This window comes from Schistocerca americana, chromosome 2, assembly GCF_021461395.2.
Source record: "Schistocerca americana isolate TAMUIC-IGC-003095 chromosome 2, iqSchAmer2.1, whole genome shotgun sequence".
NCBI classification, from domain to species: Eukaryota; Metazoa; Arthropoda; class Insecta; order Orthoptera; family Acrididae; genus Schistocerca; species Schistocerca americana.
In genome coordinates this window covers 178,386,919-178,531,097 of record NC_060120.1, presented here as the reverse complement: position 1 = coordinate 178,531,097, position 144,179 = coordinate 178,386,919, and the positions used below count along the sequence as shown (strand labels likewise).

At 46.7% G+C, this 144,179-nt stretch overlaps 1 protein-coding gene across 1 annotated transcript; it reads left to right on the top strand.

Moving 5' to 3' along the window:
• The first annotated feature begins 42,854 nt into the window (after positions 1–42,854).
• LOC124593855 (pollen-specific leucine-rich repeat extensin-like protein 1) lies at positions 42,855–112,431 on the top strand. Its single transcript, XM_047132203.1, has 6 exons — positions 42,855–43,041; positions 52,682–52,845; positions 71,060–71,126; positions 73,539–73,848; positions 87,108–87,554; positions 112,371–112,431. Exons 1-6 carry the CDS (start codon positions 42,855–42,857, stop codon positions 112,429–112,431), a joined length of 1,236 nt encoding a protein of 411 aa, XP_046988159.1.
• The last annotated feature ends 31,748 nt before the right edge of the window (positions 112,432–144,179 follow it).

The following is a 144,179-nucleotide window of genomic DNA, read 5'->3' as shown; positions in this document are numbered from 1 at the left end:
TCAGCGAAAGAATGGAGGGACTGCTGTATCCGTTGAATCAAGGGATGGACTGGATAGGGAGCTCCAAGGCTCTGAAGAGCGCTGAGTCAGAGCGGAGTACATATGATGAATGGCGGTGGCGGCGGGCATACTGAACGGCCTGATGGAGAGCAAAAAGCTCAGCCGTAAAGCTCTAACATTGGTCGAGGAGCCGGTATTTAAAGGTGGCGGCCCCGACGACAAAGGCACAGCCGACACCATCGTCAGTTTAGGAGCCATCGGTGTAAATAAAGGTGTGACTGGCAAGTCGTGCACGAAGTTCGACAAACCGTGAGCAATACACTGCAGCCGGAGTACCCTCCTTCGGGAGCGAGCCGAGGTCGAGATAAATATGAACCGGAGCCTGGAGCCAAGGTGGTGTCGGGCTCTCACCCTCTCTGAAGGTGGTAGGGAGGGCAAAATCCAATTGTCGAAGCAGGCGACGGAAGCGGACTCCAGGGGGCAGCAGGGCAGACACATACAACCCGTACTGACTGTCGAGAGAATCGGCGAAGAAGGACTTGTAAGAGGGGTGGTCGGGCATAGACAACAGCCGGCAGGCATACCGACACAGCAGTACGTCGCGCCGGTAGGTCAATGGTAATTCGGCAGCTTCAGCATAAAGACTCGACAGGACTAGTGTAGAAGGGGGACCATGCAAAGGCCCTCTGGGAGGGCAAGGCCTGGGAGAATAGACTACCGATGGCAACCTAGGATAAAGCAAAATGTAGCCCATACCTGTGACATATCGACTGTAGAGCTGAAGGAAGAAACGAAGTGTTCCTGACACCTGGATTTCAACTCCGGAAGGGGATTGTAATATCCATTACAATTCCATTGGATAAACACACAACAATGACTCAAAAGGGGGGCTGAACAGGCTAGAGCCAGTCATGCTGCTGGGTCACCATCTGTTGCTGACAAGGAGAGCGCGACAACCACGAACAGCAGGTCAGTCAGGTTGAGAAGGTGCAGATGGTACCTCTGGTGACACCAGAACCTCTTTGTCCCTTGACTAATGTTTTTTTTCTTTTCTGTTTGAGATCGAGGAGGGCTGTGCTGCAAAAAGGAGCCAGCTGCAGCACAATCTGGAACAGAAAGAGTGGCCGACCTGGGGGCCCACAGACCATGGTTCTCACGGTTGACAGGTGGCAGCAGACCTTTGGCACGGAAGGTGCCAGGAAGGGGGTCCTGAGATGGACGCCCTTGACCGGCAGGCGCTGAAGAAGTGGGAAAAATCTCTAGCTGGAGATGGGGTGCGGCGCCCAGACTGGAAGCTAGGGGAACTGCAGGGGAGGGGGGGGGGGAGGAGATGGGTTCGGGACTGGGGTAAGGAAGGGGGAGGAAGGGATAAAGATGTAACAAGCATGGCTGGACGTCAATGAGACAGGATGAAGACAGGCTACTACTTACAAGTCTGAGTGTAGGTTAGATGATCAAGGGACTTACTATTGTATCTTTTCCTTCTTATAAACCAGGCAATCCATTGAATGTGGAGAATGATTACCACGACAAATTCACACAGGAGGGGGAATGCAGCAACTGCCCTCATGGAATGAATGTCCCCAGTCACCACAGTGAAGGGTCTGCGAACCATGGGAAGACCTGTGACCAAAATGCAAGCATTAAAACATCTCATAGGTGGCAGGATGTACAGCTTCACATCACATCGACAAACCATGATCTTGACCTCAGGGATGGTATCTCCTTCAAAGGCAAGGATAAAGGCACCAGTATCAATGCGATTGTCCTTGGGGCCCTTCTCAACATGCTGAACAAAGTTAAAACCCCACCCTCCTTGATTGTGAGGTCCCTGTGCAGAATTACACCTTGAACCACATTCGGAGACTGTGGGGGGGGGGGGGGAGGAAATGGACACAGGAATTGTGCCAAGGTGGTCACAGGCACAAAGGGCCAGAGACTGGGCAGCTGAGGCAGTTTTTATCAAACATGAACCCGACCACATCTTGCTCAGAGACCACTTTGCCCAACTTTTCTGGTGCAAAGCACATATTGGGGGAAACGTTTCGCCCCTAGCCAACGATGGTTGGTTGGTTGTTTGAGGTTTAAGGGACCAAACAGCAAGGTCATCAGTCCCATGTTTCAAATATGGTCCATTCCGCTAATGGGACATCTCAGGAAAGTCAGGACAATAAAAGGGAAAAACGTAAAATGGCAGTCGTTGTCAATGGTAAAAAACAAAATGAGGGAAGTCAGCAAGAGAACGAACCCAACGCTGTGCTGAAGCAGCATAGGCAGGACCACCTGTGACTTAAAAGGTGCAACCGCTAGAACGTAGAAATACGTATGGGAAAAGGAGACTAACCAATCTTTAAAAAAAGGTAAAAACAGAGTAAAAGGGGAAGAAAAGAGGATCTCGGTCAGGGAGGTGAATCGGGAATCTCCCAACACTGCTTACAGTGGGACACACCCAAACACTCACCGCCCTGCCCCAACACCAGAGAGATTAAAAACCTTAAAACTAAGAATAAAAACCACTTTCCCAGAGGAAATAGAGAACCAGAGAGACCATGCGGGAATCGTCAGCCAACATCAAAGGTGAAGTGTGGGGGAGCCTGTACTTAACACGCAGAGCCAAAAGAAGGGGGCATTCAAACAAAATTTGGGCTACTGACTGGAAGGCTCCACAACCACAAGATGGGGGTGGCTCATCACGCAAAAGGAAACCATGGGTCAGCCTGGTATGGCCAAGGCGGAGACGACACAGTGTGGTCGAGTCCTTGCGGGAGAGGCTAAAGGAAGAACGCCATGGGCCTGTATTCACCTTAATGGCACGAAGTTTATTAGACAGTGGAGTAGCCTCCCAAGAATTGGCCCATGACTGTGCAAAGTGGGATTTGATGTGAAGCCGTAAATCCGCTGCAGGAGGGGTTACGGAAAACGGGGGGGTAAGTAACTGCTCCCCCAGCCAAACGATCAGCGAGCTCATTACCCGGGATACCCACATGGCCCGGGACCCATAGGAAGTCAACGGAACAAGCAGCACGGTGAAGATCAGCGAGATGGTCATGGATGGCAGAGACCAAGGGATGGCGCGAAAAACACCGGTCAATAGCAAGAAGGCCACTCATCGAGTCCGTACATAACAAAACGCGGTTGTGTTGGGATTGTTTAATAAAGGTAAGGGCCCGGGAAATTGCCATCAATTCCGCAGTAAACACCCCACATGAGGGTGGCAGTAGATGATTTTCCGTTCCAACAAAGGACGTGAAGGCATACCCAACATGATCAGCAGATTTAGAGCCATCAGTGTAAAAAACAACAGCATCCCGAAACTCCCATAAAATTTGGCGGAAAAAGGAACGGAACACCACCGGGGGGATGGAATCTTTCGGACCGCGGCGGAGATCCATCCGAATTCGAGGCCGAGGAACTAACCAAGGAGGGGTGGAGGGGAGGGAGCGAGGAAGACAGGACAAAGAAGGAAGCCGAAAATCACGGTTAAGAGACGCAAGGCGCAGCCCAACCGGTAAACCCGCCCGAGGGCGGGAGTCAGGCGGGCGACGTCCATGGTCTGGGAATAGGATAGAATAGGAAGGATGAGCGGGAGAAGAACGGATAGTAAGGGCATAAGACACCAGAAGCTGGGACCGCCGAACAGAAAGGGGGGGGATCTCAGCTTCAACCAGGAGACTATCAACAGGGCTAGTAGGGAAGGCACCGGTGGCCAAACGGATACCACGATGGTGGACTGGATCCAGCACGTGCAGCGTGGAAGGAGCAGCTGAACCATGAACTTGACAACCATAGTCCAAACGTGACAGAACTAGAGCACGATAAAGACGGAGGAGGAGGGAGCGGTCCGCACCCCATGAGGAGTGGGCAAGGAAGCGAAGGACATTGAGTTTACAGAAACATCCTACCTTCAGGAGTCTGATATGGGGTAGCCAAGTGAGCTTGTTGTCGAAAAGAAGACCTAGGAAACGAAACTGTGGAACCACAGGCAATCTTTGTGCAGCGAGATAGAGCTGTGGATCAGGGTGGACCGTAGTACGGCGACAGAAGTGGACCACCCGCGATTTTAAAGGAGAGAATTGAAACCCGTGGGAGAGGGTCCATGCAGAGGCACGCCGTACAGCCACCTGGAGCTCCGTTCTGCAGATGGCATCGAGGAGGAACTAACCCAAATGCAGAAATCATCCACATACAGGGCAGGGGCGACCAAGGGACCGACAGAGGCCACTAGTCCATCGATAGCAATGAGGAAAAGGACACTCAAGACAGAACCCTGTGGGATGCCCGTCTCCTGGGTCCGTGGAGAACTAAAAGCAGTACCAACTCGAACTCTGAATGACTGATGGATCAGGAACTGGCGGATAAAAATCGGGAGTGGGCCCCGAAGACCCCACTGATGAAGGGTTAGTAAGATGGGATGGCGCCAGGCCGTGTCATAGGCCTTGCGAAGGTCAAAAAACACTGCAACAAAATGGCGGCGCTGGGAAAAAGCCTGCCGAACTGCGGATTCCAAGCGAAGCAAATGATCGATTGGAGATCGTCCCTCTCGAAAGCCACACTGGTAAAGGGACAATAGATCCCGAGATTCGAGGACCCAAGTGAGCCGACGGGCCACCAGCCGTTCAAGTAACTTACAACCAACATTGGTCAAACTAGTTGGCTGATAGCTGTCAACAGATAGGGGATTCTTACCAGGCTTAAGGACAGGAACCACAATGCTATCCCTCCACTGAGAAGGGAAGTCACCCTGGAGCCAGATACGGTTAAACACCCGAAGAAGATGGTGCCATTGTGGAGCACTGAGATGTTGAAGCAGCTGGTTATGAATGGAATCTGGGCCAGGTTGGTTGGTTGGTTGGTTGTTTGAGGTTAAAGGGACCAAACAGCAAGGTCATCAGTCCCTTGTTTCAAATAGACTCCATTCTGCTAACGGGACATCTCAGTATAGTCAGAAAAATAAAACGGATAAAGGGGAAACGTAAAAGGGCAGTCACGTTGTCATTAGTAAAAACAAATGATGGAAGTTGGCAAGAGAACGAACCCAACACTATGCTGAAACAGCATAGGCAAGACCACCTGTGACTTAAAAGGTACAACTGCTATAATGCAGAAAGTACGTATGGGAACAGAAAAACTAACCAAGCCTTAAAAAGAAGGGGTGAAAACAGAGTAAAAGGGAAAGAAAAGAGGATTCCGGTCAGGGAGGTGAATCGGGAATCTCTGAACACTGCCTACAGTGGGAGACACCCAAACACTCACCGCCCTGCCCCAACACCAGAGGGAGATTAAAAACTTTAAAACTGAGAATAAAAACCACTCTCCCGGAGGAAACCTAGAACCAGAGAGACCATCCGGGAATCGTCAGCCAACATCAAAGGTAAAGTGTGGGGGAGTCTGTACTTAGCACGCAGAGCCAAAAGAAGGGGGCATTCAACCAAAATGTGGGCCACTGACTGGAAGGCTCCACAACCACATAGCGGGGGTGGCTCATCACGCAAAAGGAAACCATGGGTCAGCCTGGTATGGCCAATGCGGAGACGACACAGTGTGGTCGAGTCCTTGCGGGAGAGGCTAAAGGAAGAACGCCATGGGCCTGTATTCACCTTAATGGCACGAAGTTTATTAGACAGTGGAGTAGCCTCCCAAGAATTGGCCCATGACTGTGCAAAGTGGGATTTGATGTGAAGCCGTAAATCCGCTGCAGGAGGGGTTACAGAAAACGGGGGGTAAGTAACTGCTCCCCCAGCCAAACGATCAGCGAGCTCATTACCCGGGATACCCACATGGCCCGGGACCCATAGGAAGTCAATGGAACAAGCAGCACGGTGAAGATCAGCGAGATGGTCATGGATGGCAGAGACCAAGGGATGGCGCGAAAAACACCGGTCAATAGCAAGAAGGCCACTCATCGAGTCCGTACATAACAAAACGCGGTTGTGTTGGGATTGTTTAATAAAGGTAAGGGCCCGGGAAATTGCCATCAATTCCGCAGTAAACACCCCACATGAGGGTGGCAGTAGATGATTTTCCGTTCCAACAAAGGACGTGAAGGCATACCCAACATGATCAGCAGATTTAGAACCATCAGTGTAAAAAACAACAGCATCCCGAAACTCCCATAAAATTTGGCGGAAAAAGGAACGGAACACCACCGGGGGGATGGAATCTTTCGGACCGCGGCGGAGATCCATCCGAATTCGAGGCCGAGGAACTAACCAAGGAGGGGTGGAGGGGAGGGAGCGAGGAAGACAGGACAAAGAAGGAAGCCGAAAATCACGGGTAAGAGACGCAAGGCGCAGCCCAACCGGTAAACCCGCCCGAGGGCGGGAGTCAGGCGGGCGACGCCCATGGTCTGGGAATAGGATAGAATAGGAAGGATGAGCGGGAGAAGAACGGATAGTAAGGGCATAAGACACCAGAAGCTGGGACCGCCGAACAGAAAGGGGGGGGATCCCAGCTTCAACCAGGAGACTATCAACAGGGCTAGTAGGGAAGGCACCGGTGGCCAAACGGATACCACGATGGTGGACTGGATCCAGCACGTGCAGCGTGGAAGGAGCAGCTGAACCATAAACTTGACAACCATAGTCCAAACGTGACAGAACTAGAGCACGATAAAGACTGAGGAGGAGGGAACGGTCCGCACCCCAGGAGGAGTGGGCAAGGAAGCGAAGGACATTGAGTTTACGGAAACATCCTACCTTCAGGAGTCTGATATGGGGCATCCAAGTGAGCTTGTTGTCGAAAAGAAGACCTAGGAAACGAAACTGTGGAACCACAGGCAATCTTTGTGCAGCGAGATAGAGCTCTGGATCAGGGTGGACCGTAGTACGGCGACAGAAGTGGACCACCCGCGATTTTAAAGGAGAGAATTGAAACCCGTGGGAGAGGGTCCATGCAGAGGCACGCCGTATAGCCACCTGGAGCTGCCGTTCTGCAGATGGCATCGAGGAGGAACTAACCCAAATGCAGAAATCATCCACATACAGGGCAGGGGCGACCAAGGGACCGACAGAGGCCACAAGTCCATCGATAGCAATGAGGAAAAGAAGGACACTCAAGACAGAACCCTGTGGGATGCCCGTCTCCTGGGTCCGTGGAGAACTGAAAGCAGTACCAACTCGAACTCTGAATGACCGATGGATCAGGAACTGGCGGATAAAAATCGGGAGTGGGCCCCGAAGACCCCACTGATGAAGGGTTAGTAAGATGTGATGGCGCCAGGCCGTGTCATAGGCCTTGCGAAGGTCAAAAAACACTGCAACCAAACGGCGGCGCTGGGAAAAAGCCTGCCGAACTGCGGATTCCAAGCGAAGCAAATGATCGATTGGAGATCGTCCCTCTCGAAAGCCACACTGGTAAGGGGACAATAGATCCCGAGATTCGAGGACCCAAGTGAGCCGACGGGCTACCAGCCGTTCAAGTAACTTACAACCAACATTGGTCAAACTAATTGGCCGATAGCTGTCAACAGATAGGGGGTTCTGACCAGGCTTAAGGACAGGAACCACAATGCTATCCCTCCACTGAGAAGGGAAGTCACCCTGGAGCCAGATACGGTTAAACACCCGAAGAAGATGGTGCCGTTGTGGAGCACTGAGATGTTGAAGCAGCTGGTTATGAATGGAATCTGGGCCAGGAGCCGTATCATGAGAAGCAGATAGAGCAGAAAGAAATTCCCATTCAGTGAAAGGTTCGTTGTAAGATTCTGACTCACAAGTGGTGAAACATAAGGTGACAGCTTCAGCCTGCTGTTTTTGATGAAGGAAAGCAGCTGGATAGGAGGCCGACGCTGATGCCACTGCAAAATGGGTCGCAAGATGTTCTGCGAGAACTAATGGGTCCGTACAAATGCCATCTGGGAGGTGAAGGCCTGGGAGGGTGGACTGCCGATGGCAACCTTGGAGAGAGCGAAGTGTAGCCCATACCCGTGACAGAGGGACAGTGGAACCAAGGGAAGAAACGAATCGTTCCCAACATATCCGCTTGCTCTGTTTGATTAAATAACGGGCTTTAGCGCGAAGGCGCTTAAAGGTAGAAAGGCTGGCTACAGATGGGTGCCTCTTAAAGTGTTGCAAAGCTCGACGGCGATCACGGATGGCAATGGCAATGGCCGTACTCCACCACGGGACTTGCCGACGACGAAATTGTCCAGATGAGCGCGGGACAGCAAGGTTAGCAGCGCGAACAATCGCGTCAGACACGTCACGTAGGACGTCATCAATACAACCCGACAAAGAGGGAGAAAACTCGACCTGTGCAGTATATAGAGGCCAATCGGCGCGGTGGAAGGACCAACGAGGTAACCTCTCCATCGGGGAGCGGGAAGGGAGCGTGATAATCAACGGGAAATGGTCACTATCACAAAGGTCGTCGTGTGGCGACCAGTGTAATGAAGGGAGGAGAGAGGGAGAAGAAAGAGAAAGATCAATGGCAGAAAAGGTACCATGACCAGCACTGAAATGAGTAGGGGAGCCATCATTAAGAAGGCACAGGTCGTGGTCTGCAATAAATTGGTCGATAAGAAGACCTCGTCTAGATGGAAAGGCACTGCCCCACAAAGGATGATGAGCATTAAAATCCCCAAGGAGGAGGAAGGGAGGAGGAAGTTGCTGAAGAAGGGTGGTTAAGGCAGCAGGTGTAAGAGTCCTGTCAGGAGGGAGATAAAGATTGCATACTGTGACTGCAGAGTCTAAGTGGACCCTAACAGCAACTGCTTCCAATGTAGTTTGGAGAGGAATCCACGTGCTAGCAATGTCTGTACGGACCAACGTACAAACGCCACCAGAAGCCCGCAAGGGTCCGACCCGATTTCGACAGAAAACACGGAACCCACGGAGGGTCGGTGAGTGAGCATCAGTAAAATGAGATTCCTGGAGAACCACACAAGCTGCTGAGTAGGTCGAAAGAAGGGATTTCAATTCCGGAAGGTGACGATAGTAGCCATTACAATTCCATTGGAGAACCACAGAACGATGGTTTAAATGAGGGCTGAACACGCTAAATCCAGTCATACCGCCGGGTCCCCACCCGTCACCGACAAGGAGGGGGCGACATCCATAAACGACAGGTCAGAATCCGGTTGTGAAGCCGGGGAAGGGACCTCCGGTGACACCAGAGGCTCTTTGTCCCGGGACTTATGTTTCTTCTTCTTTTCAGGCTGAGATCGAGGAGGGCTGTGTGGCATAATGGAGCCAGCTGCAGCAAGATCAGGAACAGAAAGAGACCGGGCGACCTGGGGGCCGATAGACCGCGGCTCTCGCGGTCGCCGCGCTGCAGCAGACCTTTGACCTGGAAGGTGCCGGGAAGGGGCATCCCGGGAGAGGCGCCCTTGACCGGCAGACGCCGAAGGAGTGGGACACTTCTCCGGCTGGGGAGGGGGAGCGGCGCCCAGAGAAGGTGTGGGAGCCGCAGGGGAGGGGGGAAGGAGAGGGGTCCGGGACGGGGGTAAGGAAGGGGGAGGAAGGGATGAAGATGTAACCAAGGCGTAACTAGATGTCATGGACACAGGGTGCAATCGTGCGTATTTCTTACGGGCCTCTGTGTAGCTTAAACGATCAAGAGACTTATACTCCTGTATCTTTTTTTCTTTCTTATAGACTGGGCAATCTGCTGAACGTGGAGAATGACTACCATGACAATTTACACATACAGGAGGGGGAACACAGGGACTCCCCTCATGGAGTGGACGTCCACAGTCACCACAGAGAGGGTCCTGGGTACAGCGAGAAGACATGTGGCCAAAACGCAACCACTTAAAACACTGCATAGGAGGTGGGATGTACGGCTTCACATCACAGCGATAGACCATAATCTTAACTTTCTCAGGAAGGGTATCCCCTTCAAAGGCCAGGATAAAGGCACCAGTATCAATACGATTATCTTTAGGACCCTTCTGAACACGCCGAACAAAGTGAACACCCCGCCGTCCGAGATTGTCCCGAAGTTCCTCATCAGTTTGAAGGATGAGGTCTCTGTGAAAAATCACACCTTGTACCATATTTAGAGACTGGTGAGGGGTAATGGACACGGGAATTGTGCCAAGATGGGTACAGGCACGAAGGGCCGCAGATTGGGCAGCCGAAACAGTTTTTATCAGTAATGAACCCGACCGCATCTTGCTCAGGGAGTCCACTTCGCCGAACTTGTCTTCAATGTGTTCCACAAAGAATAAAGGTTTGACACTGGTGAAAGTATCTCCATCAGTCCTGGTGCAAACTAGATAACGGGGGAAAGGTTTTGCCCCTAGACGACGGGCCTGACCCTCCTCCCAGGGGGTAGCCACGGAAGGGAAGGCCGAAGGGGCAAGAGAAGCAGCACTTGAGGAATCAGTACCACGCAGAGAGACGGCCGCAGAAGAGCGGCCAGAGGTTTGGACCCTTATGCGTTTCATCTGCATAGCGTCCGCCCTGATACCACCCACTCCGATCAGGGGCTCTCCTCACGGGCGCCACCCAGCCACAGCAAGGGCCGTCTGGCACGGCGGCCATTGCCGGGAGTTCCGATGCTCCAGGATGACGAGCAACCACTCCAAGGCATGCATGAGGAGGTCACAGCTCAGGTATCAGAAGTGTGATCCCTGTGTGTTCAGGGGGCTCAAACAAAAGGGTACATAGTGACCCCACCACATGGGCTGGCTACCATGCTGGCTATGCACCCTAGCATCAGACAACGTGAAAGAAAAGGTGGAATGTACTAGGAGGGCACACGTTGGAGACTCTAGGTAAGGTGCTCTTCCCCAAATGGCTCACACTACGGAGGAAAAATTTTGTAATGGAGGTCAAACCCCAGAGGGGGACAAAGGAATGCCGAAAGGAGGAGATTATTATGCAACGAAGCCAGATTGTAAAACCAACAGAACCAGGAGGATAGTGGGGGCCAACATAAGCAAGGACACCAAGAGAGGGAGAGGAGAGGGCGACGGGAAAGAAGCAAGGAGGGGAAGGGGAAGGAAATGCAGCCCTGGAGAGAAAGAAGGCTGCAATAGCTCGGGGCCTTGTCCTCGTCACATGTACTCACTAAAGGACCATGAGCCCCTTGGGGGGACAGATGGGAGGTGGGGCACATGGAGCATTGGGATGTAATGGGTGTCTGCAATCTCTACACGACGCTGGAAGTACAGCATGAAGACATATGGCCAAAGTTCGAGCACTTAAAGCAACGTTTTCAGTAAAGGATATAGGGCCTTATGTCACAGCAGTGGACCATCAGTTTGACCTTCTCAGGCAATATATCACCCTCAAAAGCCAAGATGAAGGCACCAGTGGCAACCTGATTATCCCTCAGACCACATGTGCACCTCGCCACTAAATTGACACAGCTTATGGTCAGACTGCAAAAGGAAGTGCCCATGAAATATGATAACCTGAATCATATTTAAGCTCTTATGGGGCGTGATGGTTACAGAATCCTCCCCAGCTTGTCGCAAGAGATTAACACTCATGACTGGGCAGAGGATGCTGTTATGAGCAAGACTGACCCAGATCTCGTTTTGGACAAACACTCAACCTCCCCAAACTTGTCCTCTAAATGCTCAACAAAAAACTGATGCTTCATTGTCGTTAAATTCCCTATCAGCTCTCTAACATACAAGGTACCAGAGCGAATAAGATCCTCTGCCATCCTCAGCCTGACGTCCCTCCCATGGTGTTGCCAGGGAGGGGAACGATTTGGGGTCATACTTCTGTGCACTGGATTGAGCTCGTGAACGCTTAGAGACTGCTGGTGTTTCACCACCAGCAAGAGATGGACTACACTTAACGTGTCATCCACCCTGATGCCACACACCAACCGTTGGCCCTCCCCACAGGCACCACCCAGCTGTATCAAAGGCCACCTGGCAGGATGGCCATTGCCTCTAGTCCCAATGCCCCAGGGGGTGGACATCTACCCTTTGGCATACGGCGCAGGCATCAGAGCGATCCCTATGTGGTCAGGGGGCTACAACGAACAGTGTACATGGCGGCCCCACCACAATGGACTGGCTACCGTGCTGGGTATCAGGTGCAAAAAAGTCCATGGTTATCGTCGACGCAGAAAGCGACACTGTATAGTGCTTGGTGGAAAAGGCACGGAGGAAGGTGTCCTCACCCAAAAGATGGAGAATGGGCGGGACTGCAATGGGACGACGAGCAAGTGGGCTTAATATCTGAATACACGATGGACAAAATGCACCATGTAAGGAGCCCTTACCCAATTGGCTCGCTCTTCGGGAAAATTGTGAGGAATGGAGGTCAGACCCTACAGGGGACCATGACGTAAGGCCTAAACGTGGGATACTCCTTTTAGCAGCCTCTTACGACAGGCAGGAATACCTCAGGCCTATTTTAATCCCCAGACCTACAGGGGGTAACTTCGCCACGAAACGATCCTCAGCAGGATCAGCTTTCATGATTGAAACCATGAAACTTGACACTGTTTCGCATGATGCTTTGCGAGATTTATTCTCTATCAAGTACTAATATTTACATAGGTATTATACATGAAGTTTCGGAACTCCGACAAAAATCTGATTGCAGTGAACCATGAAACTGCAGAGCAAGAGGCTGAACAGACTTACAAAAACCACAAAATACCTATGTGACTATTTCCTTTTTGTAATGAGAAGTATTTTTTCATGCTTAATATCATGGTTTTAAACTACTGCAGTGTCATCAAATCTATGACAATCGCTGGTTTTCGAAAGACCTCGATTATGATTAAAGAAATTAAGAAATGGCATTTCGTAAGTAAGTTGTGTTTGTGAATATGGGGGGGGAGGGGCGGGCACTTTCATAAGGGTAAACTGAAAGGTTTGATTGCCTATTCTCTATGTCCTCGCACTACAGCTCACGGTGCTGATTCTGGCGAACATTTCAACCACTCTCGTTCCCATTTCTTTTTCTTTGAGTACTGCACTCGCCACCAGTATACGCTGTTAACTGTTTGGCATCCACTGCCAAACAATCTTAAAATTTAATTATCGTATAATAGATCCAGTGAAATAGGTTGATCGAAGGAGCTTTAATTTGACAAAGCACGAGTTTGTGCCGGCGTAAAGTTAACACAATGCTGACTTCTCACTGACGTGGGCTTTGGCCTGCATGTATCGTTGGCCACGCCAGAGGTAATCGCAGGAATGCGTTCGCAGACCTGAGCTCCACGCAGGAGCAGCGAAGACTACACGGCAGCACACGCAGCTGTCGAATGGGAAGGCGATGAGCGGCCTCTTCATAGACTAGAGATCCACCTGCGGGCGTACCCTGGACCAACACCGACTCAAAGGAAGGCCTCGGCGCTTGTTGGTGACGTCACGTCAGCTAGGCACGGCGAACGCCAGGTCTGTTGCAGGCATACTCATAACGGTGGTGTCTCCCTCTCTGACACAGGAAAATGTGAAACTATTGGCGGTAGGTGACCAACACACATTGTTCCGAGAGATTTCTGCACTCAATTGTGCAGTTCATTACCCGTGATGACTGGGTGTTTTGTGATGTCCTTAGGTTAGTTAGGTTTAAGTAGTTCTAAGTTCTAAGGGACTGATGACCATAGGTAAGTCCCATAGTGCTCAGAGCCATTTTTTAGTTCATTACACTTAACAAATAGTGTACTCCTGATCTTAAATTTCCACCTGTTTTAAGGATCGACATACAAAAACAATTTCATGGTCCAGCAGCAACAGAATTCGTACTTCTTTACCTTATTTGTAAATCTTAGGAAGTTACGTTTGTACTGGGTTGCTTTTACAGGGGACTGAACATATTGGTGCTCTTTAGGTATCTTGGTTGACTATGGGGTGGGAGCACTGAATGTTAATGAAATATGTTGCGATTGTACACGTTGGGGAGAGGGTGCGGGGACAGAAGAAGAGGCAAAAGAGATACTTGTTTTATCAAATAAAATTTTCTTATCTTATGAAGTTTCTTCTTTCAGTTGCAACAGGGGAATATTTATCTTTTCTAATGTGCATGTTTAAAAAAGTTTAAGCTCAGCAGTATTTTCGATGTATGAAGCTATTTTGTTTCCTGTTTAGAATTCCTTTAGTTGAAAACGACTAATCTAATGACTGACAACAGTTGGACATTTACACATGTAAATTAGTTCACATTTCCAGTGACGATGTCAAACGAAAGTAAATAAAAGAAACGAGTTCATTGTAAGGGGGTTGGGGTAAGTTTCGGTAGCAAAATGGATCAAGTAAATACAGTTACTTGAATGTAAAATTTCCGAAGCTTGCAATGGGGCAAAGCATCTCATATTGATCTACGTTTCAACAGGATTCAGTAATACAGAACTATGATCATTTGCAGCTATACGATAGTAAGAAAATATTTCATGTGAATGAAACTGCTGAATCCAAAACAATACCGAACATTTTGTCCAAAAATAAGAGATTTATAGTGATAAGCACGCCCAGGCGTTTATGCCTGCAGCAGACCTGGCGTTCGCCGTGCCTAGCTGACGTGACGTCACCAACAAGCGCCGAGGCCTTCCTTTGAGTCGGTGTTGTCTGGACACGCTGGCATATTTCAGCAGCCCGTCACCGTACAACCGGCAGTCAATGGGCAGAGCGGCACAGTACAACGAACTGATTTTAGCCGACGCACAACCTCCGTAACACTGCAGCCTCCACCTCCGGCAGTTCGCGGTCGGTGCAAGACGACTTCCTCCTGCGACGCCAACATTGACGCCATGCCGCCGCTTTTGCTGGCAGCCGCACGTATTTCTTACTTCGCCGGTTCGCTGCGCCCTCCCCTCCAACTATACGTACGTTTAATCACAAAGTTGTTCCGTCACAGCCTTACATCATTCTCAATGTAGTGCAGCCAGTGGACAACAGTCTGCACTGGTATGGATGCCAGTGAACCAGGCTTGTTACCTGTACCTGTTATTCGACCCGTCCACTGAGCAAGCTAGGAACGAAAGCGACGAGGTATTTGGTAACAATTATAGTTAACGCGGAAGAAATTACATAGCACGCAATTCTGTTTGACAGACTTTGAAGATCAGTTGAACCCAGTGGACAGCGTCTTCAGAAGTACATTAGTATCGGCAAAAACCAAGGGGCAATGAAATTTTGTGTGGTAAAAATCAGGTGAAAAATTTGAATACCACATAACGTTTATCACTATTTGGTAGCAAAGTAGTTTACAATGGTTTAAGAAGGGAAGGATCTAAACTGGAATAACAAGAAAACAATTTCTTAAATTTGTTAAGATCGAATATGAATTCGTAGAAGTCTTTTGAAAGAGTTGATCAGAGGCCGATCGGAGTCAAACCTCAACGGTAAGTAGTAGAAATAATACCGGACAATAACGTTTCTAATGTGTCATTAAGGGGCTCCGGAACGCCCTATACTTGCAATGTTAAAATAACGCTTATAAATTACATCTTTCCTCACAAAGTATTTGAGGTAGGAAGTTGAACATTTTACATATTATTTATTGGAATATGGGCTACAACTTAACACAGGGATTTTACAAAATTTTAGTTCAGTTATTAAAGATGATTTTTTTCAATTGTAATGAAAATTCACAACATTTTTTGCGATTTTTTATTTATATATTCAAAAATACAGTTTTTTTGGAAAAAGGCTGTGTTAAATTATGCAGAAGGTACTGTGTAAAATTTACTGAAAGTTTGAAACATATGTTTGGAAGATCCTTAGAAAACATGTAATTAGTATGAGAAAATAAAAGTTTTGGGAATCGAGCGACAAAGATTCGCTTAACTTTTTAGTGCATTCCAGGTCCATAGGATAGATTATCTTCATCCCCTGCAAACTCCTCCAACTTCCTCTTGTTCCTCCTCCTGTTTACTCTTGATTCTATTTCTAGACTCTTTACAGACCTGTCTGCAGCCCGAAGGCGTTCCTTGTCTAAAGCAAGCATCGCTCGTTGTGTTCGTAGATTTTGCTACCATTTTCTTCAGTTGCAGTTACTGCAACACTGTTACAAAAGGTGGTCATGTATGAACACTTATCACATTTCAGTTGTATTTCACTAGCAAGTCCTACGTGCTTTATTATGGAGAGTTCCAGACCAACTTCACTACAATGAATACATCTTACACAGTTTGAAAAAATTCTTTGAGAACCGACATATCAAATATTTCATTCACATCCGACTCGCCCATAAAACATTCATAGTCTTCACTCATTGAACCAAGCTTCTTCTGTGAAGTATTTTCTTTCCCACTTTGACTGCTATGGGCAGGTGTACTTGAGAGGTTAGGTTCACTCACTTGGTTATCGTCTTTATTGTTTACAGTAATAACATACCTTTGGCTTTCCAACATTTCTCCTTTTCTTAAAAGCCTTCAGAGGATTTCTAATAACTTTACTTTTACTGATTATTATACTTCAAGAAAACAGAGACTCAAGAAACAGAATTAATTACGAATATTTTCGAGATAACGACAGAGTAAATAAACATGAAACAATCGACAATCACACCAGCGATGTATATTGAAACATCACAGGTTAGCCACAACACATACTTTCTCACATCACTAAAAAGTACCTGATGAACACGGACGTTAATAATAACACCATTTGACAGCAGTTTAACAGCGCCACAATGGGTCACGCCCATGTAGAACACATTTCAAAAAAATTTAAAAATAGTTGTCTTCAGAATTGAATAAACTATATATCTATTAAAAGGTAATAGTCTGCAGATTCAGAAAACGCAAAAAAGTAAAAATTGAACTTTTCATGATTTTGAGCCTTTCCGGAGCCCCTTAAAGAATAATGAAACAGATAGGAAGCTGAATGAAGTCACAACGAAATTAGATTGTTTCAACCTTTTACTCAACTTGTCCGATAGTTTTTTCTCTGTGGTTGCTGAGGCAATAGCTATGGCACAGGGAATAAGTTGATATCCCGCATATGGAAGACTCCAACTGTCAGTTTCGTAATGGGGGTAGTAAGAGAAGGGAGGCAGTAAAAAGTTTTGCGAGGCCAACGCTTCATTATAATAGGCAGCTTCGAATGGATGTAGATTGCAGTAGATACACAGACCAGGATGCTTGCACTGTGTAGGGAAGCATGGATAACTGAAGACCATAACAAAGATTCGGAAAATTTAAGCAGCACTCTCCATGCCCATTCACGTCTGTCAGTCTTTACACTAGAGGAATTTGATGACTCATTTACATGGAGCCCTAAATTCATCCAAGTGATAACTGTGCGCTCTATTGCAACTTTGCCCACGTCGCACTGGAAGAAAACCTAACATACTGCCGTAAGACATTGTTAGGACTCAAACGTACGTCAGCTCAACGCTGTCCTCGTCTACGAAGTCAGTTTTCGGTACACTGTCATAGCATGATAATGTGTTCAGTAACGACTGGAGACAGTTACTAATGAAGGTGAGGGAGCTGGACGAGGTTGCAGCTTAAGTCAATATATCTTACTCGTGAAGTGGAACATCTGATTAGTCAGTGAGTATGCTAGCAACGTAAAAAAAAAAACAGTTTTTGCTCGTCTGGTTGTCAGTGTGCCGCCTCCATAGTAACTGAATACCAGCGGCGTTACAACCTACAGCTTCTCCATTATGCGTTTTCCCTCAACGATTCTTTGTTAGTAATGCATTGTAAGAAAGAAATTAAATAGGGTCTGCTTGGCTGGTTCATATCAAACCGTGGGGCTGCCTTGTGTGTCTAAAGCGTTGCACCAACGTAGTTAAGGACGTGCTGGGTGAGATGGTTGCCATTTCATCACAGAACTGCAGTCGGAGCGTTTAAACATGAAGAGACTGATGACACCTAAAAGAGGAAACAAATTTGGAAACTAGAAAATGTAAGCGAAGTCTACGAGATAACTTTCGTAGACGTTTGCAACCGCTTAGCAATTCAATTTTAGAGGAGTGCAAATTTCACTACAACTTGCGGAATACACAGTTTGCATCAATATTTGATGCTTAAGGCGGAGTAATCCGACCTAAAAATTAAATTCTGTTAGACGCAAAAGAGCTACGTTTGCCCATCGTGTTTGTGGCGTCCTCTGGACCTGCGACAGTGCTTTTAGTGTCATCAATGGAAGGACCGCAACTCCTGTTACTGGTAACCATTGGCTCTACCATCAAGAAAGACAGTTACTTTTAATCTATTTCTGTGTCCTAGGTAACAGCAAATCGTATCTTGGAAATATAGAGGCTAAAAACAAATATGACGTTTTAAGAATCTGCAAAAGTTACGTGTTTCGGAAAGCGTGGTCTGTGCAGGAATACGAGGAGCGTCACTGTGAGTACCTCAGCATTTGGTGGCCTTCTGAGCTAAATTCAGCAAACTGTTCGTGTGACATGTCCGGTCCACGAAGTAATTTATTCGTTGCACTGCATATACAAGTAACAAAATCGTCCACTAAGTGGAAAACGTTAGGGAAAAATGGAGGAAAGTACATCAAGAGAGCCCAACAGTAATTTTATGGAGGTTCTGAAGGCCAATGAAGCTGATTAAGAACTGAAACATCCGCACCTTCTGATACTACTGAGGTTACTTAAGATTTTGTTCCCTATATGGAGCTGGAGCTAGCTATGTAACAGTGATACGCTACCTGGTCCCCAGCAGCTGGGTCTCTGCCTTCACGGGACGGCCCTGGCAGATCTCTGGCCTCTTGAGACTGCTGCGGCCGTTGTGCCTCCTCAACAGCCGGTGCTGCCTCCTTCCTCACACGGCCCGCTTGTTTTTCCATAGCTGGTGGCTTCACACCGTTGTCTGCTGCAAAACAGTAAGCAGGCAGGTCAGCTTGTGGGGTCGTATTATGTTATACTAATTTGGTACACAAGTCTCGAGGTGAGAGATGGCGGAAAAGGAGATGGATTGGGAGAGGGGAAGAAGGAAAGGGAGATGGGCAGGGTACAGGAGGTGAAAGAGCGAAGAGCAGATAACGTATTTTAAGTGCTATATGTATTTAACAATTCTGAAACTTTGCTGGGTTCGCTAGCCAATACACAAGACAAAAACAATACTGGAAATACAGCTGTGATATGTTTCGTTACATTAAAGGAACAGTGTGTAAAGCACACTACCAACCCCACTCCTTGTAACTTACTTCCTCAACTTTACGTCTATTTTCAACATCGCATCGAGATGGTACTACAGAATTGCACGACTTTCACAAATTTAAACAGCTCTTGTTACATTTCACCGTAATTTAATGTAGTATAGGTGATCGCGTGTATCTGCTACAGCAGACAAGTTGACAAGGCACACTGGGCCCAGTTTGATTCCACATTTGATGAGCTGAAGAGCAGTGCTGAGCAGAGGGCACTTCCCGCTGCACCAGTTACTGTAGCTCCTGCCTTTCCCCATCACGCATTGGGCGCGGTAAGAATGTTTAAACGCCTGTCTGCACTGAAATTAGTCCAACCTTGTCCTCGTGGCCTCTACTGGAGTCTTAAGAGCGCGGTGCTATATTCGTAGTGTCATTACTAAAATGGTTCCTGAAGTTTGAAAGTAGGTTTCCTCAGGATAGTCTATCTACAAGCGTTTGCCAGACCAGTTCCTTCAGAATCTGACATTCCGGCTGGAGAAAAACCTATGACCATTCGTGGACTGTGTGTGTTCTGTGGCCCCTGTTAGTCTTGTCTCATATGGGTCCCACACACTAGCAGTTTTCAACAGTGAGTTGTCGCCTATTGTAGTGTTCAACCAGAAAACAGAAGTCTGCCACCTGCTTTATCTACAAGCGAGCCTATGTGATCGTCCCATTTTGTATCTGCACAAATGGTTACTGCTATGTGTTTGCACGAGTCAGACAATTCCAGTTATCCGACGTAACCATATGATACTTTTAATGTGGTGAAGCGAAAAGGCTTACATTTCTGAATATTAAAAGGAAGTTGCCAAACTGTACATTTTGGTATTTCCACATGCGCTTTTTTTCAGACAATATTTCACCGTAGACCACCACCCCAGCTGCTAGAAGTCTGCGAGGCCTACGAGCACTTGTTCAGTGCAAGCTGTTTCGCACTAGCTAAGATGCTCGTAGCTCTTCATGCACGCATTTTACAAGCCGTATTTACCGAATTGTTTCCTTATGATCGTTCCAACCACATCCCTGAACACCGACGATGCTTCCAGGGACACACTGTACGAGGTGTGGCTAGAAAAAACCGGACTAGTACTGGTGAAAAACGAATGCAATAAGGCTGAAAGTCGCGTGGCCTGTCACGTGACTCTCGCTCCGCCTACTGCTCGAGTTTCATCTGCCTCCTGCACTCAGTCTGCCCGTGGCGTCTGTTTTAAGTAGTTGACGTTTTGTCTGTGCGTCGGAAAATGTTTAGTGTACAGAAAGAACAGCGTGTTAACATCAAATTTTGTTTCAAACTAGGAAAATCTGCAAGTGAAACGTTTGTAATGTTACAAAAAGTGTACGGCGATGATTGTTTATCGCGAACACAAGTGTTTGAGTGATTTAAACGATTTAAAGATGACCGCGAAGACACCAGTAATGACACTCGCACTGGCAGACCATTGTCAGCAAAAACTGATGCAAACATTGAAAAAATCGGTAAACTTGTTCCTTGTCAACTCCTGTTAACTCAGACACTGCTCTGATTGTTAAACGGCGGTCTTGTCGAACAAGTTTACCGATTTTTTCAATGTTTGCATCAGTTTTTGCTGACAATGGTCTGCCAGTGCGAGTGTCATCACTGGTGTCTTCGCTGCCATCTTTAAATCGTTTAAATCACTCACACACTTGTGTTCGCGACAAACAATCATCGCTGTACACTTGTTGTAACATTACAAACGTTTCACTTGCCGATTTTCCTAGTTTGAAACAAAATTTGATGTTAACACGCTGTTCTTTCTGTACACTCGACATTTTCCGACGCACAGACAAAACGTCAACTACTTAAAACAGACGCCATGGGCAGACTGAGTGCAGGAGGCAGATGAAACTCGAGCAGTAGGCGGAGCGAGAGTCACGTGACAGGCCACGCGACTTTCAGCCTTATTGCATTCGTTTTATTGTTTCACCAGTACTAGTCCGGTTTTTTTCTAGCCACACCTCGTATGCATGGACAATGCAAATACTCCATGTATTGCCTGGTTGGAAAGTTCTCTTCCGTTCTCAAAGCTGCTGTTCGTTCTGAGTAACCCAGTATTGTTCATTTAGTATAGAATACTATGTGCAGCTAGAAATCCTGAATGCTCCAATATGAGACTACACGAACTATTCGAACTTACTCCAGTATCTACGGCTCTTCATTTTGTGCGTGATGACAGGAATTAAGCAAGCCGAGGAGGGATTATGGTCAAGGTTTAACGTATTATCAAAAAACCTGTGTATGTCTGTGGTGGTGGTGGGGGGGGGGGGGGGGGGAGCCGGAGGCGGTTCGACAGTCTACTCCAGCACTCCATTTAATTTAGTAAGACCAATCTGGATCGCTGGAAATACGAGAAGCGTAATTACTGCGAATGCGAACGCCGAATCTCAGCTAGCGAGCTCTTAGTTACGGGCGTTTCTGGCCCCTTCTCTTCCTAAAACTAAAGTACTACTAGTTAATTAAAATATCGAGCTACCTCCCAGCGGTAACAGAAGACACTGTCACTCGCAATGATATATTTCGTCTCAGTGGCCTTTCGTTATCTCGCTGCTCCAAGCAGAGACTTTGCTGGCCGGTCGCTTTCACCTAATACTGTCTTTCTACAAAGACTTTCGAATTTTTTTGTTAACGGTCAAGGCGGAAGCGAACCACCATTATGCGCAATTTGGCACTGGGTGGTATAATGAGACTTTCTGAAGAACGCTCACATGTCTACAGTGGTTAATATCCTGAATAGTCTATGCTCTTTACTCGTTTACGGAAGCCTATCTTAAATACTCTATAAATCAATGGACGTGTTCCTGCAAACTTCTAACATTTATGTACTTACAATGACTTCGTAACATCAGACAAATGCAAGCATGGAGCAAGACGTACAGGAATAAATTTTGAACTATGGATCAACTGCACTTTTGAAAGTGCGTGATAAATGGAGTAAGCCCTAAAGATAAACATGAATTGCAATGTCAAGGGATGGCACAGGAGTTTCGTCTGCTGAAACTGTACCACGCATTAAGATAAGTGAAAGTCAATAGACTTCAGATTTTAAGCACAAACCAAGAACGCTATTAAAGTTTAGAGAATCGGCATTTTAACCTGACTGCAGAACGATCCTACCGCCACCAGTGCACATTTCGCTTAAACACCAAGATAAATTACGGCTCATACGGAGTCATAGGTAGTTTTCCCTCGCTCTGTTTGCGACTGGAACAGGAAGGGAAATGGCTAGTAACGGTACAACGTACCGTCCGCCACGCTCCGTTTGGTGTCTTATAGGGTATGTAGGTAGATGGTTGGTTGGTTGATTGATTTGGAGGAAGGGTGTCTAAGTGTGCTGTTAACGGGCCGTCAGATTAGGAGGGAAGGGGAAGGAAGTCGGCCGTGCCTCTTCAAAGGAACCATCCCGACATTTGCCTGAAGCTATTGAAGGTTTTTTTTTGGGGGGGGGGGGGAGGCTTTAGGGCGCAAAACATCCAAGGTCATATGCGATCAAGCGACTGAGGGAAATAACGGAAAACGTAAATCAGGATGGACGGTTGCGGGTTCGAACCGTCGCCCTCCCGAATACGAGTCCAGTGTGCTAGCCACTGCGCCACTTCCCTCGGTAGATTTAGTGAAATCTGTGCACCTGAGGGAGAAATGAAAGATACGACGGCACAAGCTGACTAGCGGCGGCTATGAAGTTCAAGGAAATCAGCGTGCAGATACCAATCATCTGCCTTAACTTTATGCAGTCTCAAGTCCTAATCGCAGAATTTTGTCATCGTTATTAACGCCGCTAGGAAATTCAAAACTGGGAACAATAGCGTGTGCTTCCCCGACGCAGCAAATGAAAATATAGGAATACTTAGTGTGGTTCACAGTATACACACGCATTCTAATGAAACGCCGACCCTGTCAGAAGCTGATCACTAGAGCGCTGGCAATTTGCGCAACTGAAACGTTTCTAGTCCAGACCGAAATACCTTATTTCTCTCCCTCTGCCATAAATTTCGTATGAACAGTTGGCACGCAGTTTGTAATCGTGACAAGCAATTTAAGCACGTGGCAATCTTAACACTGTATTATACGTACAGGGCCCTATTTTGCCTTTAATTCCAACTTTATACGAAGCATGGGACTATGTCACCCCACAATTCAGTCTGAACTGGATAACGTTCGTGTGGATCTACACCGCATTGCTTGACCTATCTAGTTCCTTTCAATCGTGTACATAAAGTTAGGTACTACAGAACTGCTAACTTCTATTTTCGGGATGTTTATATGAAATTTAGTCTCTGCACAGGTAAAGATTCAATGGGTCTGGTAAATACGAGATTAGTTGCAGGTTTGCCGTAATTTACCATCGTCCTAAATTTATGCGTTTTAACGTGATGTTCTTTTAACTTCATATGGTTCGTTATTTACTAGAGAAGCAAGGAGTTTGATTAGACGCAAAAAGGAGCCAGGATCCAGAGCAGTTTTACCACATCTGCTTGCATATCACAATTTCAGAACACGCGTGAAACGTGTTGATCCGTTTTGCAGCTCGTGGCCACATATCAATGGGCGTACGCTACATACAGCAGTGACAGTCTTACACAGACGGGGCCTCAATCTTTGACCACTTTAGTATTCCAAAAAATTACCTGCTCGATCTGCAGTAAATTGGAGAACAAATTTTGAATCTCATGAGAAGTTTCTCCGCAAAAGAGGGTGCAGACGCTGTTTTGTGTGGGTTTCACTATAACCTGTGCGTCTGCCCCTAAGCATAGGTTGGATGGTTTACGTGGATGGAAAGAATGTACTAGAAACTCGCCAAGGCAAAGAAGTGCGTTGAACGAAACCTTGGATTTATGAAATATGTGGCGGCCTTATAGTATCTTGCAGCGGAAGTGAAGAGTATGGTAGAAGCCATCAGCTTTGACCAGTGATTCAACAAGGTTACTGGTTGACTGCCATCCCGGGATCTGAACCCAGAAGGAGTATTTTTCGGGGGATGGTTCAAGCTATTAATGCATATAAACTAACTCCAAAATTGAAAATATCAGTAGGGTAATGGGGTTTTCAACGGGGACGTAGTCATGCGTTCTACAGTGTATTGAAGAGACCTCTAACTTTCAACCAAGTCAATTTTAAATTTCTAGGCTTGGGGGTACGCGTTGAACTGTTACGCCAACTGTCTGAAACTAGAGGCTGCGACGTCACTTTGGGATATCAGCTGTCACAAACTTCACGTCCTCGGGGCAAAGTTTGTCAGACTTACTACATTAAGTAATATTCATCCTGAAACTGAAGTAATTTTCAATGAGACCCACTGCGTGCGCTGACGAAAATAACGCTGGTTATTGATAATGACTCACTGGGAATGTATTACAAGTGAAAGCACGACCACGCACCACATCGCGAGACGGCAACAAACGGATTTAAACATTCGCTGCGCTCCTCTGTCAACTAGGGCTTGTATGAAGGTCCCTCCATACACACGCGACTTAATCGGCCGACTGACCAATTTCGAAGCAGCCTACACGCGTTCCGACCGATCGCGCTCCGCGACTGCAGCACCGCTCTCTTGCTACGATTTGTTTATTCTTTGTGCGTTGTGTTTACGTTCCAGAGGCCCTTTGCTTTTAAACAAAAACCTGAGGTTTGCCTTGGCCATTTTAGAGGTAACAAGGCCAAAAGCAAAAAGCCTAGAGAAAGACATGGGCAAAAAAGTGGTCAGCGCAAGGAAAGGAGTCCATCCACGTTCTATTACTTTAGGAGCTGGAAGACGATTTACGTTAATTATCCAAGATAGAAAGAACCATCCATATCGGAGCCGCTGAAAAACTATCTTTAACGAGAAAGCCTCTTAGCTGCATTACGGTTCCCAGCCACTGGCACAAGTGAAGGACTCGTAACTCAATGCTGTTTACACAAAAGTGTGTAAAATGACTTGACAACTGCAACGTTATTGATAGTTGCCTGAGGAAGGAAAAAAACGGTGAAGGAGAATAAATGAAATATTCATGTATACTATGTACATAGCATAAAGGATTGCCTGTAAGTTTAAGAGCCTCATTTCAAATAAATACTACCAGTTGTGGTGCACGTCACCTAGTGACATACGTAAGAAATTAAAAATTTAGGAACTGTTAGGTCTAAAAATCTCATTTTGCTATTCATAAAATAAGGCTTTGATATAAGCTGGACTCTAGCAGTTACAACAATGAATATTTTATTAACTAGAATCAGTTGACCGTATTTCCGTCTTTGGGATTTACTTCCGATACTTATCGGGAGTTTAATATTAGATCTGACCTGTCTTACAGATTCTAGTTTGCATTTCAGGTAAGTACCGGCACAAAAACCTAACAACTGAACTACAGAAGGTAGATGGATTGTTCATAAAGTATCTTTTACTCTATGCACCGAATAAACCATTATGGAGTCTTTTAAAAATGAAATACGTGCTTACTTTCTTGCGTCTATCTATAAATGTCGCACAAACATCTCCAATCTTTTAATTTTAGGAACTCTGTCGAAGTTTAAAACCCTCTCACCCTGTTATGTTTCTTAGAACAGTAATCACGCGCCGAATGATGAAAGAACTTTGTCGGACGGTTGGCACACAGTTTGCAGTCTGTCGTGCCACAGAGTTTGTGAGAAGTGGGTGTGGGGGTGCAAGGACTGTTGTCACGTCGTCCGTCCCGCCCGACATCCCAACAAGGGAAGTCGGTCGGTCGGTCGTTCAACAGGCCTACACGTCAAATTTGTCGGTCGGTGCGCGTGTCAAACATTTCCGTTAGGCTCTCCTCCCTTCTTCCTCCCACCCACCATATCGATGTCTGATTTATTGGTCAGCGTCGCATTGCTTTTAATCCATGGGAAAGTAGATGAACTCAGTTCTGAGGTACCATTAAATCAGTCCATTAGGTATCTGAGGTAACACTGCTGAGAAATGTCGCGATATGAATTTTGTACAATAATGGATGGGCCTAAAATACTTTTATGTTGGAAAAAACTAAAAATAACTGGCACTATGCTTTTGACGCGAAAAAACCCGTTTTTGAAGTCATTAATACTGCTTGGAAATCGTTGGTAATTACAGAAGAACCCTTTCACTTGTTTTGGTTACTTTCATTATTTACGATTACATAAAATACCCCCAAATGAACGTGTTGTCGGAGGGTTAGCAGGAGGAAGGGTGGGGGGGTGGCTGCAAGACGCTCTCGCTTCTTTCGCAGAACGGACCAACCACGGACTGGCTGGACAGTACCACCTGGCTGACAGTTCGAGGCTTACTTGGCCCCAACACCAAATGGACGGGCAAGACATATTAAACCTAAGCGTGAAGAACCTAGTAATTCATGACGCAGGTTATCAACCGGCAAATAAAAGTTGAAGTCTTGTAAAAAAAGAAAATAAAAAAAGGAGCACACAGATTCTAAGAACCAGGACCTATTTGTCGATATCAAGGAACAGACATTCAGATTCGTGGTTTGAAACGGATAAACAGGTTTTCAGGACCTCCCTTAGCGACTCGCTATTACCGTTTCAGTCAAAGTTTAGTAGACGTTTTCGTAGTTTATGTAAGATACTGTACACGCACCAAATCAGACTTCATTAGCTAATGAAAATTGCCTGAATTCACATGCAGCTTTACATTTTATAACGAGAACTGCGTTTATGGCACAACGCTTTCTGAATTCACCTGCAGTTTGTTTTCATACTTAAGTGCGCTGGGTATTGCACAAAGCTAGACGTTCAGGCAACGGTCAGTCTGTTGCTACGTTTTTTATTTCGTTGTGGCCACGGCTGGCTTCAACTCTCAATCAAATTATCACCTCTAACCCACACTATAACTAGCTACACTACAGATTGCGTTCCGTCAAAGTCCACGCAATATGAATGATATGACATTTATTCGTAATGACGGAGGAGCTTAACCTCACGTAACCCAAAATGTTTTGGAGTGGTGTTACGAGTTCGGGAAGCGTAGATCATATCCAACCAAGCGAGATTCTCGGCAGTGGAGACTCCCAAACGATTCACAATATTTTTCCGAGCTCTTGCATAGTTCCCGCAAGTATACGAGAAGGCGCAGCAAAGTGACGGCAGCAGTGTGCCGCCATGCCCACGTACTCACCGTCACGTGGAGGCTCGAAGTCTGCGACTCAGGGAACACCTACGGCTCTGGACACTGGGGCAGGACTAGAACGCCACACAGCCAGAGGACCTCGATGCGCCGGTGGCCGGCCATAGAGGTCTACAGCCCTCTACCGTGTAATCGTGAATCGCTGGTCACGAGTCACATTTAGTTCTGTAACTTACAAAACAACAGATAAAACGAATATTTATTTAGATGGATAATCGCAAGAAACATTATTTCTTCTAAACAGTTATGAACATAGTTTAACAAGTTATCTCATGGAGAGTCATAGCAACGAGTTAAAATTTTTGAAAAAAAAACTTATTTTTTCCATGACGTGACTGATGTATTTAAACCAAATGGGTACAAATCAGTTTAAATGAAATTTCTATCGATTTTCGTTAGGGAGTTAGAAATGTTCAAAATTTCAGGGGTGAATTGGAAATGCTGTACGTGGAGATGGGCGCTCTGATCGTGGAATGTTCATTTAAGTGAGGTGTTCTAACGAATACCCATTTCTCACAATGCACAACTCAATGCGCCTTGTGAACGACCATACAACATGTAAAGTCGCTAATGCCAGAGAGCGACAAGATTCCTCGACGTGCTGTTCGAAGCCATGTTCAGTTAGGTTGTAGAATGTGTCCCTACTGTGTTGTACGTTTATTTATTTATTCGTCCACAGACCATTTAGTACAAGACTATCAGACAAGTCAGATATTTACAGAAGTAGTTTATACATATATGAAACGTTAAATGCCTTTGAGAACTACGGGACTTAACATCTATGGTCATCAGTCCCCTAGAACTTAGAACTACTTAAACCTAACTAACCTAACGACATTACACAACACCCAGTCATCACGAGGCAGGGAAAATCCCTGACCCCGCCGGGAATCGAACCCGGGCGTGGGAAGCGAGAACGCTACCGCACGACCACGAGCTGCGGACTGAAACGTTAAAGAAGTAGGATAGATTTAGGCAAGGATTGGGCAGGAAGTCGGCTATGGCCTAATCCAAGAAGCCATCCCGACATTCACGTTAGAAACTTGAGGAAACCATGGAAAACCCAAGTCAGGATAGTCCTACAGGGAATAAACAGCGGACCTCCTGCATACGAGTCCAATGTATTAAGACTGGAATAGCCACCTCACTCGGTACGTGATTGGGAGGGAAATCACAAATACATAGTCTACAAAAAGTCCAACATGCACAAGAAGTAAATCAACTAACAAGAAATTTTGGAAATAGTAACACTACTGAAAAAGTGTAACACGAGAAAGCATTACACAACATTGCTGAAAAGAACGGCATGTACAATAATTAAATTAATTATGTAGAAAAACATGAAACTTTGACATAAAAGACACCTGACAAAGATAAAAACACACCAACACATTACACAGCACTGTGAAACGTATAACGCACGGAGACGCGAAAATCTACCAACAATACATCGATCAAATTTGGCTGGCTCCAGATTCCTTCTCAGAGAAGGTGGGGCACACTGCATCTGAAACAGAGGAAACAGAAAACCAGTAGCATAGACGGTACATCAGTTAATGGAATCAAAAGCACTCAACAGTGAATGAATGCCTATTAATCCTGAAGACTAACATATCATTTTACACTTTAGAAACACTTATCATCAATAAATGATTTTAACTCCGCTTAATACCCATTTCCTCTTACAACCTCTTCGTGTGGTGTTTCAGAGCTTCATAAAGAACGTCCCACATGTCTGGGTGGGGTTGTACTAGCTTTTTCTGTATGTAGGGACCCACAGTAGCGAGTATTATAGCTATCGTCTCGGGCCACACATGGTCAAATACCTGTTGTCATAGGTAGTAAAAGTAGGTATTTTTAAGGATAAATCCAGACAACAGGTTCCCATGCCTAAAGTGTGTCTCCAGCACTTTAAAAAATACTGAAACAATCACTCACAAGACAGATTTTAACACCTCAAATATCACATATACCAGATGTCACAAAGAAAAACAAACATTTGGAAACAGTATCATGGGGCATTTCACAGACTTCACAATCCTCTATCCAAACATGCAATCAAAAAAATATAAGATATGACTATTAGAAGTTGAGCTAAAATCTTTGAACTGCACAGAAGATTGTATTACTGAGCATTGGTGTAGAGACACAGAAATCCAACATATAGTATTATCATTGTATGAAAGGGCAAACTCTTACTGCAGAACTACTTCAAGGGGTGGAGGATCATGCAGATATATCAGGAAAGGAACACAGTTCAAATCAAGACATGACCTCGATACAGTAAGTGAAGACAAACACTTTGAAATATCGGCTATTGAATTAACAGGGCTTGATATCACCAAGAAATTAGTCATTTTGTATGTGTATAGATCTCCTAGTGGTAGTGTGGACACTTTTTTCAATAAGTTAACAGAAGTTCTAGATAACGTCTCAAGTACAAAGGTCAACATCATTCTGTGTGAGGACATTAACATCAACACTAATATCATAAATGAATCAAGCAGCAGCTTCATAAACATCCTTCAGAGTTTTTGCATGCCCTTATTGGTCAATAGAGCAACAAGGGTTACTACAACGACTTCATCAGTAATAGACCATGTGGTCACAAATATGGACAGGGAAAAATGTGATGTAGCTGTAAAAGATCTTGGATTATCAGACCATCTCTGTCAGATAAGAACAGTAAAATCAGGTATCGAATCAACCCCTGAACTACAAGCCTACAAACGGCATCTGTCAAAAATCAAAATAAAACATTTTTCAAAAGAACTAGAAAAACAAAGCTGGGATGAAGTGTATAAGGAAACCAATGTGAATATGAAATTCTCTAAATTCTCAACATTGCTTAACTCGAACTTTGAAAGGGCATTTCCAAAGGTATGCAAGTCTGTATCAACGTCTCAGAAAAACCGATGGATAACAGCAGGTATTAAGAAGTCCACCCAAACACTTAAACATCTCAGTTCCACGAAAAAGATTCGCAAAGATCCAGAATTCTTACATTCCTATCATAGATACAAAATAATATATATTCGCAAAGATCCAGAATTCTTATTTTCTAACATAGATACAAAATAATATATAATGCAGAGAATAAAAGCAAAACAGTCTGCGATGTTATAAAAAAGAAAACAGGGAGAGGCAAACAAATGCAGAATAACATACTGCTAAGTGAGGGGAGATAAGGTAATAAATGATCCACAACACTTAGCAAACTATGTAAATGAGCATTTTTAAATACACCAAAAATTCTCTCACACAAATATAACACCCGTAGATACTGTTGCACTAAATACAATGACGTTACTTCCAACCACAGAGACTGAAGTCAATAAAACTGTTCTAAAACTAAAAAATAAGTCAGTAGGCTTAGATGAAGTACCAATGTGTGTACTGAAACAATGCATAGGGATTATACAAGGACCCTTAACAAACATAATAAATGAATCCTTCAAATCAGGGACATTTCCAGAGCTGCTAAAACAGGCAACAGTTCTACCTTTGCTTAAGAAAGATAATACTGAAGACATAGAAAATTACCAGCCCATTTCCCTGCTGTCGCCATTCTCAAAAATAATAGAAGCAATTATGAAAGACAGATTAATGAATTACCTGAAAAAATACAATGTTTTAAGCGAATCACAGTTTGGTTTCCAAAGTGGCAAAAATACAGAGTCAGCCATAGCAGAATTCACAAAAGTAGTACTTGATGCTCTTGATAAAGATGAGTGTGTCACAGGCATATTTTTGGATCTTTCTAAGGCGTTGACACTGTCGACCACAAGATTCTATTAAATAATTTAGAAGCATTAGGAATAACAGGGGTAGCTAATGACCTGTTTCGATCGTACCTAACAGATAGGGTACAAAGAGTAGAGATAACACATACTTCAAATAGATCGAAACATTTAGTAAAACACTTATCAGAACCAAAATATATTAATATAAGGGTTCCCCAAAGTAGCATATTAGGACCAATACTGTTCCTGATATGCATCAATGACTTTCCCAGTAGTGTTACTCATGGTGAAAAAATTCTCTTCGCTGATGACAGCAATATTATAGTCACTGAGAAAACAAGCGAACTCCTTGCCGAGATAGCAAATGAAACTCTCAAGGAAGTTTGGGATTGGTCAATAAGCAATAAAGAGACATTGAACATAAAGAAAACTAATGCCATGAATTTCAGTTTGAAGAGGAAAAATGACAATGTTAAATTAAATGTAGATGGCACCACTATAGACTGTGTAATAAATACAAAATTTCTGGGAATGAATATTGATTCTCAGTTGAAGGGTGTGAACACACAAAGAGACTTGCAAAGAGAATGTCATCAACATGTTATGCCCTTAGAAACCTATCATCACTGTGTAACACGCGGTGTCCTTTACTTACATGTTATTCATATGAACACTCAGTTCTTAGCTATGACATCCTTTTTTGGGAAACAAATGTCCAAAATATGAACACAATTTTCAAACTCCAGAAAAGAGCCATAAGAATAATAACCAAAAATACTAGTAGAGCTCATTGTAGAGACCTCTTCATAACACTGGGGATTTTAACTGCTCCAGTGAATACATTTACCACTCAGTTGTACACATCAAAAATAACATTGTAATTAGAGCACAAACAGCTCTGCCCATGACCATGCAACAAGAGATAGACTCAACTTACATTTACCAAGAAAAAATAAATATAAAACTCGAAACAGCATTTTCTACCAAGGAATAAAACGGTACAATAAATTACCAAAAGAGGTTTAAAAAATTGCAAAATACACTTATTTAAAAAGGCAGCTAAAAACTTCCTGTCACGCAATACATTTTATACATTGAAGGATTACGCAGCTAAAACAGAGTAGGGGTTTGATAAAAATATTATGCAAATAGATAATAATAATAATAATGATTACAAAATATCCAACATTCCACATAACACCTTCGCTTTATGTTTTTTTCTTCTTTCTTCCTTTCTAGAAATACTTACCCCCAAGCTATGCACAGCATAATACTACCACCACTTCCTCTTCCAGAACTCAACATCTCACTCATTATGGAGGGATGCTGACTCAGTTTTTCAGGTTAGAAAATTGGAAGGTGCGGTAAAGAAAATGGCCCAGAGATCACCAGTTTGTGTATGTGTGTGTGTGTGTGTGTGTGTGTGTGTGTGTGTGTGTGTGTGTTTGTAGCGAGTGAAGTGTTGTGAAACAATGTGTGTATAGTGTGTGCATCACTGATAGCGAGATATGAGTGAACAGTATGGGATTACATTATTTAATAAGTTATTTGTAAAAAAGTATTTTATACCAGGAGTAAATTAACAATTGTTTCTAACTAGACATCTGTAAATATATGTGTATACGAATTAGCTTATTTTAAATTGATCTAAATTTGTAAATACTTTTATGTGTCCTATATCCTTGTAAAAAGAGATCTATGGATGAATAAAGTTACTACTGCTACTACTACTACTACTACTAAGTCTAGTTCCTGTTATCAACACTTACCTGTATATGTACAAACACAGTACAGAAAGCAAACACATATTTTTAATGGTAGCTTGCTGTGAGCTCTAACAGAGCTGTGTGACAAAGTTCGAATGGCCCTTTCCTGTAACATAAAAATTTGATTTCATCGACTGTCAAATTTGTCGATAAAACTACCCCATAAGCTACAAGATACTGGAAGTAACCAAAATAAGCCATTCTAGCATCAAGTTTCTAACTCATTTCCGCCCAGTACCAGACAGAGATCTTGATTTTAAATCAACTTTCCAAATTGTATGCAGTTTCCAAAATGAGATTTTCACTCTGCAGCGGAGTTTGTGCTGATTTGTATATAGTTTTTTTCACATTAAGGATAGGCCTATTGGAACAGAACCATGAATGCAAGGACTCCAGGGCTTGATCAGTTGAAGGCTCAGGGGGAAAGAAACCAGCGCTAATGAAATACAGAGTGTTCTCAGGAAGAAGGAAGTTCCCAAAATACAGCGAATCGTCACTTTGTTAGGGGAAACAAACAGGTGAGGCAAGTGAAACAGACGCAGTAATTCCACAATAATCACGGATGTCTGGTTGTGATAACACAGTAATAGTACTCACATCACATACATATTCTGAAATTAAACAAACCGCTATAAGCAGGTGGGCAGTTCATATAGCCCATTCATTGGTTAGTGTTGTGACTGCAGGTTGCACTCCGCCGTGATAAGTCATTTGATGTAGCTGTATTCAGATGATATTATCTTAATAGGCTTAGTTTTGAAAGAGCATTTTAGCAGGGTACTTTGAATCCAACAGTCTTCTCCATTTCTTGATTAACACTGATCACGGTCTAAGGAGATGGCTTACCTCTGTATGCTTTGACTGCTTCCCCAGGGATATGACAGCAATGCTCATTTGAAACAAAAAGTCTAATATACATGAGCTCTAAAATTACCTTAACAGATATGAGCTCTTCTTCATCTTTGATACTGCTGCTGCGATACAAATCTTTTCTACTGCAAACTCTTTGCCTTACACATTTTTGGGGAAATATGGTATGGATCAAAAGGTAAACACGTGCTCTAAAAATGCATAACCTATGAGCTACGGGAACATTATCACCTTCGCTATGTGAAACTGATTTCGTCTACTGAATAAATGTCCCTAGCTCTTCAGGTATGCATTTTCTCTTGTTTTAGTGCACACCGTTTCTTCCCAAAATACTGAAAGCAAAGCCCTTGCAATGAAAAACATTTGTTTCACAGTATCCGAGATGAAGTGCTCATAGCGTTTTAGATATGCATTTTAGACTCCATGTTTACTAGACTTTTTTCTTCGAATGATCATTCCTGTCATATCCCTGAATATTGACCGTTCCTTCTGGGAAACACCGTACAGAGATCTTCCATGTCTCATGCAAGGCATAAGTGGTTAAGTAGAAAAGAAATAACGTCATTCCATTTGCGCCCCTTTTCGCAATGTATTCGGGATAAACGTAAAGGAAGGATTCGCCTGTTGCAAGAAGCCAAATATTGAACGAATACATCCAAACTTGGCCCTTAAATTAACTACCATTGGTTGCTATGTATGACATTGGTAAATTGAAAACGATTGTAGTTCCATTTCTGTGCTCGTACTTCGTAAGTGCAAATGTTTTGTAGAAGACCGAGTGCAATCGCTGTATGACGGTGAAGACGCCACATACCGTACCACGCATACCACCTTTAGCAAATAAGAACAAATAATCCGCGACCGAGAATCGAAACCGCCTCCTCCTGCACCACTCACACAATACGCTATTCGCTTCACCAACTACACAGCACTATTGATATCTAGTGACAGCGGTAGTTACCTCACCTGAGATTTCAACGTTGCCAGATTTGCAACGTTTAATGTCCATTTATTACAGGAAATATGCGCCGGACGAAATTTTGTGACAGACACTTTTGTTTTGCCAATACATGAGGAATCGCACCACGAAGTCCGAGTACACGAATGATTCTTCACCTTGTATACCAAGCTCGTGATTCGAACCAGGTTCTCCCACGTACTAGGCAGATAGGTAGAAGTGCTGTTCACCACGCCACCCTTTGCTCAACTGCAGGAACTACTCTAGTCTCTGGAGTCGTGCAAATCCACTGTGCCAGGGTGGCGTAGTGGCCAGCACTTCTACATATCTGCCTAGTAAGCGGGAGACCCGGGTTCGAATCCTAGCCATAGTGCAAACTTTCATTCGTCGCTTCAGTCTGTATATATACGAATCAGTACCAGTTTCACTCGTGTCAAAGAACTGAATAAGTATACAATTAGTTACTCTATCCTACACTTGAAGCCGGCCGAGGTGGCCGATCGGTTCTAGGCGCTACAGTCTGGAACCGCGAGACCGCTATGGTCTCAGGTTCGAATCCTGCCTCGGGCATGGATGTGTGTGATGACCTTAGGTTAGTTAGGTTTAAGTAGTTCTAAGTTCTAGGGGACTGATGACCTCAGCAATTAAGTCCCATAGTGCTCAGAGCCATTTGAACCTACACTTGAAATAAAAGCTCTGTAAAGGGTCGTATTTTGTTAGAAGGTTGATTGATCTATAACCACTTATTCTTCAGAACAGTAATATTCCCTCACCTATAAAACGAGTGCCCTTAAAATAAGTTGGATGCATTTTGTTTGAAATTTTGTGACTTTTAGGATACAACTACTGTTTGCTCGTACGATAAAAGTTGTCTTAACATTAAAGTCATTTTTTACATCAGAGAAACTTTGTGGTCAGGAGGAGAGGTTAGTTGCAACTGAGGGCGTTTTTGCGTATCATACAATTCAGCACAATCATAGTTTCAGATCTATGGACTGTACACCGAAGCTTCTTCAAGCGATATTAGAGCCTAAGATTTGCTTGTGCACGTACAAAAACAGAGGCAATAATTGTGAATGTTTTAGCTCCTCATGCATTAGATATGTTGCGACGTGATTTAGAAAAAGTTACATTTATTTCACTTCTAACTGATGCATCTAACCACAAAGAGATTAAGGTCTTTCCTATCCTCGTCAGATATTTTGATTAGAAAACTGGTGTAAAAGTAAGATTATTACAATTAAAATCGTTGCCTGGGGAAATATCTACTATTGTGAGTGGCTATTTAACAGACTGCCTCAGAAAAAACAGCCTAGAAGAAAAAGTTGTTGGACTGTGTGCTGATAACACTAATTGCAATTTTGGAGGTGCTGAAAGAAAAGGTCAGAATAATGTGTTTGCTAAACTACAAGTGGAACTCGGTCATAGAGTGATAGGGGTTGGTTATGCTGCTCATATACTGCATAATACTGTTCGAACAGCTACTGATATTTTGCCTATAGATATAGAAATGGTAGTTTCCAAAATATTTCTGTATTTCAAATCATACACTGTGAGAGTTGAAACTCTGAAGGACATTTGCAGCTTTGTTGAAACAGATTTTGCAATGATTTTGGGCTATGCTCAAACAAGATGGTTAACACTGTTGCCTGTTGTTGGGCGAGTTATCAAACTGTTTAAACTACTAGAATCATTCTTCCGATCTGAAAAAAAGTGTCAATTGTTACTTCAAAACTTCTTTCAAAACCCTTTGTCTGAAGTATGGCGATACTTTGTTCACAGTCAGGCTTCATCATTTCATGAAGCAGTTAAAAAAGTTGAAGGACAGACAGTCACTGTATTTGAAGTGGCTGATCGTATTAGTAAGTTGAAAACACATTGCAGTCCAAAATTGAAGACCACTTCCTTCCCTCAAGATTTAAAACAATTCTTGAAACTCTTCAAACACAGGTAGATCTGCTTCCAGCAGAGGTAAAGAGTTTTCATGGTGCTGTATTATTTTTCTATGAAACTGCTCTATCCTACTTAAAGAAACTGGACTGAATAAAGTTTCCAGAACTTGGACTGCTACAATTGGGTTACCTTGAATCAAATACCTGTATGGGATGACATTGAAAGAACTTCTTCTCTAGTTAGCGAAACTGTGCCTTATGTTCAGTTGGCAGAAAATGTAATGTCTGATGAGTATGTCAGTGTCAAACAGTTTGTAACTACAGAGAAAATCATTGAATGGACTGCTAACAACACTGATCCAGGTCGAAGATGGATTGAGATGATTTCTCATTTCAGCCAGAACCATGTGCCATTCTTAAATGTACTCGAGCTAGTGGAGTTTCTTTTCTGCCTTCCTGCCACTAATGCTGCTACTGAAAGGGTATTTTCCCACATGAACAATATATAGACAAGTGACTAAACACAGTTGACTGTAGAAACCATGAAAGCAATCTTAGTAAGTAGAATAAATTATGATGAAACTTGTGTTGAGTTTTTTCATATGTTGTTGTAAAATACAGACTTGATACAGAAAATTCACAGCACTGATAAATACAGTTGCCCTGATCACACTCATTCATCTTAGAAGGGCTCAAATGAAATGACGTTGTTTATTTTTTACTTAACCACTCATGCCTTGCATGATACATTGAAGAGCTCTTTACAAGGTTTCCCGGGAGGAACGGTCAATATTCAGGGATATGACAGGACTGATCATTCGAAGAAAAAAGTCTAGTGAACATGGAATCTAAAATGCATATCTTAAAGACTATAAACACTTCATCTCTGGTACTGCGAAACAAATTTTTTTCATTGCAAGCGCTTTGCTCTCAGTATTTTGGGAAGAAACGGTGTGCACCAAAACGAGAAAAAATGCATACCTGAAGAGCTATGGACATTTATTCAGTAGAAGAGATGTGTTTCACACAGCGAAGGTGATAAAGTTCCCGTAACTCATGGGTTATGCATTTTTAGAGTACGTATTTACCAGACAATTTGTTCTTCTTTTCATCCATACCATCTTTCCCCAAAATTTGTAAGGCAAAGAGTTTGCAGTAGAAAAGATTTGTTAAGCAGCAGCAGTATCAAAAATGAAGAAGTGCTCATAGCTCTTAAGGTAATTTTAGAGCTCATGTTTATTAGACTTTTTGTTTCGAATGAGCATTGCTGTCATATCCCTGGGGAAGCAGTCAAAGCATCCAGAGGTAAGCCATCTCCTTAGACCGTGATCAGTGTTAATCAAGAAATGGAAAAGACTGTTGGATTCAAAGTATCCTGCAAGTTGCTCTTTCAGAACTAAGCCTATTAAGATAATATCATCTGAATAAAGCCACATCAAATGACTTATCACGGAAGAATGCAACCTGCAATCACAACATTAACCAATGAATGGTCTATATGAACTGCCCACCTGATTATAGCGGTTTGTTTAATTTCAGAATATGTATGTGATGTGAGTACTATTACTGTATTATCACAACCAGACATACGTGATTATTGTGGAATTACTGCGTCTGTTTCACTTGCCTCACCTGTTTGTTTCCCCTATCAAAGTGACGATTCGCTGTATTTTGGGAACTTCCTTCTTCCTGAGAACACTCTGTATTTCATTAGCGCTGGTTTCCCCCCCCCCCCCCCCCCCCCTGAGCCTTCAACTGATCGAGCACTGGAGTCCTCGCATTCATGGTTCTGTTCCAATAGGCCTATCCTTAATGTGAAAAAAACTATATACAAATCAGCACAAACTCCGCTGCAGAGTGAAAATCTCATTTTGGAAACTGTATACAATTTGGAAAGTTGATTTAAAATCAAGATCTCTGTCTGGTACTGGGCGGAAATGAGTTAGAAAGGGTGCGATTGACAAAACTTGGTGCTAGAATGGCTTATTTTAGTTACTTCCAGTATCTTGTAGCTGATGGGATGGTTTTATCGGCAAATTTGACAGTCGATGAAATTAAATTTTTGTGTTACAGGAAAGGGCCCCGCGAATCTTGTCACACAACTCTGTCAGAGCTCACAGCAAGCTCCCATTAAAAAAATATGTGTTTGCTTTCTGTACCGAGTTTGTACATATAAAGGTAAGTGTTGATAACAGGAACTAGACTTAGTAGTAGCAGTAGTAGTAGCTTTATTCATCCGTAGATCTCTTTTTACAAGAATATAGGACATATCAAAGTATTTTCAAATTTAGATCAATTTAAAATAAACTAATTCGTATGCACATTTATTTACAGACTTATACATAGAAACAATCATTAGATTTACTCCTGGTATAAAAAACTTTTTTACAAATAACTTATTAAATAATGTAATCCCATACTGTTCACTCATATCTCGCTATCAGTGATGCACACAATATACACACATTGTTTCACAACACTTCACTAGCTACAAACACACACACACACACACACACACACACACACACACACACACACACAGACACACACAAACTGGTGATCTCTGGGCCATTTTCTTTACCGCACCTTCCAATTGTCTAACCTGAAAAATTGAGTCAGCATCCCTCCATAATGAGTGAGATGTTGAGTTCTGAAAGAGGAAGTGGTGTTAGTAATGTGCTATGCATAGCTTGGGGGTAAGTATTTCTAGAAAAGAAAAAAAAGAAAGAAAACATAAAGCGAAGGTGTTATGTGGAATGTTGGATTTTTTTATAATCATTATTATTATTATTATTTGTTTGTATAACATTTTTATCAAACCTCTACTCTGTTTTAGCTACGTAATCCTTCAATGTATAAAATGTATTGCATAACAGGTACTTTTTTGCTGCCTTTTTAAATAAGTGTATTTACAATTTTTTAAATCTCTTTTGGTAATTTATTGTGCCGTTTTATTCCTTGGTAGAAAATGCTGTTTCGAGTTTTATATTTATTTTTTCTTGGTAAATGTAAGTTGAGTCTATCTCTTGTTGCATGGTCATGGGCAGAGCTGTTTGTGCTCTAATTACAATGTTATTTTTATGTGTACACCTGAGTGGTAAATGAATACACAGGGAGCAGCAAAAATCCCCAGTGTTTTGAAGAAATGTCAACAATGAGCTCGACTAGTATTTTGTTATTATTCTCATGGCTCTTTTCTGGAGTTTGAAAATTGTGTTCATATTTTTTACATTTGTTTCCCAAAACAGAATGTCATAGCTAAGAACTGAGTGTACATATGAATAACATGTAAATAAAGGACACTGCGTGTTACACATTGATGATAGGTTTCTAAGGGCATAACATGTTGATGACATTCTGTTTGCAAGTCTCTTTGTGTGTTCACACCCTTCAGCTGAGAATCAATATTCATTCCCAGAAATTTTGCATTTATTACACAGTCTATAGAGGTGCCATCTACATTTAATTTAACATTGTCATTTTTCCTCTTCAAACTGAAATTCATGCCATTAGTTTTCTTTATGTTCAATGTCACTTTATTGCTTATTGACCAATCATAAATTTCCTTGAGAGTTTCATTTGCTTTCTCGGCAAGGAGTTCTCTTGTTTTCTCAGTGACTATAATATTGCTGTCACCAGCGAAGAGGATTTTTTCACCATGAGTAACACTACTGGGAAAGTCATTGATGCATATCAGGAACAGTATTGGTCCTAATATGCTACTTTGGGGAACCCTTATATTAATGTATTTTGGTTCTGATAAGTGTTTTACTAAATGTTTCGATCTATTTGAAGTATGTGTTATCTCTAATCTTTGTACCCTATCTTTTAGGTATGATCGAAACAGGTCATTAGCTACCCCTCTTATTCCTAATGCTTCTAAATTATTTAATAGAATCTTGTGGTCGACAGTATCAACGCCTTAGAAAGATCCAAAAAATATGCCTGTGACACACTCATCTTTGTCAAGAGCATCATGTACAACTTTTGTGAATTCTTCTATGGCTGACTCTGTATTTTTGCCACTTTGGAAACCAAACTGTGATTCGCTTAAAGCATTGTATTATTTCAGGTGATTCATTAATCTGTCTTTCATAATTGCTTCTATTATTTTTGAGAATGGCGACAGCAGGGAAATGGGCTGGTAATTTTCTATGTCTTCAGTATTATCTTTCTTAAGCAAAGGTAGAACTGTTGCCTGTTTTAGCAGCTCTGGAAATGTCCCTGATTTGAAGGATTCATTTATTATGTTTGTTAAGGGTCCTTGTATAATCCCTATGCATTGTTTCAGTACACACATTGGTATTTCATCTAAGCCTACTGTCTTCTTATTTTTTAGTTTTTGAACAGTTTTATTGACTTCAGTCTCTGTGGTTGGAAGTAACATCATTGTATTTAGTGCAACAGTATTTACAGGTGCTATATTTGTCTGAGGGAATTTTTGCTGTAACTTCTCTGCAATACTTGAAAAATGCTCATTTACATTGTTTTCTAAGTGTTGTGGATCATTTGTTACCTTATCCCTCTCACTTAGCAGTATGTTATTCTGCATTTGATTGCCTCTCCCTGGTTTTTTTTTGTAACATCCCAGACTTCTTCGCTTTTGTTCTCTGCATTATATATTATTTTGTCATTAAAAGACTTTTTTGCAGCAGTCAGCACCTTCCTATAGATCTTTTTGTATGCATGATAGAAATTTAAGGATTCTGGATCATTTATTTTTTATTGATTGCATGTTTGCATAGAGGATTGTTAAGTCTGTGAAATGCCCCATTTCACTCTTTGCAAAGGTTTGTTTTTCTCTGTATCTTCTGGTATATGTGAAATTTGAAGTGTTAAAATCTGTCTTGTGAATGATTGTTTCAGTATTTTTTAAAGTGCTGGCGACACTCTTTAGACAGGGGAACCTGTTGTCTGGATTTATCCTAAAAAAGACCTGCTTTTCCTACCTATAACAACAGGTATTTGACCATGTGTGGTCCGAGACCATAGCTATAATACTCGCTATTGTGGGTCCCTCCATACAGAAAAAGCTAGAACAACCCCACCCAGACATGTGAGACGTTCTTTATGAAGCTCTGAAACACCACACGAAGAGGTTGTAAGAGGAAATGGCTTTTAGAGCGGAGTTAAAATCATCCTTGATGATAAGTGTTTCTAAAGTGTAAAAATGATATGTCAGTCTTCAGGATTAATATGCATTCATTCACTGTTGAGTGCTTTTGATTCCATTAACTGACGTACCGTCTATGCTACTGGTTTTCTGTTTCCTCTGTTTCAGATGCAGTGTGCCCCACCTTCTCGGAGAAGGAATCTGGAGCCAGCCAAATTTGATCGATGTATTGTTGGTAAATTTTCGCGTGTCCGTGCGTTATACGTTTCACAGTGCTGTGTAATGTGTTGGTGTTTTTTTATCTTTGTCAGGTGTCTTTTATGTCAAAGTTTCATGTTTTTCTACATAATTAATTTAATTATTGTACATGGTGTTCTTTTCAGCAATGTTGTGTAATGCTTTCTAGTGTTACACTTTTTCAGTAGTGTTATTATTTCCAAAATTTCTTGTTCGTTGATTTAGTTCTTGTGCATGTTGGAGTTTTTGTAGACTATGTATTTGTGATTTCCCTCCCAATCACGTACCGAGTGAGGTGGCTATTCCAGTCTTAATACATTGGACTCGTATGCAGGAGGTCCGCGGTTTATTCCCTGTCGGACTATCCTGACTTGGGTTTTCCATGGTTTCCCCAAGTTTCTAACGTGAATGTCGGGATGGCTTCTTTGATTAGGCCATAGCCGAGTTTTTGCCCAATCCTTGCCTAAACCTATCCTACTTCTCTAACGTTTCGTATATGTATAAACTACTTCTGTAAATATCTGACTTGTCTGATAGTCTTGTACTAAATGGTCTGTGGACGAATAAATAAATAAACGTACAACACAGTAGGGACACATTCTACAACCTAACTGAACATAACATCTAACAGCACATCGAGGAAGCTTGTCGCTCTCTGGCATTAGCGACTTTACATGTTGTATGGTCGTTTACAAGGCGCATTGAGTTGTGCATTGTGAGACATGGGTATTCGTTAGAACACCTCACTTAAATGAACATTCCACGATCAGAGCGTCCATCTCCACGTACAGCATTTCCAATTCACCCCTGAAATTTTGAACATTTCTAACTCCCTAACGAAAATTGATAAAAATTTCATTTAAATTGATCTGTACCCATTTGGTTTAAATACATCAGTCACGTCATGCAAAAAATAAGTTTTTTTTTCAAAAATTTGTAACTCGTTGCTATGACTCTCCATGAGATAACTTGTTAAACTATGTTCATAACTGTTTAGAAGGAATAATGTTTCTTACGTTTATCCATCAAAATAAATATTCGTTTTATCTGTTGTTTTGTAAGTTACAGAACTAAATGTGACGCGTGACCAGCGATTCACGATTACACGGTAGAGGGCTGTAGACCTCTATGGCCGGCCACCGGCGCAGCGAAGTCCTGTACCTGTGTCGCGTGCTAGTCCTGCCCCAGTGTCCAGAGCCGCAGGTGTTCTCCGAGTCGCAGACTCCGAGCCTCCACGTGACGGTGAGTACGTGGGCATGGCGGCACACTGCTGCCGTCACTTTGCTGCGCCGTCTCGTGTACTTGAGGGAACCATGTAAGAGCTCGGAAAAACATTGTGAATCGTTTGGGAGTCTCCACTGCCGAGAATCTCGCTTGGTTGGGTATGATCTACGCTTCCCGATCTCATAACACCACTCCAAAACATTTCGGATTACGTGAGGTTAAGCTCCTCCGTCATTACGAATAAATGTCATATCATTCATATTGCGTGGACTTTGACGGGACGCAATCTGTATAGTAGCCAGAGCTATCGTTCGAGTTCGTTGATAATTTGATTGAGAATTGAAGCCAACCGTGACCATAATGAAATAAAAGATGTAGCAACAGACTGACAGTTGCCTGAACGTCTAGCTTTGTGCCATATCCAACGTACTTCGTTATAAAAACTGAAACTGCTGGTGAATTTAGAAGACTTACATTATTTAACGGACAAGTCTGATTTAGTGCATATACCGAAGCGTCCGATCCCTCCCGTCGACTTTGACCCGTGACGTGAGGCCGTTGTGGTGCTTCGTCACTACGGCGCGGAATTTAGTTTGGAAGAGTGGCGTGTTTATAGGTGTTTTGATGCGATCCATGGTGCTGTCTGGTGGATGTTAGGTGATGTTTTGGGTTTAGTTTGCGAGTGTGGCGTCTTGGGTGACAATTTGTAAATTTCTTTTTTTATGTCTTTAGTAGGTATGGATATGACTGACACGATCAAGTTTTCGGTTGTCGGCTATGATTGGGGACAGTACGTTGTGTCTAATAAAATTTCTTCAACTATTCCGATTTTTTGGATGAAGTCTAATATGGCGCATATAAAGTCGTTATGTAAACATTATGAGGACGAAAATACATCGAAAAACACACATACGTTCCACAAAAAGCCTAAAGACACTAAAGGGACAAGCCCGGGAAATATGGGGTTTTTGGGTGGGGACAAGCTAAATCTACACAAATTTAGACACCCATCCCCATACAAAACCACGCAAAACGACGAAAAAACCGACATCACAAAACTCCCCAAATACAACTGAACACAATATCAGGAATCGGACACTACCCTTGACCTTACATAAACTACGAAAAATGTAAGTGGTTGTCCACCAGATAACTTTGACCGAAACGGTAGTCAACTCTCGCTAAGGCAAGTCGTAATAACCTGTTCATCCATGTCAAACCACGAATCTGAATTTCTATTGCCTTTCCTTATTATTGACAAATAGTTCTTGGTTCTTAGAATCTGTAGTCTGTTTTTTACCAGACTTAACATTTTATTCGATGGTTGGCAACCTGCCTCATGATTTACCAACAGGAGATGTCGTTAGGTGTGCTGTGGCGGTTATTAGGTTCTTCCCGCTTTCTGTTTAATACGCTTTGCACGTCCAGTTGGTGTTGGGCCAAGTAAGTCTCGAACTGGCAACCAGTATGTGGTTCGTCCGTTCCGCGAGAGACGTCAGAGCGTCTTGCAGCCACACCACACCAATCCTCCTGCCAACCCTCCGACAAGACGTTATTAGGGGGTATATTACGCAGTCGTAATTAATGAACGTAACCAGCGCACGTGAACAGGTGCTTCTGTAGTTTTCAGTAATGTCCAAGCAGTATCAATGACATCAAACGGTTTTTTTCGCGTCCAAAGGGTGGGGACGATTATTTTGAGTTTTTTCCAACATAAAAGTATTTTAAGCCCATCCATTATCGTATAAAATTCATATCGCGATTTTCGAAAAAGCGGCGACAAAGATAATTTTCTCAGCAGTCTTACCTGACGTATGTAATGGACAAACTGATTTAATAGTACCTCTGCACTAAGTTTATCTACTTTCACATGGATTAGAAGCAATGCGACGTTGCCCAATAAATCAGACATCGATATGGTGGGTGGGAGGAAGAGGAGAGGAGAGCGTAACGGAAATGTTTGACACGCGCACCGACCGACAAATTGGACGTGTAGGCCTGTTGAACGACCGACCGACTTCCCTTGTTGGGATGTCGGGCGGGAGGGACGACGTGACGACCGAGCCCTTGCACCTCCACCACCACTTCTCACAGTGTGGCACGACAAACTGCAAATTGTGTGCCAACCGCCCGACAAAATTCTTTAATCACGCTGCGGGTGACCACTGTTCTAAGAAACATAACAGGGGGCGAGACGATGAAACTTTGACAAAGTTCCTAAAAAATTAAGATAGATGTTTGTGACATATCGATTATAGATGCAAGAAATGAAGCACATATTTCGTTTTTAAGAGACTCCGTAATGGTTTACTTGGAACAAAGAGTAAAAGATATTTTATGAACAATCCGTCGACCTTCTGTAGTTCAGTTTTTAGGTTTTTTGCCGATACTTACCTGAAATAAATACTAGAAACTGAAATAGACAAGTCAGATATCTATTTCCCGATGTGTCGGGAGTAAATCCCGATGACGGGAATACTGTCAACGGATCCTAGTTCATAAAATACTTGCTTCATTGTTATAACTGCTAAAGTCCAGCTTACATTTCTTCTCATACGAAAAGCAAAATGTGGGATTTTTAGTTCTAATACTTCCTAAATATTAAATTTCTTATGTATCTGTTACTAGGTGATGGGCACCACGATAATTTGTAGCATTTATTTGAAATGAGTTTCTTCAATGTACAGGGCATCCTTTATGCTATGTACATAGTTTAAATGAATATCTTTTATTTATTCTGCTTTATCGTTTTTTCCTCAGGCAACTATAAATAACGTTGCAGTTTTCAGGACTCATTTTACATGCCTTTGGGTATACAACATCTTTGAGTTGGCGTCCTTAACTTTTCCAGTGGTTGGAAACCGTAATGCAGCTAAGAACGTTTATCGTTAAGGATAGTTTTTCAGCAGCTCCGATATGGATGGTTCGTTTAATCTTGGGTAATTAACGAAAGTAGACTCCCAGCTCCTAAAGTAATAGATCGTGAATGAACTTCTTTCTTTGCATTGACCACTTCTTTGCCCACGCCTTCCTCTAGATCGTTTTCTTTTGGGCTTGTTACCTCGAAAACGACCAAGGCAATCCCCAGGTTTTTGTTGTGTATAAGCAAAGGGACGGTGCGTAAGTAAAAATTATCAACATACCGTAATAAGCAAAGGGCCTCTGGAACGTAAACACAACGCACAAAGGATAAACAAATAGCAGCAAGAGAGCGGTGCTGTAGTCGCGGAGTGCGATCGGTCGGGTCGCATGTGGGCTGCCTCGTAATTGGTCGGTCGGCCGATAACAACCGCGCGTGTATGGAGGGGCCTTCAGACAAGCCCTAGTTGACAGAGGAGCGCAGCGAATGTTTAAATCCGTTTGTTGCCGTCTCGCGATGTGGTGCGTGGTCGTGTTGTCACGTGTAATACATTACCCGTGAGTCATTATCAATAACCAGCGTTACTTTCATGGCCGCGCACGCAGTGGGTCTCAGTGAAAATTAGATTTCAGAATATTCGTTACTATAAGTAGTCTGACAACCTTTGCCGCGAGAACGTAAAGTTAGTGACACTGCCGACATGCCAAAGTGACGTCGCAGCCTGTAGTTCGACATGGATGTTGGCGTACTGTTCATGGCGTACCCCTCAAGTCTAGAAATTTAAAATTGACTTGGTTGAAAGTTGAAGAGGTCTCTAATACTGTAGAACGCATCACTACGTCCCTGTTGAAAACCCCCCTTTTCCCCACTAATATTTTAAATTTTGGAATTAGTTTATATGCATTAATAGCGTGAACCATCCCATGAAAAAACCTTCTGGGTTCAGATCCCCTGATCGCAGTCCAGTAGTTACCCTGTTGAGTCACTCGTTAAAACTGATGGCTTCTGCCATGCTCTTCACTTTCGCTGCGAGATACTTCAAGGCCGCCACATATTTGAAAACTCAAAGGTTTCGTTCAACGCACTCTTTGCCTTTGCAAGTTTCTAGTACATTCTTTTCATTCGCGTAAACATCCAACCTATGCTTCGGGGGCATATGTACAGGTTATCCTGATACCAACACAAAACAGCGTCTTCATACTCCTTTGCGGAGAAAAGTCTCATAAGTATCAAAATTTGTTATCCAATTTACTGTAGATCGAGCAGATAATTCTTCGGAATACTAAATGTGACCACGAGCTGTAAAACGGATAAACACGTTTCACGCGTGTTAGGAAATTGATACGCAAGCAGATGCAGTAAAACTGATTTGGGTCCTGGCTCCTTTTTGCATCCAATCAAACTCCTTGCGCTTCTAGTAAATAACGAACTATATCAAGTTAACATAACGTAGCGTTAAAACGTATAAATTTTGGACGATGGTAAATTACGGCAAATTAGCAACTAATCTCACATTTACCAGAGCCATTGGATCTTTACCTGCGCAGAGACTAAATTTCATATAAACATCCCGAAAGTAGAAGTTAACAGTTCTGTAGTACCTAACTTTATGTACACAATTGAAAGGAACTAGACAGGTCAAACAATGCGGTGTGGATCTGCACGAACGTCACACAGTTAAGACTGAATTGTGGGGTGACGAAGTCTCGTGCTTCGTATAAAGTTGGAATTACATCCAAAATAAGGCCCTGGCACGATTGCGAGCTGTGTGCGAACTGTTCACCCGAAATCGATAGCAGAGGGAGAGGAATAAGGTTGTATTTCGGTCTGGGCTATAAACGACGGTTCAGTTGGGCGAAATGTCAACGCTCTACTGATTAGCTTCTGACAAGGTCGGCGCCTCATTAGAATGTGTGTATACTATGAACCACACCAAGTGTTCGTATGTTTTCATTTGCTGCGTCGGGGAAACACGTTGTCACCGGTTTCGAATTTCCTAGCGGCGTCAGCAACAATGATAAAATTTTGCATTGGCTTGCGGCTGCAGAAAGTTAAGGCAGATGAATGCTATCTGCACGCTGATTTCCTTAGACTTTCATAGCATGCGCTAGTTGGTTTGCGCCGTCGTATCTTTTATTTCTCCCTCAGGTGCACAGCTTTCAGTACATCTGCCGAGGGAGGTGGCGCAGTGGCTAGCACACTGGACTCGCATTCGATAGGACGACGGTTGAAACACTCAACCGTCGATCCTGATTTAGGTTTCCCGTTATTTCCCTCAATCGCTTGGGCGCTTATGACCTTAGATGTTTTCCTCCCTAAAGCCCCCTCCCCCAAAAAACCCTCACTCGCTTCAGGCAAAAGCCGGGATGGTTCCTTTGAAAGGGCACGGCCGACTTTCTTCCCAATCGTTCCTAATCACACAGTTTGGTCTCCTTGCCCCCAAACAAACCTTCATCTACCTATATACGACACCAAACGGTGCGTGGCGGACGGTACGTTGTACCGCTACTAGTCATTTCCCTACCTGTTCCAGTCGCAAACAGAGCGAGGGAAAACTACCTACATGACTCCGTAAGAGCCGTAATTTATCTTCGTGTTTCTTAAGCGAATTGTACATTGGCGGCAGTAGGAACGTTCTGCAGTCAGGTTATAATGACTATTCTCTAAACTGTAATAGCTTCTAGGTTTGTGCTTTAAATCAGCAGTCAATGGACTATCTCAATTACTTTACTAATCTTAAGGCGTGGTACAGTTTTAGCAGACGAAACTCCTGTGCCATCCCTTTACATTGCAATTCATGTTTATCTTTAGGGCCTACCCCCTTTCTTATCACGCACTTTCAAACGTGCAGTTGATCCATAGTCAAAATTTATTGCTGTACGAGTCTTTCTCCATGCTTGCCTTTGTCAGAAGTTACGAAGTCATTGTAAGTACATAAATGTTGGAAGTTAGCAGGGACACGTCCATTCATTTATAGAGTATATAAAGACTTGGTTTATTGGGAAGTTACCACGACACCCTGAAATTTAAATTCGGAGAAATAGTTACGTTCTCCTTAGACGATAAGTTTCCGTAAACCAGTAAAGAGCAGTTTAACTGGACTATTCAGGATAGCCGGCCGAAGTGGCCATGCGGTTAAAGGCGCTGTAGTCTGGAACCGCAAGACCGCTACGGTCGCAGGTTCGAATCCTGCCTCGGGCATGGATGTTCGTGGTGTCCTTAGGTTAGTTAGGTTTAACTACACTGCTGGCCACCGTAAATGCAACACCAAGAAAGACAAGAGGTAGCACAACAAAATTTATTTCGTAGATAACATGTTGACCAAGTATCAAATGATTACGTTTAGACGTCTGTGACATGGGGTTCCTGCCAGAATCAGTAGCCAGAGTAGCCGCCATTGTTGGAGATCACCGCTGCCACACGTCTCGGCATTGAGTCAGAGACGTTGGATGTGTTCCTGGGGTACAGCAGCCCAAGCAGCTTCCACACGTTGCCAAAGATCTGGTGTGGCAGCTGGGGATGTAATCTGGGTCACTCGTTGAGCAACCATGGACCACATGTTTTCTATCGGCGAAAGATCCGGAGAGCGAGCCGGCCAGGGAAGCAATTCAATCTGGTTATTGACGAAGAACCTTTGGACAATGCGTGCCACGTGTGGTCGCGCATTATCCTGTTGAAATATGGCTGTGGCTGACCCCTGAAGGTAAGGAAGGACAACTGGCTCCAGCACCTCGGATATGTAGCGCCGGCTATTTAAAGTACCGGCAATGCGTACTAGAGGCGTGCGAGAGTAATATCCAATACCGCCCCATACCATAATACACGGTGCAAGACCAGTGTGGCGGTGCATAATGCAGCTGTCCAGCATCCTCTCTCCACGGTGTCTCCACACTCGAATCCGACCATCGTGGTGCTGCAGACAGAAGCGTGCCTCGTCAGTAAAGACAACGTCATTCCATTCTGCCGTCCACATCCGTCTGTCATCACACCATTGGCGACGGAGACGTCTGTGGTTCTGCGTCAATGGTAGACGAAGCAATGGACGTCTTGCGGACGTACCACTCTGCTGTAAACGGCGTCGAATGGTACGCGCACACTGGATGATGCGTTACAGACGCAATGTGCTGTGCTATGGTTCGGGATGTCACTGAGCGATCCGTCACTACCATGCGCACAATTTGCCTATCAGCACGTGCAGTGGTGCACCGAGGTGAATGCGATCGACCACGTCGGTCCGTCGTACCCTCCTGCATCCAACCGTCACATATCCGTATTACAGTTGTTTGGTTTCGTCCAACACGACTAGCGATTTCTTTGTATGATGATCCACAATCTCGGTAAGCCACTATCCTTCCTCTGTCGAACTCGGATACTTGATCAAAAGATGTTCGCTGTTGTCTACGAGACATAACTGATCGTCTTGTGAAACAACCACAAGGTAAACACACATGCCGAACGTACACTCGTCGAAATCGCCAAGCCTTAAATGGCGCTATGAGGTGGCGCCACAGGCGCGCGTGATGTGCGTCTGCGCTGAAATTCTAATCAGTTGCATATCTCATCGCTGCAAACTCATCGTGTAAATTTCACTTGATTGGGATGCTCCCTTCAGGGTGTTGCATTTACGGTGGCCAGCAGTGTAGTTCTAAGTTCTAGGGGACTAATGACCTCAGCAGTTGAGTCCCATAGTGCTCAGCGCCATTTGAACCATTTTTATTCAGGATATTAACCACTGTAGACATGTGAGCGTTGTTCTTCATGAAGTCTCATTATGCCAGGCAGAGTGCCAAATCATGCGTAATGGTGCTTGGTTTCCGCCTTGTGACAGTCAACCAAAAAATTCGAAAAATCTTTGTAGAATGACAGTTACTATTAGGCGAAAGCGACAGTCAAGCAATGTCTCTGCTTGGAGCAGCGAGATAATGAAAGGCCAGTGAGAAGAAATTTATCATAGCGATAGTGTCTTCTGTTTCCGCCGGGAGGTAGCTCGATATTTTAATTTACTAGTAGTTTAGTTTTACGAAGAGAAGGCGCCAGAAACGGCCGCAACAAAGAGCTCGCTTGCTGAGACTCTGCGTTCGCATTCGCGATGGTTGGGCATCTCATATTTCCAGCCATCCAGATTTGTCTTCCTAAATTAAAGGGAGTGCTGGAGTAGACAGTAGAACCGCCTCCCCCCGACACACACAGCTTTTGTTGTCTCTAACGATCTCATGTTGACAATGCGTTAAACCTTGACCATAATCCCTCCTCGGCTTCATTACTTCCTGTCATCAATCACAAAATGAAGACCCGTAAATAATACAGTAAGTTCGAATAGTAAGTGTAATCTCATATTCGAGCGTTCGGGGGTTTTTAACTGCACATAGTGTTCTACACTAAATGAACGATGTTTAATTACTGTGATGGGGTTACTCTGGAGCAGCAGCTTGGAGAAAGGAGAACTTTCCAAACCGGAAATACGTGAAGTATAGTGTTAACCCCGAATCATGGTCGGTCTTCAGGGATGTGATTGGAACGATCATAAGGAAAAAATCTAGTACATACGGCTTGTAAAATGCGTGCATGAAGAGCTATGAGAATCTTCGCTAATGCGAAACAGCTTGCACTGAACAAGTTCTCATAGCTCTTGCGGACTTGTAGCAGCTGGCGTGATAATACAGTGACGTATTGTCTGAAAAAAGCGCACAAATATTCAGTTGGTTGTGGAAATGCCAAAATGGCGTACAGTTTGGCAACTTCTTTTAATATTCAGAAATGTAAACCTTTGCGCTTCACAGCATTAAAAGTATCATGGTTACGACGTCGGATAGCAACGGGAACCGTCTGACTCGTGCAAACACCTAGCTGTAACCATTTGTGCAGATACGAAATGGGACGATCACATACGCTCGCTTGTAGATAAAGCAGGTGGCAGATATGTTTTTTTGGTTGAACACTAGGGAAATGCGATCAGTTTACAAGAGGCTACTCACCGTAGAATATTGCTGAAGTGTGTGGGATGCATGAGACAAGACTAACAGGGGCCACAGAACACACAAGTCCACGAATGGTCGTAGGTTTGTTTCTCCAGCGGGAATGTCAGATGCTGAAAGAATTGGTCTGGCAATCCTGAGGAAAACTACTTCCCAACTTCAGGAAACATTTCAGTAATGACGCTAGCAATATAGCACCACCCTCTTGAGAAGACTCCAGTAGAGGCCACGAGGACAAGGTTAGACTAATTTCAGTGCAGACAGAGGCGTTTAAACATTCTTACCGCGCCCAATGCGTGATGGGGAAAGGCAGGAGCTACAGTAACTGGTGCAGCGGGAAGTGCCCTCTGCTCAGCACTGCTCTTCAGCTCATCAAATGTGGAATCAAACTGGGCCCAGTGTGCCTTGTGTCAAATTGTCTGCTGTAGCAGATACACGCGATCACCTATACTACATTAAATTACGGTGAAATGTAACAAGAGCTGTTTAAATTTGTGAAAGTCGTGCAATTCTGTAGTACCACCTCGATGCGATGTTGAAAGTAGACGTAAAGTTGTGAGAAAGTGAGTTACAATGAATCGTGTTGGTAGTGTGCTTTACACACAGTTCCTTTATTGTAACGGAACATGTCATCACAGCTGTATTTCCAGTATTGTTTTTGTCTTGTGTATTGGCTAGCGAACGCAGCAGTTTCAGAATTGTTAAATACATAAAGCACTTAGAATACGTTATCTGCTCTTCGCTCTTTCACCTCCTATACCCTGCCCATCTCCCTTTCCTTCTTTCCCTCTCACAATCTATTTCCTCTTCCACCATCTCACCTCGAGCCTTGTGTACCAAATTAGTATAACATAATACGACCCCACAAGCTGACCTGCCTGCTTACTGTTTTGCAGCAGACAACGGTGTGAAGCCACCAGCTATGGAAAAACAAGCGGGCCGTGTGAGGAAGGAGGCAGCACCGGCTGTTGAGGAGGCACAACGGCAGCAGCAGTCTCAAGAGGCCAGAGATCTGCCAGGGCCGTCCCGTGAAGGCAGAGACCCAGCAGCTGGGGACCAGGTAGCGTATCACTGTTACATAGCTAGCTCCAGCTCCATATAGGGAAAAAATCTAAAGTAACCTCAGTAGTATCAGAAGGTGCGGATGTTTCAGTTCTTAATCATCTTCATTGGCCTTCAGAACCTCCATAAAATTAATGTTGGGATCTCTTGATGTACTTTCCTCCATTTTTCCCTAAAGTTTTCCACTTAGTTGACGATTTTGTTACTTGTATATGTAGTGCAACGAATAAATCACTTCGTGGACCAGACATGTCACAGAAACAGTTTGCTGGTCAGTAGGCCACCAAGTGCTTGAGGCCCACACAGTGATGTTAGTCTTCCTGCACAGACCACCCTTCCCGAAACACCTAACTTCCGTTTGCAGATTTTTAAAACGTCATATTTTTAGCATCTGTATTTCCAATATACGATTTTGTTACTTATGACTCAGAAATAGGTTAAAAATAACGTTTTTTGGATTGTCGTTCTTGATGGTAGAGCCAATGGTTATAACAGGAGTGGAGATCCTTCCATTGAGGACACTAAAAGCAGTGTCGCAGTTCCAGAGGACGCCACACATGGACAAAGGTAGCTCTTTTGCGTGTGACAGAATCCAATTTTTAGGTCAGATAATCAGTCCTAAGCATCAAATATTGATGCAAACTGTCTTCTGCATGTCGTAGTGTGTGGAATATTACCTGTTGCAAGCCAATTGAAATTTGCACTCATCAAAAACTGAAATGGTTTCACTGAAAACGAAGCAGTTGCAAACACTTGCAAAGGTTACTCCGTCTACTCTGCTGAATTTCCCAGATTCCAAATATGTTCCTTCTTTTAGATGTCATGTCACTTTTCATGTCTAAATGGCATGACTGCAGTAGTGTGATGAAACAGCTACCTTCTCCTCTAGCACGTCCTTAATACGTTTGTGCAACACTTTAGATGTAATAAAGGCAGCCGCCATGGATTGATATGCATCGGCCAACCAGAGCTTATTTAACTCCCCTACTTACAATGTTAGTCAATAGCAACAAAGAATCGTTAAGAGAAAACATTCGTTCACGTAATGTAGAATCTGTAACTTGTTAACACGCTATTTACTCAGATTTACACTAAGGCTGCGGAGGCACAGACTGACAGAACTTGACGAGCAATAGCTGTTAGCTTTCGAAGGTTGCTACCTTGCTTCCTGGCGAGTCCAAATGTTAGACATATGGACTTAAATTGTAACATCATCCAGTTTACTCACCATTAATAACTGTTTCTTGTCCTAAATGAACAATCATCTTGCTATGTGTCCCGAAAACTGACTTCTTGGACGAGTCCTGCGTTGAGCTGAAGCGTGTTCGAGCCTTGTTCATATCTCCCGGCAATCTGTTAGGTATTCTTCCAGTGCGACTTGGGAAAATTTCCAATAGATTGCACGGTTCACTTGGATGTAAATGGCCATCGAATTTCTGTAGCGTGAAGACCGTCGGACGTGAGTGAAAACTTATCGTAGTGAAATTTCCCCAATCTTAGGCATTAAGGTCGTAAGATAACCACGCTTCCCTGCACAGCGCAAGCCTCCTGGTCTCTGTGAACCTACTGCAATCGACATGCATTCGAGGCGGCTTATAATGAAGCCTCGGCCTCCTAAGCTGCCTCCCATCTCACTACCCCCATTACGAAACTGACAGTCCCCGGGTTCTTCCACATGCGGGCTATCAATCTGTTCCCTGTGCCATAGCTATTTCCTCAGCAGCAGCAATGAAACCGTTATTCAACAAGTTGTAAAAGGTTCGAAACGATCGAATTTCGTTCACTTCATTAAGCTTCCTATCTATTTTTCAGTACTCTTAAATGACAACACATTACAAAAGATTATAGTCTCGTATTTCTGTAGTCGTTTGCCTCCGAACGACTCTTTCCGAAGGCTTCTACGAATTTATATTCCATGTTAAGATTTAAGAAATATTCTTGTTATTCCAGTTTATATCCTTCCCTACTTAAAGCACTGTCAACTACATTGCAATCAAATAGTGACATATCGCCTTCATCTGGTATTTTAATTTTTTTCACTTTAATTAGACAATTTCGTTGCCCTTGTTTTGTTGATACTAATGGACTTCTCAAGACGCTTTCGACTGGGTTAAACTGATCGTCTCTCAGAATTGCATGTTATCAGGTAACAATGTTTATTCTCTCCCCCCCCCCCCCCCCCCCCCCCCCCCAGGGGATCCACAACTCTTCTGTGGATACGTGCGTAGCGAGCACGGGGCCCCGAGCTAATGTGGCCTTCCTTCCTTTCTGGGCTGCATACCTTCCCTTTCCGCATCCTTCCCCATCCCCTGTCTTCACCCCCCCCCTCACCTCTTGCTCTTTCCTTCACTTTCTCCCCCTCTGGGAGTATGGTTTGCGCCTACGTCCGGAGACGGACGCTTGTAAATGTACCGCATTCTTCTTCTTCCTTGCTTGTATGTCTTCTTCCTTCCTTTGTCCATCTCCTTTCCTTACCTCTTCTCTTTACCCTTTTCTCCGCTGCGGCGTTTGAGACCCCCTCTTCTTTCCTTTCCCTTTCTCTTTCTTCCTCCCTGTGCGTGTCTGAAGGCCGACCCACGCACTTCCATGCGTAGCCGGTGACGGGGTAACGCGTAATTCCCCGCCCCGGGTAGACAGGTAGGACACGTACGTACCCCCTGGTAAAGGCCAGGCCCAGGGAGGGGTGATTACCCGAGCTGATACCTTCCGAAAGTGCCGATTGGTCCCTCCGTCCGTATGTCGGGAGGTGTGACCTGAGGTGTGAACAATCACCTAAGGCGGGTGTGCCCTCGGTGAGGGCCCCCACAAGGGAGGAGCGCGCCATCGGAGACGCCGGTAATCATGGGGGATTCTTCCGCAATGGTTTCCTCACCTTCCACTATGTCTGCTCACAAACGTAAGTTCACGGAGTCTCAGCCACAGACGGTTCTTCCATCGTTGCCACAGTTCCTTGTTGTTTCTCGGTCTGACGAAGGTCACGACTTTTCCACGGTCAACCCTTTCATTATTCAGAAAGGTGTCGACGCAATTGCGGGTCCTGTAAAGTCTTGTTCCAGATTACGGAATGGTACCCTGTTGTTAGAAACACACAGTGCCCTCCAGGCTCAAAAATTGCTGCGTACTTCTCTGCTCCACACCTTCCCTGTCCGGGTGGAACCGCACCGTACCTTAAATTCCTCGCGTGGAGTCGTTTATACACGCTCCCTCGATGGATTGTCTGACGAAGAAATTCAGCACTACCTGTCTGACCAGGGCGTCACCGCTGTTCATCGGGTTATGAAAAGGGTTGACACGAACATCATTCCAACCCGCACTGTCTTCTTGACTTTTGACAAAGTTCAACTCCCATCAAAAATCAAAGCAGGCTATGAGATAATTTCCGTTCGCCCTTATGTCCCAAACCCTACGCGTTGCTATCGATGTCAGCGGTTTAATCACACCAGCCAGTCCTGTTCCAATCCGGCCAAATGTGTTACGTGTGGCAGGGATGCCCATGAGGGTGCTTGTCCACCTCCATCCCCTCGCTGCATCAACTGTATGGGTGACCACGCTGCTTCCTCTCGAGATTGCCCTGTTTTTAAGGACGAAAAGCTGATCCAGGAAATAAGAGTGAAGGAAAAGGTGTCGACCTTTGCTGCTCGAAAGTTACTCGCCAGTCGACAGCCCACCGTGCCTCAGAAAGGAAAATACAGCGCTGTCCTTGCTTCTTCTCGGCCAACAAAGGAGGCGGCCACGCAGACTTGCGACCTCACATTTAGTACCACGGTCGTCAGATCGGCCAGCGCAAAGATCGCCCGTTCAACCTCACCTCTTTCGCCTGCCCACTCTATGGCTCACCCTTCGTCGGGTTCTGCTAAATCTCGAGCCCAAAAGTCAGACGCCAAGTCTACAAAAAAAGAGCATTCTCGTGAAGAGTTTTTACGTACTGCAACTTCACAACCATCGGTTCCTCCTTCATCTAAACATACCTCCAAGAAGGCTACGAAGAAACACAGTTCCTCTCCTTCTCCGCCAAGGCGTGTCCCATCTACAGCACCACCTGGCGGAAATCGCCCTCGGCCATCTTCTGTGTCGCCGAGGCGCACTGTTGGTGGCCGGTCAACTGGCCGATCGTTGGTGGCAGGAGCTGCTCCTGACCAACCTATGGATCAGGATCTTCTGCCTTCGACTGAATGCCATTCCATGCTGTCGGTCGCAAGCTCTGAGCAGTCGTTGAGTTGACAGCACCCTTGGTGCCGTTCCTCCATTTTCTGTTCACCCTATGTCCATTATCCACTGGAATATCCGCGGCATTCGCGCCAATCGGGAGGAATTGTCGATCCTCTTACGATCCTACTCGCCGGTCATCTTCTGTCTTCAGGAAACAAAGCTGCGTCCCCATGACCGCTTTGTTCTCCCTCATTTTCAGTCCGTCCGATATGACCTCCCCTCAGTTGAAGGCACTCCAGCCCATGGAGGACTCATGATTCTGCTCCATGATACTCTCCATTATCACCCAATCCCCTTAAACACTTCCTTCCAAGCTGTCGCCGTCCGTCTTTCCCTTTCTGGATACACGTTCTCTCTTTGTACGGTATACATTCCATCGTCTACACCAATGGCACGAGCTGATCTCCTTCATCTTCTTGATCAGCTTCCACCCCCCTATTTGCTGGTTGGGGACTTCAATGCCCACCACCCGCTTTGGGGATCTCCACATCCTTGTCCACGTGGCTCACTATTGCTAGACGTCTTCCACCAAGCGGATCTAGTCTGCCTCAACACTGGGGTCCCTACATTTTTGTCTGCCTCCACGGCAAATTTATCCCATTTGGACCTTGCGGTCGGTACTGTTCCGCTAGCTCGGCGCTTCGAATGGTTCGCCCTTGATGATACACACTCGAGTGACCACTTTCCATGTGTTCTTCGACTGCAGCCTCAACTGCCATATATGCGCTCGCGACGCTGGAAGTTTGCCCAAGCCGATTGGACACTTTTTTCGTCTCTAGCGACATTCGATGACCGTCGCTTTCCCAGCGTCGACGATGAGGTCACACATTTTACCGACGTTATTCTCACAGCTGCGGAACGTTCAATACCACGCACCTCCGAATTGCCCTGGCGCCCTCCAGTTCCTTGGTGGAACGAGGCCTGCCGTGACGCAATACGTGAGCGGCGACGTGCTCTTCGCATTTTCCGTCACCATCCAACTTTGGCCAACTGTATCCGATATAAGCAGCTCCGTGCGCGATGCCGTCGCGTCATCCGCGATAGCAAGAAGGCAAGCTGGAAATTCTTTACTAGCTCATTTAACAACTTCACTCCCTCCTCGGAAGTTTGGAGTCGGCTTCGACGGTTCTCAGGCGCGCCTAGTTTCTCCCCGGTCTCTGGGCTCACTGTCGCGCATGATACCTTAGTGGACCCCGTCGCAATTTCTAACTCATTGGGTCAGCACTTTGCTGAGATTTCGTGCTCTTCAAATTACCCGCCAGCGTTTCTCCCGAAGAAACGTGCAGCAGAAGTGCGGCATCTTGCTTTCTCCTCTCAAAATCGCGAAAGCTACAATACTGTTTTCTCCATGCGCGAACTCCAACATGCACTCTCTACTTCTCGCTCCTCCGCCCCAGGACCGGATGGTATCCATGTCCAAATGTTGCTGCATTTATCAACCCATAGCCTGCGTCACCTCCTTCGCCTTTATAATCGAATTTGGACCGACAGTACCTTTCCCAGGCGATGGCGGGAAGCTATTGTCGTTCCCGTTCCGAAACCTGGAAAGGACAAACATCTCCCCTCTAGCTATCGCCCCATTTCTCTCACGAGTAGTGTCTGTAAGGTTTTGGAGCGTATGGTGAATTACCGTTTAGCTTGGTGGCTGGAGTCCCGCAGTCTTCTAACACCAGCCCAATGCGGATTCCGAAAGCATCGTTCTGCTGTTGACGATCTTGTTGCTCTCTACACTTATATCATGAACAATTTTCTCCGGAAGCGCCAAACGGTAGCAATATTTTTTGATCTGGAGAGAGCGTACGATACCTGTTGGAGGACAGGCATCCTCCGCACACTGTTCTCTTGGGGCTTTCGAGGCCGGCTGCCCCTTTTTCTTCGCGAATTTATGGCAGAGCGCACATTTAGGGTGCGGGTGAACACTACTCTCTCCCGTACTTTCTCCCAAGAAAACGGGGTACCCCAGGGCTCCGTGCTGAGTGTTGTACTGTTTGCCATCGCCATTAATCCAATTATGGATTGTCTCCTTCCTGATGTCTCGGGCTCCCTCTTTGTGGACGATTTTGCGATCTACTACAGTTCTCAAAGGACCAGCCTTCTTGAAAGACGTCTTCAAGGATGTCTCGATCGCCTCTACTCGTGGAGCATCGAAACCGGCTTCCGTTTCTCTCCCAGTAAGACCGTTTGTGTTAATTTTTGGCGACGTAAGGAGTTTCTTCCGCCCTCCTTACATCTAGGTCCTGTCAACCTTCCGTTTTCCGACGTCGCTAAATTCTTGGGTCTTATGTTTGACAGAAAACTGTGCTGGTCCTCCCACGTTTCCTATCTTTCGGCTCGCTGTCTGCGTTCCCTTAACACCCTCCGTGTCCTGAATGGTACCTCTTGGGGAGCGGACCGGGTGGTCCTTCTCCGCCTCTATCGCGCCTTAGTGCGCTCGAAATTGGATTATGGAAGCATAGTCTACTCCTCTGCTCGGCCGTCTATTCTTCGGCGTCTCGACTCTATCCACCACCGTGGATTACGTTTAGTGTCTGGAGCTTTTTACACCAGCCCTGTGGAAAGCCTTTATGCTGAGACTGCTGAACCTCCGCTGTCCAATCGGCGGGCAGTCCTTCTGAGTCGTTATGCTAGCCATCTGTCTTCCATGCCTGCTAATCCAGCCCATAACCTTTTTTTCGACGCCTCCTTTGATGTCGGGTATGCAGGCCGCTCCTCCTCCCTACTACCCCCGGGAGTCCGCTTCCGTCAACTGCTCCATTCTCTTTCCTTCCGCTTTCCTAAAACCTTCTTGACAACTTGGGGTACAGCACCGCCTTGGCACCGTCCCCGGATCGACTTGCTCAGAGACCTATGTCAATTTCCCAAAGATGGTACCCCTACACTTGTTTACCGTCGGGCATTTGCTGCTCTATGTGCACAAATGACGGAAGCCACATTTATTTACACCGATGGCTCGAAAACATCGTTAGGTGTAGGGAGTGCCTATATTGTTGGCGACACCCCAAATCACTTTCGGCTTCCCGACCAGTGTTCGGTTTATACTGCAGAGCTTTACGCTGTTCTCCAGGCTGTCCACTACATCCGCCGCCATCAGCGGATACAGTACATAATCTGCTCAGATTCTCTCAGCTCTCTCCTAAGTCTCCAAGCTCTTTACCCTGTGCACCCTCTGGTCCACCGGATTCAGGACTGTCTGCGCTTGCTCCACCTGGGGGGCGTCTCAATGGCGTTCCTCTGGCTCCCGGGACACGCTGGTATCTGTGGAAATGAGGCGGCCGATATAGCGGCCAAGGCTGCAGTCTCTCTTCCTCGGCCAGCTCTTCAGTCTCTTCCGTTTACCGATCTACGGAGCGGTTTATGTCGCCAAGTTACTCATTTATGGCATGCGCATTGGTCAACACTTCCCCACAATAAATTGCGGGAAGTGAAAGCCGTTCCTTGCGCTTGGACCTCTTCCTCCCGAACGCGTCGTCGGGAGGAGGTAATTTTAGCTCGACTCCGGATAGGGCACTGTCTTTTTAGTCATCGACATCTTTTAAGCGGTGATCCTCCCCCACTCTGTCCCCACTGCTCTCAGCTGTGGACGGTCAGACACCTTTTAATTGAATGCCCCTATTTTAATCCGTTACGCTCCCGTCTACAGCTATCGCCTGATCTATCGTCGATTTTAGCAGATGACACGCGCTCAGCTGACCGCGTTCTACAGTTTATTAGTGACAGTGAAATGACGTCAGTCATTTGAAGCTTTTTTTTTGTGGACAACCAACCCCTTTCTATAGTGGACTTTTAAGCATTCCTTCTGCCTTTAGTTTCTCCAATTTTCTGACTATGTTTCCATTGCTGCTGATTTTAAATTTCGTTTTTTTCCTGTTTTCTACGTCACGGGCTGGGCGCTAATGACCATAGAAGTTTTGCGCCCTAAAACCACAAACAAAAAAAAAACAAAAAATGTTTATTCTATATTTTTACTAAGATTGTTTCTGTTCTTTCGGACATGTCCGAAAGAAGATACCATCGGTGACCAAGCGGCTCATTAGAATGAAATTACAATGAAATTTACACCCTTAGCTTCTTACAGGCGTTGACATACGTCAACGGGCAGATGAAAATGTGTGCCCCAACCGCGACTCGAACCTGGGGTCTCCTGCTTACATGGCAGACGCTCTATCCATCTGAACCACCAAGGACATCGGCTAATAGCCGTCTCTCACGTTTCGCCCTTGTCATGATCCCCTGTCGGTTCTACCTCCATTCTTCCAAATTTTCCCAAAGAGCGAGCCAATTGGGGAGGGTGCCTTATATGGTGCATTGTGTCCATCGTGCATTTAGATCTTCAGCCCACTTTCTCGTCACATTGCAGTCCCCACCCATTTTCCACATTTTGGGCGAGGACACCTTCCTGCACGAGTTTTTCACCAAGCGCTATGCAGTGCCACTTTCTGCGTCGACGATGACCATGGACTTCTTTGCACCTGATAACACAGCATGGTAACCAGTCTGTTGTGGTGGGGCTACCATGTACCCTGTTCGTGTAGCCCCTTGACCGCATAGGGATTGCTCTGCTGATGCCTGCGCCGTTAACTCCCCACATATGCCACGGGGTAGATACCCACCCCATGGGGATTGGGACTAGAGGCAATGGCCATCCTGCCAGCTGGCCTTTGCTGCGGCTGGGTGGCGCCTGTGGGGAGGGCCCCTGGTTGGAGTGGGTGGCATAGGTGGATGACATGCAATGAAGTGTAGTCCATTTCTTCCTGGTGGTGAAACACCAGCAGTCTCTAAGCGTACACGAGCTCAGTTCAATGCACAGAAGTATGACCTCACATCGTTCCCTCCCTGGCCACACCATTGGAACTTCAGCCATAAGGAGGAACGGCAGGCTAAGGATGGCAGCAGATCTTATTTGCCCCAGTACCTTCTATGTTAGAGAGCTGATAGGTAATTTAATGACGATGAAGCCTCAGTTTTTTGTTGATTATTTAGAGGGAAAGTTTGGGGAGGAGGAGGACTTGTCCAAAATGGGATCCGGGTCAGTCTTCATCAAAACAGCATCTTCTGCAGTCACGGGCGTTACTTGCTGGACTAGCTAGGGATGTTTCTGTAACCATCACGCCCCGTAAGAGCTTAAATATGATCCAGGGTATTATATTTCACAGGGACCTTCTTTTGCAGTTGGCAGAGCTGCGCACCAGTTTAGAGCGGCAAGGTGTACATTGTCTGGTGTGCGAACTGAGGTCAGAGGAATAATCAGGTTGCCATTGGTGCCTTCATCTTCACTTTTGAGGGTGATACTTTGCCCGAGAAGGTCTGCTGTGATGTAAAGCCCTATATCCCTCCGCTGATGTGGTCCTTAAAGTGCTGGAACTTCAGCCATAAGTCTTCACATTGTACTTCCAGTGTCACGTGTAGAGTTTGTGGACACCCATCACATCCCAATGCACCATTGCCCTGCCTCCCATTTGTGTGCCCCCAGGGGGCTCAGTCCTTCTGTGAGTACATGTGTGATAATGGGGCCCTGAGCTATTGCAGCCTTCCTTCTTTCCCTGGCTGCATTTCCTTTCCCTTCCCCTCCTTTCCTTTCCTGTCCTTGCTTCTTCCCTTCTTCCCCTCTGCCCTGCCCTCACCTCTCCCTGTCTTGGTGCGCTTGTTTGTTGGCCCCACAAGCCTCCTGGTTATGTTGGCCACGTGAATTGGTTTTATTGAGTAATTACCTCATCCTTTTGGCATTCTCTGGTCCCCCTCTGGGGTTTGACCTCCATTACTAAATTTCTATTCTGTAGTGTGAGCCATTTGGGGAAGAGCACCTTACCTAGTATCTCCAGGATGTGCCCTGGTAATTCCATCTTTACCTTCATTGTCTGATGCTAGGGTATATAGCCAGCACAGTAGCCAGCCTGTGTGTTCGGGTTGCTCTGTACCCTTTTGGTTGAGCCCCCTGAAAACACAGTGGTCACACTTCTGATGCCTGAGCTGTGACCTCATGTAAGCCTGGGAGTGGTTGCTTGCCATCCTGGAGCATTGGAACTCCTGGCAATGACTGCTGTGCCAGACAGCCCTTGATGTGGCTGGGTGGCACCCACGGAGAGCCCCTGATTGGAGTGCGTGGTATCAGGGCAGACACAATGCAAATGAAATGCATACAGGTCCAGAACTCGGGCCATTCTCCTACGGCCATATCTTTGAATGGAGATGGTTCTTTTTATGCTGCTTCTGCCCCTTTGGCCTTCTTTTCTTTGGCTACTCCCTGGGAGGAGGGTCAAGCTTGTAAGCTAGGGCTGAAAGCTTTCCCCCGCTATCTGGTTCGCACCAGGACTGATTGGATACTTTCACCAATACCAAACCTTTATTTTTTTGTGGAACACATTGAAGAAAAGTTTGGCGAAGTGGACTCTAAGCAAGATGTGGTCGGGTTTGTTGTTGAGCAAAACTACTTCAGCTGCCCAGTCTGTGGCCCTTTGTGCCTGTGAGCACCTTGGCATAATTCCTGTGTCAATTACCCCCCACCACTCTTTGAATATGGTTCAACGTGTAATTTTTCACAGGGACCTCATTCCTCTGCGAGGAATGAAGGGACAATCTGGGAGGGCGGGGTTTTCACTTTGTTTGTCGTGTTCAGAAGGGCCCGAAGGACAACTGCATTGATACTGGTCACTTTATCCTGGCCTTCGAAGGGGATACTATCCCTGAGGTCAAGATTATGGTGTATCAATGTGACGTGAAGCCATACATCCCACCACCTATGAGATGTTCGACGTGCTTCCCACTTTTCAGACTCATCTGTGGTGACTGCATGTCTGCTCCATGAGGGGAGTTAATGTGCTTCCCCTCCTGTCTGTAATTGTCACTGTGATCATTCTCCATGTCCACAAAGCTGCCCAGTTCATAAGAAGGAAGAGACGTAGGCGTATTGGTCCCTTGATCGTCTAACCTACAATGAGGCTCATAAGTGTGCCTGTCTTCATCCTGTGTCAATGATGTCTAGCTATACTTTAGTTAAATCTTAACCCTCTTCCTCCCCCTTAATTACCCCAGTCCTGAACCCATCTTCTCCATCCCCCTCCCCTGTGGTTCCCACACCCTCCCCTGTCAGCGCTGCTCCCCCTCCCCAGCTGGAGAAGTGTCCCACTTCTTCGGCGTCTGCTGATCAAGGGCACCCCTCCTGGGAACCTGGCACCTTCCAGGCCAATGGTCTGCTGCCACCCAACGACCATGAGAACCACGGTCTGTGGGACCGAGGTTGTCTGATCTTTCTGTTCCAGGTCTTGAAGTGGCTGGCTACTTTTTGCAGCACAGACCTCCTCGATCTCAAACAGAAAAGAAGGAACATCAGTAGAGGGACAAGGGGCCTGTGTTGTCACCAGAGGTCCTGTCCCCCACCTTCGCAACCTGACTCTGACCTGCTGTTCATGGACGTCACCTCCTCCTTGTCGGTGACAGATGGTGACATGGCGGCATGACTAGCTTTAGCCTGTTCATTCCTCCCCCCATTTGCATCATCGTTCTGTGGTTATCCAATGGAATTGTAATGGATATTACAGCAACCTTCTGGAGCTGAAATCCCTTATTTCATTTTACTCTGCAGCTTGTGTGGTTCTACAGGAATCTCATTTTACTGATAACTCTCCGACCCTCTGTTGGTTCCCTACCTTCTGTCGAAATCGGGTCGGCCCTCTATGGGCCTCTGGTGGCGTTTGTATGTTGGTACATACGGACATTACTAGCACGTGGATTACTCTTCAAACGACATTCGAAGTGGTTGCTGTTACGGTCCACCTGGACTCTGGGGTAACAGTCTGCAGTCTTTATCGCCCTCCAGACAGGACTCTTGCACCTGCTGCCTTAACAAACCCTCTTCAGCAACTTCATCCCCTCCATTTTAATACTCACCATCGCCTATGGGGAAGTGTATTTCCCTCTAGTTGGGGTCTTCTCATAGATCAGTCTTTTGTAAACCATGACTTGAGCCTTCTTTGTGGTGGCTCCACGACCCATTTGTCTTGCTCATGGTACCTTTCCTACCATTGATCTTTCGTCTCCCTCCCTTCATTACACTGGTCGCCACACGAAGACTTTTGCGATAATGACCACTTTACGTTGATTCTCTCGCTCCCTTCGTGCTCTCTCTCATCGACAGGTTACCTCGTTGGTCTTTCCAACGTGCTGATTGGCCTCTATATACCGCACAGGCCGTTTCTCCCTCTTTGATGTGTTGTATTGATGTCCTACGTCACATGTATGATGATTGTTCGAGCTGCTAGCGTAACTTGCAAACGTTGTTCGCAAGTTACTTGAACGGATGGTAGCCTGTCGACTCTATTGGGTCCTCGAATCTTGGAATCTGTCTCCTTACCAGCGTGGCTTCCGAGGGGGACAGTCTCCGATCATTTACTTCGCTTGTTATCCGCAGTTCGGCAGGCTTTTTCCCAGTGCCGCCATTTGGCTGCAGTATTTTGTGACCTTTGCAAGGTCTGTGACACAGCTTGATGCAATCATATCTTACACCCCATGAGTGGGGTCTTCGAGGCCCACTCCAAATTTTTTTCCGCCAGTTCCTGTTCCATTAGACGTTCAGGGTTCGGTTTGGTATTGTTTTTATTTCTCCAGGGACCCAGGAGAATGGCATCCCTCAGGTTTCCGTGTTGAGTGTACTTTCCTTCATTGCTATAGATGGACTTGCGGCCTCCGTCGGTCATTTGGCCACACCTGCTCTGTATGTGGACGTTTTCTGCATTTCGATTAGTTCCTCTTCGGTGGCCTCTGCAGAGTGGCAGCTCCAGGGTGCTATTCGGCGTGCCTCTGGATGGACCCTCTCACACAGGTTTCAATTTTCTGCTTTAAAATCGCGAGTGGTAGACTTCTGTCTCTGTACTATGGTCAACCCCGATCTGGAGCTCTACCTCGATGCTCGACAATTACCTGTGGTCCCACGTTTTCTTTCCTGGGTCTTCTTTTCGACAAAAGGCTCACTTTGCTGCCTCATATCACACTCCTGAAAGTTTTACTTTTTGTCCGCCAAAGCAATATGACGAAGGCCATTTAATTTTGGTCCTCCGTTTCCGTGTGGTCTTTTTACCCCTTTTTCTAGGTGACAGTTTTTAGGTGTCTTCTGTTGGTTGGGACTGACGTATAGTCGACTTTCAACGCCTGTATTCGTGTTCTATAGTTTAGACTTGGGCGTGTATGACCCCCAGTTTTTGCGCCCTAAAGCAAAACAAACACTTGGTGGATGGAATTTGCACGGAACTTCCCAAAGTCTGATGAAAAGTATGTTTCGTCGGCAATTTCCTGGAAAGTACTTTAAACGGGCACGAAAAAACATCCATCACGTTGACAGGTTATAGTTTTTTCCAGTCAGGTCAGCAAAAATAAGATGCAGCACCCTAACATAAGGGTGGGCTGTGCGTTAGTAAGACAATGCCTCCAAGTTGAGCTGTGGCTAGCTGGGTGATGACTATGTGTCAGGGTAACCTCATTGTGGTTGTAGCTATTTAAGAATAGATATATCGATCTATACCACTTCAGGTGAATGCTGGTTGGCGGTCAGTGTCTGTGAATCTCGGAATGTACCTTCCTTGGGACCGCTGGGCTTGGGGACGCAGTGCTAGCTGTTCATGTATCACCAAGGCCATGTTGCTCCATCGTGTACTCGTATCAGGCTCTGTCTGGATGGCTAGACGTGTTTCTCCCAGGAGGAACAAAACGTACGAGTGGCGTGTGGTCCGCGACCTAGTCACTGCCCTAAGGAACAGAGGGATAAGAATATCGTGTGTAGGCAGTGCCATCTGCCCCTACACAAAAATGGGCTTTATTACGGTTAAGCTGGACGTTGCCAAGTGAACATCGAACCTGGAAACCCAGAGGGCGCGTGTCTGAAATTATCACCAAAGTAACAGAACACTGAGGAAGCAGGTGCGTGGCTTGAACTGAGCGGAGCCGCTGCTACTACTCGTCTTTTTCTCAGTCGACTACTCTTGCAAAGTGTCCGCTGCATGCCACTAGCGTATTGTTTCTGTCGTCCTGTTAACGCGCCGTCGCCACAATTTCGTTTTTTGGGAATGTCTGCGGCAGAAGATGAATTTATGTGGGAGAGAATCTCACCAAAGTTCTTGGAAAGATTTTACGCTACGTTCACCACATTGTTCAGAATCTAAAGTGCGAATCACTCTTAAAAATATCCAGTACCTGGTGGTAACTGATCATGCGGAAGGCAAAGAACAGCTGGTAAAACGGTAAAAGTGGCTAATTTGAACGGTGACTGCGTAGAAAAGTTGTTGGAGTATTAAATCGTATTTAAAATAGTTTAATTATCAATATCTGTAGGAAATGTTTTCCTTTGCAGATGAACCCCGTAGCTGAACGTGCATTGTGCTTCTGAAGTAGTGAGAGTTTAGTAAAGACCGTCCAGAATCTGCTGTACAAATTGGAAATTTTTCACCTCGGACTTCTCACGCCTCTGAAATGCCCGCTGTAGAACTTTGCAGAGCGTGTGCAGCCTCTCAGACCTGCTGCGCCACCATTCAGCAGAGGGCGGCACTTGTGGAAGAACACCTGGACTAGCGCGACGTACTGACAAGGGAACCTCCGCATCGCACCCCCCTCAGATTTAGTTATAAGTTGGCACAGTGGATAGGCCTTGAAAAACTGAACACAGATCAATCGAGAAAACCGGAAGAAGTTGTGTGGAACAATGAAAAAAATAAGCAAGATATACAAACTGAGTAGTCCATGCGCAAGATAGGCAACATCAAGGATAGTGTGGGCTTAGGAGCGCCGTGGTTAGCGTTAGCAGCTGCCTATCGAGAAGTCCTTGGTTCAAATCTTCCCTCGAGTGAAGTTTCCGTTCTTTATTTTCGCAAAGTTATGATCCGTTCGTTCATTGACGTCTCTGTTCATTGTAATAAGTTTAGTGTCTGTGTTTTGCGACCGCACCGCAAAACCGTGCGATTAGTAGACGAAAGGACGTGCCTCTCCAGTGGGAACCGAAAAAATTTGATCGCAAGGTCATAGGTCAACAGATTCCACAACAGGAAAAAAAGTCTGATATATTCCATACGACACTGGTGACGGCATGTGCGTCACATAACAGGAGTATGTCAACCCACCTAACTTGTACACTAGGCGAATGGAGAAAGAGATACTACCTTGCCCGATTTAGGTTTTCTTCTGGACGTGATAATCACTCACAAAAAAGTGATGAAAACAGAAGTTTGTCACACAAACTGCAACAAATGAATGCAACAGTTTCACAGTCGCACACTTTTCCTTGTGCTTTGTCAAAACAAATGTTTTTAACGTTTTCAAATGTTTCCGCGTGTAGACCGTCAACTCCTGCGTATATCTAAGCAAATCTGAAGATGCACTGGAATTTTGGAGAGCGAAGTTGATTATGTGTGGATGCCTGAACTTTGATAATTGTCTGAAAATAAATTAAAATTTTCATTCGAGGGCAGACTTGAACCCTTCGATCCGCAGTTGCTCACGCTAACCACGGGACCACAGCGCTCCTAAACTCACATTATCCTTGATGTTGCCTATCTTGCGCATGGATTACTGTTTGTATTTTTTGCGTAGTTCCACGCAACTTCTTCCCGTTTTCTCGATTGATCTGTGTTCAGCTTTTTGAGGCCTATCCACTGTGCCAACTTATAACTAAATCTGAGGGGGGTGCGATGGGGAGGGTCCCCTGTGAGATAACGCCTCTGAATGAGGCATCTTCTAGTCGTCAAACGTAGCGAAAGTCTGATCAAACACTTTCTCTATAAAAATGAGCATTTTTTCGAGAAAATACTAATCCTACAAGAAGTAAACGATGCAGTACTGATTAACACACATGTTGGTGAAATGTGCATGACAGTCGCAAAGGACCAGACCGTGAGCTTCTCGCATGCATTCACAAATCCTTGAACGAAAGGAAAACATAGTAATTAGGAAACTTAAAAACAAAAATAATTTATAGATGACGTATTCTTTCCAAAGTGACTATTCCGCCGTTCTTCTTTGATACAGAACATACTGCAGTTCACTCAGCACAAAATGGCTGTCCTATATCCACCAAATTCTTACTTCGGCCGAAGACGAAGGAATTACGTGCATTCTTTTAGCATTGAGCTAATGAAGCAGTCGAACGAGTACGCCTTTTCTATGCTCGGTGGCATGTAACACCAGGCCAGTGAACAGCTCGTGTTCAGCGAGGTTAGTCCACAGTGCTCTGCAGAGGCGATGATATACTCAGATTTTTGGATCACATGCCACATGAGTTTGTAGCGGTGTTGGTGTAACTATTCTTGCTGTTACGAAGCGAGGGGAACGCAACAGCAAGAATTCCTCTACCTGTTTTTGACTAGCAATAACTGGCCTTGTATTTACTTGTCGCACGTTACTAGTTTGGTTGAAAACGACCGTCAACATGTTTAATGAAACGGACGAGGCATCTCCAGTGTTGTCAAAGCGCACAAGGGTAGAGCTGTGAAATAAAATGGATACATGCAAAAGCTGAGCGGTAATTTTAAAGTTATGAACTTCAAACGGTCGTCAGTTCGGAAAGATCAACACTATTTCGAACCAGCGTATGATCAGTGTAAACGTCTTGCATTTGGATGTCAAAAATAGTGTAACGAATTACATTCAACAAACCACAAACCTAGTTCATATTAATGCTTGGAAAGTACAGCAATATACTTCGAAATAAGATATCACTTTTATGCAAAAAGAACTGGTCAGTAAGCAGAAATTTAAATAGAAAAATTATTCCGTTGCTTACACTTCACTTCAACACGTCCTTACATACGGGCACGCATTTATCGTTAACTTGATCCACCAAACCTTTACTACTGTCTCCATAGCGATTTAAAGCAAAGACGGTAAAAGCAGTTTCCAACTATACATCGATGATAAACTTTTATACATACTTGTAACATACCGTTTGATAGAAGCACGACTATCAGTTAATTAATAACTAACTTAAGCTGCACTCTGCAAATTATAACACGAGCTATTGGTAAAATTCTGTAATCCCGAGTTATTTTTATCCGTTTTTTAGATAAGGCACAGTATATGGTGACACCACACTTGCTAGGTGGTAGCCTTTAAATCGGCCCCGGTCCGCTAGTATGTCGCCCCCGCGTGTCGCCACTATCAGTGATTGCAGACAGAGCACCGACACACGGCAGGTCTAGTCTAGACTCCTAGCACTCGCCCCAGTTGTACAGCCGACTTTACTAGCGATGTTCACTGCCTACATACGCTCTCATTTGCACAGACGACAGTTTAGCATAGCTTTCAGCTACGTCATTTGCTACGACCTAGCAAGGCGCCATATTTGTTACTATGTTTTGTGAACAGATAATATTGTGAATCATGTACCGTAAAGAGCGACGTTCATCATTAATGGATTAAAGTTAGGTATCAAACTAATTACGTCCGCTTTCTGAATTCTAATTCCTTGTCATGTTCCAGACCTCACGGCATTAGTCCTTCCCTCCTCAAGCCAGCCCGCGAGAGCTAAAACGCGTGCACTTCGGCCCCCTCCAGTAACACGGTGTTGGCTCTTCTGCCAACACAACACAATATCTTACGAAGCTTTGGTTGTGAGCTCGCAGTTTTTGGTAATAGTTTTCCATGTCTTAGTGTTCTTCAGTTCCTTTTGGATGCGGTCTGTCTTTCTCCACACCCTACTTTGTTTCAGAGGAAACTCTGTTGAATAGTGGATGCTTTTCCCGCCTTGACTACATTGGAGCAGGGGTGTGTCGGCTGTGGGGTAAGACTTCTACTCCCCCTCCCCACCAAATCACATTCAGAGACCTGTCCCCATCTGTTGCTTTACCTATTTTTCTGTTTTTGTTATTGGGAGTCACATCCATTACATTTTAAGGCTTTCAACTTTTGTCTTTAGAGCAAACTAGCACACTTTGCTTTGTTAACTCTTAGCCCTTTTTCCAGCTAGCAGGGCTGGATGTGGGGTCTGGACTAGGCCAGTCCCTTCAACAACTGTTTTTTCTTTGCCCTAGGAAAGCGGCGCGGAGCTGGAGGGGCTGCCTGCTGCAGCTTCTGAGTCTCCAGCGCTGGAGAAGGCTGGTAAGTGTCTGCGTGAAGCTGACCTCACAGTGGTACAGAGTGCAGGCATAAGCTCCTCTTGTACACGATCGACTGTCTCGTCTCACGTGACTGCTCGAGGCAAGTCTTGGGCAGTGCAGCTGGCATTTAGTTCTGCACAGGGACTACATCCACATCCATACTCCGCAAGCGACCTGATGGTGTGTGGCGGAGGGTACCTTGGTCGTTTTAGCGGTGATTCTGCTTTACAGTTGACTGCCAAAATTGGGTGTCACGTGAAAGCTGTCCGCTGTGCAGTATGGAACCTGAAATGCGAAAGTGAGGTTATGGTTCAAATGGCTCTCAGCACTATGGGACTTAACATCTGAAGTCATCAGTCCCCTAGAACTTAGAACTACTTAAACCTAATTAACCTAACATCACACACATCCATGCCCGAGGCAGGCTTCGAACCTGCGACCGTAGCGGTCGCGCGGTTCGACTGAAGCGCCTAGAACCGCTCGGTCACTACGGCCGGCTGAGGTTATGAGGAACAATTTTTTTTAGCAAAGACGAAATATAGTATCTAAACGTAGGTATAAGCAATGTTAATACGCAGTTAATGACAAAACCAAAATCCATAGCGGACGATCTTGTCAAGTGACCTAGTATATTAATTACCGTCCTGAGAAGTGGAAGAAAAGGAAGTCATCGAAACTTACTACACACATTTGACAGAAAAAATATGTACTTGAAAACACATTTCTAGAACGCAGGAAAGTGCCTTTTCGTTTTACTTTTGTATCCTGTTTCTTTGCTTATAGGAGGTGCCAAGTAACCCAGAAGGTAATCATAGTTGTCAAATAATTCTGACTTTTTGCACTGTTGAAATGATTTTTAATATGACATGTTTATCTTTGTGTGTCGTCCTTTATGTAAAATGTAGGCTTTTCCTCAGTAACTATTAAAGAACACCAGTAGAAACAAGTGCCAGGACCTTGTGTAACCTATCAATATCCCGAACAGTAAGAAAACATAACGTATGAAGAAGGTGGGAAAGAACAATCTGTTAGTACGACACGGGTGAACTCGGCCACAACTGGTTCGCCTCAAATGTGAGGAGAGGTTGCCATTTCCGCTTGTTTCAGCGCGAGCGTAATGTGCAACATACCTCGAAATTCAGAACTCCGTACTAGGCACAGTTCAGAGCATAAACTTCATACATATTCTCGTGTAGCGGTTGGTTGATTTACATGCGTGCACGGAAGGCGTATGCACTTTGACTAGGTTATTTCCATGAGAAAGCGGCTCGTGTAAAACGGGGCGCTGATTAGGTTGATTTCTACGGGAGAAGCATTTGAGAACATTCGGACAAATCACTCGCTCCGCGTTCTTGCTTAGACCTAAAAGGGCTTTTTAACCACCGATCGGATGCGAAATTAAAGTGTTTCCCATCAAGCATGAAAGCCTGCTGGGTGCTGGACCTCATTTCCTGGAGCCGCATAGTGTCACGCATCATAACTGTCGGCCTCATACTGCACGTGCAACGAAGGTGAACTGTTGGGTATGACGGCAGCATTTTGGTGCACACAGCGAGCGGCAGATCAGAGTAGGGAATTGGCGGAAATGAGGTGGGTGACTCCTTTGACAAGGGTATTGGAAACCTGAAACAGTGCTACAACAAATACGTACCGGTAACTTAATGCTCCTCAGTTCTTTGCCACCTCATTGAATTCCATTGCTATCAGCAAGCCTCATCATTTTTCTCTTGTCTCAGAGCTTAAATTTCCGCTACAGACTTGTTTGGCTTCCTTTACTGCTTACACAAGACAGTCTGAAGAAGAGGGTATGCTTCAACGATTTCTTACTGCTTCCCCGTTATGTCCTTATATTTATGTAACTAAGGTCTGGTTTCCGTAAAAGTTGTACACAACCTGCCTTTCCCTGTCTTTTACTCCTGCCAATATTAGTATTCAAATAGCGTATTCCAGTGGCGTTGTTGAAAGATTTCTTACGACAAACGTAGATGTCCTCCTTTAACCTATTTCCTAAACAGCTCTAGCCCCTATACTGCCTCATGTGCCCCACTTTTCTCAAGAGCCCAAACCGATATTATCTGAGGTAGATTTTTCTCATTTTGTAAATTCGTCAGTATTTATTTTGCAAGTTTGAGTGTTACCACAACCGATGACCGGGTAGCATTCACACCTTTCAGCACACACCTTCGTTAAACCAGCCTTACCCAGTTCTCTCCTTATGGGAGAGCCACTTCCATTCTCGGCCTTCATTGGGACACTTATTCTTAGGATTTCCAGGGTCTGCTTTTTCGCCTCCTTCGTTTGACGACTTCCGCATTTGCGACTTGACGGATGAAGGGACTGGCGACATTGATATTTAGTCCCTTCCACTCCATACCAGGCAACCAAAATTACTCACCTGGGAACATTGTTCCAGGCACCAGTGGGCTGGAGCGAGGGATCTCGCCGGATTCTTCTCCAGAAGAGCAGGAGGAGCCCCCACGAAAGAAGTCTGCGTCACCGGAGCGCTCCCTGGAGCGGGCAGAGGGCGCGAGCTCCTCCTGCCAGCAGGAGGGGGGCCAACAACCGCTGCCGGATGAACCTTCTCTGGAAGGGCAGGAGCAGCCCCCACGAAAGAAGTCTGCATCGCCAGAGTGCTCCCTGGAGCAAGCAGAGGGCACGAGCACCTCCAGCCAGCAGCAGGAGGGGGAGGGCCAACAAACCCTGCCGGATGGCTCCAAGAAGAGGTAAAAGCAAAGGCAGCGTCTGGGTCTGCGTTCTGTACTCACTGTATGTACGTTGTAGCCGTAGATAGTAAGATCAGGACGCATGTCTAATCAGCCATGCCACACACAGGCTGTACTTCACTATTATTAATTAGTAAACGTTCCTTCAGAATATGGTGTCGTGGAATAGATCTCACTGGGAACGTTACTTCCACATAAGAAACGAACGACGATGGAAAAATTGCTTGTAAAAATAACGGTCATTTGATCAGCATTAGCATCAACCTTGAGGTTTTTGGAGAGCTTTGCAACGTTGGCATTTAAACGGCCAATTCCTCACGCAATGGAAAAGGCACTCCCCCGATACAGTGTTAGGAATGTGTGTACGTGGGTGACTTACCAATCTTCTCAATCCATTCCTTTTTCGAACAGTCCACGGGTATACTGCCGGTTCATTGCGTCCAACGGGCACAATATTTCAGCGGTCGGACATGTCGCCATCGTCAGGTGCGCTGACGAACTGAACTCCCGAGGGCGGGCGGCCGTTGTAAATCCCCTCGCTCCTCCCACCCCCACGGGCCGCTCTCTTCGCCGTCCGCGCCCGCGCGCCGGCGGGCGCGAAGACGTGGGCGTCGGAATCGGCCGCCCGCCTTCGGGAGCTCAGTCTGGGTTTAGAGCGCGACATTTTACACTTGACTAGTTCGTTACTTTGTCATGAACGGTTTTCTGCAGATCATTGTTACAGTGTTTTTCAATCCGGAGAAGGTCTAAGACATCTTAAGGAGAACTAGTATCCTATGTACTCTATACATGTGCGGCTTCCTTGGCTGCCTGCCCTATTAACTTAAGGAAGTTTTAAGACAGTTGTCAAGATGCGTGTGGGTTCTGTCTTGTTGGACATCTTTACCCATTAAAACGGTGTGCCTCAACGTTCAGTCCTGAGCGTCGCCGTCATTGCTATCGCCATTAACCCTATAATGACCTGTCTCCCGCCAGGCATCTCCAGCTCCCTTTTTTGCTAACGATTTTGCAGTCTATTACAGTTCCTTACGTGCCCCCTGCGGGTCCGGGGATTAGAATAGGCCCGCGGTATTCCTGCCTGTCGTAAGAGGCGACTAAAAGGAGTCCATCCCCCTCACGGGGGTAGTTCGCGCCTGCGTCCGGAGACGGACGGTTCCACGACCTATCATCGTGGTCCTTTTGGTTTTTTCACTTCTCGTTTCTTCCTTCCTTTTGTTGGTTCCTTTCTTTGCTCTTCTCCACCTCACTGTCTTCCTTACTCTTTCCCTTGCCTTCTCCTTGCCTTCTCATTGCCTTTTTCTCCTTGCCTTCTCATTGCCTTTTTCTCCTTGCCTTCTCACTGCCTTTTTCTCCTTGCCTTCTCACTGCCTTTTTCTCCTTGCCTTCTCACTGCCTTTTTCTCCTTGCCTTCTCACTGCCTTTTTCTCCTTGCCTTCTCACTGCCTTTTTCTCCTTGCCTTCTCATTGCCTTTTTCTCCTTGCCTTCTCATTGCCTTTTTCTCCTTGCCTTCTCATTGCCTTTTTCTCCTTGCCTTCTCATTGCCTTTTTCTCCTTGCCTTCTCATTGCCTTTTTCTCCTTGCCTTCTCATTGCCTTTTTCTCCTTGCCTTCTCATTGCCTTTTTCTCCTTGCCTTCTCATTGCCTTTTTCTCCTTGCCTTCTCATTGCCTTTTTCTCCTTGCCTTCTCATTGCCTTTTTCTCCTTGCCTTCTCATTGCCTTTTTCTCCTTGCCTTCTCATTGCCTTTTTCTCCTTGCCTTCTCATTGCCTTTTTCTCCTTGCCTTCTCATTGCCTTCTTCTCCTTGCCTTCTCATTGCCTTCTTCTCCTTGCCTTCTCATTGCCTTCTTCTCCTTGCCTTCTCATTGCCTTCTTCTCCTTGCCTTCTCATTGCCTTCTTCTCCTTGCCTTCTCATTGCCTTCTTCTCCTTGCCTTCTCATTGCCTTCTTCTCCTTGCCTTCTCATTGCCTTCTTCTCCTTGCCTTCTCATTACCTTCTTCTCCTTGCCTTCTCATTGCCTTCTTCTCCTTGCCTTCTCATTGCCTTCTTCTCCTTGCCTTCTCATTGCCTTCTTCTCCTTGCCTTCTCATTGCCTTCTTCTCCTTGCCTTCTCATTGCCTTCTTCTCCTTGCCTTCTCATTGCCTTCTTCTCCTTGCCTTCTCATTGCCTTCTTCTCCTTGCCTTCTCATTGCCTTCTTCTCCTTGCCTTCTCATTGCCTTCTTCTCCTTGCCTTCTCATTGCCTTCTTCCCCTTGCCTTCTCTGGTCTCCGCCTCGGCGTTTGAGACAATCTGTCCTTTCTCCCTCTCTCTCTTCTTTTTCCTCTTCTTCCTTCCTCCCTGTGCGTGTCTGAAGGCCGACCCACGCGTTCGCACGCGTAGCCGGTGACGGGGTAACGCGTAAGTCCCCGCCCTGGGTAGACATGTAAGGCACGCGCGTACCCCCTGGTAAAGGCCAGGCCCGGGGAGGGGTGATTGCCTGAGCTGATACCTTCTGACCATGCCGATTGGTCCCTCCGTCTGTTTCTCCGGAGGTGTGACCTGAGGTGTAAACATTCACCTAAGGCGGGAGTGCCCTCTGAGAGGGTCCCCACAAGGAAGGAGCGCGCCATCGGAGACGCTGGCAATCATGGGGGATTCCTCCGCAATGGATTCTACTCCATCGCTTTCGACTTCGACCCAAAAACGGAAACGTGACCAGCCAACAGTGACAAAAGTACTACCGCCTGCCCCACAGTTCCTCGTAGTTTCTCGATCTGAGGACGGAAAGGATTTTTCCTCTGTCAACCCTTTCGTCATTCAGAAGGGCGTAGATGCCATAGCCGGATCTGTCAAATCTTGTACCAGGTTGCGTAACGGTACCTTATTACTAGAAACTGAGAGTGCCTTTCAGGCGCAAAAACTGCTTCGGGCCACACTCTTGTACACGTTCACTGTCCGGGTGGAGGCCCACCGCACTTTGAATTCGTCTCGTGGTGTAGTCTAGAGTAGCTCCCTCGACGGATTGACTGACGAGGAGCTTCAATCTTTCCTCGCTGAGCAGGGTGTGACGGCTGTCCATCGGGTCATGAAAAAGGTCAACAATGACCTTGTACCGACCCGGACACTTTTCTTGACCTTCGATAGTGTTAAGCTGCCATCGCGCATCAAGGCAGGCTACGAGGTTATTTCTGTTCGCCCCTATGTCCCGACACCTACGCGCTGCTATCAGTGTCAGCGTTTCAATCACACTCGACAGTCTTGCTCCAATGCGGCTAAATGTGTCACTTGTGGCAGGGATGCCCATGAGGGTGACTGTCCACCTCCGTCTCCTCGTTGTGTGAACTGTCAGGGTGACCATGCCGCATCCTCCCGCGACTGTCCTGTCTATAAGGAAGAACGCTGTATCCAGGAAATTCGAGTCAAAGAGAAAGTGTCCACCTCGGCTGCTCGCAAGCTATTGGCTAGTAGGAAGCCCACGCTGCTCCCAGCGGGGAAATACAGCACTGTCCTCGCCTCTCCTCGGACTACCCGGGAGGTAGCAACCCAGACATGCGATCTGACCTTCAGCACCACGGTCGTCCGTTCGGCCAGTGCTAAGATCGCGCGGTCGACGTCTCCTCTTCCTCCCGTCACCCCACAGACACCAGCCACTTCCTCAGTTTCTGCTAAGTCGAAGACCCCGAAGTCAGATGCACGGGCCTTCAAGAAGGAACCATCCCGTGCAGACTTCCTCCGTCCCTCGACCTCCCAGCCTTCGACCGGTACTTCCACCAAACGTCCTTCTAAAAAGGCGCATAGGAAGCACAGTTCTCCTTCTCCGCCGCGGCGCCTTTCTTCTCCTGCGCCACCCAGCGGTTGCCGCCCCAGGCCGTCATCCGTTTCGCCTGGCCGCACCGCTGGTAGCCGAACATCTGGCCGTTCACCGGCGGAGGAAGCTCCCCCTCCCGGCCATCCTCCCGAGATGGCCGATGACCCTATAGACCCCATGGACGATGACTGTCCGCCTCCTGATAGCGGCGGCAGTGCTCGCTTGAAGCCAGGCCCTAAGCGGCCTTCGAGGTGACCACTTCTATCATCTTCCTTTTCTTACGATGGCACTTATTAACTGGAATATTCGCAGCATTCGCTCCAACCGAGAGGACTTGAAGTTGCTGCTCCGCTTGCATCGTCCGCTCGTCGTAGCCCTCCAGGAAACGAAGCTACGCCCATGCGATCAAATTGCCTTGGCACACTACACCTCTGTGCGTTTTGACCTACCCCCTGTGGTAGGTATCCCAGCTCATGGAGGGGTTATGTTGCTGGTCCGGGATGATATTTACTACGATCCCATCACGTTGCACACCGGCCTGCAGGCAGTTGCCATCCGCATTACTCTCCCCACTTTTACGTTTTCCTTTTGTACCGTTTACGCTCCATCGTCATCTGCCGTTACCAGGGCAGACATGACGCAACTTATTGCTCAGCTACCTGCACCATTTTTGTTAACTGGAGACTTCAATGCCCACCATCCCCTTTGGGGCTCTCCAGCATCCTGCCCGAGGGGCTCCTTGTTAGCAGACCTTTTCACCCAGCTCAATCTTGCCTGCCTCAATACTGGCGCCCCTACTTTTCTTTCGGACACATCTCACACCTATTCCCATTTAGACCTCTCTATATGTACTCCCCAACTTGCACGCCGGTTTGAGTGGTATGCTCTTGCTGATACATATTCGAGCGACCACTTCCCGTGTGTTATCCATCTCCTGCAACGTACTCCCTCTCCGTGCTCCTCTAGTTGGGCCATCTCCAAGGCAGACTGGGGGCTCTTCTCTTCCAGGGCGACCTTTCAGGATCAAACCTTCACAAGCTGCGATCGTCAGGTCGCACACCTCACGGAAGTCATTCTCGCTGCTGCTGAATATTACATCCCTCACTCTACTTCTTCTCCACGTCGCGTACCGGTCCCCTGGTGGACCGCAGCATGTAGAGACGCTTTACGTGCTCGTCGACGTGCTTTACGCACCTTTAAACGCCACCCTACAGTGGCGAATTGTATTAATTATAAACGATTACGTGCTCAGTGTCGTCGTATTATTAAAGAAAGCAAGAAAGCCAGCTGGGCTGCTTTCACAAGCACCTTCAACAGTTTTACTCCTTCTGTTGTCTGGGGTAGCCTGCGCCGGCTATCTGGCACTAAGGTCCACTCCCCAGTTTCTGGCTTGAATGTCGCGAATGAAGTCCTTGTGGCCCCTGAGGCTGTCTCCAATGCCTTCAGCCGCTTTTTCGCCGAGGTTTCGAGCTCCGCTCATTACCACCCTGCCTTCCTCCCCCGCAAACAGGCAGAGGAGGCTAGGCCACCTGACTTCCGCTCCTCGAATTGTGAAAGTTATAATGCCCCATTCACCATGCGGGAACTCGAAACCGCACTTGGCCAATCACGGTCCTCCGCTCCAGGGCCTGATTCTATTCATATTCAGATGCTGAAGAACCTTTCTCCTGCGGGTAAAGGTTTTCTTCTTCGAACATACAATCGCATCTGGATTGAGGGACATGTTCCCGCATGCTGGCGCGAGTCTATCGTTGTCCCGATTCCTAAGCCGGGGAAGGACAAGCACTTGCCTTCCAGTTATCGACCTATCTCGCTTACCAGCTGTCTGTAAAGTGATGGAGCGAATGGTTAACTCTCGATTGGTTTGGCTGCTCGAGTCCCGACGCCTACTTACCAATGTACAATGTGGATTTCGTAGGCGCCGCTCTGCTGTTGACCATCTGGTTACCTTGTCGACCTTCATTATGAATAACTTCTTGTGGAAGCGCCCGACCGCGGCTGTCTTCTTTGATTTGGAGAAGGCTTATGACACCTGTTGGAGGGCGGGCATTCTCCGCACCATGCATACATGGGGCCTTCGCGGTCGCCTCCCTCTTTTTATTCGTTCCTTTTTACTGGATCGACAGTTTCGGGTACGTGTGGGATCTGTCCTGTCAGACACCTTTCGCCAGGAGAATGGGGTGCCACAGGGCTCAGTTTTGAGCGTCGCTCTCTTCGCCATCGCGATCAATCCAATAATGGATTGCCTCCCAGCTGATATATCAGGCTCCCTTTTCGTGGACGATTTTACCATCTACTGCAGCGCGCAGTGTACACGTGTCCTGGAGCGCTGTCTTCAGCGTTCTCTTGACCGTCTTTACTCCTGGAGTGTCGCCAATGGCTTCCGTTTTTCTGCCGAGAAGACGGTCTGTATTAACTTCTGGCGCTACAAAGAGTTTCTCCCACCGTCCTTACGACTCGGTCCCGTTGCTCTCCCAATCGTGGAGACAATCAAATTTTTAGGCCTTACCTTTGACAGGAAACTTAGCTGGTCTCCACATGTCATATTTGGCCGCCCGTTGTACCCGTTCTTTAAATGTCCTCCGTGTTCTCAGTGGTATGTCATGGGGAGCGGATCGAACCGTCCTACTTCGTCTATATCGGTCGATCGTCCGCTCCAAGCTGGATTATGGGAGCTTCGTATACTCCTCTGCACGGCCATCCATCTTACGCCGCCTCAACTCCATACAACATCGGGGTTTACGACTTGCGATCGGAGCATTTTATACCAGTCCCGTAGAGAGTCTTCATGCTGACGCTGGCGAATTGCCACTCACCTACCGGCGCGATATACTGCTTTGTCGGTATGCCTGTCGGCTACTGTCAATGCCCGACCATCCGTCTTATCGTTCCTTTTTTGACGACTCTCTTGACCTTCAATACGGGTTGTATGTCTCTGCCTTGCTACCCCCTGGAGTTCGCTTTCGTCGCCTCCTTCAACACCTTCATTTTTCACTCCCTGCAACCTTTCGAGTGGGCGAGAGCCGCACGCCACCTTGGCTCCAGGCTCAGGTCCGCGTTCACCTCGACCTCAGCTCGCTCCCAAAAGAGGTCACCCCCGGTTCGGTCTACCACTCCCGTTTTTTGGAACTTCGTTCGAAGTTCATCGACATGACTTTAATTTATACAGATGGCTCTAAGACCAATGACGGGGTCGGGTGTTCCTTTATTGTTGGGGCACAAAGTTTCCAATACCGGCTCCATGGCCATTGTTCGGTCTTCACAGCTGAGCTCTTTGCCCTCTACCAGGCTGTTCTTTACATCTGCCGCCACCGACATTCTGCTTATGTCATCTGCTCAGATTCCCTGAGCGCCATCCAGAGCCTCAGTGATCCGTACCCGGTTCACCCTTTCGTACACCGGATCCAACGCTCTCTTCAGCAGCTGGTGGACGTCGGTACGCCGGTTAGCTTTATGTGGGTTCCTGGCCATGTCTGTATCCCTGGGAACGAAGCTGCAGATGCCGCGGCCAAGGCTGCGGTCCTCCAGCCTCGGACAGCTTCTTGTTGTGTCCGTTCGTCCGATTTTAGCAGGGTCATTAGTCGGCGCGTTGTCGCTGTGGCATGCCGATTGGGCTGCACTTACCGACAACAAGCTTCGGGCCTTAAAACCTCTTCCCGTGGCTTGGACGTCCTCCTCACGCCCTTCTCGGCGGGAGGAGGTCGTTTTAGCAAGGTTACGAATTGGACACTGCCGGTTCAGCCATCGCCATCTGCTGACGGCTGCGCCGGCGCCGTTCTGCCCATGTGGGCACTTGCTGACGGTTAGACACATTTTAATGTCCTGTCCAGATCATAACACACTGCGCCTCGATCTTAACCTGCCTAATACTTTAGATGCCATTTTAGCGGATGACTCACGAGCAGCTGCTCGTGTTCTTTGTTTTATCAATTTGACAAACCTCGCTAAGGACATTTGATGATGTTTTTTAGTCCTATGCCTGTCAGTCTGTCTTTTATTGTGTTTTCCCTTTTAGTTGTTGTTGTCAACTTGTGCCTCGCGGTGCATTCTTAGAGTAGTCAGGGCGCTAATGACCACTGAAGTTGTGCGCCCGAAAACCACAAAAAAAAAAAAAAAAGTTCCTTACGTAGCTGTCTTACTGAACGCCGTCTTGATCGTCTTTACTCCTGGAGTAACGACAATGGCTTTCGTTTTTTCCATTGCCAAAACCGTCTGAGTTTCTGGCGATGCAAGTAGTTTCTCTCACCATCTTCACAACTTGGGCCTATTGCCGTTCCGTTCGGTAAACCTAGGAAATTCCTTGTTCCCATGCTCGATAGGAAGATCTTGGTCCTCCCATGTCCTACCTGGCAGCTCGCTGTACGCGGTTCCTCAATGTAAGTGTCCTCAATGGTACTTCCTAGAGTGCCGATCGAACCACCCTTCTCCATTCATACCCCTCCCCTGTCCATTCGAAACTCGACTGTGGGTGCTTTGTGTCTACACGTCCATCCCTTTCACGCAGTCAAAACTCTCTTCACCTTCGTGGCATATGTTTGGCTAGTGGTCCCTTTTACACTAGCCCAGTTAAGTGCCCGTAAGCTGAAGCTGCTGAACTACCAGCCCTACCGCCGTGACTTTCTCTTTAGCAGGTATGCACGCCAGTTCTACCATGCATGTCAACCCATTCTATGCCTCCTTCGATGATGACCTTGATCGCCAGTATCGGCCACGTCCGTCTTGTTACCACCTAGAGTCAGCTTTCGTCACTTGATCTGGTGCGGTAACTTCACACCACTTGCAGCTACCCCAGTGGGGGCGAGAACCCTTTGGCTTCGTGAAGTGGCCCATATTAACCTTCGCCATCATTCGCTTCCTAGGGACACTACTCCAGCCTCGGTCTCACCTTCAGTTTTACGACCTTCACATGGAACTTGGCGATAGTATCCTCGTGTACACTGATGGCTCTCGGACTGACTGGTGTCAGGTGTGCCTTCGTCATGGGCTCCCCTGTCTTTAGATATCGGTTTCCGCCAAACGACTCAGTATTTTCAGCCGAGTACTTCGCCCTTTATTACGCCACAGAGTAAATCTGGCGACACATTTAAATTGTCCTCTGCTCACTCAGCGCCCATCAAAGACGACGTGCGCTGTACATCGCCCATCCCCTAGTGCAGAGGGTCCGGTAAAACTGTCACTTGCTCATTCTTGGTGGAGCCACTGTGGTGGTCATGTGGGTTCCTGGTCATATTGGTCTGCCAGGAAACTAGGTTCTGACGCTACTGTTAAGGCTGCAGTCCTTGTACGTCAGCCCACTAGTTACTATATTTGCTCTGATCTGTATTGCCGTCTGTCAAGTGGTGGTGCCCCTTCATGGGCGTAAGATCAAGCTTATTAAGCATCTCCCAGCATCACGGACGACCACCTCTCGGCCCTCCCATTCGGAGGTCATTTTAACCAGGCTGAGTATTGGGCACTTCCTTTCTAGCCATCATTTGCTAAGCGGCGCTACCCCACCATTTCGTACAGATAGTGCACCAGTTGAACTGTCCGCCACTTCCTTATGGAATGCCCATTTTTTAACCAATTACGTTCCTGCTTAGGTTTTCCATCTTTCATCGGCTGTTTCAGCAAATGATGCGCGGGCTGTCGACCGTGTTTTTTATCGTCAAAACAATATGGCGAACGCCATTTTTAGTTTTGGACAAATTTCTGTATGGTGTCCTTTTCAGCCCATTCTCCACGTCCCTGCTTTTAGCTTTCTTCTGTCCCTTCGGGCTGACGTGTAGTTATTAACTCCTCGGTCTTCGTGTACTATAGTAACGAATTGGGTGCGTATGAGCCCGGCTGTTTTTCGTGCCCTAAAGCAAAACCAAACGCATCCAGACGTTGCATGCTGTTGCTCGCTTTGACCTCATGCGTGAGGGGAGATAAGTGGCCAGTTCCCTCTTTCTCCTTCCACCCAGGGACTGCGGTCCTACGCTGTACGCCAACCACACATCCACCAGTGATGTCCCAGTGAGATCGGGGATTCCAGCTGCACGACATGTCTCAACGTCGCCGCAGCGTAAGGCAGCACATCGATGTCTGGCAACTGGGGTCAGCACAGATTTCGTTCTGCTCATTCCCTGCGCCAGTAAGACGTTGTCAGTCATATGTTAGGAACGACGAAACAGTAGTTTCGTGTCACGTGAACTACAAACTGTAAGCGGAGATGGCAGCTGTCTCAACAAAGCAGCTTACAGGACAAAGCTGAACAGTCGTGACGACCTTTACACAGGATTTATGAAGGTTGTGGCATTCTATTCGTGTGGCCGCGATCCTCATGAATTGGCAAGGAATCAATGTATTCGACAGGTTGTTTGGCTTGAAAATTTTGTTCTTCGTAACCCAATTTGTACATAAGTTTGATTTGACGTCACTTTTGGCCACTACTTAAAACGATTTGAAAACCATCTTTCACTCTGTATCGATAATTCTTCTCATCAAATTTCTTCATTTGATAGGACTTCCATTTTGGTTTAGCAACGTGTTTGTACGTCAGAACCAACCCCTGTTACCAGTGACATAATAGGTTTGTTGGGGCTAGAATACATTTCGCTTACCTCCAGAATTCATGAATATTTAAACGAGCTATTACAGTATGTTGCCTTCTTGCAATCTCAGCTCTAACTTTCAAAGTTTAACATGGCCTCTGTACGACGGTGGAATGCAGCATTTTTCACACAAGGCAAAAAATTTGAGGTGGTCTGAGTGCGTGAGCACTAGCACTGCAGGAGCAGCGCCAACTGACAGGCAGTGCCCTGGTGCCGCTTACTACATACACCCACTGCCTGACCTAGCAGCAGCCAGGAGGGGTGTGGGAAGCGAAAGGGGATTCCAGAGGTTGGCAGGGTGTGTGTTGGTATTAGTCATAACAAAATAGATTTACAAATAACTTGCTATAAAGTACCCTCTTAGCGGAATAACGTTGTCGTCTCTGGACTGGATTCATGTAGATGAGGTTGGGGTGTTAATGCCAACATCTCTCCTGAGGCAAGCTAGTACAAAACTGCTGTAACTGGTCCTACACTGCCACGATACTGCTACTAGGACGAAACAAACATCAGAACTGGTCCCACACTGGTCTTGCTGGAGGCAGATCTGGGGGCCAGTACCTCACAATGCAGATTGCTCATACACAACTGCCATGTATGGACAATCATTGTCCTGTTGGAAAATTTTACCACGATACTGTGGCATAAGGGGGCAACACATGAAGCAGTGTATTCCTCACATGCATTTTGCCATCAGTTAATTCAGTCACTACCAGCCAGCACCTGAAGTTGTATATGATGGCTTCCCACATCATGACACTAAGAGTAATATCACTGTGGGGGACTGTCCCCAAGTCAGTGTCTTGATCGCCAGTGGACATATAGGATAGTGCAGAACAGCAATTCATCGCTGAACACAGTGCTGTATTACTCAGTAGTCCATGGCAGGTGGTAATGTGAAGGGTTTATCTGTGCTGCACAACAGGGTGATACTATCTTATTAGTCGGACGGGGTGGACTGGAACCTTGAATAAGAGTGCGCCTGCCGTCACATTCACATGCAGTAAAACACTGGACCAGTGTCATCTGCATGCTCCACAGATCTGGGTATTGCAAGGTTCGAGCTACTGGCCAAATGGGTATCCCCAATGAGGTATTCGCCTCCCCCCTTCCTCCATGAAAAAGGAGCAGCTCTCTTCCAGTGATCAGTCAGCATCTGCAGCTGTTATTTATGTACACCATACCTCAGCTGGTAAACACGAGTAAACAGTGCTCTGTGGTTTGAGCCCTGCCTGTCATAGAATTGCAGCTGTCATAACGCACGTACACAACACCTGCAGGTGTGTGCAAGGATTTCCACCGACGTCAAATCATGTTTTATGGGTCGTTCACTTTGTCAGGCAGTGTACCGGGAGGGAACATATTCAGCACTTTCCGTAAAGTCCGCAGTTTCCCATTAAAAAGGCAGCATTAACTTCAAAAGTTATTCAGTGTGCAAACTGAACGTGCATGCTGCTTCTGTAGTTAGTGTGCCACAATGACTGAGGTAGGTGAGGTTCTCAGACGCCCAGAAATTCCATTCAAATTTTTAGACTTCATGTAAGTGACATCGAGATTTGACATAACAAACATTGAGGACAATTTTTATAAGTGATGTGTTACGCACAAAATATTTTTCTTTAATCATTTTGTGTTCCACTCTGTTACCGAGAAACTGAAAACGGACATTTCGCGGGAAGTGTAAAAAATGTATCGAATGCAAAAAATCAGGCAGGGTATGAAATTCATATCACTGAAGAGTCGGGCTAGACATTTAATAGGACCCTGCTTATATTTAAGGCAGAGTTTGAAAGAAAGATAATTTGACATTTAAAAGACCCCAGACATAACTGTTCGAAAATTTCAGTGGAGTTCGGTTTTGTCAAGTTCTGTGTCCATCAGCTATAATCAACGCAGCATATTGACAGTGAACACTTTAAGCTATACGGTGTAAAGTGTGAAGATGTTCAGATGGACAAAGTATATTTGTCAGTTGAAATTCAGCCGTCCACGACGACTGGAAAAAGATTTGTATAAAGTGGAACATGAGATGTTTCACGTGTTTGTACTTAAAAACGAAAAGTTGTTAGCAATTCAAGATAGCAATTTCGGTAACGATTGCTGCAATGAATAAAGCGTAAAATACGTACAGCTTTCAATTATACGAAAATTAACGTTTAGATAGTTAGCTTCTAGCAAGCATTTGTAGTAAACGCTGAACTTTTCAGTTATTACATGGTACATTGTTAGAACTGTTGAACTAAGACATTTAAGATTAACCAGTTTCCAGACACACAACTGTGACAAATTCCATTAAAACTAGAAATTAGTTTTTTGATTTTTATAGTTTCCCAGAGAAGCATTAAACACCTTGCCAAACGTTATAGACGTTATGTGCAGGATGGTCAGAAACAGTATGAAACGTTTGTAAGATCATTTGCGGTGCTCAGACATACAGAAAAATGTTCTAACATTCTAGTTAATTAGCAGTGAAATTTGGCGCTGAGGCCAATGTGCACGCAAATTACAGGGGCGCGTCACAGTTGTACTCAAACGCATTCGTAATTCCGTTCCCTGAAACGGAAAAAGTGATGGAGGAACTGGATATGGGACAGTAACAACAAAAGCCAAGCCAAAGGCTGAACAGTGTATTAAGACATAATCGGTGCTATGAGAGCTGACACTAATTCCATAGGCAGGGCACTTGAATTAGTGCACGCAGTTGCCTCCCTGGGTAACTTCGATGCTAGTTAACTTCAAAATGGCGCAACGTACGGAAATACTTTCCTTCAGCTCTCAGCACGACCTACCTTGCAACACTGTTAGTTCCTTCTCCGACAGTTTCTGACCATTGTGTGTTTCCTGGTCATAGATACAATTACAGTTCATCAGTGAGGAGCCTGATCTTGTTCACAGGGCGTTTACCCTGGAGAGCCGCCTACAGGGTGCAGTGAAGAAGCGTCTGCTGCGGCGGCAGCTGTCCACCCCGGAGAGCTCCTCCAGCCCGGCCAGCGAGGGCCAGGAGGGCTCGGACGACGGCAGCTCGCGAGACCTGTCGCTGCACGAGGAGTCCTCGGGAGACACGCGCGACGTCAGGGGGCGCTTAAAGCAGCTCAAGATCGCTGCGCCCAAGCCGCAGACGTCGCAAGGGCCGCCGCAGACGTCGGCGCCACCGTCCCCGCAGACATCGCCCGCACAGCCGCAGCCTCTGACGTCGGCGCCGCCGTCACCACCGACGTCGCCCGCACAGCCGCAGCAGCCGACGTCGCCCGCGCAGCCGACGTCGCCGCCGTCGCCAACAGTCAGCGACGCGATGCGCGAGATGTTCTCCCCCGGCACCAGTGACGAGATCTGGTCAGCCAGGTGGGTCCAGGGGCGACACGGTCTGACAGCGATCACGGGACGGGGAGGGGGAGACAGCGGCGCAATCGCTGTCAAATACCTGATGGAAGGTATAGTTACAGCCATCGGTTGTACGTACTCAGTTTCATTCCTTACCATTTTCCGTTTCTACACCGATCTCTGGGAGACTAAGCAAGAACACAAGATTTGTAGTACACACAGACGAAAATAATGAAAAATATAACTGTGCTTGTGTACTTGAAAACCAGTCAGTACTTAAAAAACATTGACAACTTGTAGTACAGCAACGCTTTGGTTCTGGCCCCGGACCTGCCTGCTCCGTGACCTATGTCAGTTTCCCAAGGATAGTACCCCCCTTCTCTTGTATATCGTCGGGCATTTCCTGCTTTCTGCGCACAAATGCAGGATGCCACATGTAAACTGACGGCTCAAAAACATCGTTTGGTGTAGGGAGTGCCTATACAGGGTGTTACACAAAGGTACGGCCAAACTTTCAGGAAACACTCCCCACACACAAAGAAAATGTTGCGGACATGTGTCCGGAAACGCTTACTTTCCATGTTAGAGATAATTTTATTACTTCTCTTCAAATCACATTAATCATGGAAAGGAAACACAGCAGCAGAACGTACCAGCGTGACTTCAAACACTTTGTTACAGGAAATGTTCAAAATGTCTTCCGTTAGCGAGGATACATGCATCCACCCTCCATCGAATGGAATCCCTGATATGCTGATGCAGCCCTGGAGAATCGCGTATCGTATCACAGCCATCCACAATACGAGCACGAAAAGTTTCTACATTTGGTACTGGGGTTGCCTAGACAAGAGCTTTCAAATGCCCCCATAAATGAGTCAAGAGGGTTGAGGTCAGGAGAGCGTGGAGGCCATGGAATTGGTCCACCTCTACCAATCCATCGGTCACCGAACCTGTTGTTGAGAAGCGTACGAACACATAGACTGAAATGGGCAGGAGCTCCATCGTGCATGAACCACATGTTGTCGTACTTGTAAAGGAACATATTCTAGCAGCACAGGTAGAGTATCCCATATGAAATCACGATAACGTGCTCCATTGAGCGTGGGTGGAAGAACATGGAGCCCAATCAAGACATCACCAACAAAGCCTGCCAAAACGTTCTCCCCCCCCCCCCCCCCCAGGGGGTCCACAACTCCTTTGTGGATACGTGCGTGGCGAGCACGGGGCCCCGAGCCATTGCAGCCTTCTTTCTCTCCGGGGCTGCATTTCCTTTCCCTTCCACTCATTTCCCCTCCTTGCTCCTCTCCCCTCGCCCTCTCCTCTCCCTCTTAGTGTCCTTGCTTATGTTGGCCCCTCTATCGTCCTGATTCTGTTGCTTTTCCAATTCGGCTTTGTTGCATAATCATCTCCTCCTTTTGGCAATCCTTGGTCCCCCTCTGGCGTTTGACCTCCATTACAAAATTTCTCCTCCGTAGTGTGAGCCATTTGGGGAAGAGCACCTTACCTAGTGTCTCTGACGTGCGCCCTCCTAGTACATTCCACTTTTTCTTTCACGTCATTGTCTGATACTAGGGTGCATAGCCAGCATAGTAGCCAGCCAGTATGGTGGGGTCACTATGTACCCTTTTGATTGAGCCCCCTGAACACAAAGGGATCACACTTCTGATACCTGAGCTGTGACCTCCTCATGCATGCCTTAAAGTGGTTGCTCGTCATCCTGGAGCATCGGAACTCCCGGCAATGGCCGCCATGCCAGACGGTCCTTGTTGTGGCTGAGTGGCACCCGTGAGGAGAGCCCCTGATCGGAGTGGGTGGTATCAGGGCGGACGCTATGCAGATGAAACGCATACGGGTCCAAAACTCTGGCCGTTCTTCTGCGGCCGTCTCTCTGTGTGGAACTGATTAAAGTGCTGCTTGTCCTGCGCCTTCGGCCTTCTCTTCCATGGCTACCCCCTGGGAAGAGGGTCAGGCCCGTCATCTAGGGGCAAAACCTTTCCCCCGTTATCTAGTTTGCACTAGGACTGATGGAGATACTCTCACCAGTGTCAAACCTTTATTCTTTGTGGAACACATTGAAGAAAAGTTGGGCGAAGTGGACTCCCTGAGCAAGATGCAGTCGGGTTTGTTGCCGATAAAAACTGCTTCAGCTGCCCAATCTGCGGCCCTTCGCGCCTGTACCCATCTTGGCACAATTCCTGTGTCCATTATCCCTCACCAGTCTCTAAGGTGTGATTTTTCACAGGGACCTCATCCTTCAAACTGATGAACTTTGGGACAATCTCGGACGGCGGGGTGTTCACTTTGTTCAGCGTGTTCAGAAGGGTCCTAAAGACAATCGTATTGATACTGGTGCCTTTATCCTGGCCTTTGAAGGGGATATCCTCCCTGAGAAAGTTAAGATTATGGTCTATCGCTGTGACGTGAAGCCGTACATCCCACCTCCCATGAGGTGTTTAAAGTGCTTGGGCTTTGGAGACATGTCTTCCCGCTGTTAGCAGGCCCCTCTGTGGTGACTGGACGTCCACTCCATGAGGGGAGTCCGTGTTTCCCCTCCTGTATGTGTAAATTGTCATGGTAGTCATTCTCCACATTCACCAGATTGCCCAGTATATAAGAAAGAAAAAAAGATACAGCAGTATAAGTCCCTCGATTGTTTAACCTACACAGGCCTGTAAAAAATATGCACGACTGCACCCTGTGTCCATGACATCTAGTTATGCCTTGGTTACATCTTCACCCCTTCCTCCCCCTTCCTTACCCCATTCTGGACCCCCCTCCTCCCCTCCTCCCCTCCTCCCCTCCTCCCCTCCTCCCCTTCTCCCCTGCGGCTCCCACACCTTCTCCTATGGGCGCTGCTCCCCCTCCCCAGCTGGAGAAGTGTCCCACTCCTTCGGCGTCTGCCGGTCAAGGGCGTCTCTCCCGGGATGCCCCTTCCCGGCACCTTCCAGGCCAAAGGTCTGCTGCCGCGCGACGACCGCGAGAGCCGCGGTCTGTCGGCCCCCAGGTCGCCCGGTCTCTTTCTGTTCCTGATCTTGCTGCAGCTGGCTCCTTTATGCCACACAGCCCTCCTCGATCCCAGCCTGAAAAGAATAAGAAACATAAGTCCCGGGACAAAGAGCCTCTGGTGTCACCGGAGGTTCCTTCCCCGACTTCACAACCGGATTCTGACCTGTCGTTCATGGATGTCGCCCCCTCCTTGTCGGTGACGGGTGGGGACCCGGCGGTATGACTGGATTTAGCGTGTTCAGCCCCCATTTAAACCATCGTTCTGTGGTTCTCCAATGGAATTGTAATGGATACTATCGTCACCTTCCGGAATTGAAATCCCTTCTTTCGTCCTACTCTGCAGCTTGTGTGGTTCTCCAGGAATCTCATTTTACTAATGGTCACTCACCGACCCTCCGTGGGTTCCGTGTTTTCTGTCGAAATCGGGTCGGACCCTTGCGGGCTTCTGGTGGCGTTTGTACGTTGGTCCGTACAGACATTGCTAGCGTGTGGATTCCTCTCCAAACTACATTGGAAGCGGTTGCTGTTAGGGTCCACCTAGACTCTGCAGTCACAGTATGCAATCTTTATCTCCCTCCTGACAGGACTCTTACACCTGCTGCCTTAACCACCCTTCTTCAGCATCTTCCTCCTCCCTTCCTCCTCCTTGGGGATTTTAATGCTCATCATCCTTTGTGGGGCAGTGCCTTTCCATCTAGACGAGGTCTTCTTATATACCAATTTATTGCAGACCACGACCTGTGCCTTCTTAATGATGGCTCCCCTACTCATTTCAGTGCTGGTCATGTTACCTTTTCTGCCATTGATCTTTCTTTCTTCTTCCTCCCTCTTCCCTTCATTACACTGGTCGCCACACGACGACCTTTGTGATAGTGACCATTTCCCGTTGATTATCACGCTCCCTTCCCGCTCCTCGATGGACAGGTTACCTCGTAGGTCTTTCCACCGCGCCGATTGGCCTCTATACACTGCGCAGGTCGAGTTTTCTCCCTCTTCGACGGGTTGTATTGATGACGTCCTACGTGACGTGTCTGACGCGATTGTTCGCGCTGCTAGCCTTGCTGTCCCGCGCTCATCTGGACCATTTCGTCGCCGGCAATTCCCGTGGTGGAGTACGGCCATTGCCATTGCCATCCGTGATCGCCGTCGAGCTTTGCAACACTTTGAGGCACCCATCTGTAGCCAGCCTTACTACCTTTACATGCCTCTGTGCTAAAGCCCGTTATTTAATCAGAGTAAGCGGATATGTTGGGAACGATTCGTTCCTTCTCTTGGTTCTACTGTCCCTCTGTCATGGGTATGGGCTACACTTCGTTCTCTTCAAGGTTGCCATTGGCAGTCCACCCTCCCAGGCCTTAACCTCCCAGATGGCATTTGTACAGACCCATTAGTTCTTGCAGAACATCTTGCGACCCATTTTGCAGTGGCATCAGCGTCAGCCTCCGATCCAGCTGCTTTCCTTCATCAAAAACAGCTGGCTGAAGCTTCCACTTTGTTTCACCCCTTGTGAGTCAATCTTACAACGAACCTTTTACTGAATGGGAATTTCTTTCTGCTCTATCTTCTTCTCATGATACGGCCCCTGGCCCAGATTCCATTCATAACCAACTGCTTCAACATCAGTGCTCCACAATGGCAACATCTTCGGGTGTTTAACCGTATCTGGCTCCAGGGTGACTTCCCTTCTCAGTGGAGGGATAGCATTGTGGTTCCTGTCCTTAAGCCTGGTAAGAATCCCCTATCTGTTGACAGCTATTGGCCAATTAGTTTGACCAATGTTGTTTGGAAGTTACTTGAACGGATGGTCGCCCATTGGCTCAATTGGGTCCTCAAATCTCGGGATCTATTGTCGCCTTACCAGTGTGGCTTTCGAGAGGGACGGTCTTCAATCGATCATTTAATTCGCCTGGAATCCGCAGTTCGGCAGGCTTTTTCCCAGCGCCGTCATTTGGTTGCAGTGTTTTTTGACCTTCACAAGGCCTATGACACGGCCTGGCGCCATCCCATCTTACTTACCCTTCATCAGTGGGGTCTTCGGGGCCCCCTCCGGATTTTTATCCGCCAGTTCCTGATCCATCGGTCATTCAGAGTTCGAGTTGGTACTGCTTTTAGTTCTACACGGACCCAGGAGACGGGCATCCCACAGGGTTCAGTCTTGAGTGTCTTTTTCCTCATTGCTATCGATGGAATTGTGGCCCCTGTCGGTCCCTTAGTCGCCCCTGCCCTGTATGTGGATGATTTCTGCATTTGGGTTAGTTCCTCCTCGATGGCATCTGCTGAGCGGCAGCTCCAGAGAGCTATACAACGTGCCTCTGCATGAACCCTCTCACACAGGTTCCAATTCTCTCCTTTAAAATCGCGGGTGGTCCACTTCTGTCGCCGTACTACGATCCACCCTGATCCAGAGCTCTATCTCGCTGCACAACAATTGCCTGTGGTTCCACAGTTTCGTTTCCTGGGTCTTTTCGACAAGAAGCTCACTTGGCTGCCCCATATCAGACACCTGTAGGTAGGATGTTTCCGTAAACTCAATGTCCTTCACTTCTTTGCATACTCCTCTTTGGGTGCGGACCGTTCCCTCGTCAGTCTTTATCGTGCTCTAGTTTGGTCTCGCTTGGACTATGGTGGTCAAGTTTATGGTTCAGCTGCTCCTTTCACACTGCATGTGCTGGGTCCAGTCCACCATCGTGGTATCCGTTTGGCCACCAGTGCCTTCACTACTAGCCCTGTTGATAGTCTCCTGGTTGAAGCTGGGATCCCCCCCTTTCTGTTTGGTGGTCCCAGCTTCTGGTGTCTTATGCCGTCACTATCCGTTCTTCTCCCACTCATCCTTCCTATTCTATCCTGTTCCCAGACCATGGACGTCGCCCACCTGACTCGCCCTCGGGTGGGTTTACCGGTTGGGCTGCGCCTTGCGTCTCTTTACCGTAATTTTCAGCTTCCTTCTTTGTCCTGTCTTCCTCGCTCCCTCCCCTCCGCCCTCCTTGGTTAGTTCCTCAGCCTCGAATTCGGATGGATCTCTGCCGAGGTCCGAAAGATTCCATCCCCCTGGTGGTGTCCTGTTCCCTTTTCCGCCAAATTTTGTGGGAGTTTCAGGATGCTGTTGTTTCTTACACTGATGGCTCTAAATCTGCTGATCATGTGGGGTATGCCTTCACGTCCTCTGTTGGAACGGAAAGTCATCTGCTGCCACCTACATGTGGGGTGTTTACTGCGGAATTGATGGGAATTTCCCAGGCCCTTACCTTTATTAAACAGTCCCAACACAACCGCGTTTTGTTACGCACGGACTCGATGAGTGGCCTTCTGGCTATTGACTGGTGTTTTTCGCGCCATCCCTTGGTCTCTGCCATCCATGACCATCTCGCTGATATTCACTGTGCTGCTTGTTCCATTGACTTCCTTTGGATCCATGGCCATGTGGGTATCCTGGGTAATGAGCTCGCTGATCGTTTGGCTGGGGGGCAGTTTCTTACCCTCGTTTTCTGTAGCCCCTCCTGCAGCGCATTTACGGCTTCACATCAAATCACACTTCGCACAGTCATGGGCCAATTCTTGGGAGGCTACTCCCCTGTCTAATAAACTTCGTGCAATTAAGGTGACACCAGGCCCGTGGTGTTCTTCCTTTTGCATCTCCCGAAAGGACTCGACTACACTGTCGTCTCCGCATTGGCCACACTCGGTTGACCCATGGTTTTCTTTTGCGTGATGAGCCACCCCCACTATGTGGTTGTGGAGCCTTACAGTCGGTAGCCCACATTTTGGTTGAATGCCCCCTTCTTTTGGCTCGGCGTGCTAAGTACAGGCTCCCCCACACTTTACCTTTGATTTTGGCTGACGATTCCCGGATGGTCTCACTGGTTCTCGGTTTCTCCGGGAAAGAGGTTTTTATTCTCAATTTTAAGGTTTCTAATCTCTCTCTGGTGTTGGGGCAGGGCGGTGAGTGTTTGGGTGTCTCCCACTGTAAAGTGTTCGGAGATTCCTCATTCACCTCCCTGACCGAATTCTTCTTTTCTTCCCCTTTTACTCCGTTTTTACCCTTTTTTTTAAGGCTTGGTTAGTCTTTCTATTCCCATACGTACTTTCTACATTATAGCAGTTGTATCTTTTAAGTCACAGGTGGTCTTGCCTATGCTGCTTCAGCATAGTGTTGGGTTCGTTCTCTTGCCGACTTCCCTCATTTTGTTTTTACCAATGACGACATGACTGCCTTTTTACGTTTTCTCCCTTTTTCCGTTTTATTGTTCTTTCCTGAGTTGTCCCATTAGCGGAATGGCGCATAATTGAAACAAGGGACTGATGACCTTGCTGTTTGGTCCCTTAAACCTCAAACAACCGACCAACCAAACGTTCACAGAAAATCTGTGCTGATGACGTGATTGCACAATTGCGTGCGGATTCTTGTCAGCCCACACATGTTGATAGTGAACATTTACAATTTGATCACTTTGTACTGAAATGAGGATTGACAAATTGTTGGATGAACCATTCGCAGAAGTGTACCTGTGGTGGCCAATCAGCTGCTGATAGTGCCTGCACACGCTGTGCATGGTACAGAAACAACTGGTTCTCCCGTAGCACTCTCCATACAGTGACGTGGTCAACGTTACCTTGTACAGCAGCAACCTCTCCTCCCTGATGCTGACATTAGGGTTAGCGTCAACTGCACGAAGAATTGCCTCGTCCATTGCAGGTGTCCTCGTCGTTCTAGGTCTTCCCCAGTCGCGAGTCATAGGCTGGAATGTTCCGTGCTCCGTAAGACGCCGATCAATTGCTTCGAACGTCTTCCTGTCGGGACACCTTCCTTCCGGAAATTTGTCTCGATACAAACGTACCGCGCCACGGCTATTGCCCCGTGCTAATCCATACATCAAATGGGCATCTGCCAACTCCGCATTTGTTAACATTGCACTGACTGCAAAACCACGTTCGTGATGAACACTAACCGGTTGATGCTACTTACTGATGTGCTCGATGCTAGTACTGTAGAGCAATGAGTCGCATGTCAACACAAGCACCGAAGTCAACATTACCTTCCTTCAATTGGGTCAACTGGCGGTGAATCGAGGAAGTACAGTACATATTGACGAAGCTAAAAGGAGCTCTAACATAGAAATTAAGCGTTTCCGGGCACACGTCCACATAACATCTTTTCTCTGTTTGTGTGTGAGGAATGTTTCCTGAAAGTTTGGCCGTACCGTTTTGTAACACCCTGTGTTATTGGCGACACACATCGATTTCGGCTTCTCGACCAGTGTTAGGTTTATACTGCGGAGCTTTACGCTGTTCTCCAGGCTGTCCACTACATCCGTCGCCATCAGCGGATACAGTACGTTATCTGCTCAGATTCTCTCGGCTCTCTCCTCAGTCTCCAAGCTCTCTACCCTGTCAACCCTCTGGTCCGCCGGATTCAGGACTGCCTCCACTTGATCCACTTGGGGGGCGTCTCTGTGGCGTTCCTCTTGATCCCAGGACACGTTGGTATGTGGAAATTAGGCGGCCGACATAGCCGCCAACGCTGCAGTCTTTCTTCGGCCAGCTATTCGCATGATTCCTTTCGGCGATCTACGAAGTGTTTTATGTAGTCATGTGCTGTTTTATCGCACGCACGTTGGTCGTAACTTCCCAATAATAAATTGCGGGATGTGAAAGCTCTTCCCTGTGCTTGGACCTCTTCCTCCCGAACTCGTCGTCGGGAGGAGGTAATTTTAACTAGACTCCGGATAGGGCACTGTATTTTTAGCCATCGACATCTTTTATGTGCCGATCGTTCACAGCTCTGTCCCCACTGCTCTAAACTGGACGGTGAGACACCTTTTACTCGAGTGCCCCTATTTTTACTCCATTACGCGCCCGTCTACAGCTGTCGCCTGATGTACCTTCCATTTTAGCAGATGACACGCTATCAGCCGATCGCGTTGAAGAGTTCATTAGTGCCAGTGAGATGTCAGTCATTTCAAGCTCTTTTTGGGGACAAACAACCTCCCTTCTATAGTGGTTCTTTAAGCTTTCCTTCTGTTTTTGGTTTCCCCACTTTTTGAGTTTTGTTCCCATTGCTGCTGGTTTCCAGTTTCGTTTTTTGTCTTTTCCTAAGTCACAGACAAAGCGCTAATGACCATAGCAGTTTTGCGCTCTAAAACCGCAACAAAAAACTTAAAAAACAGTACATCAGCTGAATCAAAATGCATACTATTCACACATTATTAATTAGCAAATAAAACGTCACACAACAATACGTAAAATGTAAATCAGCCAATGTGATTAATCAGAGTGGCTATGTTAAGGTTGGTAATTAGTGTCATCTAAGGCACATGTAACCTAAGATCAAGAGTGTCCAGTATCAGGAGATAAAATTGAAGGATCAATAATGCAGTCTTTAGAACAAATGAGTCCCCCCCTGCGGGTCCGGGGTAAGAATAGGCCCGAGGTATTCCTGCCTGTCGTAAGAGGCTACTAAAAGTAGTTTCAACCATTTCGGCCTTCCATGTAATGGTCCCCCTTGGGGTTTGACCTCCATTTTTCAAAATTCTACAGAAGTACGAGCCTCTTGGGGAAGGACACCTTACGTGGTGTACCACTGGTCCTAAGTGCACTAAGACCTTGGCACTCAGCACTGTACCGGCGTTGTAACCATGCCCGCTATTCCTCAAATTGGGCCTAAACGCCTGATGGGTTGTACAAGTTACGCCCATAGTGCGTCCCCATCGGCACCAGCGATCATGATGGACTTTCCATGGCACCAGAAATCCAGCACGGTAGCCAGCCCGTTGTGGTGGGGCCGTCATGTACCCTCTAGGTTGTAGCCCCCTGACAACACAGGGATCGTACTGCCGATACCTGAGCTGCACCCTCCCCACATCAGCCACGGAGTAGATGACCGTCTCCTTTGGGCATCAGGACCCCTGGCAACGGTCATCCTGCCAGGTGGCCCTTGCTGAGGCTGGGTGGCGCCCGTGGGGAGAGCCCCTGGTTGGAGTGGGTGGTATCGGGGCGGACGTATCGCAGATAAAACGTCAACACGTATCAGGTCGCTCTGCGGCCGAGTCTTTCAAAAGAAAAGGTACCGTTTCTAGTTCTGGTTCTCCTGCCCTTTCCCCCTTGGCCACTCCCTGGGAGCAGGGACAGGCCCGCCGGCTTGGGGCGAAGTACTTCCCCCGCCATTTGGTCTGTTCTCGAACCGATGGGGGGACGTTCGCCACCTCCAAGCCCATGTTCTTTATTCAGCACATTGAGGACATCTTCGGGGAAATTCAGGCTCTCAGCAAGATGCGTTCAGGGTCTGTTCTTATAAAGACCACCTCCGCCACACAGTCGGCAGCGCTCCAGGCGTGCGACCACCTAGGGGACATCCCAGTATCCCTTGTCCCGCATCTGGCACTAAATCGGACGCAGGGGGTTATTTTTCATCGTGACCTCCTGCTACAATCTGATGAGGAGCTCAGGGCCAACCTGGAGCGCCGAGGCGTGCATTTCGTCCGGCGAGTGCAGCGCAGCCCCAAAGACAGTCGCATCGACACCGGGGCCTTTATCCTCACCTTCGAGGGGGACATTCTCCCGGAGAAGGTAAAGGTGATGTGCTACCGGTGCGACGTGCGACCTTACGTCCCGCCTCCTATGCGCTGTTTTCGGTGTCTGCGCTTTGGGCACCTGTCGTCACGGTGTGAGGCTGAGCCCCTTTGTGGCGATTGCGGACGTCCTCTTCGTGAGGAACATACATGCACCCCACCACCTCGGTGCATTAATTGCCTTGGCCTCCACTCACCTAGATCCTCAGACTGCCCCGCATATCAGAAGGAGAAGAAGATACAGGAACTCAAAACTTTGGATCGGCTCTCTTATTCTGAGGCCAGGAAGAAGTATGACCGCCTCCATCCCGTGCCGTTGACCACTTCGTTTGCCTCAGTTGTGTCCACTCCTTCTGCGGAATCCTCACGCCTATCCTGTCCCTCCTCCGCCTCTTCCGCGCATCAGGGGCTCTGCCTCCGCCTCCCAAATCCCTCCCTTCCAAATCCTCCTCCCCCGTGGCCCCCGCCCCCTCCGCCCCAGGGGCCACCCTTCCTCCTCCTTCTCCTCCCCCCACGCCACCTGAGAAGCGATCCTCTTCTCAGGCATCCATCGGGGAAACGTTCCGGACCCCAGCTTCCGAGGTCCGGCGTTCCAAAACGGACCCCGCGCGTGAGGACCTTCTTCGGGTCCAGCCCACCATCCCTGTGGCTCCTCGGCCTTCCAAGAAGGCCTCAAAGAAGAAATCTCTATCCCCCCTCCACCCCGGCGCGTTTCATCTGACGCTTCATCCGTGAGTCGCTGCTCCCGGCCGTCCTCAGTTTCGCCGGGACGCTCTGCTGCCAGGCGTTCCGCCGGCCTTTTGTCGGCAAATGATGCGGCCCCTCCTACACAATCAGGGACAGCGGCCGCAGCTGGCGACGAGTCGATGGAACCGGATCCGCCTGCCGTCAGTTGTAGCGTTGTTGCCTCGCAACCTGGCCCTCCGCGGCCATCGAGGTGACCAGCTCTTCCCCGTCTCGTTCCCCCAACTTTTTGACTAGCAATGGCGTTGTTTCATTGGAACATAAGAGGTATTCGATCTAATCGGGAGGAATTAAAACTGCTCCTCCGCCTGCACTGTGGGCTCGTCCTTGGTCTCCAGGAAACCAAGTTGCGCCCGACTGACTGTATTGCCTTTTCCCACTATACCTCGGAGCGGTATGACCTCGCCCCTGTGGACGGTATCCCAGCTCATGGTGGGGTTATGTTGCTCGTTCGGGACGATGTCTATTACCATCCCATCCCATTGACCACCCCACTCCAAGCAATAGCTATCCGCATTACTCTTTCTGCTTTTACTTTCTCAGTTTGTACCATCTACACTCCACCGTCATCTGCTGTTAGTCGGGCTGACATGATGCACCTGATCGATCAGCTTCCCCCGCCGTTCTTATTGTTTGGCGACTTCAATGCCCATCATCCCCTTTGGGGCTCTCCTGCATCCTGACAAAGAGGCTCACTCTTGGCGGATGTCTTCAACCATCTCAATCTTGTCTGCCTCAATACCGGCGCCCCGACTTTCCTCTCGGACTCTACTCATACCTACTCCCACTTGGACCTCTCGATCTGTTCTACCACTCTTGCCCGTCGGTTCGAGTGGTATGTCCTTTCTGACACCTATTCGAGCGACCACTTCCCCTGTGTCGTTCGTCTCCTGCACCACACCCCATCCCCACGTCCTTCGCGCTGGAACATACTGAAAGCTGACTGGGGACTTTACTCCTCCCTGGCGACCTTTCCGGACCGCGATTTTTCCAGTTGTGACAGTCAGGTCGAATACCTCACGGCTGTTATCGTCAATGCTGCCGAACGTTCCATACCTCGTACTACTACTTCTTCTTCACGTCGCGTTTCCGTCCCCTGGTGGAACGAGGCTTGTAGGGACGCTATCCGTGCTAGACGACGTGCTTTACGCACCTTTCGCCGCCATCCTACGTTGGCGAATTGTATTGAATACAAACGACTCCGAGCGCAATGCCGTAGTCATCAAAGACAGCAAAAAAGCTTGCTGGGCCTCTTTCACGAGCTCCTTTACCAGTTTTACTCCCTCTTCCGTTGTTTGGGGTAGCCTGCGCCAGCTGTCGGGCATTAAGGCCCACTCCTCAGTACCTGGCCTGACCTCAGGTAATGAGGTCCTTGTTGATCCTGTGGCTGTCTCCAACGCCTTTGGCCGCTTTTTCGCGGAGGTTTCAAGCTCCGCCCATTACCATCCTGCCTTCCTTCCCAGGAAAGAGGCAGACGAGGCTCGGCGACCTTCCTTCCACTCGCTGAATCTGGAGACTTACAATGCCCCCTTCACTATGCGGGAACTCGAACGTGCGCTTGCACTGTCCCGGTCCTCTGCTCCGGGGCCAGATGCCATTCACGTTCAGATGCTGTCACACCTTTCTCCGGCGGGCAAAAGCTTCCTTCTTCGTACCTACAATCGCGTCTGGACCGAAGGTCAGGTCCCCATGCGTTGGCGTGACGCCGTTGTTCCTATACCCAAACCCGGGAAGGATAGACATCTTCCTTCTAGTTACCGCCCCATTTCTCTTACAAGCTGTGTCTGTAAGGTGATGGAGCGCATGGTTAATGCTCGGTTAGTTTGGATTCTTGAATCTCGACGACTACTTACTAATGTCCAATGCGGCTTTCGTCGCCGCCGCTCCGCTGTTGACCACCTTGTGACCTTGTCGACATTCATGATGAACAACTTTTTGCGAAGGCGCCAAACGGTAGCCGTGTTCTTCGACTTGGAGAAGGCTTATGATACCTGTTGGAGAGGTATCCTCCGCACTATGCACAAGTGGGGCCTACGCGGTCGTCTGCCCCTTTTTATTGATTCCTTTTTAACGGATCGAAAGTTTAGGGTACGTGTGGGTTCCGTATTGTCAGACGTCTTCCTCCAGGAGAACGGAGTGCCTCAGGGCTCCGTCTTGAGCGTAGCCCTTTTTGCCATCGCGATCAATCCAATTATGGATTGCATTCCACCTAATGTCTCAGGCTCTCTCTTTGTCGATGACTTCGCGATCTACTGCAGTGCCCAGAGAACATGCCTCCTGGAGCGCTGCCTCCAGCGTTGTCTAGACAGCCTCTACTCATGGAGCGTGGCAAATGGCTTCCGGTTCTCTGAAGAGAAGACGGTTTGTATCAACTTTTGGCGATATAAAGCGTTCCTTCCGCCATCCTTACATCTCGGTCCCGTTGTTCTCCCATTCGTGGACACAACTAAGTTTCTAGGGCTCACGTTGGACCGGAAACTGTGTTGGTCTCCACATGTCTCTTATTTGGCGGCCCGCTGTACACGTTCCCTTAATGTCCTCAGAGTTCTTAGCGGTTCATCTTGGGGAGCGGATCGCACTGTCCTGCTTCGCTTGTATCGGTCCATAGTCCGATCGAAGCTGGATTACGGGAGCTTCGTCTACTCGTCCGCTCGGCCATCCCTCTTACGCCGGCTCAACTCCATCCACCATCGGGGGATACGTCTTGCGACCGGAGCCTTCTACACTAGTCCTGTCGAGAGTCTTTACGCTGAAGCTGCCGAGTTACCGTTGACCTACCGGCGCGACATACTGCTGTGTCGGTATGCCTGCCGGCTGTTGTCTATGCCTGAACACCCCTCTTACAAGTCCTTCTTCGCCGATTCTCTCGACCGTCAGTACGGGTTACGTGTCTGCCCTCCTGCCCCCCGGAGTCCGCTTCCGTCGCCTGCTTCGACAATTGGATTTTGCCCTCCCTACCACCTTCAGAGAGGGTGAGAGCCCGACACCACCTTGGCTCCAGGCTCCGGTTCGTATTTATCTCGACCTCAGCTCACTCCCGAAGGAGGGTACTCCGGCTGCAGTGTACTGCTCACGGTTTGTCGAACTTCGTGCTCGACTTTGCTGGTCACACCTTTATTTACACCGATGGCTCCAAAACTGACGATGGTGTCGGCTGTGCCTTTGTCGTCGGGACCGCCACCTTTAAATACCGGCTCCTTGACCAATGTTCCAGCTTTATGGCCGAGCTTTTTGCTCTCCATCAGGCCGTTCAGTATGCCCGCCACCACCGCCATTCATCGTACGTACCCAGCTCTGACTCAGTGCTCTTCCGAGCCTTGGAGCTCCCTATCCGGTCCATCCCTTGATTCAACGGATACAGCAGTCCCTCCATTCTTTCGCTGCTAATGGTTCTCCTGTCAGCTTTCTGTGGGTTCCCGGACATGTAGGAGTGCCTGGGAATGAGGCTGCGGATGCTGCAGCCAAGGCTGCAGTCCTCCTGCCTCGGCCAGCCTCCCACTGTGTCCCGTCATCTGACGTTCATGGGGATGTGTGTAAGAGGCTTGTGTCGTTGTGGTGGGATGCTTGGTCATCCCTCCAAGGAAACAAGCTCTGGGCAGTCAAACCGCTACTAACTGCTTGGACAACCTCCTCCCGACCATCTCGGCGAGAGGTCTTTCTGACCAGGTTGCGGATTGGGCATTGCCGGTTTAGCCACCGCTACCTGCTCTCTGGTGACCCAGCCCCGCAGTGCCCTTGTGGTCAGGCATTAACAGTGTGCCATGTTTTATTGTCGTGTCCCCGTTTTAGTCAATTTCGTGTTGTCCTGTCCCTGCCATCTACTTTACCAGATGTTTTAGCTGATGACGCTCGAGCAGCTGTTCGTATTCTGCGTTTTATAACTTTAACTGGCTTGTCCAAAGACATTTAACCTTTTTACTTTATCTGCATCCTTGTCAGGTCCTTCTGGTGTCCTCCCCTTCCCCTTGAGTTTTACTAGATTCCATGTGCTCTCACAACAGTGACTGGGCGCTAATGACCTCAGCAGTTGAGCGCCCTTAAACCCCACAAAAAAAAATACAAATGAGTAAAATTCGATGAGTGAAATGGATGAGTAAACTTTTGGCAACATGTTGTGGTTATCAAATGATAGAGACTGTGGTATAGGAGCAACCTCCAATGACACTGCTTACGCTACTCAGTGTGCTGTTTGTAAACTGTAGCATTTTGTCAACGTAGTACTCGTCTGAGCCCTTTTGCTCTGAGCCATTTCCCTGGCACATGGCTTGAATACCTAGCTCACTCCTGCTGGTGGTCGTATGGCTTCAATAGTTTCTTCAGAAGGAAAGTAGTTCACTGCAGAGGTACAACTTCAATGTTTCCTTCCTGACTTTACCGTGCCAGGAACATAATGGTAACAGACAAGTAGAGGCGTACTCCCCCCAAATTCCTGTATTGTGCAAGGACAGAGAAAGATTATTTTTTGGCCGTAGAGCCTAAACTCTTTGCAGAGAATATTCAGGTCAAGTTGGGGGACGGTGCAGACATCTTCAAAATGACTGGGTCACTTCAAATGAAAACAGCATTCCCCCCACCCAGTCATGGGCGTTCCTTGCTTGTCATAAACTATATGATCTGGTCACTCACTCGCCGTGATGGTCTAAATGTGGTTCGAAGCACTTCACATGAAGACGACCACCTTAGTCTGACGATGATCTATTCTCAAACTTCGAGAGCAAGGTGTAGATTTTTTATTTGACCATAGGTGGCCAGTTTGATCCCTTTAACCACAACCACTAGCCAACCATCTATTAGTTCACGAGCCCACTCGATGTTGTAAACTGTTAAAAAATACAGCTGTTGGTAATAAAGACCCCTGACGAACCCCCCAGGGGGTCCACAACTCTTTTGTGGATACGTGCGTAGCAAGCACGGGACCTCGAGCTAATGTGGCCCTCCTTCCTTTCCGGGCTGCATACCTTCCCTTTCTGCATCATTCCCTGTCCCCCATCTTCGCCCCCCCCCCTCACCTTTGGCTCCTCCCTTCCCTTTCTCCCCCTCTGGGAGTATGGTTTGTGCCTATGTCCGGAGACGGACGGTCGAAACTGTTACAAATTCCTTGCTTTCTACACTTGCAAGTCTTCGTCCTTCCTCTGTCCTTCTCTTTTCCTTAACTCTTCTCTTTGCCCTTTCCTCCGCTGCGGCGTTTGAGACCCCTCTTCTTTCCTTTCCCTTTCTCTTTCTTCCTCCCTGTGCGTGTATGAAGGCCGACCCACGCATTTCCATGCGTAGCTGGTGACGGGGTAACGCGTAATTCCCCGCCCCTGGTAGACAGGTAGGACACGTACGTACCTCCTGGTAACGACCAGGCCCAGGGAGGGGTGATTACCCGAGTTGATACCTTCCGAAAGTGCCGATTGGTCCCTCCGTCCGTTTGTCGGGAGGTGTGACCTGAGGTGTGAACAATCACCTAAGGCGGGAGTGCCCTCAGAGAGGGCCCCCACAAGGGAGGAGCGCGCCATCGGAGACGCCGGTAATCATGGGGATTCTTCCGCAATGGTTTCCTCACCTTCCACTGTGTCTGCTCACAAGCGTAAGTTCACTGAGTCTCAGCCACACAGTTCTTCCATCGTTGCCACAGTTCCTTGTTTCTCGGTCTGACGAAGGTCACGACTTCTCCACGGTCAACCCTTTCATTATTCAGAAAGGTGTCGACGCAATTGCAGGTCCTGTAAAGTCTTGTTCCAGATTACGGAATGGCACCTTGTTAGAAACAGTCGGTGCCCTCCAGGCACAAAAATTGCTGCGTACTTCACAGCTCCACACGTTCCCTGTCCGGGTTGAAGCACACCGCACTTTAAATTTCTCGCGTGGAGTCGTTTATAGACGCTCCCTCGATGGATTGTCTGACGAAGAAATTCAGCACTACCTGTCTGATCAGGTCGTGACGGCTGTTCATAGTTATGAAAAGGGTTGACACGAACATCATTCCAACCCGCACTGTCTTCTTGACATTTGACAAAGTTCAACTCCCATCGAAAATCAAAGCAGGCTATGAGAATTTCCGTTCTTCGCCCTTACGTCCCAAACCCTACGCGTTGCTATCGGTGTCAGTGGTTCAATCACACCAGCCAGTCCTGTTCCAATCCGGCCAAATGTTACGTGTGGCAAGGATGCCCGTGAGGGTGCTTGTCCACCTCCATCCCCTCGCTGCTTCCTCTCGAGATTGCCCCGTTTTTAAGGACGAAAAGCTCATCCAGGAAATCAGAGTGAAGGAAAAGGTGTCGACCTTTGCTGCTCGAAAATTTATTCGCCAGTCGACAGCCCACCGTGCCTGACAGGAAAATACAGCACTGTCCTTGCTTCTCCTCGGCCAAAAAAGGAGGCGGCCACGCAGACTTCCGACCTCACCTTTATTGCCACGGTCGTCAGGTCGGCCAGCGCAAAGATCGCCCGTTCAACCTCACCACTTTCACCTGCCCACTCTATGGCTCACCCTTCATCGGGTTCTGCTAAATCTCGAGCTCAAAAGTCAGACACCAAGACTTCGAAAAAAAGGCATATTCGTGAAGATTTTTACGCACCCCAACTTCACACCCATCGGTTCCTCCTTCATCTAATTCTTCCAAGAAGGCTACAGAGAAACCCAGTTCATCTTCTCCTCCGCCAAGGCGTGTCCCGTCTACAGCACCACCTGGCGGACATCGCCCTCGGCCGTCTTCTGTCGCTGAGGCGCACTGCTGGCGGCCGATCAACCGGCCGATCGCTGGTGGCAGGAGCTGCTCCTGAACAACCTATGGATCAGGATCTTCTGCCTTCGGCTGAATGCCATTCCATGCTGTCGGTCGCAAGCTCTGAGCAGTCGTTGAGTTGTCAGCAACCTTGGTCACATTTCTCAATTTTCTGTTCACCCTATGTCCATTATCCACTGGAATATCCGCGGCATTCGAGCCAATCGGGATGAACTGTCGATCCTCACACGATCCTACTCGCCGGTCATCTTCTGTCTTCAGGAAACAAAGCTGCGTCCCCATGACCTATGTTCTCCCTCATTTTCAGTCCGTCCGATACGATCTCCCTTCCGTTGAAGGCACTCCAGCCCATGGAGGACTCATGATTCTTCTCCATGATATTCTCCATGATATTCTCCATTATCACCCAATCCACTTAAACACTTCCTTCCAAGCTGTCGCCGCCCGTCTTTCCCTTTCTGGATACACGTTCTCTCTTTGTACTGTATACATTCCATCGTCCACAAAAATGGCACGAGCTGATCTCCATCTTCTTCGTCAGCTTTCACCCCCTATTTGCTGGTTGGGGACTTCAATGCCCACCACCCGCTTTTGGGATCTCCACATCCTTGTCCACGTGGCTCACTATTGCTAGACGTCTTCCACCAAGCGGATCGAGTTTGCCTCAACACTGGGGTCCCTACATTGTCTGCCTCCGACAACTTTCTCATTTGGACCTTGCGGTCGGTACTGTTCCGCTAGCTCGGCGCTTTGAATAATTGGCCCTTGATGATACACACTCGAGTGACCACTTTCCATGTGTCCTTAGACTGCAGCCTCACCTGCCATATATGCGCCCGCAACGCTGGAAGTTTGCCCAAGCCGATTGGACACTTTTTTTCGTCTCTAGCGACATTCGATGACTCACTTTCCCAGCGTCGACGATGAGGTCACACACATTACCGACGTTATTCTTACAGCTGCGGAACGTTCAATAACACGCACCTCCGAATTGCCCCGGCGCCCCCCATTTCCTTGGTGGAACGAGGCATGCCGTGATGCAATACGTGAGCGGCGACGTGCTCTCCGCGTTTTCCACCACCATCCTACTTTGGCCAACTGTATCCGCTATAAGCAGTTCCGAGCGCGATGCCGTCGTGTCATCCGCGATAGCAAGAAGGCAAGCTGGAAATTTTTTATTAGCTCATTTAACACCTTCACTCCCTCCTTGGAAGTTTGGAGTCGGCTTCGACGTTTCTCAGGCGCGCTTAGTTTCTCCCCCGTCTCTGGGCTCACTGTCGCGCAGGATACATTAGTGGACCCTGTCGCAATTTCGAACTCATTGGGTCAGCACTTTGCTGAGATTTAGAGCTCTTCAAATTACCCGCCAGCGTTTCTCCCGGAGAAACGTGCAGCGGAAGTGCGACATCTTGCTTTCTCTTCCCAAAATCGCGAAAGCTACAATACTGTTTTCTCCTTGCGGGAACTCCAACATGCACTCTCTTCTTCTCGCTCCTCCGCCCCAGGACCGGATGGTATCCACGTGCAAATGTTGCTGCATTCATCAACCCATAGTCTGCGTTACCTCCTTCGCCTTTATAATCGAATTTGGACCGACGGTAGTTTTCCCAGACGATGACGGGAAGCTATCGTCGTTCCTGTTCCGAAACCTGGAAAGGACAAACATCCCCCCTCTAGCTGTCGCCCCATTTCCCTCACGAGTAGGGTCTGTAAGGTTTTAGAGCGTATGGTGAATTACCGTTTAGCGTGGTGGCTGGAATCCCGCAGTCCTAACACCTGCCCAATGCGGATTCCGACAGCATCGTTCTGAAGTTGACCATCTTGTTGCTCTCTCCACTTGTATCATGAACAATTTTCTGCGGAAACGCCAAACAGCAGCAACGTTTTTTGATCTGGAGAGGGCATACGATACCTGTTGGACAGGCATCCTCCGCACACTGTTCTCTTGGGGCTTTAGAGGTCGGCTGCCCCTTTTTCTTCGCCAATTTATGGCAGAGCGCACATTTAGGGTGCGGGTGAACACTACTCTATCCCGTACTTTCTCCCAAGAAAACGGGGTACCCCAGGGCTCCGTGCTGAGTGTTGTACTGTTTGCCATTGCCATAAATCCAATTATGGATTGTCTCCTTCCTGATGTCTCAGGCTCTCTCTTTGTGGACGATTTTGCGATCTTCTACAGCTCTCAACGGACCAGCCTTCTTGAACGTCGTCTTGAAGGATGTCTCGATCCCCTCCACTCTTGCAGCATCGAAACCGGCTTCCGTTTTTCTCCCAGTAAGACCGTTTGTGTTAATTTTTGGAGACGTAAGGAGTTTCTTCCGCCCTCCTTACATCTAGGTCCTGTCAACCTTCCGTTTCCAGACGTCGCTAAATTCTTTGGTCTTATGTTTGACAGAAAACTGTGCTGGTCCTCCCATGTTTCCTATCTTTCGGCTCGCTGTCTGCGATCCCTCAACACCCTCCGTGTCCTGAATGGTACCTCCTGGGGAGCGGACCGAGTGGTCTTTCTCCGCCTCTATCGCGCCTTAGTGCGCTCGAAATTGGAAACATACTCCACTCCTCTGCTCGGCCGTCTATTCTTCGGCGTCTCGACTCTATCCACCACCGTGGATTACGTTTAGTGTCTGGAGCTTTTTACACCAGCCCTGTGGAAAGCCTTTATGCTGAGACTGCTGAACCTCCGCTGTCCAATCGGCGAGCAGTCCTTCTGAGTCGTTATGCTAGCCATCTGTCTTCCATGCCGGCTAATCCAGCCCATGACATTTTTTCGACGCCTCCTTTCATGTAGGGTATGCAGGCCGCCCCTCCTCCCTACTACCACCGGGAGTCCGCTTCCGTCAACTGCTCCATTCTCTTTCCTTCCGCTTTCCTAAAACCTTCTTGACAACTTGAGGTACAGCACCGCCTTGGCTCCGTCCCCGGATCTGCCTGCTCCGTGACCTTTGTCGATTTCCCAAGGATGGTACCCCTTCACTTGTTTATCGCCGGGCATTTGCTGCTCTATGTGCACAAATGACGGACTCCACATTTATTTACACCGACGGCTCGAAAACATCGTTAGGTGTAGGGAGTGCCTATATTGTTGGCGACAACCCAAATCACTTTCGGCTTCCCGACCAGTGTTCGGTTTATACTGCGGAGCTTTACGCTGTTCTCCAGGCTGTCCACTACATCCGCCGCCATCAGCGGATACAGTGCGTTATCTGCTCAGATTCTCTCAGCTCTCTCCTCAGTCTCCAAGCTCTTTACCCTGTGCACCCTCTGGTCCACCGGATTCAGGACTGTCTGCGCTTTCTCCACCTGGGGGCGTCTCGGTGGCGTTCCTCTGGCTCCCGGGACACGTTGGTATCTGTGGAAATGAGGCGGCCGATATTGCAGCCAAGGCTGCAGTCTCTCTTCTTCGGCCAGCTATCCAATCGATTCCCTTCGCCGATCTACGGAGCGTTTTATGTCGTCGTGTTGTTCATTTATGGCACGCACATTGGTCGACACTTCCCCATAATAAATTGCGGGACGTGAAACCTCTTCCTTGTGCTTGGACCTCTTCCTCCCGAACGCGTCGTCGGGAGGAGGTAATTTTAACTAGACTCTGGATAGGGCACGGTCTTTTTAGCCATCGACATCTTTTATGCGGCGATCCTCCCCCACTCTGTCTCCACTGCTATCAGCTGTGGACGGTAAGACACCTTTTAATTGAGTGCCCCTATTTTACTCCGTTACGCTCCCGTCTACAGCTATCGCCTGATCTATCGTCGATTTTAGCAGATGACACGCGCTCAGCCGATCGCGTTCTCGAGTTTATTCGTGCCAGTGAAATGACGTCAGTCATTTTAAGCTTTTTTTTTGGGAACAAACAACCCCTTTCTGTAGTGGATTTTTAAGCCTTCCTTCTGCTTTTAGTTTCTCAAATTTTATGACTTTCGTTTCCATTGCTGCTGGTTTCCATTTTCGGTTTTTTACTGTTTCCTAAGTCACGGACCGGGCGCTAATGACCATAGCAGTTTTTATCGCCCTAAAACCAAAACAAAAAAAAAACAAACCCTGACGAAATAGGGCATCATGACAGAAACTGGGATTAGTGACCACATGGTTGTTGGAGCGACACATTCACCAAGAATAAATTCAAATTATACACTTCCTTAAATAAGCAGAATTTCTTGACGCTTTCCTAGGTATCATATCTTTACAAACTAGCGACATAAACGTAAAAATCTAGCTTAGATTCAAAATCAGTATCGTTGGCGATTGAGATTTATACCAGATAACTTAAGAGAACTGATCCATGATACAAAAAGCACGCCGGATTTAAAAGAATACCAGCGGTAAATAAAAACGTCCACTGTGCGACGGGAATGGTCATACCAACGTCAGTGCCACTAGGGTGGAGTTACTAAACATAATTTTTAGAAACTACTTGACCAAAGACGATAAAGTAAATACTTCATAATTCGAATCAAGAAAAGCAAGCATGAGTGAATTAAATACTACCAGTGTAACGAAGCAACTTGTGATTTAACAAAGGCGAGTCGACCAGACCTTATAGCATACCAGAGTATTCTCGCTTGACGAAACAGGTCACAGGTCACACCAGTACTAAAGAAAGGAAACGGGAGTAATGCGCTGAATTACACCCGCACATCACTAACGTCGATTGGCAGTAGGGTTTAGGAACAGACACGTGTTCGAATATAATGAATTACTTTGAAGAGAAAGATGCACTGACAGTCAGCAGAGATTCAGAAAATACCGTTCGTGAGAAACCAACTAGATCTTTACTCTCACGGAGCAATGTAAGCCATCGACAAGAATCTCTAATAGTTGTCCAAATCTCCAGAAGACTTTCGTCACAAGAGGCTTCTAATTACAAAGTCTGTCTTCAGAGTAAAACCTCATTTCTGCGACTGAATAAGTGATAACTTATGAGGTAGGTCAGTCCGTAGCAATCGATAAATTCAGCGAGTAAAACAAGTCACATCTGGTGGTGTCCAGAAGTGTTACTGGCCCTTTGCTGTAATAATTTATAGAAAGTATAACCAGGAAGTTTAACAACCCTATTAGTGTCATAGCAGAAGGTGCTGTCATTTACCATCTATTAATCAGGATGCAATTAAAAAAATACCAAAAAATGTATAGTACTGTAAATGGCAGTTCAATGTAAATAATTGAGATTATCCGAAGTAATAAAAGGAAACCAGCAGCTTTCGGTCACAAGAGAAACCAAACAAATTGAAAACTTGTGAACTCAAATACCCAAGAACTTTAATTACTGGTAAGGTAATTTAAAATAAAAACATAGTAATGTCCTGGGGAAGTTACCAAAAAACTGCATTTTACTGGCAGAACGCTTGGAAGCGATTCTACTAACACTGCCTCCACTAAGCTTTTCTTCATTCTACGAGTTTACTGGTGTGCGTTATGGGATACTAGCCAAATAGTTCTTACAAGGGCAGCTGGATTCCTACTAGGGCGAAAGACGGCAGTGTCGCGGGTGTATGCGATTTAGGGTGACAACCATTAAAACAGAAGCGTTGTTATAGTGAGGCATTTTCTCGATATTCATTACAAATTATTTACGCTCCCTACATTCGGAGAAACGACCATCGTAATAAAATAAATCCTAGCTCGCGTGGAAAGATGTTAGTTTCTGCCAGGCGCTGTTCACGAGTGGAACGTAGAGAAACACCTTGGAGGCCTAGGGCCAAGCATGTAAGTATGAACTGCAGAAAGCTCATGTAGATGGAGCTATAGATGAATTAATTACATGTGCTCTTTTGCAAATGTTCTGCGAGTGTGACCCTGTGCATGTGTGGATTGCCTGAGTTGTGGTGATATACAATGTGAAATGTGGTGAGTGACAGTTACATGGGAAGTGTTTAAGATACTCGTGTGGTTGGCATGGAGCGGGAACCTGCTCTGACGGGCGTCGCCGTGTTACATTACACTAAGTTTGTGTGACGCAGGGTATAAAACTACGAAGTGGAACAACTGAATCATCAAATTTATTAACAGTATAGTAAATAAGTGCGAAACATCAAAGTTGGCTAATAATTAGTAAAGTCCTAAACGAATTAATATGGTCGTCCCATATTCGAAGCATCCATAAAGTACTCAGCAATTGTAGACGACTGTAGTCCATTGTAGAGCGCCCAGTAACGCGTGCAGCTCGTAGATAACTTGACACTGTTGCGCTGTTGAGTTGTAGCCGCCGCCCCCCCCCCCCCCCCCCCCCCCCCCACACACACACACACACACACACACACACACACCCGAAGAACCCAGAGAGTTGGGTGGTACTGTCACACTCCACGTCACAGCATGTGCCTGCTGCTGTAAAATTGTGCAGCAACATTGACATCTGGTCTTGGCGGCATCCTCTGGTCTTGGCACTTTCCGTGAGCCTGATCGGATCTGCGTTGTCATACTGTTTACGCCTGCCTTGCAGCCACGGCTGTACCGCCTGAGACCGCTATGTCCCTTGGATGCAGAACCGCCACCAATAGAGTGGAAGACTCGGTATGGTGACACCTGGGCCTGTTCCATGGACCTTGGTATTTGGCATGTTTTAGCTGAGATGGACAAGTTAGGAATGGTGTTGGAAACGAATCTGATAAAATCGTTGCAGCAGCTAGGCAGAGATATGTAAAGCAGCAAACTAAAAGCTTATGGCAGTAAAGGCAGTGTATTTGTGACACTGCTGCTGGGCAAGAGTAATGATATTGGCTGTTGCATATGCGCAGGATAGGCAGACGATTTTTTTTAAATAGTCTGACTAAACATGCTATGGGGTACAGGAACACTGCAGAAGCATACGCACTGGAGTTCTTAGACGGTCAGATCGTTGGCACAGTTTGAAAACCAGTGACGAGCCTTACGAATTATATTACCAGTCTCAGCCGACTATTCTTCTGATAAATGTGAATAATAGCTACAGGAAGATCCGGAAGGTTTTCATACTGTACAATACAGGGCGTACAGTGGAAGTATTCCTGTCACCCTGAGTGCCTCACAATATTACCCACGTGAGTTTGTGCACAGCTCTGTGAACTGCTGCCAGCGAATCTGCATTGCTAAATGGTTCGGTGATTGTATCGGACTCGTTCCAAAGATCGCTCTCAATTTCTTGTTTGACTAAAATTGACCCCCCAGGGGGTCCACAACTCTTTCGTGGATACGTGCGTGGCGAGCACGGGGCCCCGAGCCATTGCAGCCTTCTTTCTCTCCCGGGCTGCATTTCCTTTCCCTTCCCCTCCTTTCCCCTCCATACCCCTTTCCCCTCGCCCTCTCCTCTCCCTCTATTGGTGTCCTTGCTTATGTTGGCCCCCGCTATCCTCCTGGTTCTGTTGGTTTTACACTCTGGCTTTGTTGCGTAATCATCTCCTCCTTTTGGCATTCCTTGGTCCCCCTCTGGGGTTTGACCTCCATTCCAAAATTTCTCTTCCGTAGTGTGAGCCATTTGGGGAAGAGCACCTTACCTAGTGTCTCCGACGTGCGCCCTCCTAGTATATTCCACCTTTTCTTCTACGTCGTTGTCTGATGCTAGGGTGCATAGCCAGCACGGTAGCCAGCCCGTGTGGTGGGGTCGCTATGTACCCTTTTGGTTGAGCCCCCTGAACACACAGGGATCACACTTCTGATACCTGAGCTGTGACCTCCTCATGCATGCCTTGGAGTGGTTGCTCGTCATCCTGGAGCATCGGAACTCCCGGCAATGGCCGCCGTGCCAGACGGCCCTTGCTGTGGCTGGGTGGCGCCCGTGAGGAGAGCCCCTGATCGGAGTGGGTGGTATCAGGGCGGACGCTATGCAGATGAAACGCATAAGGGTCCAAACCTCTGGCCGCTCTTCTGCGGCCGTCTCTCTGCGTGGTACTGATTCCTCAAGTGCTGCTTCTCTTGCCCCTTCGGCCTTCCCTTCCGTGGCTACCCCCTGGGAGGAGGGTCAGGCCCGTCGTCTAGGGGCAAAACCTTTCCCCCGTTATCTAGTTTGCACCAGGACTGATGGAGATACTTTCACCAGTGTCAAACCTTTATTCTTTGTGGAACACATTGAAGACAAGTTCGGCGAAGTGGACTCCCTGAGCAAGATGCGGTCGGGTTCATTACTGATAAAAACTACTTCGGCTGCCCAATCTGCGGCCCTTCGTGCCTGTACCCATCTTGGCACAATTCCCGTGTCCATTACCCCTCACCAGTCTCTAAATATGGTACAAGGTGTGATTTTTCACAGAGACCTCATCCTTCAAACTGATGAGGAACTTCGGGACAATCTCGGACGGCGGGGTGTTCACTTTGTTCGGCGTGTTCAGAAGGGTCCTAAAGATAATCGTATTGATACTGGTGCCTTTATCCTGGCCTTTGAAGGGGATACCCTTCCTGAGAAAGTTAAGATTATGGTCTATCGCTGTGATGTGAAGCCGTACATCCCACCTCCTATGCGGTGTTTTAAGTGCTTGCGTTTTGGCCACATGTCTTCTCGCTGTACCCAGGACCCTCTCTGTGGTGACTGTGGACATCCACTCCATGAGGGGAGTCCCTGTGTTCCCCCTCCTGTATGTGTAAATTGTCATGATAGTCATTCTCCACGTTCAGCAGATTGCCCAGTCTATAAGAAAGAAAAAAAGATACAGGAGTATAAGTCTCTTGATCGTTTAAGCTACACAGAGGCCCGTAAGAAATATGCACGATTGCACCCTGTGTCCATGACATCTAGTTACGCCTTGGTTACATCTTCATCCCTTCCTCCCCCTTCCTTACCCCCGTCCCGGACCCCTCTCCTTCCCCCCTCCCCTGCGGCTCCCACACCTTCTCCTCTGGGCGCCGCTCCCCCTCCCCAGCCGGAGAAGTGTCCCACTCCTTCGGCGTCTGCCGGTCAAGGGCGCCTCTCCCGGGATGCCCCTTCCCGGCACCTTCCAGGTCAAAGGTCTGCTGCAGCGCGGCGACCGCGAGAGCCGCGGTCTATCGGCCCCCAGGTCGCCCGGTCTCTTTCTGTTCCTGATCTTGCTGCAGCTGGCCCCATTATGCCACACAGCCCTCCTCGATCTCAGCCTGAAAAGAAGAAGAAACATAAGTCCCAGGACAAAGAGCCTCTGGTGTCACCGGAGGTCCCTTCCCCGGCTTCACAACCGGATTCTGACCTATCGTTTATGGATGTCGCCCCCTCCATGTCGGTGACGGGTGGGGACCCGGCGGTATGACTGGATTTAGCGTGTTCAGCCCTCATTTAAACCATCGTTCTGTGGTTCTCCAATGGAATTGTAATGGCTACTATCGTCACCTTCCGGAATTGAAATCCCTTCTTTCGTCCTACTCAGCAGCTTGTGTGGTTCTCCAGGAATCTCATTTTACTGATGCTCACTCACCGACCCTCCGTGGGTTCCGTGTTTTCTGTCGAAATCGGGTCGGACCCTTGCGGGCTTCTGGTGGCGTTTGTACGTTGGTCCGTACAGACATTGCTAGCACGTGGATTCCTCTCCAAACTACATTGGAAGCAGTTGCTGTTAGGGTCCACCTAGACTCTGCAGTCACAGTATGCAATCTTTATCTCCCTCCTGACAGGACTCTTACACCTGCTGCCTTAACCACCCTTCTTCAGCAACTTCCTCCTCCCTTCCTCCTCCTTGGGGATTTTAATGCTCATCATCCTTTGTGGGGCAGTGCCTTTCCATCTAGACGAGGTCTTCTTATCGACCAATTTATTGCAGACCACGACCTGTGCCTTCTTAATGATGGCTCCCCTACTCATTTCAGTGCTGGTCATGGTACCTTTTCTGCCATTGATCTTTCTCTTTCTTCTCCCTCTCTCCTCCCTTCATTACACTGGTCGCCACACGACGACCTTTGTGATAGTGACCATTTCCCGTTGATTATCACGCTCCCTTCCCGCTCCCCGATGGAGAGGTTACCTCGTTGGTCTTTCCACCGCGCCGATTGGCCTCTATATACTGCACAGGTCGAGTTTTCTCCCTCTTTGTCGGGTTGTATTGATGACGTCCTACGTGACGTGTCTGACGCGATTGTTCGCGCTGCTAACCTTGCTGTCCCGCGCTCATCTGGACAATTTCGTCGTCGGCAAGTCCCGTGGTGGAGTACGGCCATTGCCATTGCCATCCGTGATCGCCGTCGAGCTTTGCAACACTTTAAGAGGCACCCATCTGTAGCCAGCCTTTCTACCTTTAAGCGCCTTCGCGCTAAAGCCCGTTATTTAATCAAACAGAGCAAGCGGATATGTTGGGAACGATTCGTTTCTTCCCTTGGTTCCACTGTCCCTCTGTCACGGGTATGGGCTACACTTCGCTCTCTCCAAGGTTGCCATCGGCAGTCCACCCTCCCAGGCCTTCACCTCCCAGATGGCATTTGTACAGACCCATTAGTTCTCGCAGAACATCTTGCGACCCATTTTGCAGTGGCATCAGCGTCGGCCTCCTATCCAGCTGCTTTCCTTCATCCAAAACAGCAGGCTGAAGCTGTCACCTTATGTTTCACCACTTGTGAGTCAGAATCTTACAACGAACCTTTCACTGAATGGGAATTTCTTTCTGCTCTATCTGCTTCTCATGATACGGCTCCTGGCCCAGATTCCATTCATAACCAGCTGCTTCAACATCTCAGTGCTCCACAACGGCACCATCTTCTTCGGGTGTTTAACCGTATCTGGCTCCAGGGTGACTTCCCTTCTCAGTGGAGGGATAGCATTGTGGTTCCTGTCCTTAAGCCTGGTCAGAACCCCCTATCTGTTGACAGCTATCGGCCAATTAGTTTGACCAATGTTGGTTGTAAGTTACTTGAACGGCTGGTAGCCCGTCGGCTCACTTGGGTCCTCGAATCTCGAGATCTATTGTCCCCTTACCAGTGTGGCTTTCGAGAGGGACGATCTCCAATCGATCATTTGCTTCGCTTGGAATCCGCAGTTCGGCAGGCTTTTTCCCAGCGTCGCCATTTGGTTGCAGTGTTTTTTGACCTTCGCAAGGCCTATGACACGGCCTGGCGCCATCACATCTTACTAACCCTTCATCAGTGGGGTCTTCGGGGCCCACTCCCGATTTTTATCCGCCAGTTCCTGATCCATCGGTCATTCAGAGTTCGAGTTGGTACTGCTTTTAGTTCTCCACGGACCCAGGAGACGGGCATCCCACAGGGTTCGGTCTTGAGTGTCCTTCTTTTCCTCATTGCTATCGATGGACTTGTGGCCTCTGTCGGTCCCTTGGTCGCCCCTGCCCTGTATGTGGATGATTTCTGCATTTGGGTTAGTTCCTCCTCGATGCCATCTGCAGAACGGCAGCTCCAGGTGGCTATACGGCGTGCCTCTGCATGGACCCTCTCCCACGGGTTTCAATTCTCTCCTTTAAAATCGCGGGTGGTCCACTTCTGTCGCCGTACTACGGTCCACCCTGATCCAGAGCTCTATCTCGCTGCACAAAGATTGCCTGTGGTTCCACAGTTTCGTTTCCTAGGTCTTCTTTTCGACAACAAGCTCACTTGGCTGCCCCATATCAGACTCCTGAAGGTAGGATGTTTCCGTAAACTCAATGTCCTTCGCTTTCTTGCCCACTCCTCCTGGGGTGCGGACCGTTCCCTCCTCCTCCGTCTTTATCGTGCTCTAGTTCTGTCACGTTTGGACTATGGTTGTCAAGTTTATGGTTCAGCTGCTCCTTCCACGCTGCACGTGCTGGATCCAGTCCACCATCGTGGTATCCGTTTGGCCACCGGTGCCTTCCCTACTAGCCCTGTTGATAGTCTCCTGGTTGAAGCTGGGATCCCCCCTCTTTCTGTTCGGCGGTCCCAGCTTCTGGTGTCTTATGCCCTTACTATCCGTTCTTCTCCCGCTCATCCTTCCTATTCTATCCTATTCCCAGACCATGGACGTCGCCCGCCTGACTCCCGCCCTCGGGCGGGTTTACCGGTTGGGCTGCGCCTTGCGTCTCTTACCCGTGATTTTCGGCTTCCTTCTTTGTCCTGTCTTCCTCGCTCCCTCCCCTCCACCCCTCCTTGGTTAGTTCCTCGGCCTCGAATTCGGATGGATCTCCGCCGCGGTCCGAAAGATTCCATCCCCCCGGTGGTGTTCCGTTCCTTTTTCCGCCAAATTTTATGGGAGTTTCGGGATGCTGTTGTTTTTTACACTGATGGCTCTAAATCTGCTGATCATGTTGGGTATGCCTTCACGTCCTTTGTTGGAACGGAAAATCATCTACTGCCACCCTCATGTGGGGTGTTTACTGCGGAATTGATGGCAATTTCCCGGGCCCTTACCTTTATTAAACAATCCCAACACAACCGCGTTTTGTTATGTACGGACTCGATGAGTGGCCTTCTTGCTATTGACCGGTGTTTTTCGCGCCATCCCTTGGTCTCTGCCATCCATGACCATCTCGCTGATCTTCACCGTGCTGCTTGTTCCGTTGACTTCCTATGGGTCCCGGGCCATGTGGGTATCCCGGGTAATGAGCTCGCTGATCGTTTGGCTGGGGGAGCAGTTACTTACCCCCCGTTTTCTGTAACCCCTCCTGCAGCGGATTTACGGCTTCACATCAAATCCCACTTTGCACAGTCATGGGCCAATTCTTGGGAGGCTACTCCACTGTCTAATAAACTTCGTGCCATTAAGGTGAATACAGGCCCATGGCGTTCTTCCTTTAGCCTCTCCCGCAAGGACTCGACCACACTGTGTCGTCTCCGCATTGGCCATACCAGGCTGACCCATGGTTTCCTTTTGCGTGATGAGCCACCCCCGCTATGTGGTTGTGGAGCCTTCCAGTCAGTGGCCCACATTTTGGTTGAATGCCCCCTTCTTTTGGCTCTGCGTGCTAAGTACAGACTCCCCCACACTTTACCTTTGATGTTGGCTGACGATTCCCGGATGGTCTCTCTGGTTCTAGGTTTCCTCCGGGAGAGTGGTTTTTATTCTCAGTTTTAAAGTTTTTAATCTCCCTCTGGTGTTGGGGCAGGGCGGTGAGTGTTTGGGTGTCTCCCACTGTAGGCAGTGTTCAGAGATTCCCGATTCACCTCCCTGACCGGAATCCTCTTTTCTTTCCCTTTTACTCTGTTTTTACCCCTTCTTTTTAAGGCTTGGTTAGTTTTTCTCTTCCCATACGTACTTTCTGCATTATAGCAGTTGTACCTTTTAAGTCACAGGTGGTCTTGCCTATGCTGTTTCAGCATAGTGTTGGGTTCGTTCTCTTGCCAACTTCCCTCATTTGTTTTTACTAATGACAACGTGACTGCCCTTTTACGTTTCCCCTTTATCCGTTTTATTTTTCTGACTATACTGAGATGTCCCGTTAGCAGAATGGAGTCTATTTGAAACAAGGGACTGATGACCTTGCTGTTTGGTCCCTTTAACCTCAAACAACCAACCAACCAACCAACTAAAATTGAGCCGCCATCTGCCAAAGCAGTGGGAACTGTCCAGTGTGTGTACATTAGTTGGAATTGGTCTCTCCAGTACTTCATCCCATTAAACAGATATTTAGCTGGCAACTACGAGGTATCCCCTGTATTACAGCCGTGCTATAGTATCTAGAGTATAAGAGGATAGTAAGCAGAATTTAGGTATAACTTGGTAGAAGACGGTAGGATACAGTAACAGCTGTTTTCGGAAGTGGTCAGCAGTCAGTACAGGCTAGTCCTTCCTGCACAGCGCCCCCTGTTCTCGGGAGGGCAGCATGCCGGGTTCCAGGCCATCCTCCAGCGCCGCCTCCAGCCCCTCCAGAGCTGAGGGCCGGAATTTGCGGGATGTGCCACCAGAACCTGAGATCCCTCAAGAGGGCACTGAGGGGAGAAGCGTGCTGGAGGAGGAGGCGGACAAGGAGGCCGGCCTGTTCCCGGGGCCTGACCTTGAGGGGCTGTTCACGTGCTCCGCGACAGGCGTCTTCCGGTCATCCGTCGGCGAGACATCGGCATTCAAAGGGTAAGTGAGCAGTTTTCCTCATAATTATCCACAAATGGACTAACTGTATTCCAGCTATTTAATCTAATCACATTTGACCATTCAGGACACGTTTCATACTGAACAAGCATTTCACGCACGGGTAGTCTTGCACGAGTTTATTTCAAAAGGTGTCTGTCTGCTGATAACGACATGGAAGCTAGATTTCAGAATACATTAGATTGTATAGGATCCCTGACACAAAGCCGTAAGGATTGTGACAGTTATTTACTTCTCAAAGGGACATGGGTGTATTACTACCTTCAAAGAACGTAGTACACTGAAGCGCCAGAGGAACTGGTATAGGAATGCCTTGTCAAATACATACGTAAAAATGCAGAATATGGGGCTACGGTTGGTGTCCCTTAAATGAGACAACTAGTGTCTGGCACAGTTACTGCTGCGAAAATTGTGTATTATCGAGATTTAAGCTAGTTCCAGCGTGGTGTTGAAGTTCGCTAACGAACTATGGGATACAGGATATTTGAGGTACCGCTGAAGTGAGGATTTTCCCGTACTATAGTTTCACGAGTTTACCGGAGGTATCAGGAATCCGGTAAGTCAGATCCGGACATAGCTGAGGCCGGGAACAGATCCTGCAATAACGGGACCGACGACGACTGAAGAAAATCGTGTCAGAAATGCAACCGTTCTGCAAACTGCTGCAGATTTAAATGCTGGGCCATAGTGTCAGCGTGCTAACCATTCAACGGAACATCGATATGGACTGTCTGAGCGGAAGGCCCACTCGTGTACCCTCGATGACTGCACGACACGAAGCTTTACGCCTCGCCTAGGCCCGACAATGCCGACATGGGATTGACTGGAAACATGCTGCCTGGTCGGATGAGTTTCGTTTCAAATTGTATCGAGCAGACTGATGTTTACGGGCATATACACAACCTCATCACTGTGTGGACTCTGCATGTTAGCAGGGGACTGTTCGCGCTGGTGGAGGCTGTGTAATAGTGTGGGGCCTCGGCAGTTAGATACGGGATCCCTGATACGCCTAGGTACGACTGACGGGTGACCTGTACCTAAGCATCCTGTCCGATCACCTGCACCCATTCATGTCCATTGTTCATTTTGACGGACTTGAGCAATTCCAGTAGAGCACTGCGACGTCCCATGTCTAAAATCGATGAAGAACGGCTCCAGGAAAACTCGCCAGAGTTTGAACATTTCCTCTGGTCAACGCTTCCTAGACATAAACATTTAGCATGTCAGGGATGCCTTGGAACCTGCTGTTCACAACAGATCACCACTTCCTTGTACTCTCACGTATTTACGGACAGCCCTGCGGGATTCATGCTGTCAGTTCCATCCAGAACTACTACCGACATTAGTGGAGTCAATGCTACGTCGTGCTGCGGCACTTCTGCGCGCTCTCGAGGGCCATACACGGTATTAGGCAGGTGTTTCCTTGGCTCTTCAGTGTAAATGGAAACGATACATCGCTCGTTGAGCACAAGAAAAGGTACAAACACAGGATGGAAGATGACACTGTTTTGGGCCAAGAACTGCTCGACCTGACGAGACTAAAGTTGCTTTCATTAAATTGTACTACAGAAATGTTATGTAAGGTGAAATTACGTTTGCTTACGAATTGTTAGACAACAATGAGTCGGTCGTAAACTCAGAAGTTAGAGAAGCAGCTACCGAGCTGACTCGTGCTTCCAACCGTCCCGGTACGCTAGACAAACTCGGCTTGGGTCTAGCGTGCTATTTAGCGACGCCAGACTTAGGCAAATATAACGTCTGACAACGCAGACTGGAGGTAGAATCAGCATTGGAGATGCGGTGCAACAGGAGTATGTTTAAAATTACTTTGACTTACACTGGAAAGACAACATGGATAATACTGTCGCTAAGGCGAAACAGACTGCGCGTTGTTGGCAGAACACTTGGCAGATGCGACAAACCCACTAGAGACAGCCTACATTACACTTGTCCGTCCGTCATCAGCTGGAATATTGCTGCGCGGTGTGGGATCCGTACCAGGTAGGATCGACAGAGGATATCGAAAAATTGCAAAGAAGGGCAGCTCGTTTCGCGCGTTAGTGTGTGTGTGTGTGTGTGTGTGTGTGTGTGTGTCTGTGTGTGTGTGTGTGTGTGTGTGTGATACGATATGAGTTGGGCTAGCTTATGAATGCGAAAATATTTCACACCCACCTATGTAGGGAGAAATGATCATAATAAACTACAGAAATGAGAGCTCGAACGGAAAGATTTAGGTGTTCCTTTTCCGCACGCGCCATTCGATGGTGGAATAGTAGGGTAGTAGTATGAAAATGGTTCGATGAATCCTCTGCCAGGCATTGCAGAGTAACGATGTAGAAGTAGGTAGACGTGAGCACTCGTCCGCCTGTGGTCTCGGGTTTGAAATCGCAGCTACTCGGTGTAGGCTGCCAGCACTGCTGCATCTTCTGTTCCACTTCGAGGTGGCACCATAATGGTTTTCGTACTCCCAATCTCTCGCTTAACCTCTCTTACGAAAAACTTTTAGCTTGTTTCATCATAAATATTTGATACTCTCGGCCTGCGATCTGAGATACAGCTGCTTTGCAAACAGCCGAGTGTACGGCCGCTAGGTGTTGCTGCACGTAAGCACTGTACTCAATGGCATATTTCAAAGAATGAGGTGATACTCAACCTTGTCAGTCCTTGGTACTTTCTGGAGGAAGAAATTTTAAACATCTGATGCTCTTAGGCAACACGTTCCTGATTTTAGAAGCAAATTTTATACAGATTCGTATCTATTCTCAAATTAAACTTCGTTCGAATGGTTCCTTTTTATGGAATAAAGCAATTTTGAAACATTCATTCTAACAAAGCTATCAATAAATACCACGTGAAATAACATTCCATTAAGTCACCCGTCTTCTGACCATTTCGATGCAGCTTGCTCCAAATTCCTGTCCCGCCAACCGGTTCACAGTATAGCACATGCATCCTACATTCTCAGTTACGTGCTGCATGTTTTCGAATCACTGCCTTCCTCTCACGTTTTTGCCATGTTCGGCGACCTTCTAGTGCCTTGGACGTTATTTGATGTATTAGCACATGTCATCACCCTGTCCTTGTTTTCAGTGTTTCCCATGTCTTCCTTCCTTGGCCGACGTTGTGCAGAACCACCTCATTTATCAGGCCACCTAATTTTAAACATACTTCCGTTGCACTACATATCTAGTGCTTAGCGTCTTCTGTTCCATCAAGGAGGAATATAACTAACCAACCGCTTCCGTGTATTGAGACAAACTGCTCCACATTTCGCATGTCAGAGATCCATAACAATGGCAGCGCTCTTGACGATGAAAAGTTTACGCATTCGCGAAGTTCTACATCAGGTTTTTATTGAGGAAAAGGATTTGTTCCATCTAAGACAGTAAAAATTGATGTATACAATTGTAGCTAGCATATACTGAGTTAACACTGTACATAAAGCGAGACAGGAACAGTTAAAAATGTAAGAAAGAAAAAATTAGAGCTTAAAAATCGGTCGAAAACAATAAGTTCGTTGTAACTACTATCTTCGAAATAGGTATCAGCAGTACATAATGAAATGGTCTGGAAGGAGCATATCGAAACACGAAGAATTTCGCTCTTAAAATAGAGAAAAAATACTGTTCTGTATAGACGTTGTGCCAAATGGAAATGCATTTGCGAAATATACATATTTGTATTTCAATTTTTACTCATTTATGAAAAATAGGAAGGTACCAATACGTGCTCCAGTTGTTTCAAAATTTTCTGTATGATCTAAGAGGACGTGTTCATATAAAACGTTCACTCACTTCAGAAAACTTCTACGTAGTAGGTCATAAACTGCAATGACTGTAGAATTCTCGTAAGTTGCCAAAGAGGTGGATTAAAGAGATTTTAAAATATTCGTTTTTGTAGTTTAAATTCCAACCTCCTACAAAGTTTTTCCACTACACCATTTCTTTTAGAACTCTCCTCAAATATTCTGCATACTGTCTACCTGATAGTTTCTTAAGGTAATTTTCCAAATTTCCAAATAATTAAATTTGGATCCAACTCTTACAGCTAGTTCTTAACATAAGTTCACTGGGGCAACTTTTCTCTACCCAGACCAACCCCCTCCTCATGCCACATCTACCTTGCATGTGGAAACCCCTGCAAGTAAAGGTTGAGACAGAAATGTTCAACGTTGTCGTTGTCTAGAAAGCTGTGTATCTTGGTAGTAGGCCGGATGTTCTCCTGCCGCGGTCTCTCCGCCATATTTTCAGAAGTTTTATAAATTATATAACTCGGTACATATCTCGAAATATCTCTTCTTATCTTACCGATTCCTAAACTTTAATATACGAAGATTATCAATGCATAGTAATTTAAAGCCCTATTATTCCTTAGAGCGTGCATTTACTCCATGGAATAGCTTCTGTTTTCTCTTATGAAAAGAATGTCAGATCTTGCCGATTAGCTGTGAAAGAACGAAGATGTATATGTATGTACTGTTGAGCTAGTCGCCATCTTCATGAGATTCTGTATGAGAAGGAATTTAATACATCAACTACACTAAAGTGTGTTCGCGTATTATTTAACTGATTACTATTGACAGTGTCTGCTTACTACGCTGTGTTGCACGGGATCAGTGGGGAACGTCTGATTTACACTGGACGAACCTGCCGTTTTGTACACTCAAGATATCCAGTTTATTACTTACAATAAATGGGCTAACACGGTCTTACAAGCAGATCTCCGGTCTTCCCCATGTGATCACCGAAATTTAATATTTATTACAAATGTTTTCAGGAGATCGACTGACAATTTTCGTCACACCGAGACCTGGAAATTACTTCAATGCCTTATGGAATTTAAGTTACGCTCAATTTAATCAGGATAGAACAGTATTGAACTGTGTGAATGTGATAAGCCTGCTTTGTGAATGAAAATTCCTTTAATATACGCAGGGTTTTTACTATGCTGATCAGTGAAGCTAAATCAGGCTGGTGTGTGAGGTTTTTAAATTTCAGATCCCACAAAAATATTAAAATGTCATTAAGCCAAAACAACCTTAGCGGACAGTTTCTGTAACATAAAGTACTTAATTCAGATCGGTTTCATAAAAGAGCGAAAATCTCACCGGTAGCTACATGTCCAAAGTAATGAAGTGTTTCATATCGTTGCTCTTCCTACAGCATCCCAGAAGAGCCACCTGAAGAGCAGCAGAAAGAGTCAGAGCATCCAGTGTGTGAAGAGCCAGGTGAGGGCCAGGGACAAGAGGTGGGCCCCCCTGCTTGGACACTCGGGCCTCTAGCCGCGGTGGCCTCCTCGGCGTTCGGCGGGCTGCAGCAGAAGCCACAGCAGCAGCAGAAAGCTGAAGGGGAGACTGCGCAGCTGGTGGGGCAGCAGACAGCACAGGGTGGGGCAGCGCTGGCGGAAGACAGCGGGAAGCAGGAGCCGGGGGCAGAGGAAGAGGCAGAGGAAGGGGGGCCACTGGGGCAGGACTCGCCAGGGCCGCAGCGGAGGCGGGCCTCCAAGCGGAAGAGCACAGCTGGCAACTACGGGCTGATGCCGAAGAGGGGCCGCAAGTGAAGGCTGCACACTAGTTTTAGATGTAAACCATCAATTTTTAAAATCTCATTTAACTTCACTCTAAATTTTTCAGTAAGTTAACGAAGCTTATGGCAAATATTGACGATCATTACCACAGATGAAAGTAAATTAATGTTAAGCCCATTTGTCCGTCACATTCTAGAAAATTCCAAAAATGTTAGTTTTAATATGTCAGTACCAAGAGCACGAAGAAAGAAACAAAACATTATTGGTGGTGGTGGTGGTGGTGGTGGTGGTGGTGGTGGTTAGTGTTTAACGTCCCGTCGACAACGAGGTCATAAGAGACGGAGCGCAAGCTCGGGTTAGGGAAGGATTGGGAAGGAAATCGGCCGTGCCCTTTCAAAGCAATCATCCCGGCATTTGCCTGAAACGATTTAGGGACATCACGGAAAACCTAAATCAGGATGGCTGGAGACGGGATTGAACCGTCGTCCTCCCGAATGCGAGTCCAGTGTGCTAACCACTGCGCCACCTCGCTCGGTAATTTTGAGTGGCTTAATCCTTTGCAGAGCTGTTAAATAACTAATTATTGTACTTCATGTGTAATTTACAACTTGTCTATGGTGAATAAAAATCTATAAATTTTTGTTTCCGTAACTGAGTGGTAATATTCCTAATTACATTCCTTGTAAGTTACCCCAGTACAATGAACTGCAAAGTAAAGGTACTTCAGAGAGCCGTTTCGATGATACTGGCTCACCTTGCTTGCTGTTTAAACTCTGTATATTCCTTTACCTTCATGAACTGTAGCTGCAGTTGGCTCATAAGTACCTAGGTTGAGAAAATGACATTAGTACAGCTGTCACTTAAATGGACTCAAACTGTCAAAACCAGATTTCCAGAAAACTGACTACCGGCGGGACAACCACAGCCTTGTTCGAATAATCTTCCTCCGAAAAAATTTGTTACAATATTTTGAAAGATCGTATCTTTGCTCCTCCATTGGGATTAACTCCTTCAGATTGAAAGAGCGATACACATACTTAACTCCCGGTCAAATTTCGAGTTATTGTGATGCGTCATGTCTACTAATTTGATGCCTATGTAGCACTAATACCCGATTTGTCTTCAATCTTAATTACGTTGTACCTTTCGCAAAGTCTCGATTTTTTTATGTCCTCAGATCCGGTGGAAGACATCAGCGATTAAATGTAATTCGGTATTTTGTACAACGTTTCAGCTACTCTTTCCTTTTAGCTCTGCGTCCTGCGTAGGGTCTGATCTCAAGTTTACTACATTTCAGTGAAGTGTGGGCCGCTAAGGACGTCGCAGATTGTGTAGTCTACCCACCATGTGATGCGATCCTGTACACACATTAGAATGGATTTATGTTCACATCGAAATCACAGTATGGCAGCGTATTCATCGCAGGGCATTATCAGGTATCCTTAAAATTTTAGTCCCACCTGAAAATGGAGGATGACAATGCTGGTGTCAGAGCTGTAACCTCAAGTGTGTGGATAGATGTCTGCCCAGTCTGGTGTACCAAGACTGGACAGTGGCTGCTATGACAGGTAGTCGCTGCCATAGTGTGGTGACTCAGGGGAAAAGTCTCCAGTTAGTGACATAAAGGTGATTTCTGCTGAGTCAGAGCAAATTCATCCATACTCCCCTCCCCAGCATCTCAGCTTTAATTTGCGGGGTACAGGCTTTGTGATCCTGGGTTCCTGAGCTGGGGACTGGTAAATACATGTACTGTCACTCGAAGCTCTGGACATGATTCAGCGCACATCATGTGGTGTAGTGGTGGAATGTTGCGCTTTTCGGAGAACAAGAACCTTGACTTTGCTGCCTAGCTCGTCAGGAACGTGCACCTATCTATAAAAAAAACCTCAACCTCAGTGTGCTACATGCTGACGAGGTGAATGGCCATTGAGGTTCTCTAGTGGAGCACCTACCGCTGTCTCCCTCTCGCCCACAATATAAGGCTTGCTCAGGCATGCAGGGCTCTACATGGGTCGACATTTGTTTCCCTATCTGGTCGTGGGTCCCTATGTAACGATCTCATTAAACTACTGATGGAATAGTTCACTGCCGGGCATTGCCTATGCCCACTCATCGGAGCTGGGCCATAACACTTTCATTGTAATAGAGAACACAGAAGCTTTCAGGTCTCCCGTTTCTACATTCATAAGGCGCTGGAGGGTACTGTTGAGTACATTCCATTACAAACGACTTTGTGATGGAACATTTCTTGTTGAAACTGCGAATTCAAAGTAAGATTATCTAAGCTTCTGGGCTCTGAACCTCTAGGTGGCTACTCAATCGAGGCTGCGTTGTGTAACATCCTTAAATTTATCAAAGGCGGGATTACCTGCTATGATGATGATGATGGTTAGGGACCCTGCAGACTTACGTGAAGGACGGAAAATACAGGTGTCGTGGAAGTGCAGAACTACACTGAAGCGCAAAGGAAACTGGGATACGTATGAATGTCCAAATACAGACACGTAAACAGGCAGGATACAGCTCTCCAGTCAGCAACCCCCTATATAAGACAAGTGTCTGCCGCGGTCGTTAGATCGGTTACTGCTGCTAAAATGACAGGTTATCAAGATTTAAGACTTTGAACATGGTGCTACAGTCGACGCACAAGCCAAATGACATAGCATCTCCCATGTACCGATGAAGTGGATTTTCCCGTACGACCTTTCACGAGTTTACCATGAATATCAGGAATCAGGTAAAACATCAAACCTCGGACATGGCTGGGCCAGAAAAAGATCCTGGAAGAAGGGGACCAACGACGACTGAAGATCGCAGTTCAGCGTGACAGAAGTCCAACCGTACTGGAAATTGCTGCAGATATTAATGCTGGGCTATTGAAGAGTGTCAACCTGCATACCATTCAATGAAACAGATACGGGCTTTCGGAGACTGTGCGACACAAAGCTTCATGAATTACTTGGGCGTGTCAACACCGATATTGGACTGTTGACTGAAAACATGTCTGATTGGACGAGTCTCGTTTTAAATTGTATTGAGCAGATGGACATGTACGGGTATGGAGAAAACCATAGAGCCTGCATGTCAGCAGGGGACTGTTCAAGCTGGTGAAGGCTCTATAGCGGCGTGGACAATGTGCAGCTGTAGTGGTATGGGACCCCCTGATACGTACAATACGAGTCTGTCAGGTGACACGTAATTATCCTTTCCGATCACCTGCATCCATTCGTGTCCATTGTGCATTCCGATGGACTGGCTTAATTCGTGATACTCCACCCGTCCAGAAATGCTACAGAGTGGCTCCAGGAACAGTATTGTTTAAACACTTCCGTTGGCCACCAAACACGCCAGATGCGAACATTATTAAGCATATCTGGGATGGCTTGCAACGTGCTGTTCAGGAGAGATATCCAGCCCCTCGTACTTTTACGGGTTTATGGACAGCCCTGCAGGATTTATGGTGTCTGTTACCTCCAGCACTACTTCAGACAGTAGTAGTCCATGCCACGTCGTGTTGCGACACTTCTGCTTGCTCGCAGGTGTCCTACAGAATACTAGGCGGGTGTAACAGGTTCTTTGGCTCTTCAGTGTACAATAGGAGTCAATGGCACATTTGAACAATATGCAACATTCATTCTAATGTTTAGTACTCCAGAACTACCTGAACACATCCTTGCGGGCTATGTCCATATCAAGGTTCACACATTCGTTCCTAACCTAATGGGATGCTCTTAATGTCGGATTTGGCCTTTAAAATTACTACACAAAGAAGAAATGCAGACGATAAACGGCTATTAATTGGACAATTATATACTAGAATTAACATGTGATTACATTTTCACGCAATTTGGGTGCATAGATTCTGAGAAATCAGTACCCAGAACAACCACCTCTGGCCGTAATAACTGCTTTGATACGCCTGGGCATTGAGTCAGAGCTTGGATGGCGTGTACAGGTATAGCTGCCTATGCAGCTTCAACACGATACCACAGTTCATCAAGAGTAGTGACTGGCGTATTGTGACGAGCCAGTTGCTCGGCCACCATTGACCAGACGTTTTCAGTTGGTGAGAGATCTGGAGAATGTGCTGGCCAGGGCAGCAGTCGAACATTTTCTTTATCCAGGAAGGCCCGTACAGGACCTGCAACATGCGGTCGTGGATTATCCTGGTGAAATGTAGGGTTTCGCAGGGATCGATTGAAGGAAAAGGAATAAAGGAAAAGGCCCACCGTGGTTTAACAGCGCAATTCGGAGAACGCTCAGGAAGCAAAGGCAGTTGCACTCGAGGTACAAGAAATATCGGGAGAATGAGGACAGGCAAAAGTCGTGCTGCTGCAAAAAGAGCGATGCGCGAAGCATTCAACCACTACCACCGTCATACCTTAGCAAAATATCTTGCTTAAAACCCAAGGAAATTCAGGTCTTAGGTAAAATCGGTAAGCGGGTCGAAGGCTTCCATTCAGTCACTGATCAGTCTGGCCTGGCAACGGAAGACAGCAAAACGAGAGCTGAAATTTTAAATTTAGCATTTGAGAAATCTTCAAAGTAGGAGGATCGTACAAACATACCGCTGTTTGAGTCTCGTACAGATTCCCGTATGGAGGACATAGTGATACATCCCTGGAGTTGTGAAGCAGCTGAACGGGTTGAAAATAAATAAATCGCCAGGTCCTGATGGGATTCCAATTCGGTTTTACAGAGTACTCTACTGCATTGGCTCCTTACTTAGCTTGCATTTATCGCGAATCTCTTGCCCAACGTAAACTTCCGAGCGACTGGAAAAAAGCGCAGGTGACGCCTGTATATAAGAAGGGTTGGACGGATCCTCAAAATTACAGACCAATATTCCTAACATCGGTTTGTTGCAGGTTTCTTGAACATACTCTCAGTTCGAATATAACGAATTTCCTTGAAACAGAGAAGTTGGTGTCCATGCATCAGCACGGCTTTATAAAGTATCGCTCCTGCGAAACGCAACTCGCCCTTTTTTCACATGATATATTGCGAACCATGGGTGAAGGGTATCAGACGGATGCCATATTTCTTGACTTCCTGAAAGCGTTTGACTCGGTGCCCCACTACAGACTCCTAACTAAGATATGAGCATATGGGATTAGTTCCCAAGTATGAGGGTGGCTCGAAGACTTCTTAAGTAACAGAACCCAGTACGTTGTCCTCGATGGTGTGTGTGTGTATCGGAGGTAAGGGTATCATCTGGAGTGCCCCAGGGCAGTGTGGTAGGTCTGCTGTTGTTTTCTATCTACATAAATGATCTTCTGGATAGGGTGGATAGCAATGTGCGACTGTTTGCTGATGATGGTGGTGTACAGGAAGGTGTTGTCGTTGAGTGACTGTAGGATACAAGATGACTTGGACAGGATTTGTGATTGGTGTAAAGAATGACAGCTAACTCTAAATATAGATATATGTAAATTAATGCAGATGAATAGGTAAAAGAATCCTGTAATATTTAAATACTCCATTAGTAGTGTACCGCTTGACACAGTCACGTCGATAAAATATTTGGGCGTAACATTGCAGAGCGATAGGAGGTGGGACAAGCATGTAATGGCAGTTGTGGGGAAGGCGGATAATCGTCTTCGGTTAATTGGTAGAATTTTGGGAAGATGTGGTTCATCTGTAAAGGAGACCGCTTATAAAACACTAATACGACCTATTCATGAGTACTGCTCGAGCGTTTGGGATCCCTATCAGGTCGGATTGAGGGAGGACATAGAAGCAATTCAGAGGCGGGCTGCTAGATTTGGTACTGGTAGGTTTGATCATCACGTGAATGTTACGGAAATGCTTCAGGAACTCGGGCGGGAGTCTTTAGAGGAAAGGAGGCGTTCTTTTCGTGAATCGCTACTGAGGAAATTTAGAGAACCAGCATTTGAGGCTGACTGCAGTACAATTTTACTGTCGCCAACTTACATTTCGCGGAATGACCACAAAGATAAGAGAGATTAGGGCTCGTACAGAGGCATATAGGCAGTCATTTTTCCCTCGTTCTGTTTGGGAGTGCAACAGGGAGGGAAGATGATAGTTGCGGTACGAGGTACCTTCCGACACGCACCATGTGGTCGATTGCGGAGTATGTATGTAGATGCAGGGTAGAGCCACAGGTCGTAACACATCTGAAATGTAACGTCCACTGTTCAAAGTGCCGTCAATGCGAACAAGAGGTGACCGAGACGTATAACCAATGGCACCCAATGCCATCAGGCTGTGTGATAGGCCAGTATGGCCATGACGAATACACGCTTCCAATGTGCGTTCACAGCCATGTCGCCAAACACGGATGCGACCATCATGATGCTGTAAACAGAACCTGGATTCATCCGGAAAAAAAAATGACGTTTTGCCATTCGTGCACCCAGGTTCGTCGTTGAGTACACCGTCGCAGGCGCTCCTGTCTGTGATGTAGCGTCAAGGGTAACCGCAGCCATGGTCTCAGAGCTGATAGTCCATGCTGCTGCAAACGTCGTCGAACTGTTCGTTCAGATGGTTGTTGTCTTGCAAACGACCCCATCTGTTGACTCAGGGATCGAGACGTGGCTGCACGATCCTTCACAGCCATGCGGATAAGATGTCTTTCATCTCGACTGCTAGTGATACGAGGCCGTTGGGACCCAGCACGGCGTTCCGTATTACTCTCCTGAACCCACTGATTCCATATTCTGCTAACAGTCATTGGATCTCGACCAACGCGAGCAGCAATGTCGTGATACGATAAACCGCAATTGCGATAGGCTACAATCCGACCTTTATCAAAGTCGGAAACGTGATGGTACGCAATTCTCCTCCTTACACGAGGCATCACAACAACGTTTCACCAGGCAACGCCGGTCAACTGCTGTTTGTGTATGAGAAATCGGTTGGAAACTTTCCTCGTGTCAGCACGTTGTAGGTGTCGCCACTGGCGCCAACCTTGTGTGAATGCTCTGAAAAGCTAATCATTTGCAAATCATAGCATCTGCTTCCTGTCGGTTAAATTTCGCGTCTGTAGCACGTCATCTTCGTGGTGTAGCAATGTAATGCCCAGTAGTGTAATATACTATGTGTGGGAATTGTGGAAGTTCAGCTCACTACTTAGCAAATTCTTGTACACTTCTTTCGAAACGGATACACTGCCCCAGGGATCGTACAGTATGGAGCAGAAAGTGATGTTAAACGAAGAAAGAAAAAATTGAGTAGTTGTAAGTCAAGAGACAAACTATGGTGAAGCTTAAAAAGCTTGTCATGCATCCTTCAGTAGTTGCTACTTTTGCATAGGCTCTTAAGAAGCCAATCGCAAAGTGAGATGCCTCCATACAAACTCAGACCACAGATCCAAATGAGAGCACATGCACTTGTTTGTGTACCTGTGCAGAAAACTCTACACTTGAACCAGATATCAATTGGAAGCCATCGCCGATGAGCCTCGGTCAGATATCACTGCCCACCATCAGAAGCCTGCTAAGCCATTCTCACAACCCACGCAACAAGCAACCAGCTCCTCTCCCCAAGTAAGGAAAACTTCCTTGAAAAAATAGTTCAAAAGTCGAAGAAAGCGCAGTTAAACCTTCAGATTGTCGAGCTCTCATCCCCCCCCCCCCCTCCTCAGGTGGGTACTTTACGATATGGATATGGATTTCCAATTGGAGGAACCAGAGAGCTGGGCATATGCTAACGTTCCCCCTGTCCACCTGTTTAATTCAACGCTCCCACGGGAGAAAGACAAGGCTAACCATCACTAATCAATGGCTGCCATAGGGTCTTCCATGTTGTACGGTTAAATGAATATCGATCACATTTGGCAGAATTACAGTTCTTGGTCCAGGAGAAACCATTCCACATCTGCTTGCAAGAAACGCGTCTTAGTCGCTGACACATCTGCATTAAGGTGTTACCACCCCTACAAGAAGGACCATATTACTGGAGACAGAGCTAATGGCAGAGTGGCTGTTTTCATGATGACAGATACCATTCCTCTCCTGTCCCTCTTACCACGACCATGCAAGCAGCTGCTGTAAGAGTCCTAGCACCGTTTCACATCAATGCATTCTTTCCACCTCATGATCCTCTCTATGCAGATGGACAGACAGAACTCTTGCGAGCACTCCCACGCCCATTCCTCCTCGTGGGGAACTTCAGTGCACACACTGAGCTGTTAGGCTCGTCTACCACTTGCTCCAGGTGTTGGATGATCGAGCTTTCTGAATGTAGGTCAGAAGACACACTTTTCCACAACTGCAGGCCCCTTTTCAGCAATTGATCTTTGTTTTTGCTCCCCTGCTACTGCAGTCTCGTTCAATGGGAAATGACTATACAAATTTACATTCTAGGGAGTCCTTCCCAGTGTAGATTCGTCTGCTGACTAGGGCGGTGGCTGACAGACCACAAAGATGGACGGTTGAAAGGGCAAATTGGTTGCAGTAGTGGACAGTCTATTTTTTAACAAAAGGGTTCTTCACAGGAGACGGTGGCCCATATCATTGTGAGAACGAACAGGCTGCCTCAGTCCATCCCCCCCCCCTCCCCCAGTCTAGCAATTACCTCAGACGATGGCCTGTACCTTGGTGGAATGACGACTGTCGATTGGCAATCATGGCCAGATGAACAGCTCTGCGGAACTTCAAATACTATCCAACTACAGAAAACCTTCATGTCCTTAGATCTGTAAGGGCTTGTGTGAAGTGAGTGATAAAAGAAAGGAAGAGGGATTCCTGGAAAGAATTCACAACTTCCATTAATCAGTCCACTTCCAATGTAGAAGTTTGCGAATCAGTAACGTGCATTTCAGGCAAGGGCCGTACACATCCCCTTACATACAGCCTTGACGAGAAATGGAGTTTGTGTGGACGCGCCTAAAGACATGGCTCAGATTTGAGCTGAACACTTCAGTCACTGCGTCATCAAGACAGGTTCCTGCGTTTTAGGGTGCTCTGAAAGACTGCAGACATGAGGAAGCTCCATTTCTTCTCGCGTAACGAGGAAGTCGGCAATATTCCATTCGTCATGTGGGAACAGGGATCAAGACATTGCTCCAGGACCTGTTGAGATTCATTACGCCATGCTCCATCTGCGCGCTGAAGCTAAAGACAGTTCCTCTTGTTTCAATCAGGTATCGTTTGATGGACATTACCCATCAACTTGGAAGGAGGCAATATTAATTCCATTATGGAAATCAAGGGAAGACCGTAGCGCCCCTGTCAGTTAGTAGAGTGTAGCCCCTACCAGTTGTATAAGACTCTCGAACGCATGGTCAACTGCTACTTTGTATGGCTGCTCAAATCCTAAGGTTACATGAGCTGCTCCCAGTGGGGTTTCAGGCGCTACTGGTCCACCCTTGACAGCTTAATTATACTGGAGTCAGCGATACGGGAGTCCTTACGCCAAAACCATTTTGTTTGTTTTTTGACCTCCAAAAAACCGTTACACTCCTTGGAGGTAGATCATCCTTCGCCAGCTTCATGCATGCGGTCTACATGGACAGCTGCCACTTCTTATCCAATCCTTCCTCGAGGACTTGCGCTTTCGATACTGCGTTGGTGATGCTTTGTCTGACACCTATGTTTTCGAGAAAATGGGTCCTCGAAGGCAGTGTACTCAGTGGCCCACTGGCTGGCATTGTTATCAAGGCATTTCATCATCAGTCAGCAGCCCTGACAAATACTCTCTGTTTGTTAATGTCTCTGCAATCTTCTACTCTTCCTCCGATCTTGCAATGACAAGGCAGCTACAATTGACCTCTAGGTGGCTGGAAACCTGGGCCAGGATAACTGGTTTATGGTTATCACCAGAGAAGACTACATGTGTCACTTTTAATTGCGCTCATAGGAGTCTAACAATGAGGGGGGAGGGGGAATATTTTACGTTTTCGGTGAACTGGGCTTTTGGGTTTGACTCGAAATTAACTTGGCTCCCACACCTGAAAGACCTACGAGCAAAGGGCTTCCAGTCATTGAATATTTTGAAATGCCTTAGCAAAAAAGTATGGGAAGCTGGCAGGTCCTGCCTCCTGCAATTTAATAGGACATTTGTTTGCTCATGTTTAGAGTATGGCAGCGTGGTCTGTGGATCGACTCCTAGGTCCTACCTGAAGATGTTAGATGCTGTCCGCCATGAGGGCATTCAGATATCGGCTGGAGCCTTTTGGACCAGCCCAGTTCAGGGTCTGCGTGCAGAGGCTGGTGAACCACCACTCTAAGTTCAGTGACATAGTATCTTGGCTCGACAGCCACTGAAAACCTCACTGGCACCTCAGTTCTTGGCATTTGGTGCAGTGGACTAACACAACTTTGAATGGCTGTTCAGGAATAGGCTCCGCTCAACCAAGCCATTTGGAATATGTGTTGCTGAATGTCTCAAGAACCTGGATCTAACAGACCTCCGAATACACAGTCAGGGATGGAATCCGTTGACACCTTGGTGTCTTCAGAGACACAAAGTGATTTTTAGCAGGACACAGTATGAGAAAACGTGTACTCCAGATGGCCTTTTTTCAACTTTTTCTTCTTTAAGTGCCATGTTTGCAACATTGGTCACATAAATGGACCCCAGCAAGAGAATGTCCTGAGTTGTTACGCTGTTTTCCCTGATGGCACAGGAGGATTCAGACATTACTGTACAAGGTTTCTTGTCTGTACCGACCTATTTAGTGCACTACAAGCACTTCATCAAATGTATCCAACAGACCAGTTGATTTAGCTTATCAGTGACTCCTTACAACGGCTCCAACGCCATGGCAAGGACATGATCTTTTTGCTGGGTACCTGGCCACATCAGGATACAGGGAAACAAGATGGCTGATAAACTTGCCAAAGGAGCATGTTGTGATGGTGTTGTCTGTCAGTGTCCCATTCCGTTGCACATTGTCATCTCATTTTCTAGCAGATGACCACACAGGCATGACCAACTTGTCAACCTGAAAGCTGGAAAGAGGTTCTGCTTGCCTGGCTGTGCATCGGATACAGCCCTTTAACACATGGCTTCCTTCTCTCATGGAGATCCACCACACTGTGAGGTTTATGGTATGCCGCTTTCAGCTCAGAAAGTTGTCTTTCATTCTGAAATCAGGGTGGCTCTGTCTCGATGGAGATCTGCCCACCATACTCTGATTCCAGTGTTTAGAGTGGTGACATTTTGTGAACAGTCAGGCCTCATCCCTAAATAGGTGAGGAGGCAGACTTTAATGCATTATAAACTGCAATACATAGGGTGACTACCTTCGTCCCCATATGTGAGATTGGTATGCTGACTTTTTGTCAGGGTGGTGGTGACCGTGATGTTGAGTGCACCTCACCTAAAATCGTCAATCACTCTGGTGGTCATGCCAACATGGGCGCCTCAGTAGTTACAAAACATTTGTATGCAGAAAACTTAAATCTCTTCCCATCTGATGTCTTGTCATGGGATGAGTCAGGCAAAAAGATAGCTTGCCCACTTTTTGGTATGCTGCAGAACTGATGGGGAAGCTTTAGCAAATATAAAATCTCTATGTTTGAAAATATTGAGGATAGTTTCACAGAAGTTGCTGCAATTGATAACAAGGGATAGACCTTTTGATCAAAGCTTTAAATGTTATAAAACAAGCACTATAAACCTGTGAAAAGCTAGCTGATATAAGTTCCCATAATAAAATGGACAGGGTTCAGTCTCGCCTTCCAAAGACTTTGGATACATCCTGCTGTAGTAACGAGGCTTCTTGTGTGATGTACAGAAGGATGATGAACGAGTACGGATTTGCGAACAACCGTCTGCACGTGTAAACTGCTGAGAACACTACCTCCCTCGTTCCCTGATATGTTCATTTTTCAAGTGGGAAAAGAATATACAGGCTCATTAAACACTTGACATTGTTATATCAAGGTGTTATGAGGAAGTATGACTCCATTTACGAAGAGCACGAACCCCACATCTAGTCCGATATCAAGGTCTCAGCCACTCTTGGCACTGGCCAAATGTCAATTACTATTTTTCAGTCAGGGAGAGGACACCAACTCTCTCGACAACCAATACCATAGAACTGGTTGTAAACACCCCATCGATGTATTGCCTTGTCCTCCTCTAGCAACCCTCGTGTTCTGTGGAGGATGTCCATACAGGAAACACCCCACAAGGATAAGGATAAACTGAAGGTGTAACTGAATCCCGCTGATCCAGCTTACCTGACAGCCCGCACCTACGATGTCAATTGAACTGTGAAGGCTACAATCGCTAATTAGCCAGACTTTGTCAATGGCTAATTTCTCTTCAGTTGGCGTGCCACTTGAGGAGTGAAAAATCTCAGAAACCGAACCAACTACACTCAAAATGACGTTATCAGACAGGGAGCATTTGGAGGAGTCTGCGTGCTCATATGCTCTTAGCTTTGTCTGTTCATGTACATTTATAAGTTACAGTAACGGTATGTACTACTTACATGCACAGGTCTGTAATCTATGAAGAGCTGGTATAGCAGATGGAAAAGCTGCCTCCACCCTGCCTCATACTGGGGGTCTTCAGTGTCCACCATCTTTTGGGCGATAGCAAAAATACATCTAGCAGGGATCAGGTAATACAGCAATTAATTTTAGTTCAACCCATTGAACACACTCAACCATAGGCACTACAGCCTGCAGTGCACGTATCTCGCCTTTCATCCAGTGTGTGTCCAGGGCGACCACTTCGATATAACTTTGTCAGATCATCAACCACCAACCAATGCCCCACATGGTAGCTTTGAAGAAAAAAAAAAGTCCACCTCCACTGCTTTTCCTCTTGAAGCCAGTCAAGAGCACATCGAAGAAATTGGACAAGATATGCTCTTGAAAGTTTTTATGCCAACTGCAGAAGGAATGATGACACATTCTTTAGGTGACCGCTTCCAGAACACTGTGCTATGGTGGTATGAAGAAATAGCTTAAAGTATATAAGTGGCATGCGATTTTATTTAAAATGATGAAAGCATTATTAAAATGCTTTAATTAGATGTATGTATTATTTATTTGCTCAAATATTCTAGAGAATTATTAAGTCAGTGAACTGGTAACTGCAGTTCCCTTTGGTCAGCTGGAAACATGATCTTGGTTTATTTTCGCACGTAGAATCCTCAGCCTGTACAAGTGGAATTATTGTAATCAGTTGACGATGGATGTCCTTGCTGGATACCTTGATTTTAATGTAGATAAGAATGGGTTAATATTTCTACTGATAAATTGACTGTGATGGCAGATTTGCTGGGAAACAACCAGAACTGAATGTCCAAGAGTTCTTTGGCAGTACTCAACATATAGAGACTTTGGATAAAAAGTTTTATACCTTGAAATACAGATACTCACGCACAGTAGTACACATAGAAGAAACTGAAATAGCAGACATCAGTTGTGTAGTATAGTATATATAATCTTTAATTAATGGAAGCAGTAATGGCAGCAAAGAATAGAACACTTATTTAACAAAATTGTTGTCAAGTAGAGGAGTCAGTGCTGGTTGTGCTCCAATCAAAGTAAAGTTACAATAGTTGCATAATCTTATTACAAGTCACTTTCCAATGTGAAGTGATACAGCCACAGCCTCTAGCTTGGTGAGGCGTTCAGTGAAAACTTTTCATAATACCGTTGAAAAAGTCCTTTAAACAATTGAAAAGGTGATTCACCTTTTCTTTTAACGTATGGTAATTTTGTAAGACTGTTGTGCTCAAAAGTATTTTGTTTGTTTTGATTACTGAGTAGGACTGTAGTGTGCTGATTAAGATAACTGCAGCCTAACGGGTAGTTAGTGAGAGTGGCTAGCACTTGTGAACAATGTTGTAAACTATGGTTACAAATTGCTTTAAAGAGACTGACGCTGCAATGGCCTAATAATCGCAGAGACCTTTCCAACATGCGCGAAGGCTCTAAGAAAACACGAAAACCCAGAGCAAAACCTTTCAACCATGTTTTCCATTCAGTAATTTATAAAGGCCTTGATGCGGATATTTAAACAGATGACATCCATGTTTACCTAAAACAGTACTATTGCACTGTGACATATTGAACAAAACATCAGATCGTCATTTCATTAACACACATAGATATGTAAAATTATTTTGTCACTTCATAATATAATTTCATACATGGTTTACACAAATATTTTTTGAAACCAGATCAGTCTCACAGGTGTGGATGTAGGGGTAGGAGAGGAATGGGGCTGATCCTGAGATAGGATTGCAGCAAGGATTTGTGAACAAGAAAGAAACCACAGATTTATAACTACTGTTTACTGACAATTTTCCAGCAGAAGAATAGGGTTAGCACATCATGTTGTCGAACCTGTCTCTGGTCTGAATTTAAAGATTCAGAAGCAGTAGTTACAAATATCCATATTTCTGAATTCAACTTGGGTAACTATTGAACACTAACATTCTAGTTATTCGTCACTGTGAACTGTAGATAGGCTATCTTTAGTTGTCACTGGAAGCATGCTACACACTTCTGAACCACCCTGAGTGTGAATATTTATAAATGAATAGGCTGATAGTTGTGTGATCTCTATTTAAGAGGGAATAACTTGTTCATGGATAATGAAATTCACCATAGTATTAAACGCACATAACATAACGTTTATTTATCACAGATTCATAGACAGAAGTTGCGTTTGTGATTACACGTAGTTGACAGGACAGCTACCCTGAGAACATAAATTTCTTGTACAGAAAACAAGATGATACCAGAATGCAGTGCCAGTGGTTTGCTGCTTCCGGTAAACGTATAATATATCTCTATTGCACAATAAACACTCCAGATGAGAATATGCTAAATGCTATCATCAACTGCATATTAGTCAGCTACTGCATATCATACGTAGAGCAGTCTCAATTGAGAATTAATAACTCATTTCAGTTCAAAGGTGATTGTTGTGTAAAAAAACCTTATACTGTGAAACTGCTTAATATTATACCGTATAATAGATACAAATGATAGTTTTGTAGATAGATTAGTATGAAGTATGTCTGTATGCCACTAGATAATAGAAAATCATTATTTCAACGAATCAGCACATAAACATAGATCAACTGAATATAAACTGTGCAAGAAAAAGTAGTAGCACATTTCGAAGAAGCAACCACAAACACCTTCAGAATGGATATATAACTCATTAACAGTACAAATAATATAAAACACACACACACACACACACACACACACACACACACACACACACACACACACACACACACCACATCTGCAGTCTCGGGCAACTGAAACCACACTGCGAGCAACAGCACCAATGCATGATGGGAGTGGCTTCTCGGTGGATGAAAGGACGAGACTGGGGCGGGGAGCAGTGGCGGACAGTGAAATGCTGCAGGTTAGATGGTGGGTGAGGGATAGGTAGGGAGTTGGGGGGGGGGGGAGGAGTAGCGGAAAAAGAGAGAAGTACAAAGACTGGGTGTGATGATGGAATGACGGCTGTGTAGTGCTGGAATGGGAACAGGGAAGGGGCTGGTTGGGTGAGGACAGTGACTAATGAAGGTTGAGGCCAGAAGAGTTACGAGAATGTAGGATGTATTGCAGGGAAAGTTCCCACCTGCGCTGTTCAGAGAAGGTGGAAAGGATCCATATGGCACAGGCTGTAAGCAGTCATTGAAGTGGAGGATGTCATGTTTGGCAGCGTGTTCAGCAGCCGGGTGATCCACTTGTTTCTTTGACACTGTTTGTCAGTGGCGATACATGGGACAGAACGGTTGTTGGTTGTCATGCCCACATAGAATGAAGCACAGTGGTTGCAGCTCAGCTTGTAGGTCACATGACTGGTTTCACAGGTAGCCCTGCCTTTGATGGGGTAGGTGATGTTTGTGACTGGACTGGAGTAGGCGGTGGTGGGAGGATGTATGGGACAGGTCTCCCATCTAAGTCTGTTACGCGGTATGAGCCATGAGGTAAGTGGTTGGGAACAGGGGTTGTGTAAGGATGGGCTAGTGTATTGTGTAAGTTCGGTGGGTGGCAGCATACCACTGTGGGAGGGGTGGGAAGGATAGTCCGCAGGACATTTCTCACCTCAGAGCCTGACGAGAGGTAGTAGAAACTCTGTCGGAGAACGTAATTCAGTTGCTCCAGTCCTGCATGGTACTGAGTTACGAGGGGAATGCTTCTCTGTGGCTGGATGGAGGGACTCTGAGGTGGTGGGAGACTGGAAAGATGTGGCATGGGAGATTTGTTTTTGTACAAGGTTGGGAGGATAATTACAGTCTGTGAAGGCTTCAGTGAGACCCTCAGTATACTTCGAGAGGGACCACTCGTCACTGCACATGCGACGAACATGGGTGGCTAGGCTGCACGGAAGAGACTTCTTGGTATGTAACAGGCATCAGCCGTCGAAGTGGAGGTATTGCTGGAGGTTAGTAGGTTTGATATGGATGGAGGTACTGATTTATCCGTGTTTGACAACCCATTACCTCATGGCTCATACCCTTGTAATAGACTTAGGTGTAAGACCTGTCCCATACATCCTCCCACCACCACCTACTCCAGTACAGTCACAAACATCACCTATCCCATCAAAGGCAGGGCTACGTGTGAAACCAATCATGTGATCTACAAGGTGAGCTGCGACCACTGTGCTGCATTCTATGTAGGTATGATAACCAACAAGCAGTCTGTCTGCATGAATCGCCACTGACAAACTGTGGCCAAGAAACAAGTGGACCACCCGGTTGCTGAACACACAGCTAAGAATGACGTCCTTCACTTCAATGACTGATTCACAGCCTTCGTCATACGCATCCTTCCCACCAAGACCAGCTTTCCTGAACTGTACAAGTGGGAACTTTCCCTGCAATACATTCTACATTCCCATAACCATTCTGGCCTCAACCTTCGTTAGTCACTGACCTCACCCATCCAGCCCCTTCCATGTCCCATTCTAGCACTACACAGCTGTCATTCCAGCATCACACCCGGTCTTTTTACTTCTCTCCTTTTACAATCCCCCCCCCTCTCCCTCCTCTCCCTTGCCCTCCGTCTAACCTGCAGCATTTCACTGTCCGCCACCTTGTTGACAAAGGCCTTAATGGCCAAAAGCTTTATTTGTGACTGTCATTTTTTTGTGCCTATCTGCGACTCAGCATCTCCCCTACATGGTGAGTAGCTTTTCATAATATTGTTACATTCCATCATGGATTTTACATTGTTTGATTATATCTAACATTCATATTATTCTTTCACCATCAAGAGTAATAAACTTAAGATAAACCACACATTTGCATTTTTACAATAAGAGCCGCCCAGTGTGGCCGCGTGATTAGAGGCGCCATGTCACTAAACGTGTGGTCCCTCACGCCAGAGGTTCCAGTACTCCCTCAGGCATGGATGTGAGTGTTGTCGTTAGCGTTAACTTAGTTTAAGTAGTGTGTAAGTCTAGGGACCAATGACCTCTGACCTCAACAATTTGGTCCCTTACGAATTCTCTCTCACTCTCACTCTCACTCTCTCTCACACACACACACACACACACACACACACACACACACACACACACACTCACTTCCAGTAAAATAACAGATTTTTGCCTCTTGGAGTTGTTTTTTCTTTTCGGTACTCCTGCTACTCCCCCCTGAAGGTCAAAACTGTTCAATATATGTACATTAAGCACAGGCTGATACACAATTGTCTGAACATTAAGAATAATACTTCTTGACATCCTGGTGAGGGTGCAACCCTCTCATTCTGTGTGTTGCAGGATACCCCACAAAATATGACTCCAGATGCTGTATTTGTAGAATTTCAAAGAGACCGATGTACAACTGCTGCCAATTATTGTTCTTTGTATGTAATGATGATCATGGGTGTGTACACAATAGCACCTTTTCTCCAGTTTGTAAATTCTCTTCCTGTTCTTCAATTTGTAAATTCTCTTTCCGACCTTATCAGTTGTGCTTACAGGTACTATTCATGCTTTATTGTCCCACTGTATCTCTTCATTTGTGGTGTTTGGTAGCCTTTCCAATCATTCATTTCTTTCTTCTTTCTTCAATACAAGTTCCACTGGTGTGAAGTCAGTTGAATTGTGGGGCAAGTTATCAACTGTTTGCTCAAATTCGCCTAAATAGTTAATCGCCAGAGTTTGTCTATTGGAGCCGTAAGACTTTTTGAAATGATACAATATACAAAAAATGCATTTAGTTGGATTTTCTTCTGGATGATAGTGTGAGAATGATATCTAATACTGGCTTTGTTCAAAGCGTTTCTCCAGCTGTAGCATGTAAAGCTGGGTGCATTACCAGCTAATATTGCCTGTCTTACCCACATGTGGAATACGATCATTATTTGGTTAATAACGGATTTACTTGTGACAGATTTATCTGGATGTAAATTAACATATTTTGTGGGTATTTCCAGAAAACCTATGTTTCCATCCACCTCTTGCCCTAGACAAAGGGCCACAAATGTCAACAGATAGGAAGGCTAAATGTTTATCAGGTAAAACTGAGTGTAAAAACCCTTGGCTATCCCTATTGCTAGGTTTTGTTTTCCCAGACACTACATGTTTTTAGTACTCTCAGGTCTTTCCTAGTTAGGTTATTTCTTCACATATTTAATTACACTGAAGTGATCCCATGCGTAATGTGAATACAAATAACTTTATCACATATTCTTCAGGAATACACATACATCTTTTGTGGGTATTGTCTGTCAATGAAATAAAACTTCCTAAACAATTTCAGGTACGTTGAATCCTTTGATTCTGTTGGGCCGGCTGGAGTGGCCGAGCGGGTCTAGGCGCTTCAGTCTGGAAACGCGCGACCGCTACGGTTGCAGGTTCGAATCCTGCCTCGTGCATGGATGTGTGTGATGTCCTTAGGTTAGTTAGGTTTGAGTAGTTCTAAGTCTAGGTGACTGATGACCTCAGAAGTTAAGTCGCATAGTGCTCAGAGGCATTTGAACCATTTTCTACTTGGGACATGTGGGCACGACAGTTCTCCTTTACTAACTGTGTTTCTGTCCCTAGGCAGTACTGATCTTGGTTACCTTCTTTCCTTAGCAAATATACATGAGCAAGAACTGACATTGCCACGAAGAGAAATCTATATGCAAGTCCTTCCCTCAGATTGTGTCAAGCCCTGTGTACATTCTGCTAAGAATTTATTCACCATAATGAATACACATCTTATCACTACATTTACTGTATTGAACGCTAACACAGCCTGTAT

What these genes read in the sequence shown, in the direction of transcription:
- LOC124593855 (XM_047132203.1), top strand. Translation starts at nt 42,855, where the DNA reads ATGGCCGGCCACCGGCGCAGCGAAGTCCTGTACCTGTGTCGCGTGCTA. An exon ending in CGTGTACTTGAGGGAACCAT is followed by an intron (nt 43,042 to 52,681) that starts GTAAGAGCTCGG and finishes ACTGTTTTGCAG; the next exon opens with CAGACAACGGTGTGAAGCCA. An exon ending in GACGAGATCTGGTCAGCCAG is followed by an intron (nt 87,555 to 112,370) that starts GTGGGTCCAGGG and finishes TATGGGGTACAG; the next exon opens with GAACACTGCAGAAGCATACG.